Consider the following 121,896-nt stretch of genomic DNA (forward strand, 5'->3'; position numbering starts at 1 on the left):
CAGCCAAGGTTGGGCAGCACTCAGCTAAAGCCTTTTGCACAAGACTTTAGTCAGGGAGTTTTAGGTAGTGGTGTGAAGCATGATGTAGAGAAGATACCAGCAGAGCCCTGCAAGCCTTTGCAGAGGTCGCTTACCTGCACCAAACACACTAAGCAGACACAGGATGGCCAGACCTCCTCAGCATGGGCACTGCTTCAATGGGTCAAGGCTAAACTTTAATTCAGGAGAAGTATACATGCTGACAAGGAACAGATGTGGGATCTAATACAGATTAACATCCAATTGACAGTACTGCCTTTCTGGGAGGGTGAATTCCAGGCTGGAGGATAGACATGACCTGGCCACTTTAATAGTAAACTTGAAATATATTCCTCACGAACAAAATTTATTTTCTTCGCCCAATATTTATTCAGAGCAGATCTGGAATGTGCCACCCACACCTACCAATCTTTTGTTACAGTAATATGACAGAAAAGATTAAAGTCTTTTATGTTTTAGTGTGGTAAAATTAATGCCAATATCCCTGAGCTGTTTAGTGAATTCTTAAACAGCTGTAAGTTCTCATACATGTATCTGTATCTAGTATACAGATATTGGCATAATTGTTTCCAACAAATGCATCTCCAGGAAAAGGTTAAGTGCCAGTTTATCAGCAGTTATGTCTGATTTTCTTATGTTAGATTGGGTTTGAGACCAATAAGCTGGGAATGTTGTATTTGTCACAATGTCACCTTTCCCAAAGTTGATCTCCCAGCTGAGGGGAAAAAAAAAAAGTCACTCCTTGGATTCCCCCCCTTTAAACACAAAACCTGCCACTTTGGTAACTGCACCATTTCCTTTGCATTTTTTGCAGCTCATCTCACCTTATTGATTAAAAAATTTGATGCTTGGAAACGGAAAGGAACATACTACAGTGAGCTAACCTGCATTTGTGGCAGGGGAGGCTAGTTATTCTCGGGTTAGTCTTCGCAAAATAGCTGGTTATTTCAGCATTGCTTTCAGATTATTTCTAAATTAGCTACTGTTTCAACAGAACAGCCCTTTGTCTTGCTCAAGGGCAAAACCGTTTTTGCTTTCTGGCTAAAAGAAGGTTTAAATCTAGATGAGGAAGAAAAAGCTAGGAATGGCAATTATTTTTTCTTAATGGAAAAATATAAGCAACTATCAACTAAATCATCCTTCATGCTAGACATGACAGACTTAAGCACTTTGAAATGATTTGTTTTTAAATGATATTATGATTTCATGGTTGAAACAGCAATACTTTTTGCTTCACCAGACCCTACGTATCAACCCATTCCTTACCCAGCAGACACACCATTAAGTAGCAATTGGGGACACTTATTACTAACAATGGAGATAAAATTACATGATTTCATTTGTATAATGCCCAGGTGTCTCTGCCATGCCAGGTCATGTGTACTACACAGGGCTGGCTTTACCCAGGAGACAGTGCTGCCCTGCCTTCTTTTTCCTGAGAACTGCCCTGGTGGCATCTTTCTGGTCAGGCAATGGGGGCACAGCCTCTGGCTGTCCCACCCAAATCACACCTGCATCCAGGCCTGGCTTTCTCCCTGTTGGTTAAGCCACTGCTTCATCCAGGCAAAAAACTTCAAGGAACACATCAAAAACCTTTAAAATATAATCAGCCCTCAGGTGAAAATCATCTCACTCAGTTATCCTGACTTGAAAACCCATGCCACAGAACCAGCTGTGGGTTCCAGCTCCAGCAGCTTGATAAAAATGAAGATAGTCTCCCTGCCTCACTGGACCCAGCACGAACTCCCTTCCCAGCACATCCAGATGCACCTTTGTCCAAATACTGTGACCTAAACTGCAACAAATATAGCCAACCTTTCCATCAAGAAAGGCTTAATTTATTGTAAGCAAAGAACAACAAATCATAGGCTTTCAGATTTATGGCCCCCAGGATCTGAATTGACCATACAGCAAAGCAGCCTTTCCAGCACTCTATTCATTTCTTTATTAAAGTTGAAAATGTAAAATATGCATGCATGCAGAGCCATCCGATCTGAATTTTATGTAAAGTGCACAATAAGTTTATGGATTGTAGTAACATATGACTCCTTGTAATTTCATTATGTAAAAAGTCACAGTTGGGATCTCTTAGGCCCTTATTTAAAAATTTATGAATTAAATAACAGAATGTATGCAAGACTGGGATTGGAGAACAACATTTTCCAATAGGCAGAATTGATGGGGAAGTGTTTTCAGTATTTTATGAGGCTGTAACAATCTCTTTGCTGCCCAATTAGGAGAGAGAATCTAATAGGTAACAAGGAAAAAAACCAAAGGAAAGCAGAATTCTGTCAAGATGGGGAGAAAACAAAACTTAGTGCAAATTTAGGACCCTGGAACAAACCTGCCCTGAACCTCAGATAGTTCTAGGGTCAGATCTGGGTGCAAACTTTAAGACTCACATCTGTCACCCTAATGGCAGCAGGAGAACAGGTTCATGCTTTCATTGGACTCTGTTACTAGCATGGCACCAAAGCCTCAGGGCAGGCACCAGAGCCCTGTCTAACCACTAATAAAAGAAGGAGCACCAGAGTGCTGAAAACCAATGAAGAGTCCACCGATGAAGTGCAAGGACTTACTTGGTGGGCTTAGCCACACGCAGCAGTGAACACAGCACAAATATCAGAAGAGTACAGAGAAGGCAGTGAGAATCATCATCTGTGCTAAACTGTAGCTGTAAACCTCCCCATCCTTTGGCTCTCCCTCCGATCCCTGTCCCTGAATCCACAGATGAGCAGATGATACTAATTCATAATCTTGGAAAGCCACCATATGAGCTCTTCCCAGGCCCTTCCCAGAGGAAGTTTAATGACACTATCAGGCACATCCAGCTATCTCCACTCAAACTGCACACTGTTTGTGGGATCCCCTGAGACTGCTGGTGGTACCCAATAGCCACAGGTGGACCCTGTGGCTCCAATCTGAGAATTCAGAGCACCTAATGGTTACTACAGCAGCTGTATGCATATACTATGGATAAGCTTTTGCTCTATCTTGTCAGACTAAAAAATAAATGTGTTCATGCAAATAAATGTGTTCATGCCCTGGATCTGTTCCTCACCTCACCCACCACCCCTCCAAAAGTCTTATGTTTAATTTCATTAAGCAGCTGTTACAAGTTTCTTTGTAAAATAGTTTGGTCACAGTGGCAGTATAACCAAGGAAGAAAAAGCATCAAGTAAATTTTGGTTTTATGATGGTATGCATGGGACATTTCATGCCCTGACTTAAACAAACTCTAACCTGTTTGGGCAATACCTTTTGGTCAATAGAAATGCCATTATTCAGACTATCACAATCAATAAATTGGATTTTGCTTTTGCAAGTGAAAGGGCTGTTATTTTTCATACAGTTTGTCAATAGGCTCTAGGTTATGAGATATATGAAAGATATTCTACGCAGGCCAGAGAGTTATGAGCTCTCAGGCAGATGAATTATTTAAGTTCTTTTCACTTCTATAAAAAATAAATACAGAGATGGCCAAAATGGATGCCATAAATTGTGGTTTTGATGTAGGATTTCCATCTTTTCTTGTCTGTTCTAAAAAGCCTGGGTTCTTTGTACCGAAAATCCTTTTACCATTTGCATCCATGCAGGGAAAGACGTTATTATATACACTGAAATAGTGTCCCATGAACTGGACTTACAGGTGAAGACTTTCTACACATGAGAATTGAGAAGCAGAAGTGTACAGTTCTGGCTGGAAGCTGGAGTGAAAGATGTAGTCTTCCCAGGTTGAAGCCTTTTCTTGTCCAGTAAAGGTGGCTTGCAAACCAACATGTTGCTCTCTACAGACAAGCAAAAAGCACTGTCTCCCAAAAAAGAGCTCTGGCAGCCATCCTCCAGGACATTGCACTGGATGACCAGGAGCACTGCTGCTTCCCAGGACATTTCTGGCCCCTGACGTGTAGCCCCAGGAAGGACTCCAGCTCACCAACACCAGGCTGGCCCAAGCTGTTGGGTCACCCAGGGAACTGCAGTGGCTGAAGACATTTCATTCTCTCCCCCTTGCTCTCTCCAGAAAGACACAGCTCCAGTCCCCAGTGTATCACAGCCAAGGAGAAGGCAAAAGGGCAGAGTTTACTTTCCATTTTTTTTCCTGACAGCTCCCCCTGTCATTCCTGCCTCTCTGCCACAGTCTGGAGATTACCTGTCCCCATGAGCTATTGTAAAGAAACCTTAGTAAACTAATTCATTGCAAATAGAAAGTAGTTATCTGAGAATACAATAAAACCTGTTTAATCTGGACAGAGAGCTCTTATGTTCCCGTGGTTTGAAACCTGTCTTCCAGCCTGCCCCTTCTCTTTGGCTTCAGTAATTCTCGCTAGCCCTCACAAACCAGTTCAGCAGAGTTTTCTGCCCTACCACTCCACTCTGACATGATCCATTATTTAATATTAATGTGCTCCATATACCTCATCAGCACGTTCAATATATTTCTTTCATTTACAAGTGTACTCAGAAGAGCCAGGGCAGAGAATGGGGCCTCTGTTGCCAGATGCTGCAGGGATGTTTAAGCAGAAGGGGAGTTGTTACGTCCAATCTCATGTATTAGGATATTGCTTCCTTTCCCCCACCAGCATGCGCTTGAAGCACTCTAAGACAGCCTGCACTGCCCTTGCCATTTCCTTACCCAATCCACTCTAGTTAAATACCTTTTTCATAAGGAGTTTTAAATTATAAGTCTAAATGAGGCCAATAAATTATACTTCATAAAATCCTGTGCACATCATTTTCTCGCAGAAAAGGCTCCAAAGAAATATCTTCCATGCCACCACCTATGTTCCCATCCCTTTGCAATATAACATTTATTCTAATATTAAAATGGCAGCTGCTCTATAAATTGTGAATCATTAGCACTCTTCATTGATTTTTTCCTTGCCGCCTGCAACCCTGGGCAGCAACTGCGTGTGAATATCAGTCTATTGGATTGAGATTCATATCCTATTTGAGGGTCAAAGACCGAGACCTCATGAGCTTGAACTTCTATCAGCCTAAAGCTGATCAATACTTGGAGATATATTTGATCCTGGCTGCTAGCACAGATTAAGTGGCCATAAATACAATCAAAAACGTGAGGCTGCTGGGATAAGTGGCTGGGGAATGGGAGCACAACCACACACATGCCAGTTCCAGGGGGGTTTCTGGGAGCAGGGACAAGTCTGCAGGTGCTTCCTCAGCCCAGGACTGGGTCCTGCACTTTTGGGGAGGGGGCTGGAGGCTCAGCTCAGCATGCAGCACCGCTGATGGAGGAAGAAAGGAGGATTTGTAACTTCAGGGACCTCAGAGACAAGATGCCACATTGTTTTCCAAGATTGGTGTTCAGGCTTGGACATGAGATCCCTTCAAGTTCCCCTGCAGTCTGCTCCCAGGGTATCCCAGGAGGTGAGGAGGACTGCTTCTGGCATGTACCAGAGCCAGCTGCACAACCACCACTGCACTCAGCTTGGCTTAGGCACCACGGGTGGGCACACTGTGAGGATTAATTGGAAAACATCAAACAGATAAAATAAGTTCCTGGTTTTTTTCCTGTCTTTCCTCTCACCCTCCTCCTCCATCTCCAAGTAAAACTTTATATATATGATTAAAATGACCTATTAAAGAGGAGAGACTCATTCCATTTGAGTATATTAATAGTGATCCTGTGCTGGCTGAGGAAAAAAAAAATCCATAATCATAAACCTTATTAAAGAACAATATCCTTCGAGGGCTTTTTGTTTTCCCCTTTAGACAACGTGAAGCCTTGAAAAATAGACGTAGAAACAGAAAGAAATAGAGACATTGTGTTGCACTGCTACAGAGACCACGGCACTCAGGGAAATTACCTTCCTATTTTTAGGCTTGTTTACAACATACCTATTTGCAATATTACCTTTGATCCTAAACTCTAATTTAAATTATTCTTTTAAATGCTTGGGAGATCCAGAGTGGAAATAATTACACATGGCATGAAGTCAATGGGACTCTGAAAAAGCAAGGGACTAGCTCTGCATAAAGTGGTTGTAAGAGGAGATGTAGGATGTAACATGTCTGGACCAGCAAAGGACATAAGCCATCCCTCACTATGTGTAGGGAGGGACCCGTTGCACAGGCAAAAACACACTGGGGTTGGGGCATCTGCAGGGTGCAGCCTCCTACACCAGGATCTCTTCAGCTGACTTTAGAAGCCACTGTCTAGCTACAGTCAAACGCAAGCTGGTGTTTATATTTACATGGCTTCATGTCCTTGTGGTGTCCTTGTGGGAAGAGACTTCATTATCATAAAGAATATGTTTTTATTCCACTACATAAGTACTACTTATTATAGTCTCATATATTTTCTGACACAACCAAGGGGTCTTTATTGTTGTACATCAAGGTCACTGACAAGTAATATATTCAATCTATTAAGTTATTAGGGAGATAAATAATTTGGATGCAAGCTGAACTCTGAACTTTTACCTTTTCCCCTGACAGACGGGTAGTTTCTTGGCGTTCATACTAATCTCGCTTGTGCTTGAATAGTAATTCCATTAGGGTTATGACTGCAGCTGTACATATGCAATGACCTCAAATACAATTTCTTTATGGAGATGGGCAATAGGAATATTAAAATTTTAAGCCAAAGAGGATGTAATGTAACTTTACATTATTTATTGTAGACACAAATCCTTTATAATATTAAAGGATAAAGAATTAATAAAAGAAAGATCCCATAAACAATCCATAAAGTCAAATGTAGTTCTTGATTTAATGCAATTGCTTTTTGTGTCTTCTGGTTACAGACTTGCACCTCATTAAAAAATCTAGTCAAGAATCAAGAGCATCCTCACTAACTTGATGGTCCCTGGGTGTTTTTGGAAGTAGCTTTTCAACCCTCTGGTTCTGCTCCTATCCAGAGATATCCACTCCTCAGCACGTTTGTGACTAATCTTAATCCAGAGGTTATTACAGTTAATTAGTCCCTGAAACTGGGAACTCTGCACCTGCTAAGCAAGGTATCACTCTGCAGGACCTCAGAGCAGGCCCATGCAACCCAGGTCTTTGCACTGTCAGGAGACCTTGGGGTAGGCTTTAACCTGGCACTGCCACAGGGAGGATCTCTAGTATTTGGGAGTTGTGGTTTTTTTCCCTACCCTAATATTCTACCAAATAGTTTTCATTCCTGATAAACTTAGCTGCAGAATGTGCTGAATTCTGGGAAAGGAAGCATTTGGAGCATCATCCCTGAACACTGTAGCAAGGAGGCTGCTTCCACATCAACACAAGACACACTCTCCAGGATGCAGAGGGAGAAGCCAGTCACCCTCCCAATGCACCCCAACTCATCCATGGGTATCACAAACAGCAGATGAGAATACAAAGTGCCAGATGCCCTCACCTAGAAAAAACACACAGCCAAAATTGGCACCACAAAGTAAACCCATGCCAAGCCAAGTCCACCATGGTGCTGAGCTGCCGGGATGGGGTTGGCGAGGGCAGGCGCCAGCAGCCAGTGCCAGGGGAACACAGAGCACGGCTGGGCAGCCCCGGGGGGAGCTGAGGGGTGCAGGAGCTGCAGTGGGAGAAGTCATCCTGCCCTGGCTCAGTCCCTGCTGCTGTCCCACATGCCTTGGTCTGACACAGCAGGGCCTGGCCAGCTTCTGGGCCAGGCCATGAACACCAGTTGCACTCTACAGTTTTAAACTGGGATTTCAGTCTCTCTAGGGTACAAGCACTCTCATCAGTCTAACATCTTTCTCTGGGCTGATGTCATATTGCACGAGACTGCGATCCTGGGATCAAGAATGTTAACTATGCCAAAATCACATCATATATTTAATAGGTGTTGACAACCAATGTGTTAAAGCTGTTTTCATGTCAATTCTCTTTTTAATTTAGACTTATGATGTCAAGAGAATGTTTTCAGCAAGGTTTACATCGGTAGTCTAAATAATTAACTAAACTTTGGAATGAGCTTTTCTCTAATGAGAACAGAATGAAAGTGGGGAAAAAAGCAGTAAGACTTTCCTACCATGACTATTAATTTTCCTATTGCAAATACCAGTATATTCAAATATCTCCTTATTTTAACTAATAGAATACTTAGTTTAATGAAAAAAGGGATTTGAATAATGAAAGTTACCTCATTAAATTCTAAACCTCCAGATGCTGTCAGTAGCTGTCACCTTTTGCTGGAAATCCCCAAAATCCTATTGCAAAAATGATTAAGGAAAAATTTTACATCCATGTTTCTAAGAAAGCAAGCTTGCCACTCCTTACATTACTACAGGAATTTTCATCTGCCTCACTTTTTGGAGGAGAAAGCAGAAACCTTTACCTGCCTGAAAGGTGCAGAGCAACCCAACTGTCAAACAGCAGCATTATAATTTTATCACCAGATTTTCTTCAGGCCCCAATCTACTTGGTGCAAAAGCACACATGTATCTGAGCCATGGCCTGCAGGACTGCAAGGCAGGTGAAAATTCCACATTCTCTCCTTCATGTCCCCAGGATGCTCACGGGAACATAGGTCAGCATAGCAATCAGGCTGGTCAGTTTTACACCTTCTGAAATGCCCTCCTCTATCAGGGAATTTGGGAATGAGGTAAAGCATCTTCAGCAATATTCAGAGGGAGTTTTGGGTGCAGCTGAGGTGTCAGGCAGACCACTGGTGAGGAAGAAGGCCTTCCAAACATGAGCATGGACAGTAAAACACACAGTCCTCTTTCAGGATATTTTCACAGCACTTCAACATGGCTGCAAAAGGAAATTTCCAGACATGAGAACAGCAGGTGGTTTTACCTGGACCCGAACACCTCTGTGGGACTTCCAACAAGGGGAAAGCCAGGGAAAAGGAGCAGGTTTGTTTGGCTTTGGTTTTTTTTTATGTGGGGATCACACCCTGGGCATGGCCCAACCAGCAGACACCAGATGGTGGTGAGTAGGAGTGGGTCTGTCACCCCACACCAGATCAGATCCCTCCCTGGCCTCAGCACACAGGGACAAACCAGCAAAACCACAGATCTGAGAAACCTCAGAGCCAGCGAAGATCCCAGCTGCAGTCTCATTCACATAATCCTTAGCATCATTACTAGATAGTCACATGCTGATAGGATTCATGTACTTGGTGCTGTAATATGTGACAAGAAAATAGCTATGATTATTACTTTTTAATCTGTATTTATTTGGCATTGGAGTTTAGTTTTTACATATGAGACTGTTCTAATTACCTCCTGGGCTTTTTAGAACTATCACTGTTAACTAACCTTATTTTTCTCTCCCGAGAACTAGCTGTGCTGATCCTGCCTCTAATTGTCAAGGGTGATGTTTTATTCCTACTGCTGAATACAGAAGTCAAACCCATCTGTGGTGTAATGCTACTGCAGTCAGAGTTCAAGCACTTCTTTCCACATTCTCCATTCTTGCTTCTTTTTTTCCTCCTCCCTCATTTATCATCCCCTGCCCACACTCTTTCACCACTCCTCAGTGTCTTCTTCTGACTAGGAAATTGCTCAGGGGCTCAGAGCAAGTTGCTCCCCAGGCACCTGCAACCCCCCCTCCACCCCCCGGCTGTCCCTGGAGAACCTGGGCACAAAACGACCCTCCCAGTGTCCAGCTCAGACTTGCACAAGGCCTCCCTCAGCCCCAGGGAAGTGGGAGCTCTGCCCATAGACAATGTTTGTGAATGTTTTGGGCCAATAAATTAGCTTGATTCAAATTCAAGGTTTTTATCTGTTTTGCTTTTTTTTTTTTTGGCAGTGCCTGTTAGACATTTGGGCAGGTCCAACTCTGCTGCTCCGTTACAAACACTAGCTTTTCTATTGCAATAAACGATGAGCAAAACTCACTTAACATTACCACTTTTAAATCAAATGTCCCACGTGCACTATTAATTTAGATTTGATCAGAACTATTGCTGATGAAATAATCACCCATTGATTATAAGGGACATTTACTGAAAGTGAATCATACCTGGTATATCACATGGCTGTTAATCCTCCTCTGGCATGCTTTAAATAGTTAATTGGTGGTTACTGAACTTGCAAAAGGAGTCATTAAGTACTTAGACTGCAGTGAAGCTGTTCTGCTCAGAAGGGCCAGTGGGCTTATTCTTGAGAGTGGACACAAAGTCAAGCAGAGCTAAGAGCTTCAGAACTCTCCCACAGCAGCTGATCCCTTACCCAAATCTGCTGTTCAATAAAGCCATATCACATCAGTGATGGATGGGTCTGTCAGGTGGACACAAGCCCTAAATAACACCACTGAATTCTGTGGACTAGCTGTCTGGATACTCCCCATGACATAGGGATAGTCATAGGCCCTTTCAAATGAGCAGTCCTGCCCAAAGAACAGGTCTCCTCCAGCTGGGGTGGGCTGGGTTATTGCTGCAGCATGCTGGGGAGCGCAAGCTCTCATTCTGTTAAGGAGGGAGGGACACATGAGGGTTTAGCTTTGCTGTTGCAAATCAAAAGAATGACATGGATTTGTGGCCTATCATCTTTGACAGCCTTCTTTAAACTGCTTATTTTAAAACAGGATAAACAGAGGATTAATAACCTTGCAGTGCACAGAGAGCCTGGCTCCTCCCAGGGCAAAGGGAACAGGAAAGCCTCCGCAGCATCCCTTCCCACCAGCTGGGTGAGGATCTCGCCCACCTCCTGCCCCTGCCCTGCACCCTAGAAACTGTGTCCCCAAAAGTAAGCTGTCCCCCTCAGTCCACATAAAAATATTCTGTTGGCTCAGGATGTGACCCTGATTCAGTTATAGGAATAAGGTAATACTGAAACTTGACTTTCCTCCACACTGCTTGAATTATGGGGGGGAGAGGTCTGTGTGGTAAATCTGAATATTTTCTTAATCATCAAAATAAAATCATTTCAAGGTCAAGTCATGTTTCAACACTAAGGAACAGAGTCTTTGCTCCTCCCAGCCCCCATTCAAGTTGGATAGAAATGCACACTCAGAGCATACTGGCAAGTTAAATCTGTTGAAACATAGTTTCCCCCAACTAAACACAAACACACATATTTACTAGTGAGTAGCTACACTGAACAGCTTAGGGGGGGTATTTCATCCAAGTCCCCATGTCACTCAGTCATTTCAGGGCAGATTTTCCATCCAGCACTGCTAGACAGCCCCACAGAGCCTGTGGGGTGGAAGGGTAAGTGAGTAGGGAAGAGCAAGAAGGTCTCTTTCACACTTCTGCAAGACCTTGCTGACTTGAAAATGCCACATTTTCAGCAAAGCAGCAGCACATCTAATAAATCACATCTGTACACTGCTTTATTCAAAGGCACTGACAGTTTAGGATTGACGACACCCAGGGCAACCTAGTGTCAAGCACTCCTAATGAAAACTATCCCATTTTGCTCCAGTAGTAGCAGCTGCCAACAGACATAATCTACTGGCATATGGAGAAGGCCATGCTAATCCCTGCAAGGTCATTAACAAGAGGGTGAAAATTACATGCAAAGCACCAGCTGTGGCATCCCCTGCTCCCTCACACTTGATGTAGCAGGGGCAACAGAGGTGAAAAATGCAAGTACATCTCAGCAGGCCAAGCATCTCTATTGAGAGCACAGCTTCCCCCACCCCCCCACCCCTTTCCCCAAACCAAGGTTCAGTACTGTTGAAATTCTTCCTGTGCAGAAGAACAGAAAGCCTTTCACAAGTGTCACCTGCTTTCACAGTCAGAAATGACTCAAGGGGAGATTAGCTTCAAGTCAGCAGTGCTGCAGGACAGCTGGAGCAGACAAGCTAACAAGGTCTTGGCCCACCTTGTTCTGTGGGCTGTGCTCTGCCACTGCAGGAGGCAGGTAACCACATCCCATCTTCCCCGACAGCCTGTCATCACTGGCACTATTGCCCTTTGTGGAACAGAAGTGGGGCTTTCCCTCATCAGATGCAAAGAGCATCTTTACACCCTTCTTTCCGAGCATTTTTCTCTAAACCGCACTGACAAGCCTGAACCTTAATTTTTAACATCCAACCCTCATTTACAAGGTCCCTGCTGGCCCACCCTCCTCAGATCAGGGACCTCATCTTCTGCATCCATGCAGTGTTTTGCACTTGTATTGATGCTTGACAGGTAAGAGGTACTAAAACCCACAACAGTCCATTTGTGTCCTAGCTGACGGGGACACCAGGCAGACATCTGAACTCCAGCTTTGCATTGCTCCTTTGGACTGGGTCCTTGCTGAGTGCATTACCAGGTACAGACTTTCTGCTACACTGCCAGGTTCGCAGAGCACAGAGGTCCAAATGCCCTCACAGCAGTGAGGAGCAGCACTGTATGGGGCTAAGGGGAAAACTAAGTCTCCAACCCTTAATCTGCAAATAAGGACCCTATCCCTTCAGGCTCACCTCAGATTTATATGCTTTAACATCTACATGCACATACGAGCTCTGCTTCCATAATCCCAAACTCACTCCCAAAGAATATTCTACCCTCATATTTGCATGGGAACTTAGAATCCGTTTTTGTCTTTTCATTAAATCATGCAAACAGTTTTATAGGCAATAAATCAAAAAGTCTGTTAGAACCCTCCAGCAACAACTACCTAAAACAAATCTTTTTCAATTTAAATCCCAGCCTGCATAACGATCAATCCCATAAACCCCATGATTGTTAACATTACTTTGGGTAATGTTTAAAAACATTAATTTCAAAAAATGTAATAGGAAAAAAGCTCTTTAAATTGGCAAAAAGATAAATGGTCTCCAGCAGCATGACCTTTTTCCATACCATGGTGACATTGAATCATTTTAAAGTTATTTACATTTTCATTCTTCCTTGGAAAAATGTTGACAAGGCTTTCACGGGCCATAATGGATACTCAGCAACATCTATGGAAAGTGTAACTGCATCAAGAGCCCTTCCTCAATTCCTCTTCACTGCTTCACACCAAACAGCTTTAATTAATGGAGGAGAGATTACTTCAGAGCAAGCCTTCTCATTAGCACAACTGGCTGGTCCATGGGAAGTGACACAGCTCCCCAAAACACAGCTAATGCAACCTGCAGTGTGTTGGGGTTTTTTTTTAAACCACCAGCATCTTTCTGCCTCGAGCATATGTGCCTTCAACTCTGCTTTTCAAAGATGAATTTGACCTCCAGGCTCATAATTGCCATCAGGCTGCAAGTTACTCTGTGACAGCTGAAAAATACCCGAGATAAGTCTTGGCTTTACTTTCCAATCTGTAACTGGAGCATCCACCCACTGCCAGCTCACTGGTGAGAGGCAGTATCATAGCATACACACATAACCCATGGAGCCCAACACACATAGTGTACATGTTTTATATAATGCACTTGTAGGCACATATGGAGCTTTAGCCATATAGCCGATAGAGCTCTCAGTAGAGAAACCTTTCAAGGACACTTGCACACAAGTGCGATGGGGCACACGTAACACCCAACACACAGAGTGTGGAGCAGTACATGATAACCGTGGCTCTGCCCTAAGAAGTGCTGGTGGAGAGAGACCTATTACTTTACAAAGTCATTCCTGGGGTAGACTAAAGTTTGACACCTTCCCTGCACTAACTCACAGCAGGAGCAGGGACAGTCTTACAGAAAGATAAAGAGGACTCAGGTTTTCCCTTCCTCCATCCTCTACTGAGCATTTGGGTCTTTCTGCCAAGACTAGCAGAAAGCAAAACTTCTGCTATGCTGGAAGCAGGATGTGACTCCCCAGTGACTCCTGTCCCCACAGGTGCAGCAAGCTGGGGGTGACGGGGCAGACTCCATCCTGGCTTGTGAGCCTTCCAACAGACTTCCATTATATTCCTGCTGCCTGTCCCACCCCAGGTATCCCAGTCCTCTCAGAACAGCAAAGAAAGCACAACCCTATCAAGGCTCCATGCACTGCAACTCGATCTCTGCTTGGCTTGATATAATATTAATGACAAGTAATGTGTCAACTTAGAGGCATAAAAGCGATCATATTCCAGCTGTGCTATGTCCAAAGGAGAAATACAGGCTCACCTTGACTCCAGGGCCATGCTAGGGCCCAAAAACCCTGCAAATGCACGAGACTGCAGCGGTGCCTTGCACCTGCAGCTCTCCTGCCATCCTGCGGCACCAAGCGTGCCGGTGCTGTAAGGAGAGGTGCAGACAGCTCAGGCGGAGCAGGGGGACCTCACCCAGCCCTGCACCTCTCCCCCAAACACAGAGGGGCTTCCCACCCCCAGGGCAGGCATTGGGGCACAAGGACATGTCTTAGGGCTGCACACCGCAGCCAGGCCTGATACCAGGCACCAGCCTGCAAAAATCTGATCCGAGCACTCAGTTATCTCAGTGACAGGTCCTGTGAATGCTGCTTATTGTGGGGTGGCTCAGGAGCCCACTGCATCATGCTGCACTTGGTCTGAACAGTTAAACTTGCACATAGGACATAACCCACTGCGCTATATATTGAAGTGGGAAAGAAATATTCCACCTGATCAAAGCACATCCAATTAGTGTTCTTCTAAGTTAATGAGATGCTTCAAATAACACAAGGGAATTTATTTCTGAAAATTATTATTTTCCTGTTGGCAAATCTAGTGATAAAAAGCAGCACAAATCTGTGTTTCAATGGATCTGGGCTACAGCTATATCTCCAGACTGACTCGGTGTGGTTCCACTGCCCCTGTTGCTGCGGCATGGCTAATATCAGCATCCCACAATTAGCATGCAACATATTAATCCATGCGAATAAATGAGCCTGGTCCTCTAGTCCAGAAAAACACTTGGGGGACCAATTCTTTATTTCTGAGTGTATGATTAGTACAAATTAAAACCAGAATAAGTTTTAATTTTGCCACATCAGGCAGGTTCAGCAAAACACACTTAGCCCCCAGAGCCAAGTCCCAATAAGAGCATAACAAGGGGATGTTTCAACTAGAATGATTAGGATAGTACAGGAAAATTAATTTTGAAGTTCATGGCAGCCTCCTGTCAGAAACAGGCCACAGTGAGGAGGGTTTGTTCAGAAAATGAAAATGAAAAGGCTGTGCTAAGTACTGCTGGTGGCAAGGAACAGAAGCAGGATTTGGCTCTGCTCTCTCAATCACTCTCATAAAAACCCCATTTAATATGAAGCCAATTCAACACGATAAACTCAACAACCAGAGCCCAGTTCCCAAACATGAAGGTCTGCTGCCCAAATCCTCCCTCATTTAGCTAAAGGCTCCCCGCAGCTCTGGGTTAGGGCTGGCCAGAGCCATCGGAGCAATTGCTGCGAGAGGTGGGCCTGAGGGGCTGCGCGCTGACCAACACGAGCAGGGTACCGAGGACCACGCTGGATATTTAACTTAACTTTCCAAAGAGCATAGTTACAACAAATATCTTTTTAAAACCACTACCACCACACACCCCCCGCCTTCTGCCAACCTGGGTCTGCTCAGCAGACACAGTCTTACTCTGCTCCACCATCCCCAGACGAGGCACTGCCTGGGCTGTGGGACCTCCACCCCCCTGCACATGAGAAAGCAATGGTTCTGATGCAGCGGTACACAGTGTTTAGCCCTTCCTTAGCCAGAAGGTAATCACCATCCCTCCTCTTCTGCACACACAGACACAGCTTGGTTTGTCCCTCATTTGCCCAGACCCTCCCATCCCCAGCACACAGAGACCCCCCCAGAGACAAGGCAGCAGCAGACCCAGGGCAGGACTGCCTCCAGGAACAGGCAAGCAGGAATTTCAGTATAACAGTCTCCAGAAATTTTTCTGCCTTTCAAATTATAATTCACATTTGAGAAAACAAAACAAATCCTAGTAAATCCTAGTCCAACTTGCAGCTTATAGAAGGAAAAGCAGCCACAGCTCAGCATTGTGTGGGCTCACAAAAGGAATCAGCAAATAACTCCAACCCCTCAAACACAGGCTGTTTTAAAGTAAAAGCTTCTTGTACATCATGCTGAGATCATCTGAGGCTTGGTTTTGGGGTTTTTTTTAGTTGAGAAAAGAGTCACACATTGGGAACCAACCTACCTATTGATATAAAGAAAGACATACTGCTTAGTCTATGGCCCACACAAATGCCAGGACGGATCCTGGGGAAACACCAAGCCCCATGGATTTGTAACAGTCTCTCCCAAACTCAGCCCCACAGCCCACGCAACTGACCTTCAGCACAGGGGGAAGGCTCAATCCCAGGTCCCAAAGGGTAAATACAGAGTGACCCCATGATGCTTGAGAGAAGCCAAGAATCAGCAAAGGACACAACCCTGGAAGAGGGGCAGCCAGGAACCATTAAATAACTCCCCTTTGGCTCACCTGCAGAGCCCAGGTGGGACTGGTTGAGGCTGATCCCTCTTTACAGGCAGGTTTGAGTAAATCAGCTGCTTCAAGTGGAAATAAACCTTCCACCCCAAGTCCTGCCCAGCCCTGTGTGGGGTGTCTGTGTGGGAGTGAGCCCCTGTCTGTGCAGGGACACAGCCCTAGGGCCCCCGTTTCACTTTGCTGCTTTGCACTTCTGTTAAATGCCCCCTGATTTACACCACTTAAGAGAGAGGAGCCTGGCGTCGCACCCCCCATGCCTGCTGTTAATAAGTATTCTCATGTGCTATTTCCATAGATTGAGAATAACATCCTCCCTTGGAAAAACAGAAGTGATTCCTGAATTAATTTAGATTTCCCGCTGCCTTGTTAGACCAGCTGGATATGGCACGCTTCATCTTCTCTGCAAACAGTGCCGCGGTCCCTCTGGGACACTCAGCACTTTATAAACCTGTCAAGCCCTTAAAGCCGGTGACCATGAGGCTTCACAACAAAACGCGTTGAGGTTTATGGCCACACACACACCAGCCAGCCCTGGAGAGGAGAACCAGCATGGATGGTTTTGGAAGTGAGGGGATGTTGTTTTGTTCTATGGTTTCATTCAAAAGCAAGAAAAAAAAATGCACTGCATGATTTATTTTAAAGCATCCAAGCTGCTGCAAACTGCGATGCTTTGAGAGCGTATGTATATACATGGGAAACAGGAGATTGTCTCCAACATCATTTGCATTTGTCCCTTCCCTCCCTCATGCAGTGAATGTTTTTAAAAGGTCTTATCCTGGAGATGGCTAGAATACCTGCAACTTCTGCAGAAATCAGACACTTCTGGGTGCGGAGCACCTGATCAAGCTGGTTTTCATTTACAAAACATATTGTTCTGCCAGTTCCCCCCCCGCCCAGCACCTCCAACACTGATTTATTTTCTCTACTCTTCCGGAAAGCTTCAGAAGATTTTTTTTTTTTACACAAACAACATTGATCCAGCATCTCTGCGACCTGCCTTAGGACGAGGGCTCCCTGCAGACCCTCAGCATGCAGCTCCCAGCAGAGCGGCACAGGCAATGCACGACCAACGTGCTCTTGCATCCCCTGGGCTGCTCCTTCTGTTTAGAGCGATGCCCATCCCCGGAGCACAAGGCTACATGGTTTTGGGCTCGGAACCGCAGGTTGGTCCCTGTGAGCTGCGCTCAGCTGGCCGACGCTGGCTGGCTCCCAGCTGGAGGGGGCAACCAGCTCCCGGCCGCTCCGCTTTCCTCCCACATGGCAGTTTGCTCAGCCTAACAAGTCAGCATCTGATGAAGTCTCTGCCGTTTGGGTCCCTCAGGGATTATAATATGACTGCAGCAGGTCCCAGCTATTCTCTGCAGCCTAGCATGTTGTTGCTTCATTAAACGCCAAATTGTTACATTAATTCTAACTGCCCTGTAGAGATGTAGCTGTCAGGAATGATTTACTCGCCTCCAGCTGACTCGGAGACTTTTTACAAGCTCCGGCGTAGGAGCTGGAAGAGGCCAGTGCCCGAGTGGGAGTGGGATGCAGGACGTGCGTCCAGGCAGATACTGGCAGCAAGTGGCTCTGCCCTCCCCAGAGAGACAGAGACGCTCTTCAGACCACAGCAGAAAAATAACTGGGGACATAACAAAAATAAAAAAGATATGGAGTTTTTTTTTGTCTGAACTGGGGGCTGCTGGTGACCAAAGTTGTCTGTGAAAATGCAGCATCTTTGCCAGAATATTTAGAGTCCAAATCTCTGGGATCTCTCCTTCACGCTCGAAGGCAGGCCTGCCTGCGCTGTTGGAGGAGGGTCCGGGTCATATATAAGTGTCAAAAAACATCTCTGGTGAGTCAGGACTGAGCCAGTTGTTAGCTTTCCTCTGTTTTCCCTGGGTTCAGAGCAAGGATGTCAGTGCTTCACACACAGCAAATCGGTCAGAAGAAGGGGAAGGGATCCAGGTCCCCTCCATTCGGACACTCCTCCCTCGGGAGCATCGCTGTTCCCAAAGCAGCAGCGAGGGTGCGTTGGCCGGTGTCGGTCCCAGCAGCATCACTGCCGGCTGCCTGGCCCCAGAGCCCCCGGGGCTACACCAGGTCTCCTTTATTCATTTGTTAGAAATTACCTGTGTCTTCATTCCAACTGGAAAGAAGACAAAACGTCTTGATAGCCAATATGCGGTTTCTGCTTATAAACCAGAAAAGACCATTTGAATAGCATCTTCTGTCAGAGGATCGCAGTCTGTGGTTTCTGTAGGCAGTACACCCACTTTCCTGACACTCCACTCCACTCACACACACATATATATATGTGTGTGTATCCAGCAAGAGAAATAATGTGCAGAAGCAGGCTGTGTTCTAACATGGGCAAGTTCGTTTAAGCCCAGAAGCCTTGCATGTTTGACTATTAAATTATTTTTCATCCCCAGATTGCAAAATGCTGAGCACAAAAGCAGTGCTTTTGCATTCTAAATCAACATTTTCCCCAGCCTCTGTTCCTTATCCACTACACCCATGTGCCAACAAACACACCTGCACGTGTGGTTTAGTACAAAATGCACTTCCACCTAGACGTGTAATAAAGATGTCAGGAAGAAGAAAAAAAAATCTAATTTAAACACCTTTGCTTTTTTTTCCAGCATATTTTTGCTAGCTTGGTTTTCTTGTCAGGTTTTAACAAAGTCATTTGCTGCTTTTAAATGTTATTTCAGTGTATAAATCGTACAGGTCTCTGCTTTTCTGCCTTGTTCCCATGGACCTTGGTGGGGGCTGGGAGAGGCAAGGCGGGATGCGCAGGGCGGTGAGAACGCCTTTGCTCGGATGCTCTGACACATCTGGGAGAAGGCACCGGAGGGGACCCCGAGGGTGACCTGGCCCCAGCCACCTTCCCTGCTCCCCGTGGGTGAGGGCTTTCACCTGGCCCACATCCCCAAAGAGGCACTAATGTCCCCAAAGTGGCACTAAGGTCCCCAAGCCCTGCATCCCGGGGAAGCGGGCTGTCCCCAGACCAGCCCTAGGACCCCAGCCAGGGACACCCCCCTTTCACCGCCTCATTCCCCTGGATCAGGCTGGATAAAACCCTCTTGCCCCGGCCCTGTTTGTCTCAGCTCACACCAGCTCCTCAAGCAGTAGCTCCCGTAGGAGCTGTGCGAGTGGAGCCGGGTGGATTAGCCGCCCTCCCGGCACATGGCTCCCGCTGGCCTCGCCGCTCCCAGCCGGGCTCCCCGGCGTTGGGTTACTGCCCGCTGCGAGCGCCGGCAGCCTCGGCCGCTGCAATAAAGAGGTTCCATTGCAGAGCTGACACCCCCGCAGAAATCGCAGAAAACATTTAACAGTAAGGTGGTGTCTATCCCTCCTAGCATGAGGGGTTCGCTTTCATTAGCTTCACACAAGAAATCAGAACAAGAAAAAAATTAGTTACTTCTACTGTTTGACACAAAATCTAATCATTTCCTGCGTCTGTAGGGAATGCAAGTTTAGGCACAACTGCTTCTAAAAGACAAATAGGTTGTTTGGAAAAAAAGATTCATACTTTAGATTTTCCTCACTGAGAGCACAAAAAATTTCCTGCCTCCCGTGTCATGCACTCACGCAAATCAGCGGAGGTTGTAAAGCTCACCTGCAAATTGAGCAATGCAAAACCCCTCTTCCTAATTCTGTTTGGGTTTTACAAGCTGTCAGTCAGTTGGATAGTGTTAGTTTTATTTGCTTCTTTCAAATTGGTTTTCTTTTTAACGGGAAGAAAGCATTTATATTAATGGAATCCCTGAGCCTCAGCCCTGAAAGGAGAGGCTGAAATGCAACCCCTGAATTTTATATCAGGACGTTCAGGGAGCTCTTCTCCATGTTCAGACGAGCACAAGCACCAGCAACTTTCAGCCCGTTCTGCCTTTCAAAGCAAAGAGCAAAGGCAGAGGAGGAAATCTGCATTTCTTCCTTTCTTAAATTCAGCTATCCACTGGGAATTCCCAGAGTGAGAGGAACAACAGCACCAGTTATTTACTGGGAGGGAAACGATGAAAAAAAGATCTGTAAAATATGTGTTCAATTACTACAGTTTCTAGACAGTGGTTTTATAACAGCAGCATTATCCTAAAATCAACTACATTTCTGTCTTTCTGTTCTTATTTCTTCTTTTTTAGGAAATAAGTCTTTTAAGTATTTTTTAGTCTTTTATAGGAAAATATTATTTATACTTGAATGGTCCAAATATTTTGGTGCAAAACACTTACCCAGATTTGGTGGGGGTGTTTCCAGGTCATAGGGCAAGAGAAGCAGAAACCACAGAATTCTTGAAAATACAAACTCTTGTTTTCTGTTTTGTAATGTGCTTTTTTGCACATTACAGAATGTGCAAAAGTGAAGTTTTGTAATCTGCTTTTTAAAATCCCATAATTTTCTATTACTCCATAAGTTTCATGGTCGTTGCAATATACCTATGGACTAGCAGCAACAGCTGTCTTTTTATTACTCAGTTCTGGAGAAGGAAGAAAAAGCAGCTCCAGACTTTTGCTGCTGAGCCCAGCTCTGGGCTCAAACTCGAGAGCTCAGACCTGAATGAGGCAAATTTCTGCCTTGGCTGCGGGACCCACAGCTTCAGCCATCTGAAAAATCCCCCAGGAGCAGACACATGGGCAAATTTGCACTTGTCACCCCTGGGTCCAAACTGGCTCGGTGTTTTTTTAAAGCAAAAACCCCATGGTGTCACACAGTGGGGCTTCTCCTTTCCCTGCCATACTTCTTGGACTGGTTCTCCTGAAAAAAAGAGTGAGTTTCTCTGTTGAGTGAATATTACAGTGCTAAGGCAGTATGCAGGTACCCATTTTGCTTTGGGCAGGCTTCTGATAGCTCACTGAGAGCAGAAACTGGATGTGTTTCTTCTCCTCAGGTGCAATGCCTGTGTAACAGGAGGGGGAAAAGCTGTAAAGATGCTTACACAGAGCTGGTGGTTAACAAGGATTTTGCAAATCTAAATCTTTCTGTAAATACTGTCAATACCTGCTCACTTCTGGAGACATCCCACCCTCGCCGAGCAAAGGCCCAGAAAGCGCCGGCCGGCCGCGTGTTATGGCAAGAACACATCCCCCCGCAGCTGCAAAACAGTGAGGGCGATTATAGCAAGAGACCAGAGACAACGACACGTCACCCCTGTTCCAGCATTGGCGGTGTCCTTTAGAAAAGGTAAGGAATAAAAGCCTGGACTTTCCAGGTGTCTTCACCTGACATCTGGTGAGTCCCTGGGGCAGCGTGCGCCGTGCCGGGATGCTGGCAACCTCCCGGGGCCAGCACTGCCCTTGCCGTGGGGTCCCCAGCAAAGCGCAGGATGGCGTGTGCCAGAGCATCGCCCACGGGGCCGGGTCCAGAGATGGCTGCACCGCCGACCCCCGCACTGCCTCCCTGCCGAAATGTGCTGCTGGTCTCAAATCCACACACTCTCAAAGATGCTTGATACACGGAAGACCCCGGTACAAATATTCCCCGACTTCCCAGGGGAGTGAGAGGCTGGAAGCCCATGTGCTTTAAAAAGTGTCTCCCATCTGATTCTTAAATCAGAGACTTCAGCGAAGTGCTTCGCTGTGCTCTGAGGAGCTTGACTACAGACATTTGTATATGAAGATATGCATGTGCACGCGGCTCTCGTGGTGTACACACACACGGGCTGCCTATGTTCGGTCAAGCTTCATTCCTTAGAGTTTTTTTTCTTTTCTTTCTGATTTCTCTTTGAAATATTCCAATATCTGACTTTCAGTGTTTCATGTGCACAGCGTTCTGTCCACAGACAGACAATATTAGACTCTGCTATTTTCTCTTGCTTTATCAGCACAGATTTCTGCTTACACCTTTGCAAGGAATGCTGAAAAATAACTGTGACCTGTCAAAAAGAGCTTGACCACGATCAAAGCCTGTGCATGCATGGAGCACTACTGTTCGGATCTCCCAAAGATTGCCAGCCTCCAAAACTGTCATTTTTTTGTTTCTGCTTACCAAAGCATTTTTGCATCGGTGGGTTTGCTCCTGTATTTAAAGAGGACAGTGTATTTCAACACTTTGTTGAGACATGGCATCGAGTTTTGAGGGCTTTTCCTTCTAGTTTCAGGTATTGTATTTACCTATATTGATGCTTATGATGTGAATTTAGCAAAAGACTATTTAAAGTTTAGCTGACAAATTTATTTGTAATCTTGAAGTATTTGATCATCAGAGAGAAAGCGAGAATATAAATAAAAGACACTGGACATTCACATAATCTACAGTTAATTCAATAATTTTTACAGAGAACAATATACATATTGTCTTGCCTTTCCTCACAATCAGCTCGCACTATATCTGTGGAAATACACAAATGCCTGGAACAGAGAAATGTCACCAGGAAAGCATGTGCTCACTCCGACACGCTCCCAGCAGTGCCTGGAGAATGGCTTGAACTAAACCAGCTGAACCCCCCTGCTGAGAGACACCCCCCCCTCCCCCAAGGTATTTGGCAACAAGACATCAGGGTGATTTCTGGGACATTTTGCAGTAAAACTGTTGCAAAGGAATTTGAAAGAAAAGCGTAAGATTCACAACCCAGAGCCACTAGTGTTCCTGGGTCAAGAAAAATCACCTCTTGACCTCGTGATAAAAGTGTAGTTATTTGGTAATAAATACATCTATTCACGGTTTAATGCTTATATGGAAGAATAAAACTAGCAATCTACAAATTAAAAAGATGAGAGGCAGAATTAACATATGATTTTCATTTTACAAAGGAGAAGGGTTGTTGATAAATGATTGGCATATTAAAGAGCATTTCATTTTAGAAAAGTTAATGTAAATTCAAAATAAAACAAAACATACCGCATCGGTGCGCTTTTTAAAAAATCTGCTGGAAGAACAGAGAAGTTTTCTACCATGGATTTCTGAAGTGATTCACTATTAACATTTCTCCTATAGAAATATAGACATTGTCACACCTTTTACCGTGGATGAGGACTTTATTTTCTCTTAAAAAGGTTTCGGTGTGGATGGGTGATGAAGCAAGTCCTTGCTTTGGAGAATGCACTGACAACAGAAAGCAAAATACCTTATATCAAATTTGTAAAGCACAAGTCTTGGTGTTTAGTAAAGACACAATAATCAGTTTCGTTTGGACGCTCCGTATGCTAATCGCTGCGGTGCGACTGCCTTTGCCCACCGTCCTCTGCTAACCAGCCGCTGGGTCGCCCTCCAAAAGAAACCACGTCTGCTCTCTCCATGTCGTCATGCTTTCCTGCCCCGCTCGGCAGTCACAGTTTGTCCCTCCTTCGTTTCCAAGAGTAGATGACGTTTAACAGCACCGAGTCCTTTCCCTTCCCACTGCATGGTGGCGGACCCTGTATCAAAATTGAGCGTGGTCGACTTCATCCAGCCAAGAGGCCGGGCTGGCAGGGAAATCCGGGTATCCCCCGCTGCTGCCGGTAGAGAGGTCGGAGCTGGGTCCATTCCCGGCCAGGACCCTCATGGACTGGGGCACCCCTTGTCCACTTTGTCCCATGATGCCCAAGCCGTTGTCTGGGTAAACCAAGCTGGAGATTAAAGGCTGGTGGCCTGGCAGTGCTTGCAAGGAAGCTGGTGACTGGGGTATCCCGTAGGGGCTGTTGGATCGCAGGTCGTGGTACTGGTCCTGAGCTGGGATGCCACTGTGATCCAGAGCAAAGCTCCCGTTGGTCCCAGCCTGTCTCCCCAGAGCAGGGGACGCTTCATTGAGATTGCTGTAAATCCCATTGGAATGGCTCATTTCAGACATAGAGGGCTCATCTGAAAGGGAAGTGGACTGGTTTTACTGGGAGAGCAATGGTCACGGCTGGCGGCGGTTGCACAGCTGGCAGTGGTCGCACGGGAACCTCTGCAAGCTCTGGGTATAAATAGATTAGATGGATGGGAGTGGAGCAGCCACGCATTTGCCACTTGTAATTCCTTACTATTCCCGTTCTTGTTGATGGATCTTCATAGAAGGCCACAGGATTTTTTTTTTCTGAGTACAAACGTCTAATATATTTTGGATTTTAAAACTATGCATGAAAAGTGCATATTAAAATCTAAGACTGTGATTTTAAAATAATCCTTTAAAAGGGAATGGGAGTTCAATGTCTTTCCACCCTTTGTTCTGCATTTCTATTTGGCTTTGAGGTTTATCTTAAATTTTGATATCATTTTTAGGAGCTACCTGAACACTCACCGATGCATGAAAAACTCTCCATTGATCAGAAAAAAAGATACCAAAACTCAGCACTATTTGCCTGCTCAGGAACAGGCTAATGAAATGTATTTTTACAATTTAAAAACAGTTCTGAAAAATGAGCAATATTTTTTAAGTTACCGGCAAAAATTGTTTGCATTTGTTAGGGGCTTTATGGACAGTGAGAGCTGCTCTGTTGCCTAGGATACAAACCTGTTTGTGGCATCAAGTTATCAATAATTGTTCAACATTTTTTAGTTATTATTTGTAGTATATTTATATTTAATGATGCTGATGCACAGTGTGTATAAACAGACTTGAAAATCAAATAGTTTTAGGAACACAGGAGAGAAGCTGAGATGCAAAGCTGTGTGTGTATACACATACACGCATTATAGACGTATGTCTGCGTAAATATGTACACACAATTTTGCATTTCAGCTTCTCTCCCGTATTCCTAAAAACAATACATGCACACACGCACATTTGGGCACAGACCAGGTAACGTCGGCACAGACCACTTGGCCCTGGGGCAGCTCTGGGCTGGAGTTGGGGCCGTGCAGAATGTGCCCCCGCACAGCGCTGCAGGAACCCCCCCCCCGCACTCAGCACAGGGCCGTATCCTGCTCCTGCAGTGGGTGCCCTGGGTCTGGAGAGTGCGGGATGGGGCTACACAGGGCAAGAGCTAGCGTAGCTACGTCCCTGGGTTTATCAACAGAAATCTCTGCTCCAAAAATGGGACCCTCTGATGCAGGAACCTCCGAACATGCAGCGATCACCCTGTTACAGCACAGGGTAGAGGTAACAACTCCCACAGAACTGGGAATGGAGTCCTGACTAGGAACTACGCAAATAAAACCACCCCTAAATAGGATGGGAAAAAAAAAAAATTCTATGTACTTTTCCCATAGAAACATTCAGTGATTCTGGACTCTCTGGGGTTTTTTTTTGTATTTCCAAGAGTCCCTTGAAAAGGCTGCAGATAAGCAGCTGCTCTAACATCCGCAGCGCCTGCCCGGGGAGCTCTCCCTGCTCTCCCTGCACCTTTTTGGACCTGACCCAGCCCCCTCGGAGGAAAAGCAGAGTTTCCCCTCCAGTTCCTCAGCCTCGGCTGCCCCTCGCTGCCGCGGCTCCGGCTCCCCCCGTCCTGCAGCTCTGCCAGAACCGGGCAGCCGGGGCCGCACCGCGGTAAATCCCGCAGCTCTGCACCTCTCCCTCCTTGGGCACTTGTTTTCACTCATTATATTATGGCTGAAAATGAATAAGGTAGAATCGAGGGGGTGTAAGCAGCCTAGACACGGACAGCAGCTTTGGGGAGGGGGGGGGCACAGACCGCACCCGGCAAAGCCCCGGCTGGGAACGGGGGGACCGACCTGTGAAGGAGACCTCGGCATCGCTGTCGGGTCCCTCCTCCTGGATGCTGTCCTTGTCGGACTTGGAGGTCCCCCGGGATCGTTTCATGTTCCTGAAGTACTGACCCCACCGCTGCCTCCCCGCGTCCTTCTTCAGCCTTTTCTCCTTGGCCCTGCGGTTCTGGAACCAGACCTGCAAGCAGGGCACGCCGGGGAGCTCCCTCTCTGCCGGGACGGCTCCTTCCCCGCCGCCTCCCACCCCACGGCCCGGGCAGACCCGGTGGGGTGTGGGGGGGTGAGGGTCGCCCCTTCTCACCTGCACCACCCGCATGTCCAGCCCCGTCTCCGAGGAAAGCTGCTCCCGGACGTGCCGCGCCGGTTTGGGCGAGTTGTTGTAAGCGTTTTTGAGGGTCTCCAGCTGCTTGGCCGTGATGGTGGTGCGGGGCCTCTTGGCCGTGGACTCAGCCTCTGCCGACACGGTGCGAGTTAGAGGCGAAGTCACCACCGAGTGGCCCCGGGGACGTGGGAACCCCGTCCTCCCTCCAGCCATCCCCCGAGGACAGATGCTCCCGGCACCCCTCCCGTCCGCTGCATGAGCGTGTCCCGGGGGGGGCAGGAGGGCCCCGGGCCGCCTCCCTCCTGCCCTCGGGGGGGAGGTGGGAGGGACGGGGCAAGAGGTACCTCTCTGCTTGGCCGTCTCGTAGTCTGCCTTGCAGACCAGCCTGCTGTCCTCCATGAGGTAGAACTCGTCGCCGGTGGCCAGCTGCCGTTTGCAGACGATGCAGGCGAAGCAGTGCAGGTGGTAAACGAAGTCCTGGGCCCGGCGCACCACCTGGGTCGGGGGGATGCCCTGCTGGCAGGCGGCACACTTCGTCCCGAAGCGCCTGAGCGGGGGGGGACAAGCGGCGGCCGCTGAGCGCGGCGGGGGGGGGACGGGACACGGGACGGGACGGGGAGGGGGGGCCGGGGGTCGCTCCCCGGCCCGGCCCGCCGCTGTCCGCGGTGCTGAACCCGCCGCTGTCCGCGGTGCTGAACCCGCCCGCCCCCGCCGCTGTCCGCGGTGCTGAACCCCACGCGTGACCATCCGCGCCGCTGCTCGCCGTGCTGACACCCCACCCCCCCGTCGCGGCTTCTCCCCGGCCTCCCCCCGTCCCGTCCCCACGCACTTGAAGAAGTCCTCTTTGCAGTAGACGCCGTCCCCGCGGCTGAAGCACTTCTCGGCCAGCTGCGTCTGGCAGTCGGAGCATTTCAGGCACTTGCTGTGCCAGTGCCGGTCCAGGACCTTGAGGATGAACCTGTCCACGATGTGCTGGTTGCAGCCGGCGCACAGCGGGATCTCTGCGGGGAGGCAGCCCCCCGTCAGCCGCCGCCCCGACGGCCCCGCTGCCTCCCGAGACCGGACCTGCCCGCCGCCTCCGGGGTTGCTGCCGCCCGACGGCGGACCCGGGGGTGGCCCGGGAAACGGCACCCAAAAAAATGAGTATTCGTTCAAATTCGTTGGCTCGGCGCCTCGTGAGCCTCTCCCCGCGCCGCGGAGGGCAGCGAACCCCCGGGCCGCGCACACAGGGGGAAGAGCCCGCGGACACCGAGGAAAACGAGAAGGGAAGCGGTGGGAACGGAATTAACCCCCGGGCCGAGCCGCCGGCAAAGTTGCAACGCAATTATTCCCGGCTTTTTTTCCGTTTCCTACACTTCCAAAATTCACCTGCAAATAACGGCGGGGTAGCCCGGGCGGGGTGGGGAAAGAAACCACCAAAAATTACGAGAATTGCACTGGGAATGAAAATGCGGCAGGCTTGTCCCGTCGCCCTGCAGATACCGACAGAAATTATATAGAAAGAGATGATATAAGGATACAGATAGAGAGAAATAGAGATATAAAAATAAACAGATACAGTAGAGAACGAAAACGTACAGATATATAGACATGAATATATAGATATCAGTAGATAGGTATAGATATAGATAGGTAGGTAAAAATGTGGATATAGAGGTACATAAATACAGATATATCGTATAGATACAGACGGAGAGATATATAGACAAGGCTGTATAGATATAGATAGACGCAGACATAAGAGTGTCTCTACATAAAGATAACTATATATAGATATATAGAGATGTATAGTTGTGCGTAGGGGTAGAGGTGGAGATGATATCGTTACAGGTATTAATCGTCTCCTCAACAATTCACCGCGTCCAAAGAAATAACTTCAATAACGGCAGCGCTAAAGGCAGCGGTCCCAGCCCCGGGCTGCCCGGGGAGGACTGGGCTCCGGCACCGGCACCGGGCACGGTAACACGGCACGGACCGGGCACGGTAACACGGCCCGGCCCGGCCCGGTCCCGGCCCGCGGCTCTTACGCTGCATGACGACTCCGCGGGCCGCGGCAGCTCCGCTCCCTCAGACGGGCCGCGGGCACTGGCGCATCTTCCGCGGGGCGCGGGCGCAGCCCCCGCCGCCCCCCCAGCCCCGCGGCCCCCGCCGCCGCAAGCGCCCCCCGCTCCGTTGCTGCCGAGGCCGGGCCGGGGTGCGGAACCTCCGCGCTCCCCCGCCGCCGGCCCTCCCCAGCCCCCCCAAACCACGGAGGCAGTTGCCCACCCCCACACCCCCCCCGCCCGCTGCCACCCCCCCCGGCGCCGGGGGTTTAATTCGCTAAAGCGGGTTATTTTTAGATGCCGGCCGTCCCCGCCGGTGCCGGTCTGAAGCGCCGGGCAGGGCATCGCGGCGCGCTGTATTTAATCCCCCCGCCCTCTCCGGGGCCGGGCGGGGGGACTGCACAGGGGTGCGGGGGGGGCAACACCAGCCGCTGCCCCGAGCTCGTTGTGAGCCGCAAACCCCGGGATTTGTCCCCGGCCCGGGCAAAGCACCGCGCGGCTCGACCCCTCCGGCGGCACGAACCCCCCCCCCGCCCCGCCCCGGTCCCGGTCCCGGTCCTGGTCCTGCCCCGGCCCTCCGCCACGGTAAGCCCCGGTGAGCCCCGCTGCTCCCTTCTCGCTACCTCCCCGGGCCCCGACGGAACCCGGCCGGGGACGGACCGCGGGGCCGTAAACGAGCGTCTCGTCCTCCGGGCAACCGGCGTTTTCGCCTCGTTCCTTCTACCGGGGCTTCGCTTTCGGCCGTGTCGTCTCCTCCCCCCGATAGCAAAAGCATCTCCCGATTGCCGGGTCAAACGCGCAACTACCGCGGCTGCCATGTCCGCACCGCGGAGAGCCACAGAAAAAGGCAAACCGGGCGCCGACCCCGGGGTGGGACCGGGGGCACCAGCCCGACGGCGGGGGGCTGCTGGGCTGCCCGGTCCGCGGGGTCGGTCCCGCTCCCGGCGGGGCCCCCGTCTCGGTTCTTCGTTGTTTTGGTTTTAAGCCCCCGTCGGCCGCGGTCGATGCTGGCGAGAACCGGGACGGTCCCGCACCGGGACGGGACCCGCTGCCCCGGACCCGGCTCTGCCACCCCCGGTGAGACCCCCGGCGACCCGGACACGCCAGGGGAGCGCGGCCCGGTTCTCCCCGCCCCGACAGCGCTGGCCCCGTTCGTTAAACGGGAGGGGAAAAAAAAAAAACCAAACCCAAACATTTAGGAGAAGAAATAACGGGAGTTTTTTTAAAGGGGGAAAAGCCGGCTCGGAGCCGGGCGGGCTGCCCGCCGTCGGGGGGGGAGAACCGGCAGGGCAGAAACTCCCCGTTTCGTCCCTGCCCTCGTTGCGCGGGGAGCGGCCGGACCCCGGGGAAGGAGCCGCCGCTCCGCGGTGCGGGGCAGAGGTCCCGCCGGGGCTGGGGCCGGGGGGGGGGGAGCCCGGGGCAGCCGCCGCGTTTCCCCCCGGAGCGGTCGGGGAGTGCCGGTCCAGACGGGACGGGACCCAAAGGGACGCCTGGAGCGGGCAGCCGGGGGGCAGCGGGACGGTCTCCCGTGTCGGGGACGAGGCAGGAGAGAACGAGAGGGAGCGTGGGGCGGGCGGGATGGACCGGGACGGACCCCCCCCCGCTGCCGCCGGGCCGCCCGCCCTCCCCTGCAGCCTGCCCCGACGGTGCTCCGGGGAGCGCGGAACCGGGACGGGCTGGGGCACGGCCGGGCCGGCTCCTGCGGGCCTCCCCGCTCCGGCCGGGGCTCCCAAAGCCGCCGCCGTTGCCTCCGCGGGGAGACGCGGAATTCTGCGCGCCCTCCCCTCACCTGGGCTCCGCGGGAAGGGGCAGAGCTCCGCTGCCTTCTCCGAACCGGCGCGGACCCGCTCCAGCAACATCGCGGCCTCCGCGGGCGCGCCGGGACAGCCGTCCGAGGTGCGCGGGTGACTGCGGAGGAGTGGCGGAGAGGCGCGGAGGGGAGCGCAGGGAGCGGTGCGGGGGCTGGCCGCCGCCCGGGGCGGAGCGGGGGGGGGGGGGCGGGCCGGGGGCGGCACCGCACCGTCGGGCCGGGCCGCAGCTGGGCCGCGGTTCACCGCGGGGCTCTTTAGCATCACAAAAGCGGGAGGGGAGGGGGCACTGCCCATCCTCGTCCTCCTCCCCCCCCCCCCCACGCGTGGCCGGGGCCGCCGCGTGGGCTCAGGCTGCAGCCGCCGCCTCTCGGGTGCAAAGCGGCCCCGGGGTCCCCGCAGAGCCCCCGACGGCGGCACGCCCGGGGGGCGAGGGACTCGCCGTCGGGGCGAGACTTCCCCCGGGACCGGCCGGTCCCCACCCGCCCCCGCGCCCGGATTTCGTTTGCCCCCCGTGGCGCGGGTCTCCCCCGATGCAGCCCGCGGGGAGCGGAGCGGGGGGGGGGTGGGCTCTTCCCCCTCCACTAATTAGTTAATGAGCGTGGAGAGGTAAAGGGTGAGGACTCATGTCTGACCCATGGAGGAGGTTAATGGCGCTAATTGAGGACGGGGCGGACACGGACGTGTGTGCGTGCGTGTGTGTATTTGCACACTCGTGTGGGTGTGCAGGAGCACGCGTGGGAACATAGGGGTGCAAGGGTGCGCACACGCGGGCCTGCGTGTGTAGCTGGGTGCGCATGCATGGGCGTGCGCTCGTTTGTATGCACTTTGTGTGTGCGTGCACTTGTACGTGCAAGAGGGAGTATGTTCCAGCCAGTGTATCCCTGCGGGTGTGCACGTAGGGGGGTGCAGGTTTCCGTGTGTGCGGGTGTGCACGCAGGTGGGTGTGCCTGTGTCCGTACCTGCATGCTTGTGCTCCATTCCGTGGGTGCTTGTGTGTCTGCGTGTGCGGAGGCGTTGGGGTGTGGGCACGTGTCTGTGTGCTTGTGCATGTCTGTGCGCCGGGGTGGACAGCCCCGTGCGTGTGTGCAACGCTTGTCCCAGGCAGCCGGAGCTGATAATTGTGGTTGTTACTGTGAGCCCGTTAATCCCCTGAATCCCTTTACCTCCTGCTCGCAGGGGATTACAAATTAATAAAAGCAGCTTAGGGGCGGGAGCCTCCAAACACACATATGTTCCTGCCGGACGGCAGCATAGGGACTTTCGCCCGCCTGTGGGGGCAGCCGGGGAGCGGGCCCAGCACCGAGCCCCCCAGGGCCCCGACCTGGTGGCACCCGCATTGGCCCCGCACTGCTGCTGAGCACCCTTGGGTGCCAGGCTGCCTTCCTGCCTGCTCTCTTCCTCTGGGTCCTGCACGGCACGGGGCTGCAGGAGCCAACAGCTGGGTCAGGACTGTCCCCTCTGATGGTTCATCTGGCCAGGGGACAGGTCCCAGCCTGGGGGACAGCTCAGACCCGTACAATTGGAAAATAATGCAGAGAGACATTTTGGGGACCAGGATCTGGGGTCCCCAGATAAGGTACCTAGAAACGCCAGGCTGGAATACAGCTGGGGTACAGGTAGAGCACTGGTGGAGCATCACCAGGACCGTGCTGCAGTAATGCCGGGTACCACGGTGAGCATCGGCTGCGCTGGGGCACCTCGACCCTCCCCAGAGCCCTGAACAGCTCTTGGGGGGGGGGGGGGGGGCAGGTGATGACCCACATGGTCTCTTTTAAGCTCAGTTTTATAAGTGGATTTTTAGTCTGATCCTTTAAGGAAGCAGTTTAAGAAAAAGTGTGTGTGTGGCGGTGGCTGTTCCCCAGTGCGTGTGGCACAGGGCAGAGTCGTGGCAGCTGTGGCTGTGCAGGGTGGAAGGCAGTGGCCGATGTCCCACTCAGGACCGTCGATGGCACGAGCCAGCCCTGCACAGCCTCATGTTTTCAGCCCCACGGGTCGCTTGCACGGTGGCACCATCTCGGCAGGTTTCCACGAAAGCCCCTTTGGATGATCTCTGCACGTTCTCGTGCCCTCCTGCTCAGGCTGTAGCAGGCTTCAGACCCTGCACCTCTTTAAAACAAGGCAGCAGGTGTATTCACTTTGGGTGTGTCGTGGTTTAACCCCAGCCAGCAACTAAACACCACGCAGCCGCTCACTCACTCCCCCCCACCCAGTGGGATGGGGGAGAAAATCGGGAGAAGAAGCAAAACCCGTGGGTTGAGATAAGAACGGTTTAATAGAACAGAAAAGAAGAAACTAATAATGATAATGATAACACTAATAAAATGACAACAGCAATAATGAAAGGATTGGAATGTACAAATGATACGCAGTGCAATTGCTCACCACCCGCCGACCGACACCCAGCCAGTCCCCCGAGCGGCGAATCCCTGCCCCCCACTTCCCCGTTTCTGTACTGGATGGGACGTCACATGGTATGGAATACACCGTTGGCCAGTTTGGGTCAGGTGCCCTGGCTGTGTCCTGTGCCAACTTCTTGTGCCCCTCCAGCTTTCTCACTGGCTGGGCATGAGAAGCTGAAAAATCCTTGACATTAGTCTAAACACTACTGAGCAACAACTGAAAACATCAGTGTTATCAACATTCTTCGCTCTGAACTCAAAACATAGCACTGTACCAGCTACTAGGAAGACAGTTAACTCTATCCCAGCTGAAACCAGGACAGTATCCACCCCTTATTCTATACCATTGACGTCATGCACAGTTCCCATACCTTTAGTTACATCCTGATCAATCATCACTTTTCCATCCCTTTAAGACATATGAGCAATGATATATATATATATGTATACACACACAGAGATATCATTCCTTTAGTTCATGGGTCATGTTCATAAAATGTTCATTGAGTTCATTTAGTTTCCGACTCTGGGCTCCATCTGTCATACCAGTCTTTCTGGGCAGGAGGGATGGTGCAAAGTCCTCTCAGTCGGTAGAGCAGAATTGGGCTTCAGTGCAGTGTGACAAGCAGGTGACATTTGGCGCAGCAGGAGGATGGTGTGCACCGTTGGATTGTTGCATGCTGGAGTCAGTTCTGGTTCCATCACTACTGCGCTTTGCTCAGTTTTATCACAGTTCTTTTCTTGCTTGATCTAAGTGATTCTTACTATAGTACTATGGATATAGCACATAATTATAGTAAGGATAATATACAGTAGCAGGGTTATATAGCAACTAATATACAGTTTAATTCTGGCTGTTCTCACCTAAAATTAAATCCCCTTGAGGCACACATCGGACTTCCCCATCTTTTCGCATCACCCACCAAGTGCACCCAGGCCCTTGAGCAAAAGCAATCCCACGAATGGGTTTACCTTTGCCTGAGGCAGGAGTAACCCAGACTGTCTTCCCTAACATATTTTTTATGTGCACTACAGGGACTTTATCCCCTTCTACAGTATGTAAAAATTCCGACTGGGCAGGGCCACCCCGATTGGCAGATCCTCTGGTGTTGACTAACCAGGTGGCTTTTGCTAAATGTGTATCCCAATGTTTGAAAGTTCCACCCCCCATTGCTCTCAATGTAGTCTTTAACAGTCCATTGTATCGCTCAATTTTCCCAGAGGCTGGTGCATGATAGGGGATATGATACACCCACTCAATGCCATGCTCTTTGGCCCAGGTGTCTATGAGGTTGTTTCGGAAATGAGTCCCGTTGTCTGACTCAATTCGTTCTGGGGTGCCATGTCGCCACAAGACTTGCTTTTCTAGGCCCAGGATAGTGTTCCGGGCGGTGGCATGGGGCACAGAATATGTTTCCAGCCATCCAGTGGTTGCTTCCACCATCGTGAGCACATAGCGCTTGCCTTGGCGAGTTTGTGGGAGTGTGATATAGTCAATCTGCCAGGCTTCTCCATATTTATATTTCAGCCATCGCCCTCCATACCACAGGGGCTTTAACCGCTTGGCTTGCTTAATTGCAGCACATGTTTCACATTCATGGATAACCTGTGCAATAGTGTCCATGGTCAAGTCCACCCCTCGGTCACGAGCCCATCTATATGTTGCATCTCTTCCCTGATGGCCTGAAGCATCATGGGCCCACCGAGCCATAAATAGCTCACCCTTATGTTGCCAGTCCAGGTCCACCTGAGCCACTTCAATCTTGGCAGCCTGATCCACCTGTTGGTTGTTTTGATGTTCTTCAGTGGCCCGACTCTTGGGTATGTGAGCATCTACGTGACGTACTTTTACAACCAGATTCTCTAGCCGGGATGCAATATCTTGCCACAGTGCGGCAGCCCAGATGGGTTTACCTCTGCGCTGCCAGTTGCTCTGCTTCCATTGCTGTAGCCAGCCCCACAGGGCATTTGCCACCATCCATGAGTCAGTATAGAGATAGAGCACTGGCCACTTTTCTCTTTCAGCAATATCTAATGCTAGCTGGATGGCTTTCACCTCTGCAAACTGACTCGATTCACCTTCTCCTTCAGCAGTTTCTGCAACTTGTCGTGTAGGACTCCATACGGCAGCTTTCCACCTCCGATGCTTTCCCACGATGCGACAGGATCCGTCAGTGAACAGGGCATATTGCCTCTCATTTTCTGGCAGTTTATTATACAGCGGGGCCTCTTCAGCACGTGCCACCTCCTCCTCTGGCGACATTCCAAAATCTTTGCCTTCTGGCCAGTCCGTGATCACTTCCAAAATTCCTGGGCGACTGGGGTTTCCTATGCGAGCCCGTTGTGTGATCAGTGCAATCCACTTACTCCACGTGGCATCAGTCGCGTGATGTGTAGAGGAGACCCTCCCTTTGAACATCCAGCCCAGCACTGGCAGTCGGGGTGCTAAGAGGAGCTGTGTTTCAGTACCAACAACTTCTGAGGCAGCTTGAACTCCTTCATATGCTGCCAATATCTCCTTTTCAGTTGGAGTATAGCGAGCCTCGGATCCTCTGTATCCCCGACTCCAAAACCCCAGGGGTCGGCCTCGGGTCTCCCCAGGTGCTTTCTGCCAGAGGCTCCAGGTAGGGCCATTCTCCCCAGCTGCAGTATAGAGCACATTTTTAACATCTTGTCCTGTCCGGACTGGTCCAAGGGCTACTGCGTGAACAATCTCCCGTTTAATTTGTTCAAAGGCTTGTTGTTGCTCAGGGCCCCATTGAAAATCATTCTTCTTTCGGGTCACTTGATAGAGAGGGCTTACAATCAGACTGTAATTTGGAATATGCATTCTCCAAAACCCCACGACACCTAAGAAGGCCTGTGTTTCCTTTTTATTAGTTGGTGGAGACATAGCTGCTATTTTGTTAATCACATCCATTGGGATCTGACGACGCCCATCTTGCCATTTTATTCCTAAAAACTGGATCTCCCGTGCAGGTCCCTTGACCTTACCTTCTTTTATGGCAAAACCGGCTTTCAGAAGGATTTGGATTATTTTCTTCCCTTTCTCAAAGACTTCTTCTGCCGTGTTGCCCCATACGATGATGTCATCAATGTATTGCAGGTGTTCCGGAGCTTCACCTTTTTCCAGTGCAGTCTGGATTAGTCCATGGCAAATGGTGGGGCTGTGTTTCCACCCCTGGGGCAGTCGATTCCAAGTGTACTGGACACCCCTCCAAGTAAAGGCAAATTGTGGACGACACTCTGCTGCCAGAGGGATTGAGAAAAACGCATTAGCAATGTCAATTGTAGCATACCACTTGGCTGCCTTTGACTCTAGTTCGTATTGAAGTTCTAGCATATCTGGAACGGCAGCACTCAGCGGTGGCGTAACTTCATTCAGGCCGCGATAGTCAACTGTTAGTCTCCACTCCCCATTAGACTTTCGCACGGGCCATATGGGACTATTAAAAGGTGAGCGAGTTTTGCTGATCACTCCTTGGCTCTCCAGTTGGCGAATCAACTTGTGGATGGGAATCAGAGAGTCTCGGTTGGTGCGATATTGCCGCCGGTGCACCGTCGTGGTAGCAATTGGTACTTGTTGTTCTTCAACCCTCAGCAACCCCACAATCGAAGGGTCTTGAGAGAGACCAGGCAGGGTAGACAGCTGTTCCGTGCCCTCCGTCTCCAAGGCAGCTATACCAAAAGCCCATCGATACCCCTTTGGGTCCTTAAAATACCCTCTCCTGAGATAGTCTATGCCAAGGATGCACGGAGCCTCTGGACCAGTCACAATGGGGTGTTTCTGCCATTCATTCCCAGTTAGGCTTACTTCAGCTTCCAATACAGTTAACTCTTGGGATCCCCCTGTCACACCAGAAATAGAAATGGGTTCTGCCCCTTCATAACTTGATGGCATTAAAGTACACTGTGCGCCGGTGTCTACTAGAGCCTTATACTCCTGTGGGTCTAACGTGCCAGGCCATCGAATCCACACAGTCCAATAGACCCGGTTATCCCTTTCCTCCACCTGGCTGGAGGCAGGGCCCCTCTAATTCTGGTCAGAGTATCCAGTATTCACTTCTCGTAAAATTGGCTCAGAAGTCCCTTCAAGAGGATCAGAAATAAGATCAGCCCTTCTACTCTGTTTGGAAACCGGAGCGGCATTTTTCCTGGTAGAATCCCCTTTTGTGGTGTTTTTTCCTCGCAGCTCACGTACCCGTGCATTTAGGACCGAGGTAGGTTTTCCATCCCATTTCCTCATGTCCTCTCCATGATCACATAAGTAAAACCACAGGGCACCTCGCGGTGTGTACCTTCTATATTCTTTCTCTTGGGCAGAGGAGCGCTCACTCCTAATAGCTGAGACATTGGTCCTTACAGGTGGGCAACAGGACATCTCCTCTTTGAATTGCTGGAAATCCTCGGACAGCTTCTCCACAGCCGAAATGCAGGCTTGTAGGGAGGAGGAGAGATTCTCTTCGTATTGACGGAGTTGGCGAGCCACTTCATCCACTGTCGGTGCCTCTTCGTCTTTCCAGGTCATTATTGCCAGTGAGTTGGCATAGGACGATGGTGCGCTCCGTACAAACTTCCGCCACATGGGTCGTGTGCATTGGACTTCGTCTGGATCTTTGGGTAATTGTGGGTTGTCCGGATCATGATGAATTGTCTCTAGCACAGCTAATTCCCTCAGATATTGGATACCTTTTTCCATGGTTGTCCACTTGCTTGATTGACATATAACATCTTCCTTAAAGGGGTACCTTTCCTTCACACTTGACAGGAGTCGCCTCCAGAGGCTGATGGCTTGTGTCCCTTTTCCAATTGCCTTGTCAATGCCACCTTCCCTGGCAAGCGATCCCAGCTGCTTGGCTTCCCTACCTTCTAATTCCAAGCTATTAGCCCCATTGTCCCAGCATCGGAGGAGCCAGGTGATAATATGCTCACCTATACGGCGGCCAAAATCTTTTCGCATATCCCGCAGCTCACTCAAGGATAGGGACCCGGGTTATTACCTCTGGTTCTGCCTCTTCCTCCTGTTCCCGTGATGACCCTGGTTCGCCTTCATCCTTCGCTAAGCGAACTGATTTTTTTGTATATTTCTTTTTCTGTACGGGGGCAACTGATACTGGTGCAGGTTGGTCCACTGGTTCAGTTGCAGTACCGCTCGCCGGGTCTTGGATAACCGCAGTGTCTGTTGCCAAGGTTTGGGTAGCTGCTGTGCTCGTTGCTGGGGCTGGAGGGACCTCAGTGCCCGTTGCCGAGGTTTGGGTAGCTGCCGTGCTCATTGCCGAGGCTGGAGGGGCTGCAGTGCCTGTCGCTGAGGTTTGGATAGCCACAGTGCTCATCGTTTTGTTGTTAGGTCCAGAGACCTTCTCTTCCCCTTGAGGGTACTGAGTGGTGTCGAACAGGGCTCGATAGGCATGGGCCAGGCCCCAGCACGTTGCAGTAATTTGTATCTCTCTGGAGCTGCCGGGGTGACAGCATACCTTTTCCAAATATTTTACTAGTTCTTCTGGATTCTGCACTTGTTCAGGGGTGAATTTCCAAAACACTGGAGGTGCCCACTTTTCTAGGTACTTGCCCATACTACCCCACACACCCTGCCACTCATAATTATCCAGCCTTGGGGCAGATCTCTGGGTGATTTTCTTAAATAGTTGTTTAACCTTAAATGAGAGCTGAACCACATTCAGAAGCATGCTAATTCCTAGCAGTAGGGCTAGGACCGTGCTGGTCCCAACATCCCAAGAGTATTCAAATTTTTCAAAATTCTCAAACACCATTGTAACTGGACTGAAGGAGAAAGGAGAGGGGAAGAAAGGTATCCCACCCATAGACTGGTTTTCCAAGGAGGAAAGGTAAATGGTATAATTATTAATAGTTTCCCACAGATGGCTTCCACAGTATAAAGGTGACAATGCTGGGTGCAAGTACCGGATTAATCCCACAGCCGACGACTTTATCATACCATAAACCAGTGTTATACAATACATCAAAGCGAAAACCTTAATCCACCTCCCACGGATGATAAGCAGCAGAAGAGGGACTACATACAGCAAGCGAGGTGATACATAACAGAACTTTAAAAACCAGAGCAACAACTCTAAGAACACATAAATCAACATAATGACCAGCAACTATTAGACCGATATAATGAATGCTTATAACAAATTTGTTTTAACAAGCTCTGGTCAGGTTTGTCGTTATCTCAACCCTTCGTGCCCCACGTTGGGCGCCAAAAAGGACTGTCGTGGTTTAACCCCAGCCAGCAACTAAACACCACGCAGCCGCTCACTCACTCCCCCCCACCCAGTGGGATGGGGGAGAAAATCGGGAGAAGAAGCAAAACCCGTGGGTTGAGATAAGAACGGTTTAATAGAACAGAAAAGAAGAAACTAATAATGATAATGATAACACTAATAAAATGACAACAGCAATAATGAAAGGATTGGAATGTACAAATGATACGCAGTGCAATTGCTCACCACCCGCCGACCGACACCCAGCCAGTCCCCCGAGCGGCGAATCCCTGCCCCCCACTTCCCCGTTTCTGTACTGGATGGGACGTCACATGGTATGGAATACACCGTTGGCCAGTTTGGGTCAGGTGCCCTGGCTGTGTCCTGTGCCAACTTCTTGTGCCCCTCCAGCTTTCTCACTGGCTGGGCATGAGAAGCTGAAAAATCCTTGACATTAGTCTAAACACTACTGAGCAACAACTGAAAACATCAGTGTTATCAACATTCTTCGCTCTGAACTCAAAACATAGCACTGTACCAGCTACTAGGAAGACAGTTAACTCTATCCCAGCTGAAACCAGGACAGGGTGGTAAGGACAGGTCACATCTACCTCTGCCCCAGCAGGGACAATGTCTGCATTTGCCCTCAAGACGTTTAGGCGATGAGCCCATACATCAGGTTCCCGGGGGAACATCACTGTTTTCCAGGCAAGGTCACAGGCCGGCAAGGAAATGCACGTTTGTCTGGAGAAGTGAGTTGCAGTGCTAAATTTCAAAGAACCTTATTTTACAGGTTTAGAAATCTTATTGATTTCTAAAAATATCTTGTAGTACTTCTGCAGATAGATAATATTTTTAACAAGTCATCTGTCCCACCTCAGTGGCACTGCAGATGCCAGCAGAAGCTGCAGAAAGATTCAGAAGCACCCAGTGGAGGTTAGCACCATCCTGGCCAAAGAAGAGATGGTCAGGTTTAAGAGAAAGGAAGATTTGTGTATGTGTGTATATAGAGAGATAATGTGCAAATAATTGGTCAGAAACTGACATTTTTTCCATCACTCCTGCAAACACTCACTAACATTTTATAAAGTTATGGGATAACAGTGAAAGAAATAGAGTAAAAGTTTACCTGCTCCTGGTACTTTTCAAAATTAAGTACCTACATAAAGTGACCCATGTGGTTTGAAATGGACATGTATGCAAGATATCCTTGCAATACAGTTTAGCTAAAAAGAACTTGAAAATACAGGTAAAAAGCCAAAATGCACCACTTTGCCCAAATGTTTGCAATTTATTTTAAACAAGCACATTAGTTTACAATTTAGTACAAAACAGTCACTTTTCCTTCCTAGAGAGGTATGAGACTGAGTAAAAAAACCAAACCAACCAAAACATAATAGACTTGAAATGTCAAGTTATTGAATTAAAATAAATAAAACATTTAAATTACTGAAATGGTACATTCACTATTTTTAACACCTCATATGCAATGCACAGACCTAGACAATACACCTTGGACCTCTTGCTAAGATGGTAGTTCCCATCCAGTTCTGAGCAGGAACAGCAGGACGGATACACTGCTGGAAATTAAAAATCAAGAGTTTTCAGGAATAACTTCATTAGCTGTCTTTAGCACTTGCAGCTTCCTTTCTCTTCTGGCACATTCCACAGTACTCCTTTTATTTTCTATGCAGGTTTAATATTTCCTCTTTAAAAACATCCAAAGAGCAAAGAAGCCTCCATGAATTACAAAGGGCCAAGAAATCCTTCTTGGAAATGACTGCCACTAGTCCACAAATGAAAGTGGCATTGAAGAAACTTCTGTGGTACAACACAATACACAAATAAAACCTCCAGGACTGAGGAGATGGTGGTTTGAGGCAGTTTTGAAAAGGAAACACTTTCTTGTAACTCACCCACCGATAATGCACCATGGCAAAGCAGCATCACACATTCACCAGAAGACATAATACAACTTTACAGTCAGAGTACATAAAAGGATGTAATTTGTCATTATAAAGATAGAAAATAAGAACAAGTAAACCAAGATTTACACAACTGAATTCAAAGTCAAGAAAACTTTTCCAGGTGAGGTCACTACTAGCAGTTAAAGTGAAAGCCTTGGCCGGTTAACTGGCAACAGAGTTAGAGCACCAACACGGGTAATCAACATCCTAATTTCATGCTTTTACACTCTTAAGAAAAAAAAGAACATAGGAGGTTTGAGTATCGTTTGGTTTTGTCATGTTTCCAGCAGGGTCACAGCAACATGAAAGTTAATGGTGTGTAGCAAAAAACCCCCTTATTCCAAAACCACATTTGCTGCTGTTTTAATGACAAAACCATCCCTACAAACCTTCAAAGCCTTTTGTTTCCATATGCAGATGAAAATAAGCAGAATGAGTCAAAGCTAACAAACTCAGATCTGTATATTTGGTAGAGTTCTAAACAACAGCAGTAATGACCGATTTTCAACTTCAAAATGTGCAACAATACTGACAGCAGGAAGTTCAATAGTCCCACAGAAACTGGCCAAACTTTTCAGATCCAATACTTGCTATGCTGCGGTTTTGGTTTTTTTGGTGTTTGGGTGGGGTTTTTTGAGAAGCTAAATGTCCTTGCTTCTCAGCTGATATCAACATCTCCCCAGATTAGGTCACTTAAATGTCCGATTTTCAAAACTAAATTTGGAAACTCGGCTTTCTTCTTAACGAGCCTCTTCCTGGGACCTCTCGCTGGATTCCAGCACAAAGCAAGTGGCACCAATGAGCCAGCCTGGACGACCTTCCACCACTGGTTCACTATCTTTCTAGTTACTTATGAGTTGTTTTAATATTCAAGCCCAGGTGCTATAAAGGTAATTATAGGGACTCTTATAAATTCCTAAAGAAGAGGGAGACCCACGACAGCTCCTTGTGCCAGAACTCCTGAACAGTGAGGGTCCTTAAAAAGCACAGACTGACTTAACGTCACAGGCTTAATGTCAAAATTAGAGAAAAGTTTTCAGGTCAGACCATAGGCAGAAGCAGTTGCCCACAGGTGCTCCCAGCAGCTCTCGGCTCCACGGCAACAGCATATGGCAGAAGGCAGGAGCTGGCACCCAGCTTCGCCGAGAGAGCGTGGAGTCAAGTTTCTCACATTGGAGCAAGAGCCATCGGGTGCATACAATAAACAGTGAAGATGGTTTAAGAAAGCCTGAAAATGCGCCTCTTTCTGTATGTCACACCAACAGTGTCATGTGAATGGAGATTTTTTTTTTCCTCTGACACGTTTACAATAACCACAGAAGGTTATTACTTTATGTATGTTATTCTGATAAACTTAAGGAACAAGGGACAACAAATCTTTGAAGCCCAATTTTGCTATTCCAATTGGAAGCTGTAGAAACTCATGTCAGAAATGTTCAGTTTTGTGAACAAACAAGATTTGATTACGAAAAAACATCCCTGTTGAGTTTTTGTGCTTTTAGACCATTCTTGTTGCTAGGCTTTAAAACTTTTTATCCTAGAGCTTATGATGGAAATAAGAGGACGACACACTAACAGTGTAAATACAATGAATTGGCCAGGGACTATTTATTCCTTCTCGTGTAGCAGAAGAGCTAGCAAACGTTCAATTAAATTAAAAGTTGCAAATGTAGAATTGAAAGGAAAAGCCTTTTTATATAACATAATTAATCTGTAGAACTCACTGCCACAAGAAAACATTGAGGCCAAAACCTATTAGGATTAACTAAAGATTAGGTAATGGATAACTAGAACATGCTCAATTACATTGGATAGGATTATAAACTTCACTATCCAGGACGTGAATTATCCCCCCCAGCTAGGATCAGAAAGGAACTCCTATTCCACATGGTAATTTTATAATTGTTTTCATGGTTTCTTCTAATTGCTGCCAGCCAGGACCCCAGGCAACCAGACAGACCTGTAAAGGCAATTGCCATATTCCCAATCACTGCCACATCCCAGAATGGAGCAGCTCTCAGACTTAACCATTAGTTAAACCCTTCTTGACCCAAACAGAGGAGCACTCCAGCAGAAGGGCAAGAGAAATGGGCTGTTCTTCTACGTACTGTACAGACAACTTTACAGCTAGCAGGTGATACTCTCTGTGAGCTCAGAACTGGAAATACCAAGTGAAGTGTTTACCCCACCTTACAAGGAGAAAATTACTAAATTGTAATGGAGTTATTCAACATCGTAAGAAACTTAGTATGTCCAGATCTGTAAATTTGTTCTGGCATGCTGATGCAAACCTCACTGTCCTTCACTGAAAACACTGTTTCCCTTTATTAGAGTTCATCAGAATTGACTTCCATCTGGATAACACAATAATTACTCAGCTACTTTTCTGGTTCATAAATGAGTGAGGCAAGTTATCTAATGCTCCATTAACACATCCAATAGAGGAGCAAGTAATGCACTGGGTCCAAGGCTGTCCCTGTTTACATCTAAACTCAATTAAAATGGATGACAGCATTAGCAAGTGGAATCAGGCTGCTTACTGAGATACAAACTGCCCCAAAACTCTCACCCTAGCAGAAACACACACATCCTTGGCTGGAACGCACACGAGAATGGAAGACTTATTTGAACATGTAATGCTTTCTACTTTAAATAGGCAGTGTAAATAATATTTCAGAAAGTCACATAGGTTTAGAATGGATTTAATCAGAATAGAACTCTTGTTTCCTGAAAAAAAAATCAGAATTCTTGCTTCTCCAAATGAAGCAGCCAAGGTAACAGCATAACTGTTCAGTACTCTGGTAGGCAAAATCAGCTCTGGATAAATGAAAAAAAACACCTGACTTGAAGTACACAAAACAATATCCAATTTCCTTCTAAAACCAGGCACAGTTGATTGCATAATGCAATGTTTACTCTGAAAATGAGTAAAAGATGTAGGTGGTAAGTCATGGAAAAATCTTAACTGAAAAATGCAATGCTTCCTTCAGTGGACATTTTATGATAGCACTGTGTGCCTCAGTTAAAGATTAGGGTTCTTACAGCGAGCTCCATATATTAAGCTAGAACACTTGTGAAATGACTTGGGGAGAAAGGGTTTTGAAACATGGAATACTGTATATAAAATCCCTGATCATAAATATTAAAGCTGTATCTGATACTGAACAGCCACGTACAATGAAAACTTTGTTTCCGATTTAAACTTCTATACAGATGAACGATAATACTTCACTCTCCACCATTTAGATCTCATTCGGAAAAAAAAGTACATTATCATTAAAAATAAGGATGATGCTACATACAGTATGACACACAGACTCATGTCTATGTTTGAAAATCCAATCCCTAAGAAAGACACGGCCTGCTTCATCTCTTTAAGGTTAGCTGATCCCACTGCGCTTTTACCGCTATCTTTGACAGGTCCATGGTTTGCTATTAGCTTATCTAACACCTTAGATTCTGAATCGAGTATGTTTTCTTTATCCTCGATCTTATTTTCTCTGTTTCCACTTGGTTTCTTCAGTAGGCTTTTGTCTTTCAACTCCCTTGTATCTCCCTGTTCAGTTTCGCTGGAGTCAGTCTGGCTTTCAGTGTATTTATATAGAATATTTTCAGTGTTATAGTGACACTTCATGAATTGTAGAACTTGGGCTTCATTCCAGCTGTGTAATCCTTTAATTTCTTCATGACATGCAGGACAAATGTCTGGAGTTGGCCACTGAACTTTGGGAAATTTTGGATCTTCAGTCAAATCACCTAATTGGGAGGAGAAAAAACGTAAAACTATCAGAATTGAATGAACTAGGGAAGCTGAACCATCAGACATTTCACTGGAAACCACAGAGAATATTTTCCACTCATAAATAGTGAGGTTGGCAAAAAAAGCACAGCCCAATAACGTTTGTATTAAACTGAAAACAATCATGAACAAATTTGGAAATTCATAGGTTTCCTTATGGATGCATCAATTATGTTCCAAAGTGTTGCTTCCTCTTTCAAAACACAAACACTAAATAATAATTATTTTCCTTTTCTCTCAGTAAAAGCTGTAGCATTCAAATTCTAATACAAGATACTACAATTGCTATGCTTTTAGAAGGCATGAAAACACCACCGTCTGGGCCTTTCAGGGGTTAACTTGAATTATGGTTCAAAACAAACTGCTCTTTTGCACTCAATACTCTTTAATCCTGAAGCTTGGTTTGCAGCAAGCAGTTTCAAGGCCAAAGACTTGCAGATATTTTCATGTTTCTATATTGTGAACCATTCTATCCTAAGCTTGTTTTTTCATAGCTTGCATTGTTACTATAGCAAACTATTTTCAGTACTTTAAAAACTATTATCATATTTAAGATGTATTTTTCAGCTTGCTTTTTAGCATTTAAACATATAACGCTGTCTTGAACTAGATCCAATTTTAACATTTCAGTTGCTCATAGCTCTGGCCACCTTTCTGTCTTGACGGCAGAGCTGAACACTGTAGCTAGTGTTGCACTTTGTTCTAAAAAAAATATTTTTAAAATGTGGATGGAGATAATTTTTAGAACAAAAACCTGTACCTGGTAAAAAAAGCTAATTTATTTACCTGATTGTTATTAGTACACTAACACTTAAAATATTTCAGAAATAAATATAGATTCTTATTTTATTGTTATTTTTATCATTTTTAAAGGCAGGAAACTTCCCCGTGATTTTGAGCAAGATATTGTTTAGGGATTCAGAGAAAGCTTAAAATATTTGTCTCCTTGATACCTGCAAGTATGAGAGCAAGTTTGCATTTCAGATATCTTTAAATAAGGATTACTCAGTAATCAAATTGTTTCAGTAGAGAAAGTAGAAACAAAACGTCTTATGGTAAGATTACAGACAGAACACTTGCTGTACTTCATGTTTTCCTGCCAAAAAGAAGAACGCTATAAATTCTGTACATTCTAAAGCAACAGCAAAGAATTAAATAGGGCAGAGCCATATACAACAATCTCATGACCTGCACTTGAAGGCTGTGCCAAGGTGTTTTCATTGACCAGTCAAACATCATTTCTCTTTGAAAGCTATATATATTACCAGAAATACAGATGCAGCTTTTAGGAATTAAAATAAGTCACTGTCCCAAAGAGAAATTTTAGTAAACTTAAAAAGCATAATTTAATATTACTAGTTATTCCAGTACGTTTATACTTCTTACTAAAAGGGTATTTTAGCCGGCTGTTGCATCATCTAAATCAATATCCATGCGAGTTTTCCAATAACTTAATGTTCTAAATAAGTGTATTGCTCCACTACTTAGCAACTTCAAGTTAACATGATGACTTTTTCTCTGTATTCAACCTGGCAATAGTAACAAACATTAGGGGATGTTTTTATTTAATACCTCATCATTTACTTTTCTCCTTGGAGAAAGGAGACAAACTGTTTATGCTCACAAGAGTATTTAATACTTCATAAATCTTGGGAATTCAGCATAACCATAATATAAACACAATATAGCATATTTAAATTGTAACTAATGCTACATTACACAGATCCATAACAGCAGACAGGGATTAAGTGTAAAGAGAAACCAATTTTCTTTAGTGCTTTAGTTACTTGATATTCCCATAACAGAACGGATTAAATACAACCAGTATTTTAACAGTACTTTTAGTCTAACTGAAAACATAGCAATCTAGCAGGGGAACAGATTTTCTTCATTCAGTAATTTTATTTTATTCAGTTGCTGATCTGCTAATAGTTTAGGCTGTTTTATCCTGAGAAAGTCTCCTGTTCAATTATCATCATTTTCTATACAGCACCTCTCCAGAACAAAACGAAGACAGGTTTTAACATCTATTTAAACTGTTACAGAAAGAAATTTAATTATTTTTTATCCACTGATAAGTAGCTGAACTGTACGCTCCTTTTTGAAAAGGCTTGATTTGTACTCCAGAAAGATCCTCTCATCAAGCAACAGGTAAAATCTCATAAGAAACAGTATCTTTGAGAATGATGTTTTTTCATTATATATGATAAGAGATAACTATGTTACTGGAGGATAGCATATCTCAAGTATATATTTCTCACTCATGCAAAGGTTAGCATGTTGGTCTTAAGAGTTATAGTTGATTGGGATGCTCTAGGTTTTGCTCTATACACAAGTACCCTTTCTTGTACACCAATGTAAATGTGGAGTTAGTCTTTTGAAGTCAGTATTTAATAAAGGAAAGTCAAGCTGGAACAACTGTTACTGTTGCTTCTAAACTCTCATTACAGAGCCTCATTTGCACATCCCTTTGTTCAAATACAAACCACATTGTATAAAATGCCACAGCCTTGGCTTTCAGACACAGCTACCTCTGGTGGGTTTTCCTAAGCAAGGTCTTCCATACCTGCGAGCCTGTTATTCACTACGTTGTGTTTCTCCCAGAGCCAGAGAACAGCCTTGTCTAAGGTTTTAACGGAATCCATGGACTCTTTAGCCATTTCTTCAAAATGCTGAGCACAAGCCTTGCATCCAAAAAAGTGGTGAATGTATCTCCGCATGATCTGAAGTACTATTTGGGGATTGTCTTCAAGACCTAGGAAGACAGACGATAGATGCATTCAGCATCATCTGGACAAACATAGCTTGAACATCAGCACTTTAATGTACATAAAAGTGAACTGTGGGAAAAGGAAAGGAAATGTTGCTACCTTCTTGTTCCATGCAAATTTACACCTCCACTTTAGAGATAAGAAACTAGCCACTTTTGTAATTTAAAGATATCCATAACACATGCGCCATCATCCAGAACCTATACCTCAGTAAGTCACAAAGATATTAGAGGGATTAAAAGCTTCACACAGTTCTTAGAAGAAATACCCCTCCCCCACAAAATATAAGATATTGTCACTAAGTGGTTGAGGTGAGACATTTAGAAACCAAATTATTTGGCAATAAATAATGTAGAGTTTAAACTGATCTCAAACAGTATGTTTCAAAACGTACTGTTTTGAAAGGTTATCTGGGATATCAGACACAACTACAAGGGAATTCTTTCAAACACACTAAGGTTCAAAAAATGCTAGGTGAGCCCTAGTGTTATTAAAAATGCAAAGTAGCTATTTATACCAATACATACTAACACATTTAGTCTACACAATTGTGTTCAAAGTTACCCTGAACAACACATTAAAATAAGAGTTAAAGGTCAAGTGTTCTTTACAGTGAAATTTCTCCTTTCAAAGAATATCTTACAAGTTGAGAGGTGGAACAAACTTAGCTAAATGAAAATCAGACATTAAAATTTTTTCAGAAGCCCATTATCAGAGCACATTTTGAAATTGTTAAAACGTGCGAAGTCCATGCTGTCTATACTTCCCACAATTCTTCTGGAAGTAGAGCCTTTCTCCAATATCTTGCCCAATAACTAAATGAATATTTATGTTATGTATTCACCATTACATTTATGCTCAGGCACTAAAGTTATGGTGACCTTGCTACTGAAAAACCAAGGGTCAAAACCCCTCTGGTAAGTATTTCACAAGGTGCCTGTGATATCTGTTTGTTACTCCATAACTCTGAGGTATTACAGAATACCAGAATCTCATTACAGTTATTAATTCCACAGCTTTTTTGGCAGGCACTGAATGCACACACATAACAGCTACTTAGCGACTTTTGAACTTTCAAGAGTAACTCAGGAATTCCTCCTAAAATAAATACAAAACACATTATTCTTTCTATAACATTCACACTTGTACACTAAAGATAATGCAAAAGAATTATTATTTTATTGAGAAGGAAGCTAAGGTCTTTACAGATTGAGAACTTTGTCCTGGGCCCTTATTGTGACAGCAGGTAGTCCCTACATCTATAAGCGGCTTGAAAACCTGATATAATTTGTTGAAATCCTAATGGTTTCATTTCAGTCTCACAGATTTTCTGATTCATGCTTAATTGACCTAGTAAATTATGCCAAAATGTATTTACAAATGTACTATACATTATCACGAACACACACTTGTCAAACGAAACACATTTTATGATGCAGATTGATCAAATTACCAATGCCTGTAGTTGAACACCTCTATCACGAGTAATTTACAATGCAGGTTTTGTAGGTTCTGTAGTAAAGGGTTACGGTGCTTTGTTCACGGTCCTGTTCCGTAGTGAGTAACAAACAGTTTGGTAGCACATATGCCCTCTGTACATGTGTTGTTTTTTGGAAAAAAAAAATCCTCAACAAAACCTATTCAAAACTATCAGAGTACTTATCTGTTATGTATAAGAAATGCATTTAGACTGTCATAAACACCTTTATTTAGAACACCACCACTACATTCTTAAACATGGCAGCAAAAAAGTCTTTAAAGCCAAAAAGAAATCATAAAAAGCAAACAATCTCTACTCAGACATTCAATATCTGTGATTGAATAGGCATGTATAAATAAAAGCTATGAGATTAAAGCAGATTAAATTACCGTATTAAAAGAAAGGCTGAAAAATAATTTTGGAAAGTTGAAATGAATTTCAGGCAAAACAGTTTTACCCTGTATACTAAAATATATATTTAGAAAAAAACAACAACAAACACAACAAAAGTAACTACTAGCAAATAATCTCTTTATGGAGGAACAGAGATTCATACACAAATTTAATTATATCTGCTCTCCTGTGTAATGTTACGCTCTTGAAAATTCATTTTGTGGTGAGGTCTTTCAAATTCAGCAACAGATTAAAAAGAATCCAGATAATTTTTTTATAAAATCCACAAGCCTGTCTTATTCATGCCAATAGATCCTATTACCTAAAAACACATTTCATATAATTAAGCGACCTCAGGACTAGATTTCTACAATGATTTTATACATCCTCGGATGTGAGCAGTTCTGTTCAGAGTTCCTTTGGATTCCCTTATGCTGATCCCACTGCAGGTTCAAATTACACCGTTCAACAATAAAATGTGTCAAATATAAACCAATAAAAACATTATATCAAGAAAGCCATAGCAAGTTCACACTGACTGCCAGACTCTGCAAGCAGAGGAAACTATCAAGAAAAATACAGCTGCTTTAAAAAGAAAACAAACAATTGCAAAATGGCTCATTTTGTTTGTTTTTCTTTTATCAGCCCAGAGATGAATCTTCTATTAACATCTGCCATGTATCATCGTGTAATCCTCCTTTTCTCTTTCCTCCCAAACTACTGCAATTCAGGGTAACCCTAATCTTTAAAATGGACAAGAACCATAAAACCCTACCTGTGGTGGGAAGGATTAGGGAGTACATCATGCTTTTTAGTAGATGGGATTTAAACAAGCAATAAGGAGAGGAAAACCTCCCAAGACATAATCCGACAGTCTCAGACTGACCCAATTCTTTCGCCATAAGAAGTGATCATCACATATCTGTCCCGATAATCGATGGTTAAGTGTGCCAAAGAGTTTTCAGGTTCTACAATGTATTTTTAACTTCAGACTAACTGGAGCTCACGCTTGAAACATGGGAGCAATTTAAGACGCAATTTTGTATAGTTAAATATTAAGAACATTTTTACATTTAATTAGAACACCTTTTGGCAATTGGGACAAAAGGGGAAATTTAACTTATCCATGATCCCATTGAACAGCTAATTTATCATCCAGTACAAAAAAACCCAAACTCACCAGGCAGAGCACAGTACTAAATTAAAGGGATTCAACCTACTGTCCCATGAAAAACAAACAAAACACGACAAAACGGAGAAACAAAAAATCAACAACAGGATGATTAGCTATCCAAAAAAATCCCTATTCTGCAGGAGATTCCGTATTTAGAATTGAGAGATTTTCACTGTGACTGCAAGTAATGCTGGACAAATGTATGTATCCGTAATTTGAAATAATAAAATAATTTTTTTTTTTTAACATACAATCAGCAACTGACAAATTGCAAATTTCTGAGTTTTATGATCTAGTAACAGTCCATTTAGCATTCTTATATTCCTTCGACGAGACATTAAAAAGGCTTTAAATGAAAACTAAATAGAACTATAACCAAACAAAGCACTGTCCTGGCAAGAATAAAAACATATGAAGGCCAATATTTTACCATTAGTAATTCTATTTCCATTGTGCGAGGAAAATAGATTATATATCCAGCACGTTTCTTAAATGGGAGTCATCACCAGAATATTAACACTCCGCTTCACAAGATGCTGCAAGTCTAAAAATCAGCAATTTTACAGAGTGCTTGCAAAGTAGTATATCACTCCACAGATTAATGGACACTAGGTACATTCAGCTGAACAAAAAACCCCAAACAGTCACAGCATTCAGTATTTAAGAAATAACAGGATTGGCTAATGGTTGTACATCTTTTATAGCTACTAAACTGCATGGTTAAATCTCATTCTTCTCAAATTAAATTAGCAGTGTAACCTTAGGTAACCTGAACAATGTTCATCGCTTTTCAGGTAGTTCAAAATTTCTTTGTTTGAAATTCTCTCCTTTTTCTGCTTTATTGCTCACATCTTTAGGGCCACGTACTTTATTTACCACATTTCTAAGCAAGGACAAACTGACACGCTTTCTTTCAAAGCCTTCCCGCTGCAGTAAAGCTATGCTCTGACCTCTGCTGGTGCAAGCCTGAAAGCTAAGCCTTGAAAGCCAATGTCCTCCACCAATGTGTTGTTAGTTGAGTATTTACACGCAAAAAAAAACTTGCTCTAATCCATTACTTATTCTACCGCGTAGCAGAACTGCTGTACATATTTGTCTCATCCTTCAAGTGTCTCGCATAACTGCTGCTTACCTGTATTTATCAAAGCTTTCGGTCGCAGTGCAGCTTGAACAGTTAGGGTATGAAACAGCTTCCAAAGGGAACAGGTATAACCTCTCAGCTCTGGTCTGCTGCCCTGACATCCGACCCACTGAACTTTCTTAGTGAGAAATATCCCAGAAATCTGGGGTGGGAGGGGAAAAAAAAAAAAAAAAAAAAAGTATTTAAGATATACACAGCTCTGGGACTTAAATTCACTACTGAACATAACAGCAGTCACAGTTGATCCTACCTTGAAATTGAGGTGATCCAAGGATAAAGAATAGTAAATTACTCTCTCTGCACTTCTGCTAATGAGTTCATGCTTAAGGCAAACAAATTTTAAACTTATAACAATACTTAAGTCTGAGATACTCTGATGCACCATTGTAAAACTCATCCCTCTGGCAAACATATTACATGATATACAATGTACAGTCACTGGTGTCAAACCTACTAAAATGCACATCACAAATGTCTAATTAGTCTGACAGAATACATTAAGTAGCTTAACTTGTAAAGTTTTTTTTAAGCACAGTATGAACACAACACGCACACACAAATATTACTGTAAACTCTGACAGAGCTACAGTTTCCCTGGGCACATTAAAAATTCCATATTACTCAGCAAGGTTTACATAACTTATAGTGGTAAAGTCTTACCAGGCTAAGATGTAGAATTCATCATTATTCCTTAAAACAAAAACACTACTTATTCATTATGCCTAAAATCCAGTGCAAAATTTTAGTTTCTCAGACTTCTCTCTCTGCTTCCTAAAACACACAGGAGGTTTCCAAATTTCAGATAGCAATCCCATTTCACAGGAAGAAAGACTCATATTAACTTCTGTACAAAGATAGCCCTGTGATAGGGCTTTGCATTACCAAAGTGAGATGGGATTCCTAGCAAGGCCTTTACTGTGCCAGGAAATTAAAGAGTGTTTGGGGAAACTCTTCAGGAATAATATGCAATTCAGTGGGTAAATTTCCCATCACTTAAACTCTGACCTTTAAGAGAATCCTGCTGACAGCAGGCACAGCAAGCAAAGGCAACTCAAAAATATCCGCTGGGAACCTTGCATCATTTGAAGCTGACGTTAGGGAACATGTATATGTTAGCGATCGCTTGCTCATTATAAAACTGAGACAGGATTGTGTATTTCAATTCTCTCATTTCAATTCCTTCATGAGGATTTTTTTTCTGGTAATGATTTCACTTTATTTTCATTTTAACCTTCTTATAACTCCATTATGACTGAGGGACCATCAGTAAGTGATGTCTTAGATTTATATAGAATCTTATCCTTTACTAATGCTGTATTTTATGCTGGAAACTAGTAACAGCTTACCCGCATTTTGTTGTTGACCAGATCTAGGATAGCATCATAAGGGATTTTGTCTAATGGAAGGCTCACCAGCCACTCTTGCAAGGTCTCTAACAACTTTACCACAGGCTGTCGGCCAGGAAAAAGCTGTGGAAAAAAGAAAGAAGAAAATACCCATATTTTACCACATTTTAAAGCACAAATCTCATTAGCAGCAAGACACTTTTATCTTTACCTAAATGTGTTTTACCTGTCTTTAAAATGCTTCAGATTTTCTTTTGTTATGAGCAAATTAATTACTTGTTCTGCTTTCAATAAAAAAGCCATCTCACACTATTTTTTGCTTACAAAATTTAACAAGTTGCATGCACAAAATATTAACCAGTAGAATGCTACCCAACAGCAGGCAGAAATGCTACAGAACAACTTTTGACAGATTACGTAGAACTTTGCATTAACGTAATTCAGCTCAGTGTATAGCTCAGAACGGAGCATAAGACCTAAGTGAATCAGAGAGGCTAAAATCCTTCTCACTCTTAAAAGATAATCACAAAAATGAGTTCTTATAAAATATTTGTTCAGATTTCTGTAAATGTAGATGATATTGGTTATCTAGAAGAGCATTTTCCTTTTCATATGTGTAACAGTGGTTGCCAAAGTGATTTGGAAATAGTGACTTAACTTGCAACTTGAAGAAGTCAGGCTGGCAGATGAGTGTGAGGAACTGTAAATCAGAGGTAATGCCATTATTTTACACTAGAAATGGAATCTTACTTTAGTGATGGCTGTAATTACTATAAAATTAAGTTGAGTATGCATACCATCCTCTAAGTACCCTTCCAGAAGGAGCAGTATTTCAACAGATGGGGAAATAAAGTCCCTGTATCAGCTACATTAAATACAAAAAGCAATTTATGACAGAACATGCTATACATATGCCAGTCATTCTGCAGCCATTGTCCAACTATCGATAATATCTCTAATTCATAGACTGCTCACTTGATACCATGCAAATCTAATGGGCAGGAACTCCCTTTTGCTAATTGTCTGTATTGTGTCTAACAAGGGGCCACATGCATTGTTTGGGTTCAAAGACAACTCTTAAACAGTCTAAAAAAACGGCACACCTCTGAACTACTGACTGCATACTATAATTACATTTATTCCTGTAGGAGCCCCAGAATATCACCCATTACTTTCTAAATGACAATAGTATCTCAGGTAGGTACCAGTCTCATCGAGGATTCAAAAAACAATGGACTTCTGCAATGATTGCCAAAAAACCTAATTCTGCAACAATGAAAATCCCCCAGGTAGGGAACCAGAGACCTCTGTGACTTAAGATTTATCACCATAAATGCTGTTACACAGGAGGATAGTATAAAAAAAAATTTCCTAACGGAAACACCTGAGAATCATGAATGAGAACTACGAGGAAAGTGTTACACAACAAGAGAATGCAAATAAAGGACAGCAGTCCCCACTTGTACAATGGCAGTCTGGAAATGAGCATGCAACTAAAAGAGAGCATTCCCCATTTATGCACTAATAGCCAGGGAAGCAAATGACATCAGCTGGCCAGGAGCCATCAGGAAGAACAGAGGATGTTTTAGGGATAATATGATGGCAAGATTACCACCACACTTTCTTAAAGAAATGAGGCCAGCTAGAGATTTCTGACCTCTGATGGCCGTGGGGGAGCAAGAAACTGTCTGTCTGATTTTCAGATAAATCCCGATATTTGGAAATAGTTCATATAGGCCTTATTATTCCCTTAAACAGATACTAATTCACTTTCTTTAAAATAAAACAAAGTGTTAGCTGCTCAGTAAGTAAATATAAAGAGATATTGGTCATTTCAGTAGGCTGACATTATGAAGTTAAATTATTTCAATTTTTTTTCAAGTCATATCACATTGTATTACATATATAGTCCCTTCACTCAAACATAGTATGTACGCATCTTTATTTTTTAAATACTCAATTATATTCAATACTACCATTATTTTGAAATACTCGATTAAATTCAATACCTCAATTATATTCAAAATTTAGACAGAAGTTACTAATATCTCTAAACAGAACACCATTGGTCAAGTATGCACTAAAGAAATCCAAAAGTCAAGAAGGCAAAACAAAGGTTTTTTTAATCCCACTTAGTTACAATAGCTACTTATCCTGAAAATCTGATAAATGGACTATATTCATAGTGTTTGTTCAATATGTTGCAGACTGCTTAAGCTTTATTTAATTTGTAGCCCTCTGAGATTAAATTAAATGCATTTCAACCCTCTAAGTATGTCAGAACGGCATACAGTAACTCAAAAATAACATATAAAGAAACCCACAAAACTATTTTTTAAGCTACTGAGGAAGCATATACTTAAACATTCTGAAAGACATTTTGAGAGACTTATGTCACATAATAAATTTTATGTTAGAGTCACTTTATTCTTACAAATAATCAAAGACTAGAAGTGTATACCTTGGCAGAGACGGTAACAAAATCCTTGAAGGTCTTCAGCTCAGCTCCCTCAAGTGTCTTGTGCGTAGCAAGCTCTACCCTAAGCAGGTAATGCAATCCCGATTCAAGGTCAGCCATGTACAGCTTAGATCTGAAACACACATATATAATGTTATAAAGCGGCAGGTTTCTTTCGCTCATTTTCTCACCAGTCATGAAGGTAAAATTGATATATAGTAGGTGTCATTAAAACCTCAACATTTGCCACTCCACAGTGATTGCTGTATAACCTACACCACTATGGGAAGACACAGCAGTTACTTCAGGTGCTCAGTAGGGTGAGTGTCAAGTTCAGTGAGTTTCACTGTATTCTCTTCAAAGAGTAATTTTGTGTCATTTTCTTCAGAGTTTAGACAAACGAAGCATAACCACATACAAGAATTTCCTTTATATTTGACTAAACTTTTTGCCTCCCAGCCAGCTTTACCTTGTAATGAAATTATAACCCTGACATTGCCAGCAAGGAAATAGCTAGGGTAAAGAAATTATAGCTTCTCTTCAGAATTGACCACAAATAGAAAAATAACATGCTATGAAAAAAGGGAGACTTCTGTTGAACAAAAGTAGATCATACACAGAGCAGGAGTGCAAACAAGACTGAAAAAGGTCAACTCTGGAAAGGACTGAATCTAGAAATCCTCTCCCAAATGCAGTAGTTTTACTGTAGGTTGTTTGCATACAAGTTTAACAGTCAATTTTAATCACACCAGCTCTTAAGACAGAATTAGCTACCTTATGACAGGTACAAGTAGAACACGTAAAGCAAATCAAAGAGTTTAAGAGTTCCTTCTCACAACCAAATATCCTCCTAACAACATACAACACTTTACAAAGTACAAATACATCAAGTAAAACACCCTATCTTTCAATGCTTTCAGAGTACAAGCTCTAGACAGTATGATACAGAGCAATGTAACCAAACAAACAGAAGTTCACATTGTTAATAGAGTTAAACACTTCTTGTAAGAGTTCAGTAACATTATTATTTCTAAAAACAAATACAATTAAAAGAACAATCATTCAAGAAACTGGCTGGTCCCACCTCTTAAATAACACGCAGGAAATAACATATTAAAATACAGAATAATCTATATTCTTAACAACTCAAACTACAGACTTACTCTGAATTTATCTCCTTAATTAATAATGTACTTGCTTAAATTTAAATGAACTGCAAAATTCTGCTTCAAGTTTCTTAGATAAAGAGACATCCAAGTGAATGCATGAGGTTCCCCAAAGAATCCTATTTAGAAGATACCTGGACTTGAGATTCACATCAACAAGATTTTGTCTTGCTGGAAAGCAGCTCAATTTAACTAAGTTGTTTTGACAACAGAACATTTCATATAAAATATTTTATAATAGTCATTAAAAGAAGATGACACTAATAGTGTCCATGAAAGGAAAATAAGTACAAAATGAAAGCACTCAGTCCTACATCTTTTCCATCTAAAGATGCTGAGGGATTATCTCTCTGCAAAGCCTTTGCGTCCTTCTCTCAAACAGACAAAGAGGGAAAGAGGGTGAAGATAAACCTTACCGGATTTGGTATGATAAACATCTTTCACAGTGACTACAGTATTTTCTATTATACTTGCATTTGACAAGCACTTTTTAGTGGGCACTGATTCACTATTATAGACACACAGAATTCTTGTTTTCTACAGAAATGTTATAGCTTGTTATTTTACTATTGATTTTTTCAGGGACACCGATTACTTGCTGAAGTTTTTCAACAATTCAAATCAGTGATCTATATACTTCAGGTAATGGGTGATAAGTCCTTGGTATTTTTAAGTCAATTAAGCATTTAACAATACTTTTGGAGAAAAACTTTAGCAGTGCAGATGTTTGCTGCTAAAAACCAAATACTGAAAGCCCCCAATAATTTCACCTCTGAATTGTTTGAAACACTGCTCACAATCATAAAGAAGTTGTAACCTTGATGCCAGAATTGAACTAATTCACAAGTGTTACCTGAATATACTGGGAAATGGATGAAGTTGAAGCAACAGCTGAAAGCTTTGCTCTCAGTTTTGATGCCATAATTTCTCCAGTATTAAGCATGAACGCCTTTAATTTTACCCAGCAGAAGAATGCAGATCATTCAGTAGTGACCAACCTATTCAATTCAAGGTGCATCACCTGGGATGGAATGAAGTACAATTTTGAACTGCCCTAGGGTTTTATAATAAATTACAGCACAGCTTTCCACATGGCAAGAAAAAACTGCAAGCAAATTTTAATAAACAAGCATTGATCTGAAAATCGAGGGTATCACTTACTTATCGAACTCTTTCCACACCTTGATTTCTGTACTCTCTTTGTTTTCTTGAACAGGTAGCTGAAGTGGCAAAAGAAGTTTTTTTCTTACACCTGGCAGTGACTTTAAATACGAAGAAAAGAAAGACCGTAGAGGCTTCAAACTGCATATAAATGGACAAAGTAAAGATTACTTTTAATCTCAGACTAAGTGACTATCCAAAACAAATTAGAATATTTATAAATTAAAATATTCACTTTGTTTTATGTTTTTCAGTCCTAGTGCAACATTATGTCTTGATACAAAGTGAAATTAAATAATGTTCAATTTAGGAATAGTAATAACAATAATTTGGATTAGAGGTTTGAAATTCCATCCAAAATTAGAAACATCATTTGCATCAAAATGTCAGTTCGCCTTACACAGGCAATGTTCACATGGAACAAGTATTTTGACTCAGAAGCAAGTTTAAGAACTTTGATGCTTCATTCATTTTTTTCACTTCTATTCCAAAGTTTTTTCTTTTCAGAAGTATCACAGTAATAGGTTAAAGCTATAAATAGGCAACAGTCGTATGCAAAAGTAATATTAGGTCTTTTATTAAAAATACAGGTAACAATATTAAATGGTTCATTAACAATCAGCTCATTGCTCTCAGCATATCAAATTCCAAACAACAAACATTGGCCTAGAACTTTTATTTCCAGTTAGAAACACTACTTCAAAACATCTACTTCACAAGTGAGTTTTGTCAGCAGTATAAACTTGTTATTGTAGTCAAACAACACAAAGGTTATAATTAGCCACCACACCATTTTGGCTAGTTTTCCCTACTAAATGATGAAGTCTAACTTCCACTGGCATAACCCACGTCTGTGTATCACAAGCATTCAAAGAGTAAACTGTATAACAAGACCACTAGATTAGTTAATAATTGCTAGAGAGCATTCAAGACAGGCAATTTTCAAACACAAAGAAATGGAACACACAACTTCAGTCAGTACAATGTATTGATTACATGCCAGGACACAATGTCATTATATACATGCAAAAAGTTATAGAATAACTTACTTTGTATGAAAGGAAGCTGTGGAAATTGTTTTTATAGCTTAACTGAACCTCCCCATATTCCTCAGAGAGATAACTACTTACATGTTAATTAATGCATGGGACCCATTTGGATGGATCAGATAGCATGAAGGGACTGAGGTAATACCAAGTTTCTCAAGAAAAGGCTTATCAAAATTCAACGCTCTCTTTACAATGATATTTTCATACTGGATCAAGTCTAAGATAACCTGGGTAATGAAAAGATGACATGAATTATACATTGTTCAAGGAATATCCAATCTTGTAGGACAAGACATATAAATAGGTGAAGTGCATCATCCTTTAAGGGTATCATTAAGCTGTTCACCAAGGAAGTACATCTATGAGTATTCTGTGGACACGAACAATTTCAGTTAAAGAAGATTTACTCTTCTCTGGAAATTATTACTCCTATCTTCCATTTTTTTTTTCTTGATCTATCCTGATCTTTTCCCTTTGAAGTCTAACATCTGAAGAAAACATTAGAATCAATGATAAAATGTCCTCATAAAACTCAAAATAGCCCAGAGGATATTCCACAGGCACCAACAGGTTTATGTTTCATGTTATATATGTAAGAGTCTAAAGGCAAATTTTCAGGTAGTGAAGAAACACTGGTCCCATCACTTTACAGCATTCTGATGTCAAAGTCCATGACTTAGAAGAAAACAATTAAGGGCTCCACAGCAGTTAAGGCTTTGCCTGGCAAGCCCTGCCAAATCAAGCTGTGTAGTCTGTGGTGTCACAGCACCCAGCTGTCTGTTCAGCTCTTTTTGTTTACCAATCCCACAGCAGAGACTCCATATAGGGATAGGTGCTTGTATCTCAAGAGTTCCAGTTCACAGTCCAGCATCTTAGCTCAAACCAATCTTCATCAGCTGTTTAAACCTGATGCTGGGGTTTTGCACTAGAGCAGCTGGGAATAAGCACAAATTTTTTTGCAAAGTGTGAATTACAGTAAAGGGTAGAGGAAGCAGAAGAGGGTGGTAACATCAGGATGCCTCAAAGATTTGCCAGGACTCAACTATCAGGTACAGCCAAAGCTGCACCTACAAATATGATGATAAATATGATATGGTTCTAAGTAATGAAAATTTGTCCTTTAAACAAAAAAGTTTAAATACACATTGCTTCCCTTTTTAAATCCTTCAAGATCCCACTGCTAAAGGCATCCTCTTTTGCCATTCTAATGGCCACACTCCTCACATCCTTCCATTAGTCTATGCTCTTATACTACCATTTCAAGTATTCCATTCTTCCCTACAAAACCTTCCATGCGTCCGACTCTTCTTACATTTCTACTTCTCATTCTTTTACTTTTACTCCTCTCTACCTCTTCTATATCTTTTTTCTGTTGTTAGTTTCCCAGTTTCCACTATACTTTTCCCTTTCATGTGAATATTATCTTTGCCACGTTTTCCCTCACTTTCAAATTTGTAATTTGAGACCCTTCCTTCCTTCCTTTCATCAGTGATAAACACATGGCCTCCCCTTCTTCAGCTGTTGTGACTTCTGTTAGGTTTGTCCATATTGTCTTACACTGTAAACTTGAAAACGATGTTATTTTCTATTTCACTGAACTATTCTATAAAGCTAAAATGCTACATAACATCAGCAAATATTTTTTCTTCTGAAAGCAGACTCCACTTTCTGTTAATCAGATGACACTCAGTCTTTCCCTATAACAACAGATAATAAAGCAAGTGTGATAAAAAGCTGAAGAACTTTATAATCATCACATTTCTTCTCTTCAGTAATGCCCACTTGTATCAATACAGCAGCTTCCAGAACACAAATGTCTGGAAGCAGCCTGCTTCTCAAGGTGATTCTCACTTTTGGCAGCACACTCTCCTCCACTTATGCAACTGGGCCATCCCAGCATCAAATCTAATTAGAAACATTTCACAGACAATGGATGTTTCTACACAGATTATGCCTAGATAATTATGCAATTTATTTTCTTTACTTATCCTAGATCTTCGCGGGAAGAGAAAAGCAACAGTTGTCTAAGCTAACAGCAGGCTCATTAGGTGGTGAAATGATGCCAAATCAAATATTTTATTTGGGGAGTGGGGGAAGCAAAAAACCAAAGACTTCTACTTCCTCAGTGCCTCAGAGCTGTGAAAGTAATTTTATGTTATCATCTTAATTTAGAATGTAATTTCCTAAAACCTATATGTGAAGAAAGAGAACCAGAGAATTTTGATTATTATAAACAGCTGAGATCACAAAAGCTGCCCAGAAGAATGAATATTATGAACAGTTCTCTAGCTGTAACAAAACAATAACATAATCTGACAATATTTTTGTTGTGGTCTTCCACATCTTGAAAGAAAAAAGAATTGTGCTAGCAATGAAATTGATAAATTAATCTTCCACTAAAACGTGAATGGAAGAAGTTAACATGACATCACATTCATCTGTAAGCATGCTCCTCTGTGTGACTAAATACAACAGCCCTATTATAATGCCTTGACTTTGTGAAATCTCAAATATGCATGACCGGCCCTTTGTGACCCTTTAATTCAGTCTTATAATCAGAAATTTTCTTGCTTGGCTAAATAACATAAAATTCTTCTGTGTTATGATAACATTCATTCATATTCATTATGTCATTCATAAGTCATACATTACCTCTCGTCCAACATAGGAGTTATTACTTTCAAACACAATGGCAGTATAATGATGGCTGTTCTTGTCAAAAAGAGAAGTAATATCACTGGACCTTTTAAGAAAAGAAAAGCTATTTAACATAGGTAGAATACAATACACCCACTGTTATGGATGGTATTTCCTTTTATGGTCTCATAGCAGAACTGATAATAAGAAAAAAAGCTTACTTCATCTTTAATGGGACCTTCTACATTTTATTTAATTAACATAGTAAGCATACACCAGCTGTATTTTAAACAAGGAACTTACGAAACTGGATCCAATGGTGGGCAAGCAGGCGGTCTCAACTCTTGGGAATGGTTCTGTAAGAAGTCAATCATCATCTGACGAACTGTTTGCAGCTCTCTATCTGCTCCTGCTGAGTACAGGTTACAAAAAACCCACAACACTTCAGAAAACTGGGAAAAAATTATTCACATGCAGGTTTTTATACATTCTTATGTTTTTCTGTGTCAGGTTTTTGTTTTAAATTTGGACTTAAAAACAAGAATACTATTTGGCTGAAGAACAGGGACTAAGGATTTGTTGTAGGAGTTCATTTTAATGTTGAGATGAGATCATTTTTAAAAGCTATCATCCCACCCCAAAATTAATAAAACCTGAAGACTTTTCCAAATCTAACCATCTGTCTGCCTTGCTGGTTTCCTCTTCAAACAATGCTTCATTTTAAATCTGTGCTCATTTTCACAATAGTTGGTGTGGGCAACTTCAGTAGCTTTTTTGCAATAAGGATATTCATCATGCATTAAAAACTGCAAAGGTGTACCATTCTTACCAAATGGGCCAGGTGAGGTTACAAAGCCATGTAACAATACGAGGAAATAACTGAAGTGAGAATATTTTATTTGCTTTAAAATAAATAAATTAAAAAGCAGAAGCTCCCACAAATGCCAAAAAGTAATAGGTACAACTATGGTCTACTTCTACATTAAGGGTTAATGGTGCAGGTGGTCTCTCTTCTGACCTCTGGCCTTTTAAATGTTAATCCATTGAAAAAGACAACATTACTTTTGTTCCCAGACAAACCACCTCAAGCTGTGATCCCTTCAGACACACAGGATAAGCCTGTTTTCAGTTAGTCAACATCTGAATAGGGGTTCTCCCAGTGAGATTCAGGATGCCTGGAAAGTGGCTGACAGATCAAAAAGCACCAGAATCAGGATTGAGCAAATTGGATCTCATGCTGATGAGGTGTGTGGTGGAAAAAAGGAATTTTAAAAAATTATCTAGCCATTTGTGAAAACTACTTTTCAAAAAAATGAGGAATGTGAGCCCTTAGTTCTTGAACAAATGTTTTGCTGTCTAAAATTCTGTCTGACATTCCATTTCCATGCAGTACTTGTAATATCATATCTTAAAGAGCTATTTAGTGTCCATCCCATCTCTAGCTGTCTAAACTAATTGACAGGCAAAGAGATTTTGCTTATTGTGTGACACATCCCTGGCTGATAGGATAACTGCTTTGGGGACTTCTTACAGTAGGATATTCTTACCTTTGTAATTTTCTCCAGTAGTAAACTGCTTTGTAAATGCTTTGAAGTACTATGTGGGAGAAAAAAAAGTATTATTGCTTTGAAAATAACTCACTGTGTAAGACGAAAGCTCAGTTCAGAAACAAAAATGGCTTTCAAGAGTTTTTAATTTTTACAGCTCTACTTACAAAACATTTTTATCTATCTGTTCAGCAGACAGTTTTCCCTTTTAGCCTATGAGTTCCAAAGACCTGCTTCTCAGCTATACGAGGGTAGCTCATAGGTACCAATCGAAACTCTGATATACAATAAAGCCAGCTTTTAGAGGAAAAATACCACAGTGCTTAATTCAATACTGTATATTGATCCATTACCAAATCAGTACTACCAACTACACATATACTTAGAACACTATTCACATTTTCTCAACTCCCTCCAGTGGTTAAACAGGATATATAATGGAGCGTGACTGCCTTCTGCTATAAAAAATAAAATAGAAAAGATTCAGTGTCTAATAAAGAGTGCATACCAATTTACACCCAGAACTTTAAGGAGTAAAAAAAAAAATTAAAAAAAATTGTTCTTTCTATCAGGGTAGAACATCACAAATTCTACAGTGAAATGTCTCCTGTTCCCTCTCCTGTCATAACAAACACAGTTTATTCAATACTCTCCATCCATCACATTCTGCTTACACTTACAGTTAATAATGTGATTATACAGATTGGCAAAGACAGAGAAGTTAAAAATTGCACTTAGACCTGAAGATGAAAAATGGTAGATAATTTTGGCAAACACAAGATCCCTTTTAACAGCCAGTTTAAGCAAATTATGAAGTTAATTAGAAGAATAGTAAAGGATCAATCAAGGGTAAATTTTTAATTGGAGCCCTGGTCATGAAATTAGCCGATTTCATGATGCAATTACCTGTACTTTCACATACCAAAACTAAAACCACTATTAATAATCACAAACATTTGAATTGAAAAATACTTATACAAATTGTTATTATCAAACAAATATATCACAATGAGGTGTTACATAAATGTAACAACATAGTACTTATTCTAGAATGGTATCTTCAGTAAGAATTTTTCAGATTCAGAACTGAGGACTAAATTACTACTATAAATAACTGCATCAGCTATTGCATTCAGCAAGAAGAACTCAAATTAATCTTTTATCAACCCTACAGCTTTATCACAAAATGCAAAGAAAAAGTCCAGCTAAAGAACAACTAGTTACACGTAACACTCTGCACAAGCAAGTTTGTTACGGTTTTAGTTACTATAAAGCATGCATCATTTACCTAAGGCAATATACTATGCCACTTACCCTAAAAGTTGGGTAATAGTGAATACCATATTCTTTGCACGTCTCATAGTTCTCTTCTTCCCCACAATCCAGCACACCAACTCTAATTGCAGATTCCCAGTCTGAAAACAAAGGTATCTTTCAATTTTCAGCAGAAGCGATCACGGATCCCAGCTGATGGATTACCCTGCTTCCCATAGAAATCAACAACAGAGCTCCGATAGATTCCAATGGCATAAAAATCAAGCCCTCAGTCGATGCTCATTTGCTATTCATTTCTATTCTCAAGTGTAATACAATCTACTGATTTTTAAAATAACTGTGTTTCTCAGCTGCATCAGTATTTTCAATACACTTAAATAAGAAGAATCCCAACACACAATGTAGCACTTCCAGGGCCGAAGACATTTTATTGAATACAGAAAGATGAAATAGGAGCCAACCCAACACTTGCAAGATACTGGATTGTATTCCCTAGCTTTTCCCATTAGCTAAGCTCATAAAATAAACCATGCAGAGTATATATAACTGAGTAAAATTAATCCAAAAGTTACTCATCTACATGGCTGTCAATTACAAAACCATAAATTTGATGCATCTTGTATTATAGTTGTTTTAACAAGGACTCACTATTTACCGAATTTACAATTTTCTCAGAGGCCTCCAGAATTGCACACAAGCCAAGGCTCACATATTGTCTACTGAAAGCCGTCTTTACCTTTTAGTACCATTCAGGAATACATTAGATACACCTCAAAAAATACCTGAGTTTTAACCAGAGTGCTAAAGAGTTGAATTTGAACATCACTGTAAGTTTCCTTTATAAATGTTTCATAGCAATAACCACAAGAGGTCAAGTATTTCTATAAATATGCTTATATAACTTCAATAAAAGCTTTCAATTCATTTATAGCTTTTTCCTTCTCATTTTGCTAGGAACTTATATTTTTGAGCCATGCTCTGCTGCAGCAATCACTTTAAGGAAGAACCACTCCAAGAGACTCCTTAGACAGTTACTTTTTAAAGCTAAGCTAAATCAAAACAGCTGTGGGCAGAATTTGAAGGTACACCACAATTCCCAAGTATCAATAAAATTTAAAAAGCACTAAAATTAAACTTGCTTTTATAGCAAAGAGCATGAAAGCTTCATCAAGTTCAAGATCTGATTGACAGTTGCATGCCTAGCTGCTTTTGAAATATAGCTTGACCTTTATTTGTCTTTGGAGGAGGATGGGGCAGCTGATGGAGAATTTCAGTTGTGCTGAACATGCCAACAGCTGAACAGGCACCAGGAGTAACTACAAGCATGCTAGAGCAGATGGGCATGTATTCACAGGAGCACAAAAGATACAACAGTCTATTTCATCAAATAAAATGCACAATAAAAAAAAAAGTTTGGCTTCTGGGTATCTCCCTCATTCAACTTTCATCACTCCTCCTTCTTCCACCTGTTTTGATCCTCCTTCATACAATGAATAGAAGCACTATGAACCTAATGCAAATAGCCTACTCACAACAATGCAAACCCATCTCTAGCTAAATACTTGGGTTAAAGAGCACCAGCTGGGATGTGCGCTGCTTAGCATTTGCTTCTGCTTAAAAAGGAGGTTTTCCTTTTTAAAGGATGCAGAAGTTGCCGGAGTGCACAGACTAGACTGTGTTAAGTTTACAGTGGCACTGTAGCCTGGATTGTTCTTTTTAAATGCTGATGAATTCGAAATTAGTATTATTATTTTTTATATACTAACTCACAAACTATATGAAAGGGGTAGATGAGTGATATCATATTAACCAACACTATTTCTGTTTATGCTAAACAAGTTCCAATGAATGACACGAACGTATTGGACAAACTGGAAATTCAGCAGGTTGGTCAAACCTCCCACTTAAGAAATACTACAGAATACCAAAACACCAGTCATAGTGCATTACGAGGAAGATACTTTCTTTGCATAAACCTTGTGTATTCCCTCCAGCAGGTAGATGCAATGCCATGTGTTGTTTTCCATTATGAAGTTTCAGTCAGGGAGATAAAAGATGCATCACAAGGAACCTCTCCCTGCGTGCTACTTAAGAGTTACATATTTTAACACATAGGCTGCTTCCTGAATAATGACAGGGTTTCTGCAGCTCCCCACCAAATGTGTTTAAAGAACAATTTCTAGAAGCAAATCATTATTGCTAGATTTGGAACAGTTGTTCCAAACCCAGAGCAGTGGATTGCTTCTGCATATAAACCAAGGGTTGTCATATATGGGATTTGCATGGGTTTTACTTCTACACGGAAAACTATTGCACATAATTCCAGCCCACAGGCATTTTGGTGGATAGATTCAATCACCTTTTGAGACAGAAAAAATACAATTAACTATAATGGCCACTTTGGATACTACTGTAATAAAACTAAATGTGTGATTAGGAATGCAGCAGCAAGGACTCTAAGCTTAAAGCCTGTTCTGAGACAAGAGGAGGTATCAAACTCAAAACGTAAATTACACAAAAGCAAGCACCGCTCCTACTTTTCAGGAGGATTATGTTCTGCTATGACGTTTGCAATGATAATATTGCCAAGATTTAACAAATGAGAAATGAAATAAAAATTAAGTATATTAGCACAGGCCTTTTATGGACAAAGTAGCTGCACCAATTTAACTGGACTGTACCAAATTAGCAAATACAACCACACAGTGATTTAGGAGTTCTCTAATGCAGATGAGTCTGCATCCTCGAAGATAACTGTAATATCCTAGCAGATGAGTACATATTTTTGAAAAATAAATGTTGAGACAGCCTAAGTGGGCAAAACATTTTGGGGTTTTTTTTTGGATGAAGCTACCAACGAAAAATGTGACTGTTCTCAGTCTCCGACTAAAATCCATTCATTCCAACTTTAAAATAGAAACATTTTGCTGACAAATAACACCAGAAGCCAATTGCATTTGCTGGTAGTGCCAATGTCCACAAACATAAAAATCCACTTTTTAAATGAAAGTCTTCATAAAAACTCAATGGATTAAAGAGTAGATAGGCCTTTAACTGGTTATAGTAATACAAGTGCATAACATCACTTGCAGTTATCATGACTCCAGATGAGAAAGAAAATATATATTTGAAGAAGTCATTACAAGTTACAAGAAATATTGCCTACAAAGGTATCATGCTGCTGTAGTAATATATAAACATGTCCCTGTCTTATTCTGACAAAAGCTCTGGTCAGTTCAGGCTCTTCATGATCTTCACTGCAGTGTTCAAACACCTTGTTCTTACTTTTCCTCAAAAAAAAAAAAAGAAAATCTAACACTATTTTAGCCACAAGCAAATCAAATTAAAAGGTGAAAATGTTACACAAACTTATGCAAAGAAAACAGAAAAAAACCCTGCTTTTATAAACAAAAACCCATGCAAGTAAGGAGCATTTGAAATATTCTGAAACCATTACTGCTCCATGTTTCTCCGTTTTTCATTTTCTGCTCATCAGTCAGCAATCCTCAGTGTGTGACGAGTTCATCAGGACCTATTTTTGGGTAGGCCTCCATTTCTGTGTATCTAAAACCACGTGTACCTAATACTGCACCTGCATTTCACGTTAATCGCTAACACTTTTCACATACAAGTCTGCCAGAGAAAAGCCAGAGCTCTTCACTCCCTCTCAAACTGAAACCATACGAATACATTAGAACTGCTGTCTCCATCCTGAAAACGTCTCTTGGGTCAAATGCTAAATTAAGAGTGGTTTAAAAGCCTTTAACACCACTATATTAAGCATAACATTTCCTACAAACTCGGTCTTCTCACCACCAGAGGTATTTAATTTAACCCATACCTGAGGAGCCTGTTTGTTTCCTTTCCTTAGATCTACAAATAGAGGAAAACACTTCAGCGCCTGCCAGAAAAATCGAGCAGACTAAGACACAGCAAGGCAGGCCTCCCTCAGTCTAAACCGTGGAGGCCACCACTTCTTTTTAAGTCACTATTTGATAAATCTGAAGATCTGACTCTTGCTTAGCTTGATTTTTGTATTATTTCCTGGCGGTCCTTTTCCCCCTTCTAGTCCATTCATGCTATATTGAATTTGCAAGATATAAATCAAACACATGCATGGCCCCTCCAGTACCACAACATTTATTTTTCGTTTATCCTCTCATATAGGCTAGTCTCTTTACAAAACATTCAGAAGATAAAGATCTTGCCTCAAAGAGTTTAGCCTAAACATACCTCCTGCGCCTCAGCGCATCCACTTGCATGCTGCAAGGCACAGAGACGCTTGCGTGTAAATCCGCAGCCGTAAATCCGCTCGGTGTGCGTGAGAGGCGGTGGCGATGTTTTATCCCTGGATTCCTACGAAACCTTTAATTTGGAGACTTGCTACCAACACCTACGCCTCGCTTCGTCCTGCCTGCCATTCTGGCAGCATGGCGAGGGCCGTGCCCGCCACCAGAGAAGCGAGAAGAGGGGCGACCCGCGCACGCCAAGGCACCACGGCGCAGACCAAGCGCGCCCACGGCTTCGCCGCCGAAGCCCACGGGTGACACGGCCGGCCGAGGCCCCGCTGCCGCTCACGCGTGCCAAGGCCCCCGCTGCAGCCCAGCTGCCCCACGGGTGACCACGTGCGACGAGGCAGGACGAGGCACCGCTGCGGCCCCACACGGGTGTCCCGGTCCCAGCACCGACACCGGGGAACCGACGGCCAAGGCCCGGGGAACCGAGGGCGGCCGCGGGGGCGGAGGGGCCGCCGGCCAGCGCGTCAGGCCCGCGGCAGCCCGACCTCAGGCCGGGCGGAGCTGTGGAGAACCGGGCGGCGGCGGTGACCGCTCCCCGGTTGCGGGGGGGCCCGGTCAGAGCCCGCCGCGGAGAGGGCGGCGGCGGCGCCTCACCTTTGACGTCCCCCGCCAGGGCCCGCCAGGTGGGGGCGAAGGCGATGCAGTGGCCGCAGGACGAGCTGTAGAACTGCACCACCCAGGCGGCCGAGGAGTTGAGCAGCGCCCGCCGCACCGAGCCGGCCGCCAACACGGTCAGCGGGTCCTCCCCCGCCCGGTACAACCGCGCCGCCGCCGCCGCCAGCAGCAGCAGCAGCAGCACCAGCGGGGCCAGCACCGCCAGCGGCCCGCCGCCGCCCGCCGCCATGTTGGGACGCCAGCGGCGCGCAGCGAGGGGCGGGGCGGGGCCGCGCCATAGCAACGCGCCGGCCGTGGCGATGCGGCCTAGTGCCGGGGCGGCGGCCGCGGGGAGCCGGCTCCCGACCCGGGCTCCTTCCCGCCTCGGCGTCCCGGTGCTTTGGCTGACTGAGGGGAAGGCCCGGCCCCTGTTTCTCTGAGGGGAGCGGGGTTCCCCCCCCCTCCAAAGAAAGCGAGGCGGCGCCGCCCGCTGCTCCCAACGCCACACCGGCCGTGGAGGGTGACACGGCCTTTCCCCGGGTGGGGACCCACCTGTTGGCAGCCGCCCCCCCCTCCACGAACCGCCGGCCGCCATGTCCTTACCCCCCCCCGCCTTAGCCCAGGAGGTGCGAGGCGAGGGAGGCGGTAGGGTCGCTCCCTCCTTCCCCCTTCAAGGCCCAAGTGTGTCACCAAACCCTGGTGACAAGGACATACCACAAATAAAGCCTTTGCCGCTGTGTTTAGAGCCACGTTTCCCTCGGGGGGGGACTGTCTTAAGGAAAAAAGTAAAACTAATGAGGTTAAAACAACGGAGATAGCTTGGTGGACGATTTTATGGGGCAATCCGCTATAGAAACAGAAGTTTCAACTTCACGAAGCTTCTCGCTGAGAAGAGATCAAAATAGCACAAGCCTTTGGGTCAAGAAGTGTTTGATCCCAAAGTACGTCACTCGGCGGGAGAGAGCCGTTTCTCCTCAAAACTGAAGATGCGATGAAAGGCTGCACATAGGACGCTGCGAGCTCTGAAGAGGATGTTAGAAACTCTTGTCCTTTTAGTAAATTCAGACTGGTTGTGCACTAGTAGTGGATTTTAGCACCTTTTATAGCTGTAGCCACAGTATGAAAGTCTCCTTTCATTTGTAAGTACAGGCTCAAGAATTTTCATAACAGAGGCAGAAAACCAATGCGAAAACGTCCCCAGAGAATGACTTCAGAGGAGTTTAAAACTCAGATCATGAAAGACTGAGGTCCCCGAAAAGATAATTCTTGCTTCTGTTACTCACAAACACTTCTTTTAATCCTTCAAGAGCAAGTAGGAAACAACTGGGTCCAAATTCTTACTTCAGGCCCACCGGTGTAAATTCAGAGGTTAGAATCTAGTTTATCATTGTTTCTGGCCAGTAATGCACAGGCAGTACAAGGGTGGGAATCTTATATACAATAAAAATCCTCTCTTCTGAGAACTGAGTAACAGATTCTGCCACCTTTGCCTTTATTTTTCCCTGATCCTCTCTTTTCTTGACCGTTCATATCTGAAGTGGTTCAGTCACATATCTTTTGCATCCATATCCACAGCTATCAGTTATGTGGTTGCTTGTATCACATCCTAGCTGAGGGAGTTTCTGTCTCTATTTTTCCTGGGTACTGTAAGCAACAGAATTAGATGGTTACAATAGCAGAGTCCAACTGCTTCAAAGAATTGAGAAAATCTTGTGGCAGCTGCTAATTAGGATTTTAAAAATCTGCAGTGCCTAAGACATTTTAAAGTGCATTTTATTCAGAAGAATTGTTAAACGTATGAAGATGAAAGAGATGGATTACAGGAAAATTAAATGTAGGGTTTAACTGAGAAATAATCATTTTCTATGAAAGATAATGACTCCTCTTGAGGCTAGTATCAAGATTTATTGACCCAGGAGGTTAATATTGATCAAAACCAAGGCAAACAAAATATTAGACCTTGAAGGAGAGTAATCTTGATATTGAAGTCTTGCCACTGAGTGAGCAGGTCAATATATCTGGGTGCCAGAATCTAAGGTTTTGAACACAGAATGGTGGGGGATATTAAATATGTCTGACATGTTCTGTGTGTACACTTTTTATTCTCATCAGCAGTAGTTACTTTACAGCTATGTCCTTCTGTATATAGCATCTTGCAAGGGTTCACTCGCAAACCTAATTGCAAATATAATGGTTATCTTCCTCAGGTGTAACATATAGCATAACATAAGGCACCAGTCTGAATAAAATGAGTCCTTCAACTATTCATTCACTATCACTATTCGTAAGTGATATTTTTAATAGCTTTCATTCCGAACACAAGAAACCTGCTGCTGCTACAAAACCGTGGTGACAATAAACTGAAAAACTGTAGTGCTTCAATATATAGATTTATCATTGTATCCAACAATTTGTCTATAAGTCCAGGAAAAAAAAAATTGAGTTAAATTCTACTATAAACTGACAACAAGAAAACATTAATCTCAGAACAAATAACTTATTTGGATTAATTAATCAATGAGGATCAAAGTCAGAGACTTAAGAAAATGTACCACTAGGGACATGAAAATAGTTTATAGGATAAGATCAACAGTGAATGCACTTGGGGCAGAAGTTGCCTTTTTATTTCTGTTCATATGGCAACTAGCAGGACAGGGCTTTTTAACATCCCCAGGAGCTGTCTGCAAAACTACTCCCATTCGCTAATGAGAACAGCAGTGTGTCCAGTATAATCTGCAACTCTAATCGATTTCAGTAAAAGAAATAAAAATGAGATACAGGGGGTTTATTTTGTTTATTCAGAAAACAATTCAGTATGAAAACAGTTAAGCCATCAGTATTTAAAAATAGAAACATAAAATGTATTTCTATTTTTCCAAGCAAAACCAGATTGTAAATATTGTTATTTAAAATATAAGTTTATATATAGTTTATACTTGATTGTCCTGCTTTTCATTTTATTTGAAAGACACCCCGAATGAATGGGATTTGAATAAATCAGATCTACTTACATTCCATTATTCAGTAATGAACAGTTTCTGAATTCCAGTAAGAAATATTTGCACAGTATTTATTTAAAAAAAAAAATAAAAAATAAAAAAAATTATCATTGGTCTTCTCAATGCAAAATAGGTGGGACCACAGCAATATACATAGTGAACAATTACCGTGCTCAGGGAATGCTTCTATTTCCTTGTTAAAAATCTTGATTTTTTTCCAATTTTGCCAATACAAAAGAGTAGAATTATTGATTTTCTCTCTTTTGCCAATTAAAGTACATCCTCAGCACCCTATGTTTAGAAGTTGTAAGAATGCAAAGGGCTTGTGGTTAGGTTATTTATCATGCAATTCACATGCACATATTTAGTTTTCAGAAATTGGAGTTACTGATAGAAAAGTATCCCATTTAAAGTGCATTACATCAGTATTTGTCTCATTTACATACAGTTGTAGACATTACAACTGAATGTCTGACTCTAGATCCTGCTAGGGCACAATCATTCCATATGCCACATCTCTGAAGCCATCTCTAGGCTACTTTTAAGCAGTTCCACAGCATATTAAAAAAATAAAAATAAAAAAACAATAATGGTGCACAGTCACCTTTAACTTTGCTGTACCCATCAGGAAAGGTTTTAGACTTGTTCCAGACAGGGGAGTTTATTCCAAACTACAGAGGTCCACAGCAATTCAATTTCTAGATTTAATTCTGTCTGCACATTTACATTCTTAAGAGAGTCACCTACAATTTTCTGAATGTTATTTTCAAAATATGATTCACTTATCATTCACAACCTGAACATGATAACAGAGAATAAAATAATTTACACATAGAATGGTTTTGAACCCTGTTTGTATTGACTTGTATACAATTTTAAAACATGTTGTGCTCTTAAAAATGCATAAGTGAATAAAGTGCTATCTTGACCAAAAAAACCCCAACAGACAAGAATAAAATTTTCACCCTTTAGATTGTGTGACATCAGTCTAAAACGACCATTGATCTTGATGAGCATTCCCAAAGCACAAAACACAAGAATATTTTGTGTAATATTTTTCTGTCTGATTAAGTCTCTGCTTACATCCTTTCATTGTAAACATGAACAGACAAATTAGGCCAAGGCCACAGTGTTATTGGGTACAAGTTCAGAATTAAAATTCTTAAATCATGCATTTCTTGCCTAAAAAAATCAGAGCTTAAAATTCCTCCATTAGGGCCTTTTAGGGAAAACTTTTAATCACAGGCTTTTCTCAGATAAATCATATTAAGAACTCTGATTGTATCAAGGATCAAGCTATCAAATATGTCTTCAGCCATTTTCATCTTCACAGTTAATTCATCATCATCATAGTAAGTCCACCGAGGTTCTTCTTTGCGGAGCTCCTGAATCTGAAATATAACATGAATATGCATGTTTACTTCAAGAATAAGAGCATGGTCAGTTCTGAAAGGTACTAAGACACTGTACCTAATCCAACAACTTTATATATGCATTGTTAATTTAATTTATTTAAACCACTTGCAAGAACTGGAAATACTGGATTATTATTGCAAGTATACTGAAAAGGAAGGCAATAACTTGAAGTTCTGAAGTTATTTTAAGTAACCATGATTCTCACAAAAGCATAAGAATTTCTAGTTTAAACCTAGAGAAAGTAAACAAATGTCCATTTGAAAGTCTGCTTACCAGCATAAGGTCCACTCTGTCTCTCTTACAGTTTCCATACTTGGTCATATTAAGGAATTTCCTTTTCATTTCTAAGTCATTCTTTTCCAGGTTCATTATTTTAATAATTTCACCCTGAACAAACGTCTACAAAATAAGAAAGGCCAAAAAGAATTCTTCTCATAGGAACTCTGTCACTGTGAAGGTTGCAAATGAGTGACAGGTGCTAGTATGAAGATCCAGCTTTACATCTAGAAACATTCCAAATTTTAGGGAACTGATCTAGAAGCAGCTGATCCATACTGGCCAACAAATATTTACAGCACATTTTAAACGTAAGATTACTTTAGAGGTTACACCCAAGATAGTCATGACCAGGGAGATTTAGAAGCCCAATTCCCATTCCTCTACAGAACTCCATACACTTGGAATATTTAGACTAATCAGCTCAGTCTATGTTTATTCAAGCATTTCAGAGCAATGCTATTTTCTTCTCTAATCACCTCACTTATACTGCCATAATCCTTCCAAATTTCACATTTTTGTCTTTTTGCCATCGCAATATCTGCTCTCTTCACTGACTCTTGTTATTGTACACTTTCCATTTCCAGAATGTACCTTGACCTCCCTGACATCTGTTCTCCTGCAAAGACGCCTGGAACAGCAAGATCCCAAATTTTCTTTCATCCATGGAAATGTATTTGGATTTGCAGTCACTTGATATTCTGCACGTAGCAACTCACAGGTCAAATCAAATATAACCTGTAACAACAAAACCACAGTACCAACACAAACAGAATCTCTCACTGATACCCTTTCAAAAGTTTTCTTAGCACTTCTGAAGGATGTTAGGCTGGTGACATGTCGTGGTTTAACCCCAGCCAGCAACTAAACACCACGCAGCTGCTCACTCACTCCCCCCCCCCCCCCCAGTGGGATGGGGGAGAAAATCGGGAAAAGAAGCAAAACCCATGGGTTGAAATAAGAACGGTTTAATAGAACAGAAAAGAAGAAACTAATAATGATAATACTAATAAAATGACAACAGCAATAATAAAAGGATTGGAATGTACAAATGATGCGCAGTGCAATTGCTCACCACCCGCCGATCGACACCCAGCTAGTCCCCGAGCAGCGATTCCCCGCCCCCACTTCCCAGTTCCTATACTAAATGGGACGTCCCATGGTATGGAATACCCCGTTGGCCAGTTTGGGTCAGCTGCCCTGGCTGTGTCCTGTGCCAACTTCTTGTGCCCCTCCAGCTTTCTCACTGGCTGGGGATGAGAAGCTGAAAAATCCTTGACTTTAGACTAAACACTACTTAGCAACAACTGAAAACATCGGTGTTACCAACATTCTTCACATACTGAACTCAAAACATAGCACTGTACCAGCTACTAGGAAGACAGTTAACTCTACCCCAGCTGAAACCAGGACATGACAGTAGAGGTTTGCATGTCAGTGCAGGAACACCTGCATACCTGATGTTCCTATAGCTGATATCGTGACAACCATTGCCTAGAGAACATGTAAACCTGTACAGCAGAAGATACTGGACAGTAGTGCGTGAACACTAAGTACAGAAGTCTTATACAAAAGGCCCCGTGGGATCCTTTAATCTTCTGGTGTAGAGAGAGGTCCACAAAACTCAATAGTTTCGGGATGCTGAGGAACATGAAGATCTCTCCAAACTCAGCAGGACATCCAAGGCAGGAGACTTGGATTCTTTAGGCTGCAGCTTTCCAAGAAGCTTGGCTTTTTCTGAACAGACCCAAAACAGACACCGGGCTAGGCGTCCAGGGTCTTATGATCGAAGAGCTCTAGGAAAAGGCTTGTATCACAGCAAGGACAACTATTCTAGTAGAATTATTTTGCAGTAGATTACCAGAAGCGGTATTTTGCAATACCTCTTTCAGTGTTCCTTTAGCTATATTTAATGTTAGCAGTTAGAATAATATTAAGTACTAGCTAATATGAGTCAGCCTACAGAACACTAGAAAAGTGTAGTAACAGTTAGCACTTTACAAATACCTGATTATACATCCTCTTGCTTTCTGTTTCCAAATCGTTCCCTGGGAGATTGTTACATTCAAAGTGCTTTGGCACATTGATTCTCCTGAAATTTGAATACATGTTTTCTGGGGTCCACAATTCTTCTACAGCATATGCAGACAATTTCTTAACATATGAACTGTTATGTGGTATCACAAGAGAAACTTCCACACTTTTCTTCCAAGGACCTGAGTGCCACTGATCTGATTTGTACAAGTATTGCTTTTGTGTTTGTCCCACCAGCATATGCTGGTCAGAATTAGGCTGATCAAAGTCTTCAGAGCTTCCAAAAACACCAGCATCAAGGATTTCTATAAGGAACTTCAGTAGAAAGAAAAAGAAAAGCCAGGTGACATACTACATATTTTTCCACATTTTTTGAGGTATTAGCAGGTAATATTGAGATTACTAGCAGCTGAGTAGGGTTACACTTAAAACCATCTTCTTGCGCATGGGCTCAAAGAAAGACTTACTGATATCTCATAAAAAAATCGTTAACTATATTTGGCAGAATTCAGAGTTAGAAAGAATTTTGAATTTGGAGTTCTATGAAAGTTTTTGACATTTTGAAACATTTTTGTTCTAAATTGGAACTGCTCTCCCCAACCCCCCAAAGCAAAACTTTTCTTTTTTTAAACTTTCTGTGGTAGTACTTCCTGATGGACTATTTCAGAAGTAAAAACTAGACACTGTGGGATTGGAAGCAGCAGGCATCAGAAGCTTCCATTTCATTTGGGGTTCCAGTCTCCCAGGGGGCTGAAAGAAAAATGAGAGTCCAGCAGCTCTGAGAGTCTTGACTTTACTAGAAGCTGCCTGCAGAGCTAAGACAGAATTAGAAAGCTGAAGGTCTCACAGCCAGGAGCTGCAAAGGAGTCAGGCAGATGAGCTGACAGGTGTCCAGGTTTGCCCTGAAATTAATAAAAAAATTGAAGTTTGTGCAGATTTATCAATTTTGACTAACTGACAAATTCCAACAAAAAAGTTCCATTTGCTTTGTTTGGACTAGCTGTAGTCATTATCCCTGTGCTCTGCTCATCCTTGTCCCCCCATACACATGCTATCCACTGGCTGCAGGATAATTCCTTAAATGAGGAATGGGTCAGATTAAGTGAGCAATCTGGTTCCAAATGTTGACATGATATAATTTTTATGGGTGATGAAAAACAACTGGACAACACAAATGCTTGCCTGTGTAGACCCAATTTCAGGTCCAACACTTTAGACAAAAACTTTCTCACTGTACTTACTGGCAAAGTGGTTGGAGAAGTCTCCGAAGATGAATGAAATATCTTGTCTGCTTTTGATCCATGTTTTCTTTTTATCTTCTTATATTCTTTAACTGCATCATCTACAAATTTAGTTACAATTCTTTCTGCTACTGTGTGACAACCATGAATGCTAAGCATATCAAAATCACACAGTAAAACATCAGAAACCTTTGCTGATTGTTCAGATAAGATAGTAACTGAATTTTCTTTGAGTAGAAACAGTTTCTGATTGTCTTCTTGTCTTAGGCCTTTGCCATTATTAATCACGTCTTTTTCAAAGGCACTTTTATATTTGTGTTGAGCTGTTTCAGAAAATGCAATTAAAGTGTCAAACAGAAGTTTTTTACCGAGTTCACTTGCAATATCATCAGCAAGTTTATTTCTTTTCTGATCCTCTACCACACAACAAATATTTCTGCTTGTGTTTACCTCATCTGTGTTACCAGTCTGACTTTTCATTGGAAGCACATCTGCAAGTATCCTTTGTTTTATTTGTGTCAGTCCTGGTTTTTCTTTATCTGATCCCAAGCATGTTAAGTTATTTTGACAAAGGAATTCGTTACACTTACACTGGTCAGAATGTGGAAGCTTTTGCCCTTTTCCAGACAGCAAGGCCATGTGTAACCTAGACTGGTTTTCTTTCACTTCTGATCCTCCTGCACTGGTTTTGTCTTCCGATTTCTGCTTTGTAAGCCCTCCTCCCTGCTCATCATCTTCAGAGTATTTGCAGTCTCCTTCGAAGGATTCATCATCATGGGAGTCAGACTCTTCATCCCCAGTGTAATTGGAACCATTTTCACTAGTCCCCAACAGGTGTGAAATCTCATCAGGTCTGACAAAGATACCACACTGCTGAGCACACTCAAAATACTTCACCCCTTTGTAAGTTCCAGCATTATCACCTTCAGCTTTGTCAAGTGCAACACCAGCCCAATGGCCACTATCAAAATAAGTCCGTCCTTTGAACATTAGGGTTCCAGGTTGGGTCTGTTTTACTAACACTCTGTCCCCAATTTCAAATGATAATAATGGGTCATCACTGTCCTCCTCAGCTTTGGGCAGTGTTAAGTATGGTTTGCATTGTTTCATCATGAAGTCAGGACTTTTACTGGCCTGACCAGAAGAAATAGGATTTGACACAGGCAGAAACTCCAAATGCTGCAAAGGTGTCTCATGTTCTCCTTGTTGGTATTCTAATAAGTCCTCCTTTGCACTGGAAATATCTTTAACTAAAGGTTGTTCTGAGAGACTACCATCCTGAGTTGAAACAGCATCAGTTGTCTCTTGATTGAGCAGGGGAAATTCTTCAGGCACAGAGTTATCAGGTAATGGGGGCAATGCATCCATTTTCAGTGATACATCTTCATCCATACACTGTCTAGTCTCTGAGACTGTCATTTGTTCTGGTGGAGATGGGAAATCCTCCATACTGAAGGTAGAATCATCATTTTTCATTGCATCTGCACCTAAAGGGGGAGGAGGAAGATCTTCACTTGGAAATGACAAATCCTTTTTATTAGAGGATGGCAAGTCAGCACTTCCATAGGACAATACTTCATCAACAGGAGACAGTATTTCTGACAAGGTATCCTCATCAGTTGGAGGGAGACCCTCATCACTAATAAAAATTGTATCATCTTCACCTTTGGAAGAGCAGTTCTCAGCTTGAAACAATTGCTTTTTTGAGGAGACAGAAGAAAACAGTCCCCTCCTTGCTTCCTTTATGGCTTGCCTTTCAGTTGTTGAGTTATTTTGATTTCCTGTGGCCACCCTTTGCAAAGGCTCAAATGAATTGGTTTCTGTATGGACTTCCTCAGAAATTCCTGGCATGGATGTGGACAGAGATACGATCTCACTGAGTTCATTGGATGCGAGTCTCTTGTTCAAAAGCTGTGCATGATTCTTTTTGCCTCCTGAAACTGAGAAGTTTCTTGAAGTTAGGCATGCTAATAGTTTGTTATTTGTAGTATCTTTGTCAGGTGGAAAAGAGACAGTGTTCCCAAGTTGGTCAGTAGCCAAATCTAGATATTTCAAAGAACCCGTCAGCGGAAACCCCATTAGGTCTCTATTTTGATCCACAAATAAACTGTTAATTCCACCATCCTTTTTCACTCTGCTAGTTGTAGAACTAGGTTTCTGCTGTTCATAGATCTTAGGTGAGTAAATATCATTACTGCATGAAGAACTGGCAACTGCATCTTTACCCTGTTTTGTGATCTCCTGAGAACAGGTTTTGTTTCTACTGTGGTTTTCTGAGGCATCCAGATGTGGCTTATCTGTTCCCTTGGCAGGGTTATCAGACTGGGAGGAATCTGCCGACTTTGTTTTGAATGCATTTGCTTTGTCTGATGGAATGAAAGCAAGCAAATTATCAGTGCAGCCATGATCTGAAACATCTCCAGGGTATTTCTGGGAGTGTGATGAAGTCTCAGTGCTGTCATCTTTGGGCACTTCATGTCCATCGTGTTTGTCACTAGGTAATGTTTCCTTTCCATTATTTATTGCTATTAGCATGTCTTTTGAAACATTAGGAAATGCATCACCATTGTCATAGACAAACTCTTCTGGGATATTGACATCTGTGTCCTCTCCGTTTTTCAGCTCCAATTCAGAGTCTGAAATGGAGCTTTCCAAGATGTCAATCCAAAACGCAGACACTTTCTGAAATTCTGGGAGTGAAGAGTCTGATTTGGCACTTTCACATCTCAGAGAGAATTTGTTTGACTTGGATGATGATTCAGTGGAAGCTAATCCTTCGGAAAATGCTTTAAAATTTAGTTCTTCATCAAAAGCTTCATGAGAAATATGGTTCATATGCTTCAAACACTGACTACCATCCACCTGACGGATCTCATAAGGGACAGGCACTTCCACTTCTTTAACTGGAACATTTAAAAGAAAATTTTTTTAAAAAAATCAGCATTTCAGAAAAAAATATTTTATAGAAGAGGTTGCTGACAGGTAACTTAGGATTCAAATCCAGTAATCCTCAGCTGTAAATTGCATTCAGAAGACAGTAGCATTAAATACACAGTCAAGATTGGGACTATTTTTAATATCATTGTACAAAAAAAAGAAAAAAAAAAATCAGATTTATCAAATAAAGATGAGGAACTCAGTAAAGTAGCAAACAAGCAAATACAACGGTGTCCAATGTAGCTGATCAGAAGAGCTTGAATGCAGGATTTTCATTAAGATCTCTATTATTTTAGCCCAATAGGTAGCTTCACTACCTGGTACAAGTAGTAGGCTATTATCCTGTACGGACAAACTCCAGGAAGAGCTGTTATGCAGACTGTATGTTAAATAACTACAAAAACCCTACTGGGAAAAGGTATTTCTTACCTTTTGACAAAGGCATTTCAGAATATGCTTTTTCATCTATATGTGTGATTTCCAGTTTTCCCTCAGAGTCTGTGCTAAATCTGAAAATACAACATTATAGTTGGATTAAACTGAAATTATGAAGCAAATGGTATGCACTGTCATTCAAAAATGTTGACTAGAACATTAAATTTATTTGGGTGTGTTAGCTACCTACAGACAGCATAATGCAAAGTGTTTTAACTGTTACTTCAGATGCTTTCTGTCTAGTCCAAAGCCTTCTGAAGACAATTTCCGCCCCCCCCGCCAAAACAGATTTCAACACCCCTTCAACTGACTCCAAAGAACTAGATCGCCTAAGAAAACTTGGCAGGCAATGTTTGATGAATGTGACAAGTATCGTCAAACTTTTATAAAAGGAGTTTTTTGGTTTGGTTGGTTTTTTTTGGGGGGGGGGGGGGTGGTGGTGGTGTTATTGTTTGTTTGGCTTCTTTTAAGCTATACAAGACAAAAAAATCCCAGACTAACGTAATTCAGGTCTGTCTCCTCTTTCCACAAGAGGACCACAACCATGGGCATAAAACAAGCAAGGCAAGGTTTGACATGTCAGAAAGAGAATCAGGAGATAGGACTGAAGGTTTCAGCCTTGACAGATACAGTACCTCTGTTCTTCTGATGACCTTTCTTTTCTTAACCAGGTTTTCACTAATGTAGCTTCATTTGAAATCAGTGTTGATCTTCTTTCCTCATCTTCATCATCATCAGAAAGAGCTTTCTTCCTTTTCCCAGCCTGCAGAGAGTGTGATAAAAAAAAATATCACTGAATATACAGTGAATTGCTACTGGACTTCCCCCAGACTTAAGGGTAATATTTTAACATGGTACAACAAAACCTCAATACAACTTCAGCTTCTCTGCCTGCAAGCTGAGTTCCAAGCACAGTATCTCCATGACAGCAAATACTGAGGATTTCTTCTGTTGAAAATTTATGTGAGAAAAACCCAGTTCAGAAAAATTATAAGCTTGCCACAGGCCTGAAACAGATTGCAGGGATCCTGCTCTTCTCTTAGAGTTTTATGACTTCTCTGCTCCTTGTGTGCTTTCTCCACTATCAGAGACTCTTTCTCTAGATCTTCTAAGGATGATGTAGCATCACCTGAAATACACAGATTATTCAGCACAGAAAGCAAATACAGGTGGTTTTTTTTAATCTCAGTCCCACAAAGTAGCCATGACTGCAAGGATCTAAGGCTTGCTACTAGATTTTATGGCAGTGCCTATGCTCTGACACTCTAGGTTATGAAACAGCACAAGACTCCTTGCCAAATATAGAAAATGAAGTCAAAATGCTAACGGTGAAATTGTGGTCCACTGAAGTCCATGGAAAAATTTCTCTTTGCCTGAAGGATGGGATTTATTTCAGACAATTTGACATCCACATGCTCAAAGCTAGGCTTAAGAATCTAGTTAAGGTGCAGCCTATGCCAAACTTCTATCATCAAGACCACTGTTTAAGTTGTAGTTACACAAATCTATAGTCTCCCTCACTATGGTATCTAGGAATAAATGCAGAAAGATAGTTCATTAGAAGGGCAACACAAATACAAAATATTGCCACAATATGTAAATATTTATAATACAGAGATTATGCATACTCAGAACTACGTAAATGATAAAACTGGCTCATATATAAACAGCCAGTTTTATTTTTTATATGTCCTACTGAGAGCAAGAAATATGAACTGAGGATAAAACCTGGAAACAAAAATAACTCCAGCATGTCCTGTTGAAGTCTATCTTCAACTGATCTATGTTCTTTTAAAAAGAACACCCTTAAATTATTTAAAAAATGCCTCAAAAGAGAGTAAATTGTTAATGACACAATCAGAATAAGTTATGATTTTGTTCTGAGGAAGCAGTATAATCATATCTCATAATAAACCTTTGAGAGATCTCCACCACCTTTCCTGGCAGTGATTTATATATTGGGTATAGTGAGCAAGACACTTAGGTAATAAATGAGAAGATTGTCTCTCTTTCTGTCTGGATTAAAGTTTGATTGAAGTGGTTGAAACAGATTGGACATAATAGCATTAAATATGATTTACCAGTTCCTTGAAGAGTATTTTCTGCCTGAACCAGGCATAAGTTACACAAAGTAGAAAGCATCTCCAAGCCTTTCACTGTGAACTTGCTGTCGCATGGATTAATATCTTCATTGTCTTTAGGATCTATCTTTGGGTTTGAAATAAGTGCCTTTTCCTCCAGAACAGATTCCTAGAATGTAAATATTAAGAGACAGACTTAATGTCTTAAGGGAAAAGGACTTTGCTGGCAGAAAGAATAGTTAAGAGATCAGAGATTAAATCTACATGTTCACACTAAGATATACATAAGCACACATGGACTCCAGTGCATATATACCCACGTTGGGGCTGTGTCACTGATGTAGGAAATAGGAAAGGGACTAGCCTCTGCAGCTGCTATGGGCAAATAATAGTTTACTGCTCCAGGGACAGATTTAGTTTCTCCTGGAGCAGCACAGCACTTACCCACAGGAGATGGCTTAAACACATTGTCACCAGTTAACAACATAGACAAAATGGAAGGGGCAGGAAAGTTGTGGTAAACCAGCCCATGTCAAAACTTAGTCTTTAGGTGAAGTGCACATAACTAGCACACAAGTCTGATTTCTACTTGATGTTCGTAACTGCCAAATGAGTCTTGTGCTGGTTCCATCTTAACACAAATATAACCTGGGGCACCATTTCTTTAGGCAGAAATGGAATTCCAGAAGTGATCCTTACCAGAAATGCACACTTTCTGCCTTCTCTTGTAATGGGTGTGGGTATAGGTTCATCCATTCTAGCTGAATTTGCATGTTCCAGAGGTAATAAAACATGATCCTGAGCATTAAGCTCTGAAAGGTACAACAAGTTACAAGTTTCCAATGCTGCATTTTTTTCCATGAATAACTTGACTATAGCTTTTTGTTTAGCTCAGTCAAAAAGGTTTATTTAAAGATATTTATAGTTTGAGTAACTTAGTTTTGCCCTACACGTTCCTTGTCACACCAACAGAAGCTGAAAGGACCAATGACCTTATTTGTCTAATCATTACCTTACCTACCATCCAGTTACACAGTAGCAACTTTAAAGCTCACTTCCAGAAATATCTATGCTCTTTCTCTCTTTCTTCATCTATGCATAGCTGCTACGTCAACAAAACAACTTACACCTTTGTTACACCTTCTTCTTGCTAATCCTGCACAGATCCTGGTACCAAAACCCACGCTGAAGGTAACCAAGGAACATATCAACATTGCAAGTTCTCTCTCATGGGCTAATTAGCTTCACAGTCCTCTTCTGAAAGATCATTTGAACTGCTCCAAAGAACAGCTGAGACTTCAACTTTTGCCCTAAGTCATTCAGTTTGACTAAGTGGTTACAAACATGGTTTGCTACAGACATCATCTTTATTGGGTACCTGTGTTTCTGCAATCTTTAATCATAAAGACCCAGCCTGTGGTTTGACTAGTAGCACCACACATTTTCTCGGCCACCATCTCAGACACATCAGGACCTTGCACAGCAAGGGACTGCTCCAAACTTGGGGACTCCTCTGCCTGTTTCTGGTACTGTACCGGTGTTTTCTTGTTCTCAGTAGAAAAGCTGTAAACAGTTAGACAAGGAATTAATGATTGGGAGTTGTTTTCATGTTCCCAAGTTAATCATGACAAATCTATATGAAGTCAATAAAGGTATGAATTAAATGCTTCTGGTAGTGCTTGATAGTACCTGTAGAGTGCTCACATGCACATAGGTTTATAAACCAGCAAATTAGTAAAGCCAGAAGCACCCCAAATCATGTATTTATTTCTCCATTCCCCTCCCTCTAACTTGATACTGTATTTTATATAGTCAGGTTACTAATCTTCATAGACAAGAATAGGAGGAGACTGAAGAAATCATCAGCACTGAAAAGGCAAATCCAGGGTCAAACTCTGAACATGTATGCCTCATCCATTTCCAATCAATGATACTGTATCAGTTTCCAACAGATCTCATTAAATTTTCCACTTTAAATACAGCATTGCAACCTTATGGACATTTGGGACATTAGATACAGATTGCAATGGCGACTTCAAATTTTCTAAACAGTCTCCTTACTGCAAGAGCACAAGGCAACACAATTCATACTCACAGGCTTTTCCATTAGCGGTACAAGTTCTAGAATACACAGCTGAGTAAGTTATTCTGTCCAGAAAAAGCAGCGATCTACATGTGGGCTTTTTGTTTTGGTGTTTGGGTTTTTTTTTTTAATTTTTGGTTTGTTTGTTTGTTTACTATGATAGTTTATAAAGTTAAATATGTTCTTGCATAGATTAAAATTAACAATATGACAGTGTCTAGAAGCTAATTCCCTATTCAATTTTTTTTAAATGTGAAAAAAGCAGGCCTATATAGCATTCAACACCATTAATGTTTAAGGACTTAAAAATAAGTATCCCAGTTCAGAAGATGTATTCCCAATTCTTAGCTAAAAGCTTGTCCATTTATAATAATTACAAGTTTCTGTATTACTTGTTTCTAGTATTTAACATCCATTAACAAAACCTCAAACCAGCAGCTTTTTCTGCATGTTGGCAATTTATTTATTATTTCAGTTTGCTTTCATTTTTAAAAGTATTTCCCAACCCTTTCCATCCCCTTACAGCCCTGCTTATTAACCATCTTCCTGATCAGTATAAAACATGAACATACCTGCACTGGTGGATAGATATCACAATTACCACTCTGCACTCTTATGTAGGACAGAGATCTATACACAATCACACAGCAGCCGGAGTTTGGGTGCATTGCAAGTTCCACCAGGCCCTCCCTGTCTGCTCTAGACTGACGCTAATATTCACTGTTCTCCTATGAGCAGGCTTGTCAGTAATAAGAAGTGAAAGCACAGCCAAGAAACCTTTTAAAGATTTCTGTGACTTGTAATCAATAACACCATGAATTATAGATCAGCTCCATGCAGGGATTTATTTGAAAGCCTTTCCCTGTGGGGACTTAAGTAAATGCACAAACCTGACTCACCAGTCTGCTAACAGGCTGGGTAACACTGAATGAAAGGTGTTTGTTTTTTTAATTCATATAGATATATATTTGTCTTTAACTGCATTTTTTTTTTCCTGAAACAAACTAGATTTTTGTTCATCTGAGCCTGCTTTGGAAGACTACTGTTCTGAGAAGTGTGGATACTGCTGGGTGCTCATCTGCACTGCTCAGCTCCGCCAGCTCAGCAGGAAGCAAAAAGGGATGCTGGGGATACAGCGCTTTCTTAGAACAGTCTGACTGAACTCCTGAATTACCTCTGACTGGACACTTCACATGACACCTCTACGCTTGAGTTTAAGCATAAAATTGAGCCCTGTGTAGTACAAAAGCCTTCTGTGGTTAAATCCTAAGTGAAACACTAACCTGCTCTGAGGGATTAAGTGATACGTAGGCTTAGAGCCAGAGGATGACAAAGGAGTGAATTCCACCAATTAAATCAATACATTTCTACTCATTCCATATGGGTATTTTGAAACCTAATTAATATATAGTTGCAAGTGTTTTGAGTTTGTAGTTAAAAGCCACCATGAAAATGTGAACTATCGTTAGCAGTTGTGTGAAATCATTAAAAAAATATCCTGGTTATTAATGCTATGTAAATTGTCTTACTTAGGTCTGATGTCAAAGCTACAGTTGTTCCTAACATTGCAGTGACAGGCCCTAGTCCCACAGACTTAGATAACATTGCTTAACATTTTATAGTGTAAATAATCACAGTGAAATGTTTACCTGCTTGCACAAAACCACAGAGTTTAAAATTAATATATAAAGCCTGCAAGGACTTCCTTTTTTAAAGCACAGAGGATTGTGACACTGAATGCAAGAGCATAGAGCCATTCTAATGAAAGCACAACTGCTTAGGGAACAAATCCTACGCTACTTTTTGCACACAGGATTAAATAGTTTATTACCCAGTGCAGCCCCTTCCACACGCAATAAGCTTTTGATGGCAGACCAACATGGCTTCTTTCAGCATGAAACAGACTTGTCCAACTTCTAGTGATAAATCCAAATCACAGTACTACGTGATTACATATATGTGTCTAGAGACACAGAGATGTATAAACAGACTGCAAGTTTCAGGATTAAGGCCCAGATTTAGCTAGTTCTACTGAAGGAGTTAATATTTGTGACATACAGATGTACTGAGATCACAATGTAACTCCCTGTAACTTTCTGGTAAAATTCAAGATTTCACTTAAAACACTTTTCCCCCCTGCACAGAAGGGTACTTCTTTTTAAAGAATGGAAAAATCTGAAATAAATACGCTATTTCTTATTGATATATTAAGCCAATGAATGTATTCTGCCTGAAGAATTTAGCAAGTGGTATGGAAAGCATCTCCAGCTATGGATCCAGACACCTTAGTTTACTTGATGCTGTTCACATATCTTGCAATAAGCTGGTCCCTGCACTGAGGAGCTTACCATTCTGGATACCAGATGGCAGACTGGGCATATGGAGGACACAAATAAACAATGAGGCAATACTGGTCAGAATGACAGGTAGTGATCTTGATGCATCAACTGCTTGAACACAGAGATTTTCAAAACATCATTATAAAACTCACTCTTGGGAGCATTTAAAGCTCACACAATTATCTCGGACATAACTGCTTCCATCTTCTCCACTGGATTGTTTCTTATCTTCAGCTATCACTGTGGAAAGGGTTTTACTTACCCCTCATATTTCTTGCTTTGTTTATTCTTTAGCTGGACAGAACTCTCTTTATTCCCTGACAGATCAGGCCTTTTTGGGTGGGCTGTAGACTCTGCTGAAGAGGAATATAACTTTGGGCTAGAAATAAGTCTCACTGTCTTCATCTTTATTGCTTCTTCAGTTGCTGGGCTCCTTGTAAGCTAAAAGGAAAAGGTAACACACAAGGTTTCACCTGGGTTCCTTAGCTGTAATGTCAGCTCTGACTTCAGCTATTATCCACTCAAAAAACCCACCGAGACATCTACTGACTGTGACTTAATAACCTCTTGCTTCCCAGCCAAATTATGCAGCTTTTCCTGGATTTGTGCTGTAGAATGCCGCATCATTAAGATTTCTCTTTGCTGCTTTAATAAAAGCTTTCTTTCTTGATGGGCTGCCCTGTAGATATTTTGCAGGTGTTGGATTTCTGCCTACGCAAAGCAGAAAAAGAAAGCGTAAGAGAGCTAAGATAACAGAGAAAAGAGACCTACTTAAAAATGTGTATAGTATTTCTTAACATAAGGCAGTACTACTCACAAAACATCCTGAAAATTCAATATGCAGGTTTTGTTCCTTTTTTGTAAGAAAATTTTTGCAGTTTTATTTTTCACTAATGCTGACTGGGGGTTACCTGTGAAAACTAATGGCAGGTAAGGGGATATTTCACTGCCTGAGAGATGGGTTATCTGAGTGGTGAGACCTTTGGAAACGAATTACCTTCAGGTCATTCAAAACTACAGTATGCTTGTGGTTTTCATAGGAATTCCTTGAAATAAAGGAGAGACTTTTACTACCTAAGGAGTAGGAAAAAATTTTCTGACTACCGAGTGTCATTATGAGCCCAGCATTCCTCTCGGTAGCAGGAGAGCTGAGACTATAAAATTAGCTGTCAGATTAATTTAATATATTTCAACATCAGAAGCATAAATCTGCATAAATCAGTGGAAACCTACTTTATATGACCTGTTTGTTATGGCACAAATAGAAAAATCCACAATAACATTGGAGTAGCGGGGGGGGAAGGTGTTTTCTCCAAGATTTACAGACTGCTGACTTTGGCACAAAAACCCCCACCTCACTGAATGTGGGAAGCAAAGCAGAATAATGCATGTGAAGTCACACCAGTGACATTGTTTTTTAAAAAACAAACTCCACTTGCTCCAGGCACCTCCCCCTGTTTATAAGATGAAATCCAGCTCCTCTTGCTGCACTATTACCTGCTCCTGTTTCAGCTCCGTTAGGATTTTGCACTGCTTTGTGGCCATGGCAGAGGCTCCCTTACAATCTCGCAGGTTTTCCAGGCAGCTGGAGACCATAGAAGGATGGGGATCACAATCAGATAATTAAATGCCATTAATTTAATGCTCTTCAGAAAACAACGCCAGGGACAGGAGCAAAGCTCCTCTCAAAGCAGCTGTAAAAACAGCAGTAGCTATGGAAGAGCTCTGCAGAAAGTTCTGCTAGACTTAGAGGACATCTCATCTGGGGCCATATTGCCTGGACCTCTCCCGAAGCAGCCAGACTTTCCCAAGCACTCCATACACAGCACTGACTGGTGTGGGACACCGTGCAGGGCTCATACTGTACCTCACGATGCCCCAGCCCAGTCAGCGCTGAGGGACACCTCGCACCAAGGGCCTCACACCGTCCCCGATGGCGCCTGAGCCCAGTCAGCGCTGAGGGACACCTCGCACCAAGGGCCTCACACCGTCCCCGATGGCGCCTGAGCCCAGTCAGCGCTGAGGGACACCTCGCACCAAGGGCCTCACACCGTCCCCGATGGCGCCTGAGCCCAGTCAGCGCTGAGGGACACCTCGCACCAAGGGCCTCACACCGTCCCCGATGGCGCCTGAGCCCAGTCAGCGCTGAGGGACACCTCGCACCAAGGGCCTCACACCGTCCCCGATGGCGCCTGAGCCCAGTCAGCGCTGAGGGACACCTCGCACCAAGGGCCTCACACCGTCCCCGATGGCGCCTGAGCCCAGTCAGCGCTGAGGGACACCTCGCACCAAGGGCCTCACACCGTCCCCGATGGCGCCTGAGCCCAGTCAGCGCTGAGGGACACCTCGCACCAAGGGCCTCACACCGTCCCCGATGGCGCCTGAGCCCAGTCAGCGCTGAGGGACACCTCGCACCAAGGGCCTCACACCGTCCCCGATGGCGCCTGAGCCCAGTCAGCGCTGAGGGACACCTCGCACCAAGGGCCTCACACCGTCCCTGACGGTGCCCCAGCCCAGTCAGCGCTGAGGAGGGGCTCACGCCACACCTGAAGGAGGCTGCAGTAGGGAGCTCAACTGTGCTCTGGAGAGGATAAAACTGTGCAGACTCCTCTCCTTCTGCTTTACCTGCACTTATTCTGTAAGAGAAGGATTTTACATTTGCTCTCTTCCCCTGAGCCAGGACAGTTTTTCTTCCTTTGAGCAGGCAGTGGCACCTTCACCTCCTGCTGAAGGATCTGTCCCCGTCAGGGCAGGCCTGTGGTGTCCTGCCCACGTGTCTCCCCCTCACCGTTTCTGGTGGCCCAGCCAGGCCAATTCAGCCCTGGCTTTCTCCTGGAGAGCTTTTTTGCGGAGCTTGAGGAGGGCGGCCTGGTGTCGAGCTCGCAGCTCTTCTCCCCTCAGACACTGCTCCGCCATGGCCAAGCTGAAACGGCAGAAAGTGCTGGAACCTCCATAGTGCCGGCCGACTTCGCTCCACTGGGGACAGAGCAAAGCATTGTTGTTTATCAGAGAAGTGCCATCCAGGTGACGAGTTTGACATGGAGACTAAAAGCCAAGAAATCCCCCCAAAAAACAAACACCCCCCACACTAGTGCAAGTGCTGGCGTTACTTGGCTGTCGGAGCTGGCCTGTTCACTGCTGTCTCCAGAGTCGTCCCCTGCACAGATCTCCCCACGGGGCAGATTCACCGGAGGTGACAACAGATTTGAGGTTTCATGGTCATGCAGCAGCTCCCCATGCTCTGCTGGCAGGGATCCTAAGGAGAAGATTTAAAGTCACCATAAGTAAAATATTTCTCTGTAACAGAAGGAAAAAGACCTCAAAAACGGTTCCCATAATATGTGAGTTAGCATCCGTTCCTGAAATCAAGGCTTCTTTGCAAAGACTGGGCAGCTGAGCCCGCGCGCTGCCCTCAGCAGGAGCCTGAGGAGAGTCACCCACAGCTGTTCACTTACAGGAGCAAGTTATGAGCACTAACCTCCCCTTCAATTGAAATCATAGTAAACAGGTAAAAAGGAAAAAAAGGGGCCTATAACTAACTCCCAAGATTATTTTCTGTAGAAGTGTCAGGAGTAAAAAAAGGGACTGCTATGGTTTAAATATCCATAATGAATATAAGTATTTAGGTCAAAATCTTCAAAATCAGTTAGCAAATTAGTGAAATTTGTGATTACGTGTTCCAGCCCCCGGATGCTGAGCTGTTTCTCATACCATGCTAGAAAGTGGCCTTTGCCCAATACCACCAAATCCTTTAACTTAGTGTTCACCTTCCTGAAGCACTGCGCAATATGAACCCCTTCCTCCCAGAGGTTTTCTTTCTCCCACTATTTTGGGAACCACTGGACTGTGATCTCTTTCCATCTTCAATGCAGATTGTTTCAGTGAATGCATCTCTTGATTACTGAAGGTAAGAAAGAAAGGAAATATTTTCTTATTGCAGTCAGAGATACTATTTCAATTTCTAGCTTTCATAGCAAAGTCTTCCATGGAGGCTGAATCTTTTTCAAACTAGCATGGTACTAATTTTTATGCAATACTGGAATTTTTACCTTTGCAAAAGTGCCTTTCTGGTTATTGTACCCATAAGACTCTAGAAGCAATTCTCAAGTCTTCAATCTATGCCACTTTAAATGAACATAAAAACATGCACATACAATATTCTCACTCATGCCAAGGTATATAATGGTAAAGCAAAATGAGGAAAATGATATTTTCCCACAAGTTTCAAAGGGGCTTCTACCTTTTAAAAAATGCAAAATCTCTGTGCATAAATTGGAGTAGAAAGACTGTATCGCAAAGACGGATACTTCACAGCAGAGATGTGATTGAATAAAATGGTTAGGCCATAGTCTTAAAGATAACATGACGGCCACGTAGGCTGTTCTTAAATGACTTGAAATGAACATCCATTTTAGAAAGAGCACAGTGCAAATGCTTTAGCGCCCCAAGTAATTCATATAGTCAAAGCACAGGCTAAACCATCAGAGTGCCTCGTTATATACTGCCTTCTGTACCTGCCAGCTGCATTGTCACCTTCTGATTGGTATCCTCTCCACATTTGCTCTGTGTGGTCCACTCTTGGCACTGAAGGATAACTGCCTTTGGAGCTACTGCACTCCTGCAAACACAGAAATTGTCTGTAGACCTGAATGATCTCTTTGAAAGGCAGAACTTTTAAGCCTTCGTCCCTCACCCTCTTGGGAAAGTCCTTTGTTGTAGATAATGCTGTTCATATGCCAATAATTCCTAAAGGTTTGGATTAACAAATGAGCTAGATACTACTCACAGTGAAATAACTGTGTGGGCATATGGAAGTATGGTACTATAACAGCTCACAAACTGTTGTGTATTTAGAGCTGCTTTCATGGGAGTCAGGGTACTGTGTTCATCCTAAGGGCTTTAAAAAAAACATACAGAGATCACTTCTGTCTGAGCTGTTCAAACATACTGAAGATATTAATTGAGCTAAAGTATCCTCCAAAGCAAATATTTTCAACGATGTAACGAGAGCTTGGAATTGCATGAGGTTTGAGCTTGTGTTTATGCATGTGGGGCTAAATTCCTATTCTAACAAATATACACTGAAGTCCATCAGTTCCTAGCTGACTTCAAAATCTGAGGCTGGAAGGCAACCAACAAATAAACAGCTTGCTACTTTTTTTTGTTTGTTTTTTGAAAGGGTACTTTTTGGTCAAGATTAGCATCTCACTAGGCTCTCATGTCTGAAGAAGTATCACAGTAATTATCTCTCGAGGACTTAAAAACCCTTCTCTTGATTTTACAGCAAAACCAGCCATAGACACCAAAAGCTGCAGTACCTAAGTGATTTCAGATCAACAACCCAAATGACAGCCTAAGGGACTTCATTACCTAAGAGACCTGGGCCCTTCCAGAAAGATACCCTGATCTGCAGTTTTTAATCAGTTAAAAAAACTCCTTTTGATTAAGGGACTCTGAGTGAGAGAAAAAAAACACAGTGGGGTTTGGAGGAACATTTTGCTGAATCCAGAAGCAGTAGCACAGGATCTGAAATGATAACTTACCTCTAAATTGTGCTGAAGCAGGTCAGTCAAAAACCTCTGGCTTTCTTCAACTTCTAGCTTTGCTTTCTCCCTCAGCACTGTAAGCTGCTGTTTCTGCTGGAGCTGATGGACCTGCATTAGCAAATGACACGCTATAAATGATATTTTTAACCAAGTCACGTGATTCCTCAGAGGTGGGGGGCAAAGGGCAGCAAACTCCAAGAGGAGGCAGCACGGTATTGCGCAGCCAACTCCTGTCGCATCCTGCTACCTTTGGAAGGCAGTACAACTGCTTGCTTTGGCTGCAGCAGAGCAATGCATTCTTGCCCACCAGTGCTAGACTAGGACCTCCAAATAACAAACTAAGGCTGATACCTCTCCTTTACAGCTACTTGGGGTTTATAAACCTGATGCAGAGTCAGCTGATGCCAGCTGATTATAGCCTAAACACACCTGAATCCAGGGATGGCTATCACCTTTTTACCTGGGATAGCAGAACTTGAATTGCTCTTTGCTTGTTGCATAGGTTGCTTACTGTACCTTCAGTCTGTGAGCCAGTAGTAGGGAGGTTTGCCTCAAATTGTCCAGATGGCTCCTGTGTTTGTCTTCCAGTTCTGTGCAGCTAGGGTCTCCCTCACCTGCAGAAGCTTAGGAAATAGATGTTAACAGTCACCATTTCTTACTTAAAAAAAAAAAAAAAAAAAAAATCTGTACTCCACTTAATAGATGCCAGCTGAAGAAAGTATCAGAGTTAACCAGAGGGAGGTAGTGGAGACAGATTTCTTCAGATTCGTTGCTGCCCTGAAAATGTGTTTCTACACTGCCAAAGTCCTTCGGGATTTAAGCATTTGCTAAGTGTTTTGCCAGCAGAGCTGCCTTGCTGGATCACCATTGAGGCCAGTATACCTTGTAAATAATCTAACAGTATCATAGTATTTTCAATAGGGTACCAGGGCATCTGCTTCTCAGCATTCTTTGCAGTGTTTCAGGCCTGACTGTACTTCTCAAAACATGCCTGAATCCTAATACATATACTTAAACAAGGGATCACCAAAAGGGAAGGGGATATATGTACATTGTTCCTAACTGCTTTTTCCTTTTGAATCCTTCTTGGGCCTATTTTTGGAAGCCTCCCAAATCTGACATCTGCCTTTAATCCTGGAATAACTCCTCTGCATACATTTACTTCTTCTACCATATCTGAAGGAGGAAAATGTCACTACCTACATCCTGTCAAGAAATCTCTTAGCGTAAAGTCCTGCAAGTACTGGGGAGAGGGGAAGAGGTGGGACTCAAGAGGGCCTATGCCAGGAAAGAGAAGGACTGGGGAGTGATTCTCATTCCAAGCCCGAAGTCCAGAGTGTGGGTTATGGTCACTCTTGTTACCATGGCTTCTTTACTGCACCAACAGGGTCAAACCCTCTAGTTACAAAAGAAGAAAAGCTTCCCAACGTGGTCACTTCTTTGGGAACTCCAGCAGCATCGAGTGTGCCCCCTCCATCTTGCAGCTTCTCCCTGTACAGGGGTGCAGGCTTGATTTCTCTCTTTTGTCACAGGGAGACAAACCCGTGAAAAAAACAGCTTTTGCTTTTAAGTGGGGAAAACAACTCGTGTTCCAGGTGCACCTATTTCACTGCTACTTTCTTATTGTAACTCTCCTGTCTGTCTTTTACACTATAGGTGATGTAATGTTTACCAGTGATATGTTCTTGGCTGCTTTGAGCTTCTCAGATGAATTGCTAAGCTTATGCAAACAGGTTGCGTGTTTACTCTGTGCTGTGCCACTGTCACAGCAACCAGAGTTATAAATGAATTGAAGTGTGGGTCATAAATAGAAATAGGTTTGACTTGGAAACTTGAGATAAAATCTGTATCCCTATCCAGATTGTCTGAATCCATATTACCTCATGCCTCAGGATAAGCCCACAACATGCACGGTTTGTTTTCACTTTAAATACCGAAGGATCTTTAACATGGAAGGATCAGAGATGTGGGCTTCTTTGCATGCCAGGATGCTTTTTTTGTTTATGTGGATGTGAATGAAATAAAATGTTAATGCTTCAAGCCCGATGAAGATTTTCTATTAGAATGCTGCTGTGTTTTTATAAAGGGCCTGCTTGCAAATTTCACTTACCTCTTACAGTGTTACTATAGGAGGCTTTTCTTAACCCCCTGCTTTTCCGAATCAAGAGACTGGATGAAAATCCCGTCTTATTTCTGTAATGCCTATCTCCTGGTTCTGAAGGGTTGTTTGAAAAGACAAAATCATACTGAATTACCTAGAAATCACATGCCCAATAAACAGTTCATCCATTTTAAGTGAGTCTTGGTTTTGCCCCAATCTTTCTAATTTGGGGACTGATTCAGACTCTTTAACACTTGTAGTTACCAGAGATGATTTTGTGAAATGGTATATTTAGGAAAATGCTGTGGGTGAAAGAGCTGTTGTTTCTACAGGGAAGTTTTATTACTGTTTTTAAGCAATGTAATAGAAAAAAGGCAAGTGAACAGTTCTTCAGCGGGTATATAGACAGCTCATCACTTTCAAAAGCCAGATGAGGATGCCTCCTTCAATACTAACAAATAAGGTCATTTTATTAAAAAAATTTACAAGCTAAATGTATTGATGCTAAGTTGTCTGAGTAGCTTTTAATACTAATATCTGGGCCATTCTGAAGTATGGTAATGTATGAGGATATAGTTTAAAACTGACAAGTATTTTCAATTCGTGCCTCAAACTGAAAAATGTTATTGTTCTGCTCAAAGCCTGACCAGTGGTATTGATCTCAAAGTGAATAAAAAGTTTGTTCCGTTCTGTTTTCACTCCTTTTGAACAGTTTTCCTAATTGTGGCTATTTCCAGATGCATTTCTTGTGTTGCAATATCCTGCATTAAAGAAAATACCATCTGGCTAAATTTCACGTCCTCTTATGTTATGATGAATGGCATTTTACTGCATACCCAGATAGCTTCAATGTACATACACTCAGTCTTTTTAAAAAAATGCTATTTATTAAATCACTTTCCGCTGCACCTGCAGAATCTCAGTAAAGCCCTGTAGAATCTCTGTGACATATAATTAAAAAAGCCAGGCTAAAAGTCTCATTTTTCTAATCACTTGAAGCTAGGCAGAAGCACTTACTGCTGCTTTACTCAAGGACAGCTTTTTCTCTTTCTGCCCATGTCAGCAATCAGTCCAAACCAGTTATTACAAAAATACATACTTGCAACTTCAGATGTAAGCATAACTTTGACTACATTATTGCCTGGAGGTGTATGAAGATGGGGTGTAAAGAGTCCTGAAATGCTGCTGTAAAATGGTGCAACAGACCCAGAAGGAGTTGACCCATTTGATACCCAGGGCAGGGGAATCCTTCCCCTCCAAAATTACTGGGCTAGCTCATTTGCTTTATTATTTTAGGATGCTCTTCAGGTAAGTGAAGGGATGGGTGAAATACCACCCAGGCATTTCAGTACTTTGTTAGCATGCAGGAACTGAGCTGTAGTGATGACAAGTAACTGAAGATACAGAAGAGAGGTTTGCTAACTCCTGATCCCAGCTGAGATATGCAGCATGGGCGAACAGGATGGCTGTTTGGCCCTTCTTCAGCAAGACCTGTGAGCCAAGAGCAATCCCTACGCAAGAGACTCTGAACTTGAAGGTTATACTTATTTACTCAGGAAAGCCAAGGGGCTGATCTGCATTCTTGAGTACCTTGGAGAATCTGTATTTCCACACCTGCTGAATCAGTTTCTTTTCTCCTCTATGAATACATCTGGTATCCCACTTGTCATTGAAGAGTAGCTGCTTGCTAAACAAGGGGATTAATGTGGTCTGTGCTGCTCCTGTCCTCTGCATATTTTGTATTTATGTCTAAATCCTTTAGTGCGGAGGGTTGGCTAGAGTTCAGCTTCCAGCCAGATGTTGCAGCACATGGCAATACCTCACCCTGCTGCTGACCCTTCCACGTGTGGCATATCACATGCAGAGCAGCAGAGCAGCTCTTGCCACAGGCTAGCAAGAGAGAGCTGGGCCTGAGTCTGGACCTAACCAGAACCCTAAATTTCCATGGAATGTTCCTTCTATAGCTCACCAATTATACTAAATTCCCTCAATCCACTACACTTGCAGTATGGAAACCAAAGACCCAACCCATGTGGCAAAGCAACACTGGACTCCACAGAGTAAGAAATGCACACGTGTCCACATGCTCTGCAGTGCTATTTTACAAGTAACAGCACACTATGGGGTAGTAGCATGGAGAGGGAAAAAGTCCTCATTTCTTGTGCACACACAGGCAATAGGATGATTTATCAGCCAGCTAATAAGCAGTGCAAACACAGTCTCTGTGGGTATGGAAAGAAACTAGTTCAGAGGAAGAAAGCTGGTATCAAAGGAAATGAGAGCAATTCTCAAGAGCAATTCTCGTGTTGCCTGTCACAGAGTCAAGAAGCATGCTATGCTTCAACACTGCCATCATTGCAGGCTACTTTAGAGATGTTTGAAGGCTGATGATGGAGCTCACTGAAGCTTCACCAGGCAGAAGCTTTGTAAAATACAAAAGACAGCGTAGGATTTTGAAGTGAAACACGAAGAGCTGTCTTATCTCAAAACTATCAATCAGAGGACAATTAGCTGAAACCATGCTGTCACACTACTTTGCTGATTCCACTAATGTAATCATTTCTCCCTCTGCTAGAAGCAAGAAGGCAGCTCCCTCTAGTGATATGAGAGAATATGTCAATCAGCAGTTAGGAAAGATGTTATGTATATTTTCTTTGTAATCCATGTTAAAATTCTGCATTTTAAGAATAATGAAGAGCATTCAGTTTGCTTTCCTAACGCAAATTACTTTAAACCAGTAGTCATGCTTAAGCTTCAACATTTAGAAGATACTTTTTTAACAATTAATTTCAGCTTAAACCTTGTTATCTCTCAAATACAAAAAAGAAACAAAAGTCTGGCCCGATGAAATGAGCTTTCTGGCTCATCTAGTCCAATCTGGCTCATAGTCCAATGACAAGGCTGTACGAAGCGGCACAGGCAAAATGTTTTTTCAAATCACCTAGTTCCCTTATTTAATAGCAATACAGAAACTTGGGTACTGTGGGCTATATTCAGAGGGTGTGCTGCAGTACCAAGGAAAGTATAGCTCATCTTCTCAGCTCCCTGTGGAAGAGACCTGGTGGTCTGGCAGGAATGATGGAAAGATTTTATGTAGTGGTGTCTCCGAGATAAGCAGAATGTGCAAACCACTTCCTCGTCAGCTCACTTGGTTATAGCAAGTTTTGTGCCTAAACCGATTAGAGATGCATATAAGAGCTACATGAAATACTTTCCAGTGATGCCTGTGGAGACAATTTGTGTTCATCACAGTATGTTCTTATGGCATTTGCAATTCTGGATTTTATACTGGCTGTGTTTAAAAAGAAAATTCAACAGTTCAGGACAGATTTGCTGTCTTCCTCCAGGCAGTAGTTACAAATATTTTGTGAATATCTGCTTCTTATACTGTGCTTTATTATGTTTGAAAATGAAATTTGTTATTTTGCCAAGTATGTTTACTACAGAAAATTTGTCATGTCTTTGGCATAGCAATTAGCTATGGGGATGCATGTATCTTTCAAAGGTAAATATTTATATTTTATATTAATATTTATATTTTGCAGCAGTTGTATAATTGCACATCATTATGCTGCATGTGCATGGTGACTTCTGTGTTCTGTGAAAGAGAACAGAATCAACTGCTGGTGTGATGCTTTATAGCAGACAATACAGCCTTGCGTCTGAATGCCCTTTTCCTGATAAGAGTGGTGAACGGATCCACTTGTGACCCATATTTCAAAACCACATTGTCTTCAGCATGACAGTTCTGTGCCTCATCTGCAGCAACATGGCCCATAGTAGAACTGCTGGCTTACAGTCAAACCTTGGGCTTGAGCACACTCAAAAGCTGTCAGCTCCTGCAAATGCTCAGAGAAGGTAAAGGTTTCTCCTGGCATAGACAAGAGGCAGCAGTTGCTGTTGTTCATGTGGTGAATAGTGGACGGCAGGGTCTTTTTGCCAGATAGCTTCCAGAACTGGGGCCCTTAGTTATTAATATTAAATAAATATGTTGTCTTTCGCTTATAGTAAACACTTCAGACAACAGACTTACTGTCCAATCATGTAAGATGCCCTCCTAGTCCCTGGGGGGTGGGGAGAGGCATAGTAAACAAGGTTAGCTTCTCGACCACCTCAAAATCCAGTATTACGTATAAAATTTTGTGGGGAAAACAATAAGAATCCTTAATAAGAGCAAAGGCTTTTTTTAAGTACCCTCTTTGAGGACAGGTTATCTGATCTTGTTCTTTTGTCTCGGAAAAGCTCTTAAAACAATGCACCATCTGCTACTGTTTGGTGGAAGCAAGCAGAGATCTCTTCAGACAGAGCAGCCTGCATGCTACTGTTTGCCATTTAACCCTTTCGACCACAAACTTTCCCTTGTTTCTATGCAAACATTTGTTCTGAGCAGAAGTGGTGATGCCCTGCACCCCACTCTTGCCTTGTCCAGCCCTGCAGGATCCGTAGGATAATATCCAACACTTATCTGATGTGGTAATTATGAAGAATTAATTGCAAGGCTCCTTGAGACCTTCAGATGAAGCTGCAGGGTGCTGAAAATGTCTCTGGTTTGAATGGAGGCCGTCTGTAGCTGCTGCATGTGTAACAGCACAGGAGCAACCTGTGAGGTGTCGCTCTGCTGAATTCACACCTGTGAAACAGCACAGCGCTGCGTGGAAAAGGCAAAGCATTTCTATTGCATTTTTTAGTGGGATGTATCTGTTAAATTGGACATGGAAATTGAGGGGACATTTTTTCATATATTCGTTCTTCACCTTCAAAATTTGGAACATGAACCAGCTATTTGAAATTCCCCCTCACCCTAAAAGTCTTTTCAGTCCTAGTCAGAACCGTTAGCAAGAATTCTCTTGCAACGAAGCACTATTCATTCTTTTGCAATACAATAAGTACCTTGGGAGGGCACTGAGTAACCACCGCGCTCTGACACTTTGGGGAATGCCACCTTACCGAAGTCCCGCTCAAAGGCGTCGTGAGTCTCAGCTCCAGGGCTCAGAGCAGCAGAGGGCTGTAATCTGAGGCTGTCCGGTGTCCTCAGGCTCTCTGTGGGAGACTGGTTGGCAATCTCTTCTTGATTCTGAACTTTCAAAATAGTCTTACATGGGTAGTGATTCCTCTGAGCTGCGAGTTCTCTCTGCGGACTGTGTCAAGGTAACAAAAACAATTAGAGAGTTTTTGAGATCTTGCATGTGCATAAGCAATCTCTTAAACTAAAAATTGGTTATTTCATTTTAACAAAGCTATCATTTATTAAATTTTGTTAAATGGAAACAAAAGACTGACTGAAAAGTCGTACCTGCCAATGTACAAAATCCCCTTTCTTGTACCTTGATGTTGTCAGGAAAGCTCACAACACTTGTCTTCACCTACTCTAATTACTGCTCTGAAGAACTGGATATTTTTCAACCTGGTGGCAAATAGAAACAACCACCTTGCAGTTTTGAAGCTTAATTTATGAGGGCTGCATTGTACAATCTGTGCCATTGTTAGGACTTTGTTGCACAATCTAGCTCTGAACCTTGGCAAAGTTATCTGAAATCTTTTTAGAAACACAAAGTACTGATCTCTGTTCCAGTGTTTCTGGGACTTGTGCTGGGCATGGCTGTGGCCCAACTAACATTTGCTATTGATATATAAACTTTAGTATTTCAAAACAATGTCAGCACCAAGTCCCGCAGTCCTGATGAAGATCTCAGCTAACTGGTTTTACTTTGTTTTGATCTGTAACTATCTGAGATTAACTAAAAAGATTAGGAAGGAAGGTGTGAAAATGGGCATTTATTGATCAAGCCTCAGCTGAAACACATGCAGGGACACTGAGACACATTGAAATGGTGACAGATGTTTTCTTTTTTATACAGAAAAATGAATGTGGAAAATTTTTTTTGTTGGCAATCAGCTTAGGGAAATCTTATCTCATTTTTCTCGTTAATAAGCTTTTCTTTGTTTTTCATGACCCAGAAACTGCTAAAACGATTAGAACAGCTTCCACTAACATGTCTTGGAGGTAGTCTTCAGAAAGTGGGAGCAAAGGTGGATGAGAGAGAAAGAGAAGAGGTAGCAGAGATTTCTTAAGAAGCAGTTCTAATATTTGTTGGGCAAATGCACTGAGTATTGTCTCTGCCTTTGTGTTGTGATAGTTTTTTAGTCAATGCGACTGTTTTCTTTGGCTCTTGAGAAATGCCTACTTCTGTTTGGAGAGACTGATGCCAAGGTCCAAATCCAACCCTGCCTTTTTTCTGGGAAGGCTATTGCCAACATCAGTGAAAGTCAATGCAGATTCTACAGAAAATACTGGGATTACACAGGAGTGGCCAGCAACCCCTCTCTTCCAGACACAGCCAGCTCTGCAGTGGGCATAAACCATCACAATTCCCAGATGAGGCTCTTTGGATTTGCACTGGCTAAAGAGAAAGCATTATTGGGTCCACAGTAGGAGGCAGAGCTGTGATCTAACAGCCAACTGTCTCAGGACGTCAGGCCTCTGCCTGACAGCTGCTTGCTCTGCCCTAGCCTGTGAGGCTGCCCAGTGCACTTTCAAAACTGAACTTATGGCAAAAGTGTTATGGTCTTTTTGACTCTCAAGAATGTAACAGAAATCCACTTATATGGGTAACTGAATCAAAATAAGGATGAAATTGCATACGCATTTTCTGGCAGTTTGGAGAATTCCCATCAGTGTGTCATTTGCATTAGCAACAAATCTCCGTCAGCCGCCCCTGTGGACTGCAGAGCAGCCGTGCATGAAATAGGAACGTTTCTTATGGAAAGAGGCACCTGCAGGATTTCTTGCATGAACATGAGTCACTGTTTTCACAGCTATAATTAAACATGTAAACACAAAACTGTGTTGTTGAAACTGGCTGTGGATAAGATCATGTTCAAGAGTGCTGATTTTGTAACACTGGCTGTTTTGTATTTGTGAATGAGGCCAGCAAACAGTCAGTTTTTAACAGGTGGCTTGGTTTAGATGAACTCTTGAAGAGAACATCCATTGTAGCCAACTGTGGACTCATAACTCATTATTGCTGGTAGCAACAGTGGAAGTCAGAGCATAGACCCAATTCAGCTGCTTTCACTATCATATTTTCTAACCTAGCTCTAGCTACACGGGTGATGAGCTACACAGGCATGGATTTACCAAGGGCTAAGACACAGCACTATCCCCACCTGGTAGCCAAGTCCTGTAAACTTTTGAAGAGACACGCTTCCTTCACTCCCTACTAACACTCCCCCATATGGAGTTCATGCACTCACAGTGCAAATGTGTCTGCAGCAGGAGGAATTATGACCCTGGAAAACATGTTTCTCAGTCACCTCCTTAACACACTGGTGTTCCTCTACCATGTGGCTTTCTCTCCGATCAGATCGTAGATGTATGCCCTCGGCAGGCATGTGAATCAGTTGGTACCGGAGCAACTTCAGGAACAGCTTGGTCATGGAAGCCTCATGTTGTCCTTACTGGCATGTGCTGCCTACTGGTGTGTACAGAAGGACTCTCATCCACTTTTGCTTCCCATGAGTGAGTGTGCACGCTAGGTGCAAAATTAGAATCTAGATCATATGCAAATAAAAGCTGAAGACAATTCAAAGACAGGCTTTTACACTGAACATTTGTATTATCTATTTTACTAGAGGCTAAGAAAGGGTTAGACATGGGGTGGTCTTTCCTTTGTATCGTCCCCTTACTGTCACTACTGCTGCATTAGAGGGAGCCCTCAACCCACAAGGAGATGAGTCTGGAGTTGTTCACAACATAGCAACGCTTTCCACTTCTAATCTCTAAATACAGTGATATTTTATCTGCAAGTAGCTCTCCTCATCTTTTGAAACAGCATTCGCAACAGGGTTGCGATTTGTTGTTTGGGAGGTTTTATTGGTCTTTTTCTTTCTGTGATGCTCTGAGGACTTTGACTCCACTGCTCAAACACACGGGAGCTTTGCTTTCTCAGTAATTGCATTGTTCAGGAGATCAGTGCAATCTGTCTTATTTCTACTTTGTCTGATGCTTGTCCATTACAGCGGAGGGGCTATTCCCTTCGGGACCCAAGGGGGTTCTGCACCTACCTTCCATTACCGTGAATTAGAGTTGCCTATAAACACGCACGCTTCAAGACAAGAGTAATGGACCCCACCATTTTCTCCAGACTGGTGGGCTGTGCTCTCTAAGGTGCAGCGCGTACGCAGCTCTGACACTTCACTGCACGCTCTGAGTGCCGAGTGCTCATGTTTTATACATTTGCCATCTTCTGTGACAGAACAGCTCCATAATCCTTGCAACTGATCTCTCAGAGCAGAAATCAGCCCAGCCTTTGTGAATGTGGTAGTTGCGCACAAAGAACAGGGTTTTAACTCTCAGTAATTCCAGTAATTACTCTTCATAACTTTGGTAAGCTGAGCTGTCTGGACTTATCTCTCCAATTTTCATTTTCCTCTTGTTTACTTTGCACTGTAAAGCTGTAAACAATCTTCTTAAAAAGAATGCTGTGCCTTATATCCTGTCTTCAGTTAAACAAACCGCTCTTCCCATTAGAGCTTTCTGCAGTTTAACTGCAAGCAGTTTGGCACAGCCCGCTCCGTCCCAGGGCCTGATGAACTGCCCATTAAGCAGAGCCACTCCATCCCCGCCTGGGCAGGGATCCTGCAGCACCAACACCTCCTCCTTCGCTCTGAACGGGAATTTGGGGACGCAGTGGCCAGTTTGCTGCACATATGTCCTTTCTTTGGTAATGCCTGTGCAGGTCATATTTAATCTAGGGCTCAGGGGATTTATTCTCTAAGGGAAGACCTCTCTGCAGAGACGTGCGGCCCCTGCGGGGACTCCAGCTTTGTCCTCCGTGGCTGGACAGGGGCACAGTCTGGTTTGCAGTTAGCGATTGTGTCTGAACTAACGGGTCCCTTCATGGTCCTCCCTGTCACCAGAGATGACCCACCTGGCGCAGTTACACAAATATGCCTTTGCGCTCTAAGATACAGGCTAAACGCAGAGGGTTTTCTATTGACTGCCATCTACATTAAACATTTAATTAATGTAGGCTGACCGAAAACAACCTGCGTTAATGTAATCCCTTTTTTCTAAACTTCCTGCTTCAAAGCCTATTTTCCACAATAATCACCACACTCCGACATGCGTCCTGTTCATGGGAACTTGATGTTTGTGAGTAGGTGTTGCTCCACATACACACAACCTGCAGAGCTGCAGCAATCGGAATTTTTCACCCACTTGTGGGGCAAAGTGAGTGAAAACAATTACTCAAAATGGATTTCTAGTATTCAGTTGATTAAATCACTCTTTAATCCCCTGCAAAAAGGAGATCAGTGGAGATTTAACTAGGTACTCACAATCAATTTCTCCTCCCGCCAACGCCACGCGTTAAAACACTGAGGGTTTTATTTTACCGGGGCGGGGAGGGAGGCACGGGCTGCCTGTCAGGTGCCAGACACGGAGGTCTGACCCGGGGGGGTTCGGCGGCCCTCCCGCTCCCGCTCCCGCTCCCGCTCCCGCTCCCGCTCCCGCTCCCGGAGGCCGGCGGGCGGCGGCGGGCGCAGCGAGCGGCCCCTGCGGCCCCGCGGGCGCGGAGGGGCGCCCCTGGCGGCGGGCTCACGGCGCCCCCTGGCGGTCAGCCCCGCCGCCGCCGCCCGCCCCGCCCGGGGGCTGCCCCCGCTCCAGAGAGGGGTGGAGAGCCAGAGCTCCCCCGGGCAAGCGGGGCAGGGCTGGGCTGCGTGGCCAGAAACCTCCCCCCCCTCAGCTCCCAGGCTCCTCAGGCTGCCGGGAGGTTGCATGCAGGGCAAAAGTGCTGAAGGGGAGCTCCATGGCGCCAAAAAACCCCGGGCGAACCTTTCCTATTGATCTTCCGGCTCTCTACAAATAGGTGGTTCCCTCTTTCAGTGTATCTTGTGTCAGAAATCTGCCTACTTGGCAATTCCCTGGGTAAGGAGTAAAGAGCAGTCTGGCTCCATGCTGAATTGGCGCTATTTATTTTAACTACGTGTGTGTGCGGCGCGTTTAGCAGAGAATAATATATCCAAATTTGTTTACCTTCTAGTGAGGAATCTGTGAGATGGAGAGGCTGGGCCGGTTATTGGCTTTTCATGCAATAGGCTTGTGTCCACCTCAGAGCCCTTATTCACAGGAAAACCTTTTAAAAAGACAAATGAGGGCATTTAATAGATATGCTCTTTGTAGAAATGAAATGGCCCAAGCTTTGGCATCTATTCTCTGCCTACTTATATGTGAGCACTTAACTTCCATATAGCTCTTCTTATCCGCAGATTTCTAAGTACATGGGGTTAGGCTTATAATTCCTTTCTTACTTCTGGGAAAGCCTAGGCACCAGAAGGTGAAGTGATGTGTCCAAAATCAGTGGCAAAACCACAGATAAAATTAAGAGATGTAGTTTCACAGGTGCAATGAGAGAAGAAAGTAATTAGATCATTACTCAAGTTAGATCATTACTTCTTAATGCGATGGCCCCTACTTCAGTCCAATCTCTCCTTTCACAGGGGGACTGACGGACTTTTCAGGGATAACCAAAGGGACATATAAGAAAAGTCAGTCACTACTAACATCCTGGCAACCGTCCAATCTGAGGAGATTTGCTGGAATTTCATGGTTCTGCCCTACTGATCTAAAGATACTGAACAGCATATGGAGTGGCGCTTGTACTTGCTGCTGCCAGAGGGTCCCTAGGCTGCCTGTGCTTCTTGCTAAGGGCACCTGCGACTCTTCTTGGCATTACATTTGTGAGCTGTGCAGAGAACAAGCCTGCAAACACTCAAGGCTCCAGCAACTGCTCCCTCTGAGCAGTATGGATACAGCCTAGAAGACCCACTGCTCAGGAATTTTCCAAGACACAATGCTTTCAATAGCCAAGGGGAGATCAGGCTTAAACACTGCTTTGTAGCTTTGGAAGACTTGGGCTATGGCATCTGAGTCTCACTGTTGCATTGTGTCAATATGACCTACCTTGCAATGTGTTGCTCAGGTCTTCCCCAGTGTTGAGATGCCTCTGTCCTGTGCTACGAAAGATCCATGGTAATTCTTTGCTTGCAGCAGTCCCGCCAGGCAAAGGAGCAGGTATTTCCTTCTGTGTGTCCAAGGCTGTTGCTCCCTCAGTGCTACCCACAAGGCTAATCCTGCCCAGTCCCCGAGATTCTTTATCTGATGACACACATAATACATCAGGATCTGGGGTGTCCAGAAGCATTTGTATAGTCATTGTCCTGTCTTGCTCATCCTTGGATGTCTCAGGCTCTGGGACAGAAGAAGACTCATTGTAAATGTCCAAAGTTGTCTCTGTCAATGTTTTGTCAGCAGACTCTTTAACCCAGCTTGCTGCATTCAGTCTCTTAGTTGCCATCTCAATCTTTTCTGCAAGTTCCTTGGATAGAATACGTATGGCTTTCACTCGCTCATGTTTACTTCTGTATGGAGAAAGACCAGAAGTCAAGTCCTTGGAGTAAGGTTTTGCATCTTTCTGAGGAAGGGAAAAGCTCAGAGGAGGTGTATGCAGAGCTGGGGGAGAGCAGTCCCTCAAGTCTTGACATTTCAGAGGACTGAGAAACCAGCATTCGGATTCCAGTGGTGCTGGAGAAGCTAATGCCTCTCTTTTTTTAGGTGATTGAACTGTTTCTAGAAGTTGATTCCTGTTTAAACAAAAAGGAGAAATGTCACGTTATAAAGACAAAGTAACAGTAGCTTTCTGCACAGACCAGTATCCTCAGCTAAAGCGCTTCACAAAAGAAAAAGAAATAGATTTCTCTGTCTATAGATATATTTGTCAAATGATAGATTCAGGATGGAACATGAACTGCTGACAGATGCGGAGAAGAATCAGCCTGGGGCTGGCAAGGAATAATTATTATTTAAAAACAGAAAACATAAAAGTAGGCTGAAAAGTTTGCCTCAACCTGGAGAGCCAGAGCATCGGTGTCCTTCCATGTTCGAAAGCACTCCCAGATGCTCCCAGATTCTGTAACCTCTCTGGACCATGGTGCAGTGAGGCTGACCTTAAGGTGAGATATGACAGTACATTAGTCCATTGCTCTATTTTGTATAGTTTACAACAGAATACTGTTAAAAGTCTGCAGCGTGTCCTGAGAAAGAAGCTTTCTAGGATGCTTTTTATGTCTGAGTACCTGCCTCTGTGATCTTTACTTAATAGAGTACAGGATGTTTTATCCACCCGGGCCATGAAACTCCTCTCCATGATTCCACCACTGGTTTGTTCCTGAAACAGAAGTGACCGTTAGTGTAAGCACTAAATAGCTAGGCAACATGAGGGTAATATCTGGCTTTTGTTCCACTTAATAATTGGTTCATGTAACTGGAAAACTGCATGCACCAAACAACAAACCTGCTCTTTTAGCTTAAGCAATGGAGATTTCCAGGCTTTTGGCCCTGAAGTCAAGGGTTCCAGCCTTACTGATGAGCCCAGCAGTTCTTGCCATAATTAGAAGATAATTGCTCTATTTTTCCAGATAAAACTTTTTCTCCCTGACACTTCAGAGCATTTGTATGAAGTGTTTCATCTCCTGCATGGTGCTATACTGATCAAGATTGGAGGGTTTTCAATCTGCCACTTCTTTATGACTTACTTGCTTAAGTTTACACTGAGGACTTTCTTTTGCAGAAGCTGTTTCCCCCATGAACTTGCGCATCTGGTCAGAACATGTTTTCCTTCCAACAGCTTCTTTCTGTTTCCTGTATACTTCTTGCAATCTCTTATTTCTCATCTCTGTGGCCTGCACCGAAGACTTTTTCTCTTCTAGGCTTTTTTTCTTTCTTTCTTGATTCTTTCGATACATAAATTCCTGAACAATTTCAGGGCTGTAGGAGTGATGTTTTTTAATGTTTACCCTCCTCTTTGAAGGGTGCTTAAGGTTTTCTTTTTCAGACCCTTTCTGTGCAGAGCTGCTTGAGCCTTTCTGTCTCTGAGAAGATGTGCTTTTTTCTCTGCTGCAGTTTCCTGAGGTGCTGGGCTTGGCCCCATCTTTCATTAATGAAGACTGTATCTTTTCCCCACTGAAGGCAGAGGGAGTTATGCCTCGAGGTCCAGGTGAAGGAGAATGGATCCTGAGGTATCGCTGCAGAACTTCTACCTTTCCTTTTGCAGTATCTTTTGGGAGCCTCGTATGTCTGGGTTCATCATGATACTGGCTTTGCAAGTGTAAATTCCTGAGTATTTGTTTTGTATCCTTGGTTGGTGCATTGCTGCCCCTTTCAATAGTGTTGCTGGGGGTAACCACACAGCTTTTGAATTCAAATCCTTTACCAGGTTCTGTGGAAAGCATTTGGAAACAACAGTGGTGTTATTACTTCAGAGATGTATCAATTCCTGTATCTATCATGTGATCTCAAAACCTGCTTCCTACTATAGGTCTGAGGACTATTTGCATGGGTAGCCCAGGCTTGTATGTCTGTTGTAAAATCTGCAATGTTCTAGGAAGAAGATAAATCTGCAAGGGTGAAATTTGAAGTTGCAGTGGCCAGTTACACAAATGATGTGTACTTTGTGGCCCTTCAATACAAATAGAATTTAATATACATGGGCAGTGAAACCCTTTATCTCATAAACCTCTTATGCTTGTCAGTGTAGCACAGTGAGAACTCAGTGGCCAGCCTCAGCTGTTGGTAGACCCCGGGAAGCTCTACAGCTGTGTCTGGCAAACCGGCACAGCTAAAAAGCAGAGTATGCTAGTATGTGTGGGACATGGAGCTGATACTGTATCTCTGCTGGGGAGACATAACCTGTGTCATGATCCAGACAAGTCTTATTTTAAGGACACAGTACATTTGCATTGTCTCTTCAAAACCACAATGGATTCAATGTGCCAGCTGACCATGGACAACAGCTTTAGTAATTGTTCTGGGGGGTTGTTAACCTGACAAGTGAGTTATTGCAAGAGTCATTAAAGATAGGCCCTTGAAACGTCTTGTTTCAACTAGTTTTAACAAAACCACTTTTTTGTTTGTGTGCCAGAACTACTAGTGTTGTAGAGAGGCAACTGTACCAAAGCCATTTGCTGTGGTCTGCTCTTCAGCTGTGCGCCTCAGATTTGGAAATGTAGGGAGTGGACCAAGCAACTTTCTAGCTAACTTCTGACCTTCTCTCCATGCAGAAGCGCCAGGTACCTTCACACCTGAAACAGAGGATTTGTATTTAATTATTAAACCCTCACATGTTCTTTGAAAGAAAGTTGTAACTGTATTATAAATCTTTTTAATGGTGTTTTCCAGGAATCACACTCAAGGTGTGGGGAGATCTAAAAAGTTTCAGTCAGAGCAGGTTTAAAAAAAAAGTTGATGCTACTTTGATAACAAAAAGGTTTTAAAGCACTCAAACTTTGGAGGCTGTAACTCTGCTAGGGTCTATTCACCAACTGACAGAGAGCCGGTTCATGAATCAGATGAGGGCAACAAATGAAGTTTAAGTGATTTCCTAAGGCATTACCATTAGCATTTATATAATTTAACACTTGTATCATGTTCACACAGTTCTTACAAGTTTTACTCAGAAACCCTTGACTCCCAGAGTCCTCAAGAACACTAAGAAGAGGTCGGGACATTGACCTGAGAGCATCTGAGAACATCCTTCTATGATGACAGCTGGTACTTGCTGGGTACCAACAGATTTGAGACCTGGAGGGAGGGGAATAGTGAAAATATTATTTTTCTTGTGATTACTTCAAACTCACTAGAGTAAAATAATTCATTTTTAAACTGGTAAGAATCAGCAGGATGCAGTGTGGAAGAATCAATGAACGATACAGGACGAGGGACAATGTATAATGCAAAAATAAACGATGCAGTATGCAGCACAAACAAATTATTCTTGCTTAATAGGTGGTGTCACATAATAAACAACATTTATCACTGTTTTACTTCATAATTTCAGATTGCATTCACAGCATGCCAATACTTGCACTGGCATAATTATGTATTTATTGCAACCACTTCTCTAGCAGAAGGTGACTAAACAAGTACTTACTTGGTTTTTGCATGGAAATCCTCCCCACCAAATTCTCCCCCAATGAAAAAATTAAAGCTTTTTCTTAAAGAAAAGATTTTACTCTTAAGTCAGTATCAGCCTCAGTTCAAAGATGTGGTTCAGTCAACTGACTGTGTCAGGCTTTTCCAGCTTCTGTTCAGTAAACTTGTCTATGTGCTGAGCTGACTGTGTGCAGCACCTCTGAGAATCATCTGTTGGACACAAAGCACTTTCAGAGACTGACTGGTTGATGGGGTTGTCCTGAGATTCCCCTTTGCTTTGTGAACAACAGCTGTAAGGCAACATCTTCTCAGCTAACAGTCCTGGGCTCTGTACCATCGCCACTGATAGAGTCACAGCCACTTACATTAGCTGAATTTGCAGCAGACTCTGAGATGCTCTGGAGGCGCATCTTAATCATGCAGTTTAGGCCGTGTCACAAGGGAATGATGTTTTTCAGACAAGGAAGAGCTTCACTCTTTGTGGGGCTGAAGTCACTTCCTATAATCATGTGGACTTACTTGGGAAGTCTTCAGAGGAATTATTCACTAGATCTATGCAGTTTGTTCAGTGTCCGACAGGAAGAACCATGGATGGCATTGCCAGAATCTGTTGGGCTTAGGAGGGCTAAGATCCATCAGTGTCTTTAATGAAACACCTTGCTGTATTACTTTGTTTTCTAGTTTAGCAGTATTAAAAATGCAGGATGCATTTATTTGGTATGCTGTCTTAGGTTCGCTGAATGCAACTGACAAAGTAATATGTAGATCTAACAACCTGTACTTCACCATGTTGTCTGATTTCAATTAAATCTTTTTTATCTACACAGTGTTTATTAACTACAGAAACTATTATGCTAAAGTTCAAGAGCAGCCTGCATTTCTGATGAAAACAGTTGCTAGAAGAAAATCTTTTGATTTAAATATTCTCGTGGTTTTTTTCTACCTATGAACAGATGAATATTTTATAGCTGTTGTGACTTAATTTTTTGTTAACTACAGCAAATTTATAATTCATCAAATTCCTGAGTACTCTAGCTCTGACCCCTGCCCCTCATTCATCTCTTCGTAGCCCTGCCTTGGCTCTTTCACTGACAGAAACTAATAGCCAATAAAGATACCATGACACTGGCAGTTACAATGATGAATGCTTCATGTGGCATGGTCTTATTATGACCCACTCTCAGAGGAAGATCAAGCCATTTTTCAAACAATCCATTAAAACAAAAAAAAAAAAGGAGGGAGAATGAAATTATTATATATTTCATGCATTTTAAATAGCACTTAGGTAGTAGAGCACACGATGCCACTATGCTCATAATTTCATCTGCATGGTATTAGATAGCTTGGATTTTTTTCTTTCTGTTTCACACAAGTTACATACCTAGTACCTTGGCTAGCGTAAAATACAACTGCTTTGAGTGAGCAGCACCGGTAGCACTTCCACTATCTGCCCTGTTCCCCACAAAGTCTGAATACAACCATTTCCTAGGCAAAGTAATAGCACTAAATGGGCAAAATTACTCCAGTAATTCAAATCTGCACTTAGACATACGGGTCAAAGAAAACTGAGAACTAGTGATTGGGACTCCTGTTCCTGCTGTTGACTTTGTAGTAAGGCTGTGGATAATTCATCTGACTTTTCACTAGTTTGATTCGGTCCCCATTTTGCGGCCAGGAAATCCCCGCCTTTTGGTGGCACTCTTAATTCATTAGGGAACACAGAACTGAACAGATGACAGACAGCTCTTCCCACCTGGGCCATATGGCTTATTTTTCATTTCTGATGATTTTTAATCCTGGCAGGTCTGGAATTCAACTGCTGCAGGCAATGGTGTGACAAATTGTCAAAGGTAACAAAGGCGGGTTCTTGGACAAAGGTGGGTTCTTGGGTAATGCATGTGGGCACAGGCACGAAGCATGCAGCAAATCCTTTGCACGTGGAGCGCCCAGCAGCGGGGGGTGTATGGCAGTGACTTGCCAAGCTTTACCCAAAAATCCAGTGACAGAAAGTGGCCAGTCTGATACCCCAACCTGGGTGCCTCAGCACGATTCACCAGCAGCTAACCCAGAAATTAAGCCTTGTGTCCTTGTACTGCTGGTGGTCATCTTCTGCCTCCTTGAACAAATACTGATTTTTGTCTGTTCCTTCAGTGGTTTTCTTTGTTACCTGCTTGGTATAACTAGGCTCTGGTCCTTGACTGTGGAATCCTAGGATTTGGTATTGTTTTAATAACCAGCTAAAGATTTTGGCAGGTGAGTGCCCAGATGCCACTGACCTCCAGCAGTTTTGTCCATTGGTCTGTGTAATTTCTCATGAGTTTCATCCTTACCTTTACCTGCTGCTGCTCTCTCCAGAACAAAGGACTTGGGTGAAGGCTGTCTCTGGCTTTGTGTTTGAATTCTCTGTGCTGAGCTTCTCTTTCTTTGGTCTTTAATCAGGAGGCAAAAAAACACAGAAAAGAATTAGTGTGCAGTTAAAATCAAACTTCAGACATGACTGCTGTCAACAACAAACCAAACCCAGCCCCATTCACTTGGAATGAAAAAGTGGGAGTCTCTTTAATGACACTGGTCACTGAACAAGCAGGACACCTTTTCTGGTGGCACTGGAGATGTCCCAGCAAAGCAAGCATTGGCTTGGATCCCTGAGGTTGTGTCCGTGACACCATCTACCCATACAACAGCGTACCATGCAAACAGCCCTAACCTAACTGGCACATCCAGTGGGTGCAATGGGACACCTTTCCCCTTGGCATCTCTCTGGAGATCCAGACTAACCTTTCTCTGCAGAGTACACAAACACTGCATGCTTGGGCAAGTTGCCTGTAACAAACTGTTATGATACAGTATTGCTAACCTGGGATCTTGGGGGGGGGGTTATAACCCCTCCCTTGTCCAGGGATGGTAAAGTCTTCTCTGCCTGGTATTCTGTGAACTTCATCAGGCAAGGAGAGAGCAGACCTCAGGTTCACAGCACTAAAACCTAGAAAAACAGATACTTTAAACCTCTTAGGCTATAAGGAGCAGTGCAAATGCTGGTATCCAATAGCACTGAGCACCTGTACATGTGAAAAGCAGAAGCAGGCTTCCTAGGCCAGACTGCAGATATCTGACAGAGGTAGTATCTGGCAAAGCAGCTATGACACACTTTTTTCAGTGGTAGAGTACAGTCAGACAAACTGAACAAGCTGCATCTGAACCGAGCATCTGGAGCTGTTAATCTTCAGCCTCTGTTCTGCCTCTGTTCTGCAAGTTGAACTGTTTGTCTGGTAGTTCCCTATCTCAGTTACATAAAATGATCCAGGTTAAAAACAAACTAAACTAGCCTTCCCCCTGAGAATGTTCAAAAGAGGCTCAGGAGGGATTGTGGCTTTGGCTTCTGGGTATTAGGAGGGGTAACGCTGTGCAGTGATGACAGAAAGCACTGCCTGATTCAGCTGAAAGGAGGAGACGGCAGCACGGATGTGTGCTCCCACAGACCCAAGGTGAGCACCATAAAATACATCCATACATTGCTGTAAAAGGTGATCTGGAGCAAATCTAAGGGAAACGCCCGTGGAAGCCTGTGGTGTGTGACAGGGATCATAGTGCCCAATGAATTAACACTAATGCTATTATAGCAATAAGATTTATTATGTACAGCTTTTCAGCTCGTCTTCTCTAGTCTAATATACCCTCAGTAATCCCCCGTTGGCTGAAAAGATTGCCAAGTGGGCAGGCTAACTGGGCTAGCCGTAGGCAGTCCTTGCTCTTGAGTCCATGCATTACTCACACCAATCTGAGATCTTAAATCACACTAAACTAAAGTGACAGCTGTAGATGAATGGTTCTTCAGGCCCAAATTTAGCAGCAAAGCAGGATAAGGAAGTCTAATAATATTTGCTTTCAGATCCACACTAGTTCCACTGAATGAACTGTTAAATCCCCTGTAATGCCTCTGAACTACACAATTCCTGCTTTAAATACCTGTGATGCCTCTCCACAGTACTGTGCAGCTGTTTTCCATTTCATGCTTTATATGTGGCAAAAGGAAGAATGTGGGAGGAAAGGGGAGAAAATAATATATTTGCAGCAAATTCTTTACTATTTTGTGGAAAGAAATTTATAAATTTGTGCATGCTGGGGAGTAAATCCAGTAGAGAAGTGAACTTAGTAAGCAGGTTGATATGTATAGCACAGGGAGGTTTATAGCTCCCCCAAGGGCTGCAGAAGTAAATGAATTTATCACATGAACATGGTTGCTGCCCCACATATACCAAAGCGTGGGGTGGTAGCTGTGTGGTTAGTTATTCAGCCAAAGCACTGCCAGGTAATACACAGTTTCTCCATAGATGCCACACTACTACTGACCTCTGTAAACTGGAGGAGGAGGAGCAGACGCCACTTTGCACACCTTTCTCTTCAGGGGTCTTTTTTGCAGTGGTTCTTCAGCGTAGGCAGAAATCAGGCACTTCTGCTCCTGAGATGCTACTTGCTGCTTTTGCTTCTGTTCCTGGATTCTCTTCTTGAGTTGCTCTAATTTATTTTGAGGTGTTTTTTTCCCCAACTCTTCCAGTTCCTGATCACTGGGCTTGCTGGCTGATGAAAGGTGGTGTGTAGGAAGCAGGACAGCCGTGGGCACAGGAGCGTTGCTCCTGCTGCCAGGTGGGACAGCTGAGAATGGACTGCTCCCTGCAGGGGAGTGAGGTGGGTGATGCAGAGAGCAGGGAGATTTTTCCTTTTGTACTGTGTGACCTCTTGAATCTGCCTGCTCCCTGAAATTGTCCCCTCTTGGTCGGTACAGGCTCTTTGCAGGTGATTGTGTCCCAAGTGTGCCTTTGCCATCCGCAGCCTCCCTCCTGGCAGGGCTGGAAGGTGATGAGCGTGCGTCCTCGCTGGGGAACAGAGGGATCATTCTGGATGGGTCAAAGCTCACAGCAGGGCTTTCGAGGAAACAGGTCTGTGACCAAGCAGAGGAGAGAGCAGCACAGTTTCCCTTTCTTAAGAAAAAGAAAAACAAGACTGAATATGTAGGGGTGTATTATGAAATTGTTCAATATACTGCTAATATGAATGACAGTGGAGTTTCTACAACATGCTCCGATGGTGATCTCAGTGTCTCCACAGGATCAGCATTTTCCCAGTTACCAACAGTCTGGCAAATGAAGATAATATTTGGGGAAGTGCAAAGCAAACAGTGGTCTGACAAGAGTTATTACAAGAATGGGCAGATAGACTAACACAGAGAATTCATGTCAGGGCATTGGCTTTTCCACTGTCTTGTTGGTCAGCATTTCCAAGGGTGAAATTGTTTGGTGACTTTTTCTTTTTTTCTAATAAATAGTAAGGTGCTAAACTTTTTCTGAAGTCCTGCATCCCAGAACGTTAAACTTCTTCACGTGTGCCTTTGTCTTTTCATCCACCAAATGCTGTACGTTAAGGTTATTATTTACCTGCAGGCTGGAGGAATCTCATTGCTCTTTTTCTCATTTGAGGCTGTTTCATCTTTGTTCTTCTTGCCATCTACACCATAGCAAAATTATGTCAATGTCAAAATGTCAAAAATGTTCCTTAACCATTAAATTAAAACAGTTCCTTTTACTGGGGACTATTCCCCAACCAAATCTGGCCCTTTGGATACCTGGGTACGATTTCATTCGTACTTGGTAATGAGCCTGCCAGCATTGCAGTTCTGGGATGGAAAAGTGAGAGTTTGTTCTTTGGTGTAAAAATCTCTGTGTACACTGTCTCCATGCCACCCAGGTCTGCAGGGCAGACTGAGTATTTGGTTACTAGCTTGCACAGAAACCCATGTTACCTTTAGTACCCTGTGTCCCAGCTACTTGAGTACCACAGTATATGGTGTTAAAGTGTGCTCCACCAGGTCACATCACGCCCCTGTCATTTAAACCCAGTGAGAAACATTCATCTCCTCTTTCCTTCCTTTGTTCAAATGGTTTGGGAGCAAGAAAAAAGATTCACATGCAAAACCACAAGCTCCAGAAAAGCTTCTAACAGATCTGCTCAACACACCTCTCTTGCTATCCTTGTTACTGAGACTGGGGCCCAGGCAGTGAGCCATCTCCATGAGCTGCTTAGGGAGGAAATAGCATCCATAAATATTAAAGGCTGGCAGCTTAAACTGTTCCCAGCCAATAAGCCATCTCAAAAACAAATACCCAGCAGATGCAAAAATAATAACAAGTGAAGTCTGTTCTTGTTATTAGTTTTTAAGAGTCTTCTGGAATTTGGTTAAATTTCCTACTTTTTTCTTATCCCATTTTGTCTTTTAGAGTTGATTTTAAACACATTATGTATTTCCTGCAAAGTAAAGAAACAAAATGCTGTATTTACATCACTTCAGTTATGTCTAGGAAAAAAACTTCAGAGGACAAGCACAAGTAGCTTTTACTTTTCTGTAGCTGCTGGGTATTAATGCTGCATCTTTTGCCTGAGCTCTCTCCAGCAAGGTGTGACTCCTTGCGCATTGTGATATTCTTCTGGGAACATTAGTAGAAAGCTGATTGATTTTCATCAACAAAGAGAGCCTTTCACTACCTCTTGTCACCTTCCCTTCCCTCCAGCACCAAAGCAGTCCCCCTGTCTCAGCAGTTTCCCAGTAGCTCAGAACTCACCAAAGCTTTTTTCATGCCAAAGCTTTCTTCCGGCTGCCTGTGATTTGGCACAACTCCACGTTTGATGATAAAATTTGTTTTCAATCCTTTGTAGCTGTGAAAAGGCAGATTTTTCTTTTGAAGGGAGACATATGTTTTTTTTCTGTGGTAGCCTTTTGCTGGCATACACTGTTTCTCTGATTAATTTTGCAGCTCCTAGTTACTCTGTAAATACTGGCATGTCTGAGCATGTTCCATGTGGTATTTCCTACAGTTGGAAAGAATGCAGCTGACTGGGAAGATAAGAGATGAAATCACCTCTCTCCATTATTTACACTTTGCATGTATGTGTGCCTCAGATTTTTACCAGAGCTGCTCTGATGTTTTTAAAAACAGCATAAGCTGGGAATAACCCCAGCCAATAGCAACTTCAACAGTGTGATACTAGTGTCACATCTTGACTGCGCAAGCAACACTGCATGCATTTGGATATTATATATTCATCCAAGCAATTTCACTGTTACGACTGCAGCTGCTGTGCCTGACATAAGCATTATTATGTTTCCTACTAAGAGGACAATAAGACAGGGAGAATTCAGAGGGTGTCCCAGCTCAGTGTGTGTCAGCTATTATTCTGCTAAGGGCTTCAATCACAAGCAAGGCAAACCTTTATCTGTTCTTGTCATTAATTTTGAAGAGTGTTGTGAAATTTTTTAAGATTTCTTGCTTTTCTCCTTATCCTCTTTTTGTCATTTAGCAAATGATTAAAGGGGTTATATGTTCATTGCAAAAGAACAAACAAAATGGCATGTTTACGTTGCTTTCAATAACACTGTTTCCATGAAAGAAAACTCTGTGGAGGTGATGCACAGGTAGCTGACAGGAAGCGATAAAAGTATGTGACAGCAAGTGTTCCCCAAACCACACGTACCACTGCTTTGGCTTTCTGAAGACTCTTCCAAGCCAAGGCCACATCTGTGGAAGCAAGAGATGAAAGACATGTTTTAGCATCTCTTCACACATATAGACAATTTCCCCTCATCCCCAAGCCAGAACAGATTATAGAGCTGGTGGCTGAAACACAGAACTGCTCCTGAAAATTTGTATCTGGACTGCTTTTATATATGGCTTGCTGTCAGTGTGTTCTTAGTTCTGTCAGAGCTAATGCTCTTTAAGCTGTGTTAGTGCTTATTCAGCAAAATCCTCACTGATATTGGCTGGTGGTTTTGCATGTATTTAAGAAAGACTGAGCTGAATTTCCCAATTCAGTCCTATTTGGTAGTGGTTACTTACAAAAAAAGACCCATACAGGATTATTTGTGAGAGTAAGAATGGCTCATGTCTTTTTACAGAAAAAACAAAGCAACACATCAGATACAGAGAAGCTCCTGGTGTGAACTTTTTGCATACATCCAACAGTAACTGAGTCTTGGTGACTTCAGGCTGAGGAAGATTCATAGAGCAGGTTTTTGTTAGAAAGCAGCATGAAATGGGGAGTTTTGGTGTTGCTGTAGGAGCTACAAGCACAGTTACAAAACTGTCCAGCACTCTCCAAACTTCAAAATATTTGCTCCATTGTATTTGAAGTCATGCAATCCAGATTAAACTAAGCACTAAAGTCTTTCAATAAGCAATACATCCTTGGTTTAAAATAAAGTTATTCAAGTCTCTGCTATGACTGTACAGAAGAAAATGGAATCTCATTACCCACGTACCAGCTAGAGGATCTGATTCTCCAGATGCGAAACTGTTATCCATCTTCCAGCTGTGCTAGAGCTCTGCTTACTGGATAGCCATGTCTGAAATAACCATGCAAAAGGACTAGTCATTGCTGCCCTTTGAGAAGCCTAGGTCAATTTTTATGCCTATATATGTTTTTTCTCATCTATAATTGCTGACTGCCCATAAAGACCCTCATCATTTACACTTCTGTGGTGTTTGCAAATGTTACCTGTTGTTATTAATTTCCTCAGCCTTGTGAAGGAGTCTTGGGGAGAGACAGGGATATGACACACTTGGTAAATGTCCTGCTCTGGACCAATACACCTCGAAGAGCTGCCCTGGGAGCTCGGGAGTCCAGTGCACTCGCTTGAGGTAATGACTGTATGATCATGTCCCCGTTACTGCCTGATGAACACTTACCTTTCCAAGCCTTATCCGCGCATGTAACAAAGTTTCCCCTTAGGAGCTGTGCAAAAGCATGTAGTGAAGCACTTTAGAGATGATCTGTGAGAGGGCTGCAGTCTTTCTACAGTGGCTAATCCCAGAAACTACTTCCAAAGGGAGGTATGAGAAAGATCTCAGCACTGAACATACCATTTGCTGCTCCTTCCCTGGGCTGAGCCATCCACAGGAACCAGCTCCCCGGCACCAGCTGGGAATGCAGAAGTTCCTCTGAGACAAGCGCCAGGTCAGTCCCTGCCCTGCCCATGAGTGCTGGGAGGCGCGGGACAACGTCCAGAGGAGTCCCACCAGCCCAGCCTGCCATCAACCATCGCCACACCTTTGTTTGAGTCCCTCTGTGCAGGGCGACAGTAGTGACAGCACAGGGAGAGGCTGTTAGGAACAGAGCAGAAAACAAACAGCAACAAGAGGAGCCTGAAGGCTGATCTCAGCTTGCAAACATGTGGCAAGATGCCAGCAGCTTTCTTGACAAGCCCTTGCGTCCTTTCCAGGGTGTCCGGCATCCTGGCGATGATTGCTCCCAGGGCTGGATGGCTGCAGAGGAGAGGGCAGGGCTGCAGAGGAGCAGGGCGACCAACCTGGGGCCCAGGTGGAAGCAGCTCTGCAATTCTGGGATGGGGAGAGAATATGGTGCCAGAGCAGGGGAAGAAACCAGACCTATCTGAGTCCTCATCACAGGGCACCTTTCCTCGTTGCAGAGCACCTCTTGTCATCCTGGGGCACCTCTCCTCACACCTTCCTCTGTGGGTTCATCCAGCCTTTGATCTTGCTCTCAGAAGCACTTTCTGTCACACCTGAATCCCTGGTCTCAAGAGAGAAGGGGGCTTAATTCTGAATATTGCCTTTTATTTAGGGGGAAATGAAAAAAAGGGTTTCTGGTCTTTGTGATTGTAAAGAAAAGTTTGAGAATATAAAGTCAGTGTATGCTAAAGTCTCAGATAAGGCTTTTCCCCCCTTTGTCACTTTTTTTAAGTGTCACAGTTTTTAAGTTTAAGCATTTGAAATCTGGGGGTAACCATTCTGGTTGTTCAAGTCCTGCTGTTCTTACCCTCCCATTTTGGATTAACCAGAGGGAACAGTTTATTCAGCAAACAGCAGAGGGCAAACTGAGCTCGCAGACAGGAGATGAAGCACTCAGTGCTGGGAGGCTCTGGGCCCCAGTTTCTGCCTGGACAACCCAGGAGAACAGCAGTTGCCACCTTGGTCAAAGACAACCTGGAATGGGTAGCAGCAGAAAAACTTTTGCTATAGCAGTGATTCACTCTCCTCTTCGTTCTCATACTTTTCACAGAGCATCTTTCTGATGGGCTTCAACGGGCAGTGACATCCTGGACTGAGGCCTGCCAGGGCATTTCTTAAACCCTCCCGAGATTATGGCTGCAGAAGGCTAAGCATCCCTTAAGGTGTATCTCAGTTGGTGAATTTGCCTTCTGTTTGCATGTTGCCCATGCATTGTTTCGGGAGACTTGGTTTCTGCAGCTCTTTGCCCCAGAGTTACTCACAGCTAATTCCTGGATCTGTGGTTACAACCAAAACTACTACAATCAACATATAATGGCCAAGACTAGGCTGATAATTCAATGCTGCTTCTCTTCCTTGGTTGGATGGTCCTTAGACATTGGTTTTCTGTGAAATTTTTCCATTTCTGAATTGTAAATTTGCTTCCCACAAATATCCTCTCATATATGCTGAAGTTCTGCAGGTCCCAAGGCTATACTTGCCATTGCCTCAGATATTCATGGAAGGTGTGTGAATACAAGACAGACAAACAAATAGGGATAAAGCACATTTCTTGTTACCCTACAGCAGTGGCAATCACTTACTGCTGTCATGGGTTGAATTTCAGTAAGTCCCCTGAGAAGAGGCTCTGTATCCTCTTCTGGGTCCCACCTCACTATAAAGCAGAGACTGATGTACTGTCTCATCAGGATTTTGGCTTATATTCAGTCTGGCTCTTTTTTTCTGGTTTATGTCCTCAATTATTTGTTCATGCTTTATAATTCTACAGATTTGCTTTAAGCAGCACTGTCAGTATTGTAAGTGTTCGTTATTACTGGAAAGTACTCAGATGGTGAAGCAAGACACCGACACCACATCCTTTCATGTATGTGGGTCCCTGTGGTCTCTAGAGAAGTTCCCTTGAAGAAACAGACTCAGACTGCTAATCTAATAAATGTCACTGCAGTCTGTGCTCAGATATCCCCAGCATTTCAGCTTCTCAAGTCTAACCAAACAAGGAATTCCTGAGCTGCAGACTGGAGTCACGAAGTTCCCATTTCAAGCTGTTCCAAGCCAACGTTTTGGCCTGATTAGAGGTTTCAGTGCTAGGAATGCAGAGCTCATCCAAGAGGGGAGCCACAGCTATTCAGGGTACGCAAGTGATAAGAGCCCTAACTGCAGTCTCCGGGTTCACAGGCAGCCACCATGCCAAGTGAACTGGTCCACCGAAGAGTGAGAACAGTAATGTGAAACCTCAGCAGCAGGAGGGCAACCTTCAGTGAAGATTTGGTAAGATGGGAAACTGCGGCAGGAACCAGCAAAGCCCAGGTCTGGTCCCAGCCTGCTGGGTTGATGGAGGAGCACATGCTGTGACAGGCGGAGTTTTGGCTACGCACAGGCTATGCTTCCCAAGTCCCTCAGGTCGGACTGGCATCTATTTTGGCACTGTTTTTTCTCAGCAAGCTGTTGGAGCTGACGAGAGCCAGGAGAGTGACAGATTGCCAGCATGTTATGCTGCACATCTTGGAGTGTTAGACCACAAATCTGCTGAGAGATGAAGTGAAACCTATCATTGGGCCAAATCCCACTTCTGCAGTGTGTGAAAGTCCCAAGTCAGGGAGCCAAGTGTGAGCCGAGGCAGACAGGAGCAAATCCATTTGGATTTGTATTTTAGATCTGTATGAGCAAAATGAGCCAGTCATGTACGGTTCTGGCCTGCTCACTCCACAGCTCCTGTCACATGGAACTAAGACAGAATTAGGCCCCGTGTTTTCACTCATATGGCGTTTATGATGCATCAGCCCTCAAACACTGAATTTCCCTTACAGAGGTACTCAGACTACCACCTACTCGTTTTAGCAAATTAGACTACAGGCTCTCGCGTACTCAGTGGAGGTTTTACAAAAGCCATTTTAGGCTTTTTCTGGAAAGGATATTGCAAAGTTTCTTGCAGCTAAGAATTGCCAAGAGAGATGCTGCTAACCCATTGCATGGGATTATCCCACGGAGAGCATATTGTCCAGATACGAGTCTCTGCCCTTTCCCAACCAGCAGTTTCCACTACCATTACACTTGGATGCACAATGATGAAGTGGGACAAGAAGGGCCCAACTCTGCCACACTGTGGCACTCTGAGTTTCAGCATGGTTTTCTGGTGTTTTTGCAAGGCAAAGGCAAGTGGGCTTGGTAATTGCTCAACCATGTACAAGGCTCTTTGGAGTCTGGAGGATTGTTTGACACCGTTCAGGCTGCAGGCTCACCTCCCAGAGGCTTCCGTTTCCACTGTTATGCACAGTCACTGTTTAGGAAATATTTAAACCAATAACCCACAAGGCCTAGCAAAATTCAGGAAGTACGTATGTATGTGAACCAAAACCAGAAATTCCTCCTAAGTCTCTGTGTTTTGAAAGAGCTGCGTATCATGCAGCTACACTTTTGTGCCCACCAGATACACTCCTAGGATCTTATAAGCAATAATTCACAGCTCTGGCAGACACGCTCTTTTATTTCTCTTGCTGGTTTTCTCTGTGTGCCTAGCTTTGTGAGAG

At 43.4% G+C, this 121,896-nt stretch overlaps 4 protein-coding genes across 12 annotated transcripts; all 4 read right to left on the reverse strand.

Annotated features, from left to right (window-relative positions):
- Positions 1-22,403: 22,403 nt before the first annotated feature.
- On the reverse strand, positions 22,404-30,122 carry LHX3 (LIM homeobox 3). Of its 6 annotated transcripts, none has more exons than XM_052815794.1 (6): positions 29,972-30,117; positions 26,970-27,141; positions 26,485-26,687; positions 26,120-26,271; positions 25,825-25,996; positions 22,404-24,030 (listed from the first exon to the last, which is right to left on the reverse strand). In XM_052815794.1, the coding sequence occupies exons 1-6, from the start codon at positions 30,039-30,041 to the stop codon at positions 23,612-23,614; spliced, it is 1,188 nt and encodes a 395-aa protein (XP_052671754.1). In that variant the 5' UTR covers positions 30,042-30,117; the 3' UTR covers positions 22,404-23,611. The 6 variants fall into 6 exon arrangements, with proteins under 6 accessions (XP_052671754.1, XP_052671758.1, XP_052671756.1 ...); XM_052815798.1 differs by having other exon boundaries at positions 26,485-26,635; positions 29,972-30,085; XM_052815796.1 differs by having other exon boundaries at positions 26,485-26,653; positions 29,972-30,085.
- A 9,768-nt stretch (positions 30,123-39,890) lies between these two features.
- Positions 39,891-69,140, reverse strand: QSOX2 (quiescin sulfhydryl oxidase 2). 2 transcript variants are annotated; one of them, XM_052814934.1, is made up of 12 exons: positions 68,876-69,140; positions 64,023-64,123; positions 62,709-62,757; positions 61,465-61,573; positions 61,177-61,267; positions 58,606-58,751; positions 57,476-57,616; positions 55,152-55,281; positions 52,691-52,813; positions 51,336-51,486; positions 46,952-47,140; positions 39,891-44,342 (listed from the first exon to the last, which is right to left on the reverse strand). In XM_052814934.1, exons 1-12 carry the CDS (start codon positions 69,123-69,125, stop codon positions 43,792-43,794), a joined length of 2,031 nt encoding a protein of 676 aa, XP_052670894.1. In that variant the 5' UTR covers positions 69,126-69,140; the 3' UTR covers positions 39,891-43,791. The 2 variants fall into 2 exon arrangements, with proteins under 2 accessions (XP_052670894.1, XP_052670893.1); XM_052814933.1 differs by having other exon boundaries at positions 61,465-61,570; positions 68,876-69,125.
- Positions 69,141-71,139: 1,999 nt separating this feature from the next.
- LOC128154688 (uncharacterized) lies at positions 71,140-81,067 on the reverse strand. Of its 3 annotated transcripts, none has more exons than XM_052815672.1 (7): positions 80,849-81,065; positions 80,208-80,287; positions 76,842-79,744; positions 75,574-75,915; positions 74,161-74,304; positions 73,564-73,689; positions 71,140-73,265 (listed from the first exon to the last, which is right to left on the reverse strand). In XM_052815672.1, the coding sequence occupies exons 2-7, from the start codon at positions 80,221-80,223 to the stop codon at positions 73,110-73,112; spliced, it is 3,687 nt and encodes a 1,228-aa protein (XP_052671632.1). In that variant the 5' UTR covers positions 80,224-80,287; positions 80,849-81,065; the 3' UTR covers positions 71,140-73,109. The 3 variants fall into 3 exon arrangements, with proteins under 3 accessions (XP_052671632.1, XP_052671633.1, XP_052671634.1); XM_052815673.1 differs by having other exon boundaries at positions 80,208-80,281; positions 80,849-80,981; XM_052815674.1 differs by lacking the exon at positions 73,564-73,689 and having other exon boundaries at positions 80,849-81,067.
- Positions 81,068-81,151: 84 nt separating this feature from the next.
- Positions 81,152-118,432, reverse strand: CCDC187 (coiled-coil domain containing 187). Its single transcript, XM_052815671.1, has 28 exons — positions 118,088-118,432; positions 117,661-117,744; positions 116,877-116,920; positions 115,967-116,060; positions 114,785-114,854; positions 113,703-114,331; positions 112,210-112,335; positions 111,683-111,781; positions 108,374-108,502; positions 106,958-107,640; positions 106,499-106,590; positions 106,271-106,369; positions 105,327-106,006; positions 104,400-104,499; positions 99,311-99,501; positions 92,779-92,885; positions 92,260-92,370; positions 91,231-91,334; positions 90,484-90,617; positions 89,827-89,972; positions 89,505-89,692; positions 88,214-88,301; positions 87,251-87,427; positions 86,979-87,157; positions 83,673-83,857; positions 82,994-83,106; positions 82,295-82,463; positions 81,152-81,342 (listed from the first exon to the last, which is right to left on the reverse strand). Exons 2-28 carry the CDS (start codon positions 117,701-117,703, stop codon positions 81,173-81,175), a joined length of 4,950 nt encoding a protein of 1,649 aa, XP_052671631.1. The 5' UTR covers positions 117,704-117,744; positions 118,088-118,432; the 3' UTR covers positions 81,152-81,172.
- Positions 118,433-121,896: the final 3,464 nt, after the last annotated feature.

This window comes from Harpia harpyja, chromosome 19 (genome assembly GCF_026419915.1).
Source record: "Harpia harpyja isolate bHarHar1 chromosome 19, bHarHar1 primary haplotype, whole genome shotgun sequence".
Taxonomy (NCBI): domain Eukaryota; kingdom Metazoa; phylum Chordata; class Aves; order Accipitriformes; family Accipitridae; genus Harpia; species Harpia harpyja.

Coding starts and splice junctions, on each gene's coding strand:
- LHX3 (XM_052815799.1), bottom strand. CDS start 30,041: ATGTTGCTGGAGCGGGTCCGCGCCGGTTCGGAGAAGGCAGCGGAGCTC. Junction 25,997..26,119: donor TGGACATGCGGGTGGTGCAG/GTGAGAAGGGGC, acceptor CCCTGCTTGCAG/GTCTGGTTCCAGAACCGCAG. Junction 24,031..25,824: donor TGCCGAGGTCTCCTTCACAG/GTCGGTCCCCCC, acceptor CTTCCCTTTCAG/ATGAGCCCTCTATGTCTGAA.
- CCDC187 (XM_052815671.1), bottom strand. CDS start 117,703: ATGGATAACAGTTTCGCATCTGGAGAATCAGATCCTCTAGCTG. Junction 92,371..92,778: donor TACTGGCTCACAGACTGAAG/GTACAGTAAGCA, acceptor TTGCTAATGCAG/GTCCATCAGCTCCAGCAGAA. Junction 89,693..89,826: donor AGGCCAGCTCCGACAGCCAA/GTAACGCCAGCA, acceptor CTCTGTCCCCAG/TGGAGCGAAGTCGGCCGGCA.
- LOC128154688 (XM_052815672.1), bottom strand. Junction 75,916..76,841: donor CTTCTCCAACCACTTTGCCA/GTAAGTACAGTG, acceptor TTTCTACTGAAG/TTCCTTATAGAAATCCTTGA. Junction 73,690..74,160: donor CAGATGTCAGGGAGGTCAAG/GTACATTCTGGA, acceptor CTTATTTTGTAG/ACGTTTGTTCAGGGTGAAAT.
- QSOX2 (XM_052814934.1), bottom strand. CDS start 69,125: ATGGCGGCGGGCGGCGGCGGGCCGCTGGCGGTGCTGGCCCCGCTGGTG. Junction 55,282..57,475: donor GTGTGGAAAGAGTTCGATAA/GTAAGTGATACC, acceptor TGTGTGTTTCAG/ATCTAAGCTGTACATGGCTG. Junction 47,141..51,335: donor GAAAGCTTTGATAAATACAG/GTAAGCAGCAGT, acceptor CTGTCTTCCTAG/GTCTTGAAGACAATCCCCAA.